General features: G+C 46.2%; 1 protein-coding gene across 1 annotated transcript; it reads left to right on the top strand.

Annotated features, from left to right (window-relative positions):
• The first annotated feature begins 64,704 nt into the window (after window positions 1-64,704).
• Window positions 64,705-103,105, top strand: LOC138481674 (SH3 domain-binding glutamic acid-rich-like protein 3). Its single transcript, XM_069613823.1, has 3 exons — window positions 64,705-64,899; window positions 65,239-65,406; window positions 102,899-103,105. Exons 1-3 carry the CDS (start codon window positions 64,837-64,839, stop codon window positions 103,019-103,021), a joined length of 354 nt encoding a protein of 117 aa, XP_069469924.1. The 5' UTR covers window positions 64,705-64,836; the 3' UTR covers window positions 103,022-103,105.
• The last annotated feature ends 41,074 nt before the right edge of the window (window positions 103,106-144,179 follow it).

Genomic DNA, 144,179 nt, shown 5'->3' with positions numbered 1-144,179 from the left:
ACCACGCCCGATCAGCAACTCACGCTTTGCGTTGTTCTGCTCCTGCATCTGGACTTCAGCCACGCCTGTCAGCATCCTGGGTCACCTGCTAAGAGGGAATTGGAGAGAAAGAAGACCTTACCTGCTAAAGCTGCATCACGGAAACTTCACACCGACGATCCTGAAAGGGAAGACATCATTTTAAAAGCATTTCGCTCCGATCGCTGCAGCGCTGCATTTCACTCACCTTTCCTGGGCACCTCCATCTTCAGCAGCGATCATCCGGATCCGCAGCCACTTCCCAGAGCCTAGAGAGAAAAAGACAAGAACACAAGGTGAGAGAAGGAAGGGAATAGGAAAAGCTCAGTTTTCTTCTAAGACTTACCTGTTGGGTCATTCCCATTTCATTTCGGGTCCTGCCGCTTCCTGGCATTCCGGACCCTGGCCCCTATGGGGGAAAAAAGACAAAGACATTGAATGAGCGAATGCAAAGACATTACCCGAACGCTCATCCAGAACTTACCTGTCATTTACTGGAACTGCACGTTTCACTTCGGGTCGGCGCCATATCTCCGGCTTTCCGAACCCCAGCCCCTAAGGAGAAAAAGAAATAAGCGTTAGCGCTTGCTGCAATAAGACAATGAACATTATTATTAAGCTTGAACTTTTGAACTTGCTACAGAACTTTTACAGCGCCTTACCAGTATAATCAAGCTTACCTGAACTCCCATCCAACCTCAATCCAGTGAAGTAACTGGGTTTCAACGCGCCCCTGAATCAGAAGCAGGATGGAGAACTCATCCTTCCAGACCCTAAGGTGAGACTTCACGGGGAATCGAGGAAGGGTATCGTGGAGGGTTGGAAGGGAGTGGGAGGCTTGAGCATTATTCCGTCAGTAGGTAATACTCCCTTTTCACGCACAGGGGAATATTCCTGCGAGCCAGTGAGTCCATCTTCAGAGTCCTGCGCTTCACCATAGAAGAAGCATCAGCACTCGAAGCCAGACCTGCGCCTCCGTGGGAATCAGGTGAGCGTGACAGTTTTACACTGTGAAAGCATCCCTCAAAGGAAAGCTCTAAGGAAACGGTCTGTTTTGCAAAATAAAATACAAACTTCTGTAAGTCAGGAAGGAACTCAAATTCCAGAATGACGACCTTGGTATATATGAAAATAGCCAGAGAGCACTTCTTACATAAGCTATTTGTGAAATGTGAGTGGACTCATCAGGACCAAACGGTCTGGTTGCAGGCAATCGCGCAACAGGTCACTGAAACAGGGTCAGATATATGCAGAGATCAGGGTCCATTACATGTGGCCCTGAGTGAATTATATATGGCTCCTAAAGCTAAAGATGAACACAATAAGATTGGCAGGATAGCGGCATATTTGTATCTATATATGGGAGCCATGCAGGACAAATGTGCTGAAGGCCAAGATCTGGCAAATAGGCAACAGATGGCGTTAGAAAAGGCCCAATCTGACCTGGTCAGAGGAGCCAGGAGTCAGAAAATGATAGTAGGCGGTATATCATTAAAATAAAAGAGGACATGGATATACTGCAACAGGAAAAGACAGACCAGGATACCAGAATTCTGGCTTTGCAGAAGGAGCACCAAGACAGTTTGGACTCCTTACTGCAGAGCCAGAAAAAGCTGGAGCAACAGATCAATTTCAACAGGGCATGCACAGAGCAGGTAGCCACCCTGCAAATCCAACTAGACAGAGAGAAAGAGGAAAGCAATACATTTTGAAAGACCTGGATACCCAGGCAGAGTTTGATGAAGAACGCCAGAAAGCTGGTGCCTTTCAAAGGCAGAGGGACGACCTGGTGTCACAAATGCAGGCTCTTGGTCAGGAAAGGGATACCTTAGGCCAGGAAGTCTGCCATTTAAAAAGAAAAATTGAAGAAAATCACTTGGCCCTCCAGGGGCTGGGTGACCTCCAAAAAGAGCATCAGGGCTTGCTAGATCACACCAGGAGGGTGGAGGAGGCTCTGGCAAGAAAGGAGCAGGTCAGTAGGGATGGGACTGAGAAGGTAACCCTCCTGCAGCAGGGACTGGCCCAGTACTCCAGGACCAATCAGGAGGCACAGAGAGAAAACAAGGCTCTCTGTCAGCACAATGATAGGCTCCAGCAACAGGTAGCCATGCAGGAGAGACTGATAGAGTCTAGTAAGGCCTTAACTGAGGAACTGAAAGCGCAGGCTCTTGCATTGCAACAGGGAGCAGGGGCTGATAGAGACGAGGTTCGCTGGGAAAGGGAAACGCCTGAGCATAACCTCAGGAGCCCTGGTACCAGAGGCCTTCATCTCTCCCAGAACCTGGACTCTGCCACCCCCATGTCCCCTCGTGCACATGAGCCCAGGGCCACGGGGATGGCAGATTACTATCCAGCTAGAAGTATGGGGCTCATAGGCCAGTACCTCCCAGGAATGGATGGGCGGGCATCCGGGTATGGGCACACAAGCACAGTACAATTTAGTGGGGAACCCCAGGAGAGTAGGCCCATTAAGGGCATCCTGAAAACCTCTGCCCAGTTAGGTCAGTGGGGGGGTACCCATCAAATCCTGGCAGCAAGGAGGGGTCTGAAGACTCCTCTGAGCATTACAGGACACAGGAGACCAGGTCCCCACATTCTGCCAGCCATTCCCAGGCTCGCAGAATCCGGGAAAACCTGGAAGATCAGATGGGCACCTCTGGGAGCAGTGCTTCTGAGTCGGAGGATGAATGGACCAGGGTTACCCGAACCAAAAAGGCCAATAAGGCAAAAAGGGCCTTGCTTAAGGACCCATTGAAACAAATAAAGGCAATAAGGAGTGTCATCACGCCTTATCATAAGAACGCCAAGTATTCTGTTTGGGAACACTTGGAGCTCTATGACTAAATGATGGAGACTTTCCATTTGAAGGACGGCCAAAACTGTATTCAATATGTAAAGTGGACCTTCTCACCAGAATACTCCAGTTTCTTTGCGGGGCTGGAGGATCAAAACCATTCAAGGTGGTCCATATACAGGACGGCCATCTTGAAACAGTTTTCTGTGCACAGAAATCCTTAAGAGGCTCGCAAGGCAGCCTACAATTTGCAATGTGGGGAGGATCAGGCCCCACAAGAGTTTGTGCAAGAATTAAAGCGTGCTTTTGCGCAGACAACCAGAAGGGTACGCACGGGTAGCAGAGAATTTATCAATACGTTTTTCCATGCCTTACCCAAATACATAATGACCCAGCTTGTGAGAGATTTTCATGAGAAAAGATCTTTAGACTGGGTCATTGAACAGGCTACCCGGATCTATGAGGTGCAGAAGCCCATCGAAAATAAAAATAATGCGCCGAAAACCCCCAAAACCAACAGCACCCCTGCTGCTGCCAAGGTGGCAGAGGTAAAGGTTGCCCCCGTTTTAGATTTGGAGATGGGGGGGGGCCTAAAAACCTGCCTGCACCAAATAATTCACAGCCCAGAAGGCCCTCGGGCCAGTCACAGACAGGGAGTCGAGGAGGTAGTCCCACAAATGGGGTCCCCCTCTCCTCTGACTATGTAAGTCCCTGCTACAAGGGAAACCGACCAATCCTGGGTTATGTGTGGACTCCTCCAGCCCAAGGGGGGGGATCCAGCCAAGCACCTAACCCAGGGAACTTCCCCCTCAACTTCCCACAGGAGGGCAGAAATTCTCCAAATCCTGGGCAGAACTTTTTCCCCAGGTATCCATCCAATTTCCAGCCCCAAAATCATCCATCCTTCTTTCCCCAATTCCCTGAGCCCAGACAACTTAACCCGGGAGAGGGGAGGCTAAGGGTGGAGGGGTACCTGAATCTTCCCAACCCAGGGTATTACCAAAGAAGGGGTAGCTACCCTTCCCGGGATCAGCCCAGGGGAGAAAATAGAGCCCCGTATCAGCCTGAGCGGGTTTCACAACTTGAGCGCCAGGTCCAAAATATGGCACGGGATCTGGGTCACATACTGAGGGCTCAACAGAACCCTCAGATTAGCATGCCACCGCAGAATGCCCCAAACTCTGGACCTGGTGCTCCAGAACAATGATGGGGGCAGCACCCCGATAACCCACCGGTTCCCAGGGAGGAGGCACAAGGGGAAGGGGCGTGTAAAGCCTTGGAGGAAGTTTCCTTCCCAACTTGTAAACAGCCCCTGGAAAACCAATAACCGGAAACAAAATCTCCTGCCCCTGAAAGTCTGCCACCGATGGAGCAGAGGGGGGGTAGGAGGAGCAAAGGACCCAAACAGACCCACTTTGTGGAGGAGGTACAGGTCTTCCAATTTGAGGGAGAGGGATCCCAAGAGGATCCTGGGGAAAGGATCTTCTCCTTCAGAGATGGGGGAACTCCTCCCAAGGAAAAATGGGTCCCAAGGGATGCCAATTCAGACTGGGGAGATGTGGAGACTGAGCTACCGCCGCCCATCATCTCATCCCAGAACCGACAATACCAAAATCCCATGGGTCAAACCCATCCTGATGACTGCCTCCAAAAAGGGGGGGGCGGCCCAGAACCCGAAACCATTTCCAGTTGCCAACTTTTTCTTTCAGATTCCCCAGGCTCTCCACAGAATTCTGCCCAAATCTCTTGGCTAGCAATGTCCAAAACCAGAAAGTTAGCCCACCAGTTGTCCGAAAATGTGCATTATCTGTGCCCCCTTGAGGAGAAGGAGGGAAGACACTATGCCCCGGTACAAGTACAGGGGCAGGGTACAATTTTGGCACTGGTGGACACTGGATCCCAAGCTACCCTTCTGTCCAAAAGGGCCTTTGATGAACTAAATGCAGGAAGGGGGGATAATTACCGTATTCCTCTCACCTCTCTTCCTGGACAACTGCAGAACTTTGACGGGAAGGAAATTCCTGTCGAGGGGACTGCAGATTTGGACATCAAAATTGGGCGACACAAGGTGAAACACCCGGTCATAGTAGTGACTCCAGAGGGCACCCCTTGTTTACTAGGGAATGACCTCCTGAGAAGGTTGTCACCCCTAATAGATTGCGTAAACAAGGTCCTCTGGACCCAGACTAGCCGACCAATAAAATTAAAACAGAGTGTCAACCATGTTAGTTTAAACGGCACCTGCCACATGGTTGAACAAAAATCTGACGAAGTAGAATTTCACTTCCAGAACAACCAAATTCCACACTGGAAGGAAACACTCTGAAATTCTTTACCAATCCACAATCAGACATTCCCACTCCGATAGTCCAGAAAGATGTGAAATCGGCTCAGAGCCTGGCTGATATTCAGCCAATTGGAGAGCAGTTGTTCATCCCTGTTCAGTTAAATGATGGGAAGGACTCTGTTCTCGCTCGAGTGTGTGTGAACAACGGTAAGAGCTTCATCAATGAAGCCATGTTCCGCCAACTCCCAAAAGATCCAGCCATTCCCACATTCAAACTGATAGACAAATGGGAAATGGACCTGGAAGCACCCAATTCCAAACATCTCCTGCCATGCAGGTGTATGCTCAAAATCTCCATTGGCAACAAGAGCATAGTCCATAATTGTTGGGTCGTGCGAGACGTCACTGCCGCCTTTTACTTACGCAGTGACATTCTCAATCACTTTGCCATTAGTTTGGACCTAATAAACTTCAAAGCTTGGTCCCGATTAGCGGATAATCCCATGGGCTTTGATGATTCAGAAAAAGCATTTAGGTCAGCTCAATTGCTACCTTATGCAGTTGAAATTCAGATTAAAGAGGAAGTCACCATCCCAGAAAGGACCCGACAATTCTCCCTGGAAGTGAAAGTTAAAAGAGGACAAAAATTGAAAAAACCCTGATGCTTATATTCATCTAAATGCTTCCCTCCAACAGCAAGGGTTGGGGGTAAACCCAACTCCATTAGTCAACATAGAACATGACACCATTCCAATAGAGGTGGATAACAGCGACTTAAAGAGTATTACTCTAGCCGCAGGCACCATTATTGGAATGGCGGTTGATAACCGACATTTTTCCATTGATTTAGGAAATGAACTGTTAGGACCAATCCCCAAGGACTGTTTTGACAGTGACAGTGAGGACAATACAACACCAGACAGGATTTTCACCCGGCAGGGGGGGAACTTCCTGGTGTACACTTCTTGCCCTTATGGTAAGGAAGATGTGACTTGTGACTTCAGGAGGGATGAGGTGATTTTCCAGGTCCATGAGGGCTGCCTTTCCCACCTGAAGCCTCCAGTCCAAATCAGCACTCTGACCAGGGACTTCTCCACCCAGATGGAGGAGGCCGCTGAGATAGCCAAACCAGAAGTCTTTCCAAGCTGAAGGCAGATGGTGGAAGAGAGAGTCAACCTAGCTGATGCATGTGTGACTCTGGAACAAAAGCAAAAGTTTTCTTGGATTTCCAAGATCTCTTTGCGGTAGACTCATATGACCTTGGTCGCACCGACATCCACACAACAACAATTCCCACGGACACTGGCATGACTCCAGTGTTTGTGAAACAATATCGCTTGCCTCTCGCATCCATGGAGTCCCTTACTGAAATAATTAAGAACCTTGAGTCCCGGGGAATAAGCCGTCCAGTACACAGCACCTTCAATAATCCGGTGCTGGGAATATTGAAGCCAAACGGCCAGTGGAGACTCTGCGCCGACCTTAGGAAGCTCAACAAATGGGTCCATACTTCCCGATGGCCTCTTCCCTACATTGACCAAGGGCTGGCCCAGATCCAGGGGTCACAAGTATTCACTGCAATAGACCTGACCAATGGGTACTGGACCGTGCCTGTCAGTAGGGAGGACCAATACAAACTGGCTTTTACCTTTGGGGGCCAGCAGCACACATGGACCCGGACTCCCTTCGGATACCTCAACTCCGGCAATGAATTCAACATTTTCATACATAAGGCCATGCCCGACCTGGGTGCGAGGTGTAACCTGGCTTATGTAGATGATGTCCTCATCAAAAGTTCATCTGTGGAAGAACACATAGCGGAGTTCCGTTATGTTCTGATGCAGTTGAGGGCCGCCGGAGCAAAACTTTCCTTCCAGAAAGCACAGTGGTGTAGAACCCGTGTTAATTTCTTGGGGCGTGAGATTACTTCTCAGGGTCTCTGTCCCCAGGAAAAGAAAGTGGAAACTCTTCAGAAACTGAAAGACCCCACAACTCTGCGGGAACTAAGGAGCCTCCTTGGACTGACTAATTACAGCAGAAAGTTCATTGAAGGCTACGCAGAGATCACTAGACCCCTGATTCAACTCTTGAAGGGAGGGTCAAGTGGGAATGGGGTCCAGAACAATCCAAGGCAGTGAGACAACTCAAGAGAAGCCTCTCACAAGCACCTTGCCTAGCTTACCCTGTCAGAAACAAGGAGTTCTTCCTGGAGACAGGGTTCTCTACTATGTGCTTGACGGCAGTATTATACCAAAAGCATGACAAGGTCAATAAAGTAATCTCCTATGCGAGCAAAACTTTATCTTCTGTGGAGGAAAAATTCAACGATTGTGAGAAGGCACTCCTAGCAACGGTGTGGGCATTGAAGAATTACCGCCCGTTTATCCAGGGGGAACACATCATAGTGGAGACTCCACACCAGCCTCTGCAATATCTCCGAAGTGACAGAATCCGGGCCGGAAATGTGAGTAATTCCCGAATTACTTCCTGGATTCTGTCAATGCAAGGCTTTCCTGTAGAGGTCAGATATGGCCAAAACAAGAAGAGTCCCCTCGCGCAAGGTCTGGCTGACTTGCATGATTGTGCCAGAGAAAACTGTCTTGAGGACGAAAGTCTAAAAATCAAGGACAACATGGAGGCATACCTCAATTCCCCACACAAAGTCTTTGAAGAAGACAAGTGTGAGGGAATGCCCACTGTCTATGTGGATGGATGCTCTTGCCATGTTGACAACAACGGGGAGAAAGAACTGGTGGCCGGCGTAGGGAATGCATGGGTGAAGGAGTTCCCAGAACCCTCCGCTGGATACAAAATTGGTCCCCGAAGTAGTCAGGTGGCAGAATTGATGGCTGTGCATCAGGCCATCCTCACTGCTGTCCAACATCAACTCCATGAACTGGTCATAATCACAGATTCTGATTATGTACGGAACGGGTTCGTGGAGCACCTGGTTAATTGGAAAACCAGAGGCATGTTATGTGCTAATAACAAACCCCTGAAACATGGGAAGTTAATCCAAAATATTGATGATCTGGTCACATCGAATGGGATGACCATCTACTGGAAATAGATCAAGGGTCATTCCAAAGTAGAGGGACCAGTCAAAACTGGAAATGACTTAGTTGATCAGCTGGCCAAAACCGGGGCCATCCAAGGGGATCTAATCGAAATAGAGTCCCTGTTGGGGGAAATCCAGGTCACTGCTATCACTAGGTCCCAGACGAATGCTCACAATGATCTTTCAACTGCACAATGGAGTAAGGAGACCCCTGATGCTGATTTAATTACAGCTCAGAAGGGGGATCCAATTATTGGTAAGTTTTACCAACACCTTGAGGGCCCCGAGAACTTTCCCCTGACGGATACCGATTACATTGGGAAAGAGGACCTAAGAGTGTTGATGAAATGTCCAAAAATGATCCGAATCCAAGACGGTTTGCTGGTAAGGAAATCCAAAGCTGGCCACGATCAGTGGGTGGTTCCTACCTCATTCCGAAGCCTGATGTTAAGTCACGCCCAGGATGCGGCCACCGCCGGTCATAGGGGGTTTCACACAACACTGGAAATCTTAAGAGAGGTTGCATACTGGCCACACATGGGGCAGGACCTCGACCAATACTTGAAGGGGTGTCTTGTGTGTGCACAATTTCAGCCATCATCCCTCACACACCGTGCGCCTCTTCAAAATAGGGGGATGACACTACCATGGTCAGATTTGCAAATCGACTTTGTAGGCCCTGTAATTCGCTCGTCTAGAGGAAACAAGTACATGTTGACCGTTACATGCTTGTTTACCAAGTGGGTGGAAAGTCTCCCGGCCCCAAACTGCAAGGCAGAAACAGCAGCTGCCCTGATGATTAACCACATCTTTTCCCGTTTTGGTCTACCTCAAAGGATTGAGTCAGACAGAGGTAGCCACTTCACCAGTGAAGTAATGACAAAGATGTGGGAGATACTGGGGGTTAAAAGGAAGCTACACATTGCTTACAGGCCATCTTCTTGTGGAGCAGTGGAACGCTACAACCGGACAATTGTGAGCATATTAAAAAAGTTTGTGGCAGATTCTGGGCCAAGTTGGGATATCCGACTACCTCTGGTCCTAATGCCCATCAGATCTACCCCTTCATCTGCAACCATAATGTCACCATTTGAGTTGATGACGGGGCGCAAGATGGTGCTTCCCCAGCATTTGCTCTACAGGACCCAAGAGCAGACACTGATAAATGCCTCCACAACTCATGAGTATGTGGAGAATTTAAGGAAACACCTTCAACATGCTTTTGCCTATGCTCAGCGGAATCTAGAAAGGTCAGCCGAGAGCATGAAGACCCACTATGATTTGAAAACTGCCCGAAAGGAATATAAGGTGGGTGATCGGGTCTATCTATACAATTTCCAAAGGAACCAGGCCAAACAGCGAAAATTCTTGCCTACATGGAAGGGACCGTTTGAAATTATAGACAAGATCTCCCCTGTTGCCTATAAGATCTGCATCCCCAAAGGCAGTTTGGCAGAGGGGGAAGATAAGTGGGTCCATATAAATCAGCTAAAGTGTTGCCATCCCAGGCACACTCTGCAACAACTGGAGGAGTCCTCTGCAATACCAGAGGGGACTGCTCCAGAGTAATTCAATTCCAACCCTAAAATATCCCACATATAGTCTCTAAAATATTATGATTTGGGAAAAAAACAAATATCTTATAATTGTATCTTGTTTTTGTTAAAATAAGAACGCCAATGTTTTGACTATAAAATGTATATGCCACCCCACTATATCAATGGTTGGGAAGAAATGTCTACGAATAGGTATTGCCGCTTTCCTTTGTCGTCCTAGGAGAAAGAAAACCTGGAGACTGGCCAAGGAGGACGATCCAGAGACCGGGAGCAGAGACCCAAGGGGCCCGGGGTACCGCCCAATATTCCCATCAGGACCGGCGAGGAGAACCGATCGATCCAACTGGCTGGAGGAAAAGATGCTGAACTGTGCCACCTACAGAATTGGAAGAAGATAATGGGGACATACCAGCGCAAGGGCTCAAAACCTCCTTTGCACCCGACTTCCCCTCGACTTGAATCAAAGCGCAGTCGGGCGGGGGGATTTGTCATGGGTTTTGACCCATGTTGAATCAATAGACTGGGTAGATGTGGGGATGAGCTATCGCCGCCCATTATCCTATCCCAGAACAAACTAAATCAATAGACTGGGTGGATGTGGGGATGAGCTATCGCCGCCCACATTCACGCCAGAATAGGAGAACTGCGAAGTTGGCACAAGACCACTCCAAAGATACAACCTTCTTGTGGGGGGTTCCACATCACCACTCTACTGTAAGGATGCCATCAAAACAATGTTAAGCAAGGGTCCTATACTATCAAGCAAAAGACCCCTCTATTGAAATGCAGTAATTCAAGACAACTCAAAAATGGATGCAGTACCAACAAATTCCCCAACGTGGCGCTAGCGGTCTAAACTCTGACAGGGAAACTGTATTTAGGAGTTGCAAGAGGGGCAGGGACTTCAAAGCTTGTTAGTTAATTGGAAATCTTAGCCACCTGCTGTTCCCAGAGCCCAAGAGGCTGGGAAACCTTAACACCTCAGAGATTTCACACCAGGAGGCAGGATATCACATGACCCTGTTGATTGATTGAGGAGAGACTTCCAGGCAGCCTGCTGGAGCCCACACAAAAGGCTCTTTCTGTTGAATGGGGTATGTTAATTTTGAGAGTTTCCTGTCAACAGCCCTCTGCCAGCAAGGAGAGACATGTGATCACTGACCCACCCAGACTCCTGGATGCGGACCCAAACACTTTGGGGGAGTTGAATTGCAACAAATATATATTTTATAGAAACAGTGATAATTTATTGTAACCAAATGACAGGAATGTACAACTTTGAGAGTCTTAGTTTGAAAAATGCCCTCACGATTTGAGTCCAAACTCCAATTTGTACCATGTTCTGGGGCAAAACCCCGCTAATTATGATTATTGTAGACAATGTGTTTAAGCTAGAGACATGGAAAGTTACTGGGATATATGTGGAAGGGAAATGTACCTTTGTATAATTTTTGATGAAAAACCAATATTGCAAAACCCACTAAAATCGAAAATAAGTTGCCATTTTGAATGCAAGCTCCTAGAAACGCCAGAGTCGGGACAGGGGCTATCTTTAGTAATATATGATGTGTGTATGTGATGTCAAATAACTGTGTACCTGGGAAATATGTATTTGGATCAGCAATAGGTTTGTGTGCACATTGACCAGGGGAGTGTCATTTCTGCAGGTCATAAAAATGACATCACTCTGACACACTATCCCTTCCCAAATCAGGGACCAAAGAATCTATTGATCTATCAAATCAAGAGAGGGGCAGGCTTAGGGATGCTAGCCTCTCCACCCACTTTTTAAAACACATAAAAAGAGACTGCTGGGACAGGTAGAGACATTCAATTCCATTTGCTGCGGAGCATGCTGACCGACGACTTCACATCCAGAGATCCAGACTTCAAATCCATCAATCTCCAGAACCTGTAGCAGAAATTAACTCCAGAATTTGTAGCAGAGAGGCCTGAATCCACCAGCTGAATCCTCTTCAGCAGGCCTCAAAACCAACCAAACTATTCAACAGCAGGGCGAGCTGTTTGAATTTTGCCAAGAATTTTTGCAAGAACCTGTAGCAGTATCCAGAAAGCAGTGCTGTATCCGGATCCCGAGAGAACCACAAACCAGACCACTGTGAGCAGAACCAGAGACCCAGATCGCTGTGAAGTGCCGACACCAGAACCGGAGTCCAGTCCAAAACCTGACCAGATCTGTGGTGAGGCCCATTCCTGCCCAAAATATATTGTGAGTACCGCCAGAACTGTGCAGAACCCAATCTCTTAGTTAAAATAATCTAATCCAAACTATTTTAACCTAAGTAGAACAGCCTCCTAGAAATCGTGTCATCTGTCATTTTTAAAGCTGCACAACTGTCACCTGTCAATTCTGCAGCTGCAAGCTGTCACCTATCATTTTGAGTTTTACTTTAAATCCGAAAATCTACCTTTATTAAATCGTCCGTATCTCTTGAACCGTTTTGGCTAGCAACTTCCTACTCCTTATACTTTTGCCGCAATCACGATTCACGCACTCGCGAATTTACCGAAATTTGCGATTTGGCTCAATTTCTCCACTTGTCAAAATAGCAGCTCCATTCTTTCTTTTGTTAAAATCCGTTCGCAACTTGGTAATAACTCATAGAGCATTGCTAAAGTGAGCCTGAACTAATACCAACACGCATCTCCCACTCACCCTGAATCTCTAGAGGGAATTAAAATCAGTTGGCACATTTTCCCATCCATTGCCATCACATTTAAAAAGCATTTTGGGCCTGTGTTTCAAACTCCTACCTGTTTCCTCTAAGCTTGCTGGGGGGGAACTGAATTTCATATTGTATTTGATTGCATTCCTGAGAACTGTGTGCTCCTCTTTCCATCTCCTTCCATTTCTTACATTGCATAGGGGAGGGGGGTGAATTGCCAGAGAAAAAGTGATTATCTTATCTTTTGCTAAAATCATATCAAGTATTTCTGTACTGCGTTTTATTCCTCATTGCTTTTCCCTTGAAACCATAAAAGTATTTTTGCCACTTTATCCATCCTATACTAACTCCTCATTGATTGTAAAGAAGTGTGCTAGTGCCAGATTACCCATTGTTGATCAACATCATATCCACAAGTGTAATATCCATTATCAATGTATTTATAGAAGTGTGATATATATATATATATTGATAAAATTTTCAAATAAACCTTTTAATTTGCAAAACAAACCTACTTCTTTGCTCAGTGGGGTCAGGGGGATTCTAAGAGGGGGGTGTTATACAAGGGTTGTCATGCAGAGTACTGAACTGGACATAAAAATACATCAATAAGGGTTTTCCTCAGCATCCCAGACTAGGCATTGACTTAGCTGTAGTGTTGATTGAATATCGCTTACAGAAGTGGGGGCTCGGAGCCGGGATATTCTGGGTTAGATTTACCACTTGTGCAGATTAATACAGTGTGCCAACTGACCAGATACACATATCCGGTTAGATCACCACGCTGTTTTTGTCATGATGCCTACCTCCAAGGAGCCAGGTCCGACCCAGCAACCCCAGAGGCAGGCATCATTTCCCCCAGGGAAGTGCCAGCGGGCCCAAGCTGGGGCCCTTTGGACACAGTCCTGGCGCCTTAGGCGCCAGGCTCATGTTGGACCCCTGTCCTGGCGCCTTAGGCACCAGGCTCATAAAGCTAGACATGTGTTCAAGTGTTTTAAGGTGCACTTACCTGATGCAGACCATGCTGCTACATCCAGGCCCTCTTGAGGCCTGAATGGAACTACTTTACCTGTGGACCTACTTTCCCCTGGGTGAGGTCGGGGAAGGATACATACCTGATCGGTGGAAGGATACATACCTGGAACTTCTTCCAAAGCTATTTAAACCACGCCCGATCAGCAACTCACGCTTCACGTTGTTCTGCTCCTCGCAGCTGGACGCTCACCGTGTCAGCTCCTGCATCTGGACTTCAGCCACGCCTGTCAGCATCCTGGGTCACCTGCTAAGAGGGAATTGGAGAGAAAGAAGACCTTACCTGCTAAAGCTGCATCACGGAGACTTCACACCGACGATCCTGAAAGGGAAGACATCATTTTAAAAGCATTTCGCTCCGATCGCTGCAGCGCTGCATTTCACTCACCTTTCCTGGGCACCTCCATCTTCAGCAGCGATCATCCGGATCCGCAGCCACTTCCCAGAGCCTAGAGAGAAAAAGACAAGAACACAAGGTGAGAGAAGGAAGGGAATAGGAAAAGCTCAGTTTCCTTCTAAGACTTACCTGTTGGGTCATTCCCATTTCATTTCGGGTCCTGCCGCTTCCTGGCATTCCGGACCCTGGCCCCTATGGGGGAAAAAAGACAAAGACATTGAATGAGCGAATGCAAAGACATTACCCGAACGCTCATCCAGAACTTACCTGTCATTTACTGGAACTGCACGTTTCACTTCGGGTCGGCGCCATATCTCCGGCTTTCCGAACCCCAGCCCCTAAGGGGAAAAAGACATAAGCATTAGCGCTTGCTGCAATAAGACAATGAACATTATTATTAAGCTTGAACTTTTGAACTTGCTACAGAACTCTTACAGCGCCTTACCTGAATAGTCAAGCTTATTTGAACTCCCATCAAACCTCAATCCAGTGAAGTAACTTTGTTTCAACGCGCCCCTGCATCAGAAGCAGGATGGAGAACTCATCCTTCCAGACCCTAAGGTGAGACTTCACGGGGAATCGAGGAAGGGTATCATGGAGGGTTGGAAGGGAGTGGGAGGCTTGAGCATTATTCCGTCAGTAGGTAATACTCCCTTTTCACGCACAGGGGAATATTCCTGCAAGCCAGTGAGTCCATCTTCAGAGTCCTGCGCTTCACCATAGAAGAAGCATCAGCACTCGAAGCCAGACCTGCGCCTCCGTGGGAATCAGGTGAGCGTGACAGTTTTACACTGTGAAAGCATCCCTCAAAGGAACGCTCTAAGGAAACGGTCTGTTTTGCAAAATAAAATACAAACTTCTGTAAGTCAGGAAGGAACTCAAATTCCAGAATGACGACCTTGGTAGATATGAAAATAGCCAGAGAGCACTTCTTACATAAGCTATTTGTGAAATGTGAGTGGACTTATCAGGACCAAACGATCTGGTTGCAGGCAATCGCGCAACAGGTCACTGAAACAGGGTCAGATAGATGGAGAGATTAGGGTCCATTACATGTGGCCCTGAGTGAATTATATATGGCTCCTAAAGCTAAAGATGAACACAATAAGATTGCCAGGATAGCGGCATATTTGTATCTATATATGGGAGCCATGCAGGACAAATGTGCTGAAGGCCAAGTTCTGGCAAATAGGCAACAGATGGCATTAGAAAAGGCCCAATCTGACCTGGTCAGAGGAGCCAGGAGTCAGAAAATGATAGTAGGCGGTATATCATTAAAATAAAAGAGGACATGGATATACTGCAACAGGAAAAGACAGACCAGGATACCAGAATTCTGGCTTTGCAGAAGGAGCACCAAGACAGTTTGGACTCCTTACTGCAGAGCCAGAAAAAGATGGAGCAACAGATCAATTTCAACAGGGCATGCACAGAGCAGGTAGCCACCCTGCAAATCCAACTAGACAGAGAGAAAGAGGAAAGCAATACATTTTGAAAGACCTGGATACCCAGGCAGAGTTTGATGAAGAACGCCAGAAAGCTGGTGCCTTTCAAAGGCAGAGGGACGACCTGGTGTCACAAATGCAGGCTCTTGGTCAGGAAAGGGATACCTTAGGCCAGGAAGTCTGCCATTTAAAAAGAAAAATTGAAGAAAATCACTTGGCCTCCAGGGGCTGGGTGACCTCCAAAAAGAGCATCAGGGCTTGCTAGATCACACCTGGAGGGTGGAGGAGGCTCTGGCAAGAAAGGAGCAGGTCAGTAGGGATGGGACTGAGGAGGTAACCCTCCTGCAGCAGAGACTGGCCCAGTACTCCAGGACCAATCAGGAGGCACAGAGAGAAAGCAGGGCTCTCTGTCAGCACAATGATAGGCTCCAGCAACAGGTAGCCATGCAGGAGAGACTGATAGAGTCTAGTAAGGCCTTAACTGAGGAACTGAAAGCGCAGGCTCTTGCATTGCAACAGGGAGCAGGGGCTGATAGAGACGAGGTTTGCTGGGAAAGGGAAACGCCTGAGCATAACCTCAGGAGCCCTGGTACCAGAGGCCTTCATCTCTCCCAGAACCTGGACTCTGCCACCCCCATGTCCCCTCGTGCACATGAGCCCAGGGCCACGGGGATGGCAGATTACTATCCAGCTAGAAGTATGGGGCTCATAGGCCAGTACCTCCCAGGAATGGATGGGCGGGCATCCGGGTATGGGCACACAAGCACAGTACAATTTAGTGGGGAACCCCAGGAGAGTAGGCCCATTAAGGGCATCCTGAAAACCTCTGCCCAGTTAGGTCAGTGGGGGGGTACCCATCAAATCCTGGCAGCAAGGAGGGGTCTGAAGACTCCTCTGAGCATTACAGGACACAGGAGACCAGGTCCCCACATTCTGCCAGCCATTCCCAGGCTCGCAGAATCCGGGAAAACCTGGAAGATCAGATGGGCACCTCTGGGAGCAGTGCTTCTGAGTCGGAGGATGAATGGACCAGGGTTACCCGAACCAAAAAGGCCAATAAGGCAAAAAGGGCCTTGCTTAAGGACCCATTGAAACAAATAAAGGCAATAAGGAGTGTCATCACGCCTTATCATAAGAACGCCAAGTATTCTGTTTGGGAACACTTGGAGCTCTATGAGCAAATGATGGAGACTTTCCATTTGAAGGACGGCCAAAACTGTATTCAATATGTAAAGTGGACCTTCTCACCAGAATACTCCAGTTTCTTTGCGGGGCTGGAGGATCAAAACCATTCAAGGTGGTCCATATACAGGACGGCCATCTTGAAACAGTTTTCTGTGCACAGAAATCCTTAAGAGGCTCGCAAGGCAGCCTACAATTTGCAATGTGGGGAGGATCAGGCCCCACAAGAGTTTGTGCAAGAATTAAAGCGTGCTTTTGCGCAGACAACCACAAGGGTACGCACGGGTAGCAGAGAATTTATCAATACGTTTTTCCATGCCTTACCCAAATACATAATGACCCAGCTTGTGAGAGATTTTCATGAGAAAAGATCTTTAGACTGGGTCATTGAACAGGCTACCCGGATCTATGAGGTGCAGAAGCCCATCGAAAATAAAAATAATGCGCCGAAAACCCCCAAAACCAACAGCACCCCTGCTGCTGCCAAGGTGGCAGAGGTAAAGGTTGCCCCCGTTTTAGATTTGGAGATGGGGGGGGGCCTAAAAACCTGCCTGCACCAAATAATTCACAGCCCAGAAGGCCCTCGGGCCAGTCACAGACAGGGAGTCGAGGAGGTAGTCCCACAAATGGGGTCCCCCTCTCCTCTGACTATGTAAGTCCCTGCTACAAGGGAAACCGACCAATCCTGGGTTATGTGTGGACTCCTCCAGCCCAAGGGGGGGGATCCAGCCAAGCACCTAACCCAGGGAACTTCCCTCCCAACTTCCCACAGGAGGGCAGAAATTCTCCAAATCCTGGGCAGAACTTTTTCCCCAGGTATCCATCCAATTTCCAGCCCCAAAATCATCCATCCTTCTTTCCCCAATTCCCTGAGCCCAGACAACTTAATCCGGGAGAGGGGAGGCCAAGGGTGGAGGGGTACCCGAATCTTCCCAACCCAGGGTATTACCAAAGAAGGGGTAGCTACCCTTCCCGGGATCAGCCCAGGGGAGAAAATAGAGCCCCGTATCAGCCTGAGCGGGTTTCACAACTTGAGCGCCAGGTCCAAAATATGGCACGGGATCTGGGTCACATACTGAGGGCTCAACAGAACCCTCAGATGAGCATGCCACCGCAGAATGCCCCAAACTCTGGACCTGGTGCTCCAGAACAATGACGGGGGCAGCACCCCGATAACCCACCGGTTCCCAGGGAGGAGGCACAAGGGGAAGGGGGGTGATAAGCCTTGGAGGAAGTTTCCTTCCCAACTTGTAAACAGCCCCTGGAAAACCAATAACCGGAAACAAAATCTCCTGCCCCTGAAAGTCTGCCACCGAAGGAGCAGAGGGGGGGTAGGAGGAACAAAGGACCCAAAGAGACCCACTTTGTGGAGGAGGTACAGGTCTTCCAATTTGAGGGAGAGGGATCCCAAGAGGATCCTGGGGAAAGGATCTTCTCCTTCAGAGATGGGGGAACTCCTCCCAAGGAAAAATGGGTCCCAAGGGATGCCAATTCAGACTGGGGAGATGTGGAGACTGAGCTACCGCCGCCCATCATCTCATCCCAGAACCGACAATACCAAAATCCCATGGGTCAAACCCATCCTGATGACTGCCTCCAAAAAGGGGGGGGGTGGCCCAGAACCCGAAACCATTTCCAGTTGCCAACTTTTTCTTTCAGATTCCCCAGGCTCTCCACAGAATTCTGCCCAAATCTCTTCGCTAGCAATGTCCAAAACCAGAAAGTTAGCCCACCAGTTGTCCGAAAATGTGCATTATCTGTGCCCCCTTGAGGAGAAGGAGGGAAGACACTATGCCCCGGTACAAGTACAGGGGCAGGGTACAATTTTGGCACTGGTGGACACTGGATCCCAAGCTACCCTTCTGTCCAAAAGGGCCTTTGATGAACTAAATGCAGGAAGGGGGGATAATTACCGTATTCCTCTCACCTCTCTTCCTGGACAACTGCAGAACTTTGACGGGAAGGAAATTCCTGTCGAGGGGACTGCAGATTTGGACATCAAAATTGGGCGACACAAGGTGAAACACCCGGTCATAGTAGTGACTCCAGAGGGCACCCCTTGTTTACTAGGGAATGACCTCCTGAGAAGGTTGTCACCCCTAATAGATTGCGTAAAAAAGGTCCTCTGGACCCAGACTAGCCGACCAATAAAATTAAAACAGAGTGTCAACCATGTTAGTTTAAACGGCACCTGCCACATGGTTGAACAAAAATCTGACGAAGTAGAATTTCACTTCCAGAACAACCAAATTCCGGACGTGACAGTAATAGCAGTAGGACAACAGACTGGTGATGGGGGTCCTCTTTATTTCTGAAAATCAACCTTCCTTCCAGTTTAAGGTTGTATTCCACACTGGAAGGAAACACTCTGAAATTCTTTACCAATCCACAATCAGACATTCCCACTCCGATAGTCCAGAAAGATGTTAAATCGGCTCAGAGCCTGGCTGATATTCAGCAAATTGGAGAGCAGTTGTTCATCCCTGTTCAGTTAAATGATGGGAAGGACTCTGTTCTCGCTCGAGTGTGTGTGAACAACGGTAAGAGCTTCATCAATGAAGCCATGTTCCGCCAACTCCCAAAAGATCCAGCCATTCCCACATTCAAACTGATAGACAAATGGGAAATGGATCTGGAAGCACCCAATTCCAAACATCTCCTGCCAAGCAGGTGTATGCTCAAAATCTCCATTGGCAACAAGAGCATAGTCCATAATTGTTGGGTCGTGCGAGACGTCACTGCCGCCTTTTACTTACGCAGTGACATTCTCAATCGCTTTGCCATTAGTTTGGACCTAATAAACTTCAAAGCTTGGTCCCGATTAGCGGATAATCCCATGGGCTTTGATGATTCAGAAAAAGCATTTAGGTCAGCTCAATTGCTACCTTATGCAGTTGAAATTCAGATTAAAGAGGAAGTCACCATCCCAGAAAGGACCCGACAATTCTCCCTGGAAGTGAAAGTTAAAAGAGGACAAAAATTGAAAAAACCCTGATGCTTATATTCATCTAAATGCTTCCCTCCAACAGCAAGGGTTGGGGGTAAACCCAACTCCATTAGTCAACATAGAACATGACACCATTCCAATAGAGGTGGATAACAGCGACTTAAAGAGTATTACTCTAGCCGCAGGCACCATTATTGGAATGGCAGTTGATAACCGACATTTTTCCATTGATTTAGGAAATGAACTGTTAGGACCAATCCCCAAGGACTGTTTTGACAGTGACAGTGAGGACAATACAACACCAGACAGGATTTTTACCCGGCAGGGGGGGAACTTCCTGGTGTACACTTCTTGCCCTTATGGTAAGGAAGATGTGACTTGTGACTTCAGGAGGGATGAGGTGATTTTCCAGGTCCATGAGGGCTGCCTTTCCCACCTGAAGCCTCCAGTCCAAATCAGCACTCTCACCAGGGACTTCTCCACCCAGATGGAGGAGGCCGCTGAGATAGCCAAACCAGAAGTCTTTCCAAGCTAAAGGCTGATGGTGGAAGAGAGAGTCAACCTAGCTGATGCATGTGTGACTCTGGAACAAAAGCAAAAGTTTTCTTGGATTTCCAAGATCTCTTTGCGGTAGACTCATATGACTGTGGTCGCACCGACATCCACACGACAACAATTCCCACGGACACTGGCATGACTCCAGTGTTTGTGAAACAATATCGCTTGCCTCTCGCATCCATGGAGTCCCTTACTGAAATAATTAAGAACCTTGAGTCCCGGGGAATAACCCGTCCAGTACACAGCACCTTCAATAATCCGGTGCTGGGAATATTGAAGCCAAACGGCCAGTGGAGACTCTGCGCCGACCTTAGGAAGCTCAACAAATGGGTCCATACTTCCCGATGGCCTCTTCCCTACATTGACCAAGGGCTGGCCCAGATCCAGGGGTCACAAGTATTCACTGCAATAGACCTGACCAATGGGTACTGGACCGTGCCTGTCAGTAGGGAGGACCAATACAAACTGGCTTTTACCTTTGGGGGCCAGCAGCACACATGGACCCGGACTCCCTTCGGATACCTCAACTCCGGCAATGAATTCAACATTTTCATACATAAGGCCATGCCCGACCTGGGTGCGAGGGGTAACCTGGCTTATGTAGATGATGTCCTCATCAAAAGTTCATCTGTGGAAGAACACATAGCGGAGTTCCGTTATGTTCTGATGCAGTTGAGGGCCGCCGGAGCAAAACTTTCCTTCCAGAAAGCACAGTGGTGTAGAACCCGTGTTAATTTCTTGGGGCGTGAGATTACTCCTCAGGGTCTCTGTCCCCAGGAAAAGAAAGTGGAAGCACTTCAGAAACTGAAAGACCCCACAACTCTGCGGGAACTAAGGAGCCTCCTTGGACTGACTAATTACAGCAGAAAGTTCATTGAAGGCTACGCAGAGATCACTAGACCCCTGATTCATCTCTTGAAGGGAGGGTCAAGTGGGAATGGGGTCCAGAACAATCCAAGGCAGTAAGACAACTCAAGAGAAGCCTCTCACAAGCACCTTGCCTAGCTTACCCTGTCAGAAACAAGGACTTCTTCCTGGAGACAGGGTTCTCTACTATGTGCTTGACGGCAGTATTATACCAAAAGCATGACAAGGTCAATAAAGTAATCTCCTATGCGAGCAAAACTTTATCCTCTGTGGAGGAAAAATTCAACGATTGTGAGAAGGCACTCCTAGCAACGGTGTGGGCATTGCAGAATTACCGCCCGTTTATCCAGGGGGAACACATCATAGTGGAGACTCCACACCAGCCTCTGCAATATCTCCGAAGTGACAGAATCTGGGCCGGAAATGTGAGTAATTCCCGAATTACTTCCTGGATTCTGTCAATGCAAGGCTTTCCTGTAGAGGTCAGATATGGCCAAAACAAGAGGAGTCCCCTCGCGCAAGGTCTGGCTGACTTGCATGATTGTGCCAGAGAAAACTGTCTCGAGGACGAAAGTCTAAAAATCAAGGACAACATGGAGGCATACCTCAATTCCCCACACAAAGCCTTTGAAGAAGACAAGTGTGAGGGAATGCCCACTGTCTATGTGTATGGATGCTCTTGCCATGTTGATAACAACGGGGAGAAAGAACTGGTGGCCGGCGTAGGGAATGCATGGGTGAAGGAGTTTCCAGATCCCTCCGCTGGATACAAAATTGGTCCCCGAAGTAGTCAGGTGGCAGAATTGATGGCTGTGCATCAGGCCATCCTCACTGCTGTCCAACATCAACTCCATGAACTGGTCATAATCACAGATTCTGATTATGTATGGAACGGGTTCGTGGAGCACCTGGTTAATTGGAAAACCAGAGGCATGTTATGTGCTAATAACAAACCCCTGAAACATGGGAAGTTAATCCAAAATATTGATGATCTGGTCACATCGAATGGGATGACCATCTACTGGAAAAAGATCAAGGGTCATTCCAAAGTAGAGGGACCAGACAAAACTGGAAATTACTTAGTTGATCAGCTGGCCAAAACCGGGGCCATCCAAGGGGAACTAATCGAAATAGAGTCCCTGTTGGGGGTAATCCAGGTCACTGCTATCACTAGGTCCCAGACGAATGCTCACAATGATCTTTCAACTGCACAATGGAGTAAGGAGACCCCCGATGCTGATTTAATTGCAGCTCAGAAGGGGGATCCAATTATTGGTAAGTTTTACCAACACCTTGAGGACACCGAGAACTTTCCCCTGACGGATACCGATTACATTGGGAAAGAGGACCTAAGAGTGTTGATGAAATGTCCAAAAATGTTCCGAATCCAAGACGGTTTGCTGGTAAGGAAATCCAAAGCTGGCCACGATCAGTGGGTGGTTCCTACCTCATTCCAAAGCCTGATGTTAAGTCACGCCCATGATGCGGCCACCGCCGGTCATAGGGGGTTTCACACAACACTGGAAATCTTAAGAGAGGTTGCATACTGGCCACACCTGGGGCAGGAGCTCGACCAATACTTGAAGGGGTGTCTTGTGTGTGCACAATTTCAGCCATCATCCCTCACACACCGTGCGCCTCTCCAAAATAGGGGGATGACACTACCATGGTCAGATTTGCAAATCGACTTTGTAGGCCCTGTAATTCGCTCGTCTAGAGGAAACAAGTACATGTTGACCGTTACATGCTTGTTTACCAAGTGGGTGGAATGTCTCCCGGCCCCAAACTGCAAGGCAGAAACAGCAGCTGCCCTGATGATTAACCACATCTTTTCCCGTTTTGGTCTACCTCAAAGGATTGAGTCAGACAGAGGTAGCCACTTCACCAGTGAAGTAATGACAAAGATGTGGGAGATACTGGGGGTTAAAAGGAAGCTACACATTGCTTACAGGCCAGCTTCTTGTGGAGCAGTGGAACGCTACAACCGGACAATTGTGAGCATATTAAAAAAGTTTGTGGCAGATTCTGGGCCAAGTTGGGATATCCGACTACCTCTGGTCCTAATGCCCATCAGATCTACCCCTTCATCTGCAACCAAAATGTCACCATTTGAGTTGATGACGGGGCGCAAGATGGTGCTTCCCCAGCATTTGCTCTACAGGACCCAAGAGCAGACACTGATAAATGCCTCCACAACTCATGAGTATGTGGAGAATTTAAGGAAACACCTTCAACATGCTTTTGCCTATGCTCAGCGGAATCTAGAAAGGTCAGCCGAGAGCATGAAGACCCACTATGATTTGAAAACTGCCCGAAAGGAATATAAGGTGGGTGATCGGGTCTATCTATACAATTTCCAAAGGAACCAGGCCAAACAGCGAAAATTCTTGCCTACATGGAAGGGACCGTTTGAAATTATAGACAAGATCTCCCCTGTTGCCTATAAGATCTGCATCCCCAAAGGCAGTTTGGCAGAGGGGGAAGATAAGTGGGTCCATATAAATCAGCTAAAGTGTTGCCATCCCAGGCACACTCTGCAACAACTGGAGGAGTCCTCTGCAATACCAGAGGGGACTGCTCCAGAGTAATTCAATTCCAACCCTAAAATATCCCACATATAGTCTCTAAAATATTATGATTTGGGAAAAAAACAAATGTCTTATAATTGTATCTTGTTTTTGTTAAAATAAGAACGCCAATGTTTTGACTATAAAATGTATATGCCACCCCACTATATCAATGGTGGGGAAGAAATGTCTACGAATAGGTATTGCCGCTTTCCTTTGTCGTCCTAGGAGAAAGAAAACCTGGAGACTGGCCAAGGAGGACGATCCGGAGACCGGGAGCAGAGACCCAAGGGGCCCTGGGTACCGCCCAATATTCCCATCAGGACCGGCGAGGAGAACCGATCGATCCAACTGGCTGGAGGAAAAGATACTGAACTGTGCCACCTACAGAATTGGAAGAAGATAATGGGGACATACCAGCGCAAGGGCTAAAAACCTCCTTTGCACCCGACTTCCCCTCGACTTGAATCAAAGCGCAGTCGGGCGGGGGGATTTGTCATGGGTTTTGACCCATGTTGAATCAATAGACTGGGTAGATGTGGGGATGAACTATCGCCGCCCATTATTCTATCCCAGAACAAACTAAATCAATAGACTGGGTGGATGTGGGGATGAGCCATCGCCGCCCACATTCACGCCAGAATAGGAGCACTGCGCAGTTGGCACAAGACCACTCCAAAGATACAACCTTCTTGTGGGGGGTTCCACATCACCACTCTACTATAAGGATGCCATCAAAACAATGTTAAGCAAGGGTCCTATACTATCAAGCAAAAGACCCCTCTTTTGAAATGCAGTAATTCAAGACAACTCAAAAATGGATGCAGTACCAACAAATTCCCCAAGGTGGCGCTAGCGGTCTAAACTCTGACAGGGAAACTGTATTTAGGAGTTGCAAGAGGGGCAGGGACTTCAAAGCTTGTTAGTTAATTGGAAATCTTAGCCACCTGCTGTTCCCGGAGCCCAAGAGGCTGGGAAACCTTAACACCTCAGAGATTTCACACCAGGAGGCAGGATATCACATTACCCTGTTGATTGATTGAGGAGAGACTTCCAGGCAGCCTGCTAGAGCCCACACAAAAGGCTCTTTCTGTTGAATGGGGTATGTTAATTTTGAGTGTTTCCTGTCAACAGCCCTCTGCCAGCAAGGAGAGACATGTGATCACTGACCCACCCAGACTCCTGGATGCGGACCCAAACACTTTGGGGGAGTTGAATTGCAACAAATATATATTTTATAGAAACAGTGATAATTTATTGTAACCAAATGACAGGAATGTACAACTTTGAGAGTCTTAGTTTGAAAAATGCCCTCACGATTTGAGTCCAAACTCCAATTTGTACCATGTTCTGGGGCAAAACCCCGCTAATTATGATTATTGTAGACAATGTGTTTAAGCTAGAGACATGGAAAGTTACTGGGATATATGTGGAAGGGAAATGTACCTTTGTATAATTTTTGATAAAAAACCAATGTTGCAAAACCCACTAAAATCGCAAATAAGTTGCCATTTTTGAATGCAAGCTCCTAGAAACGCCAGAGTCGGGACAGGGGCTATCTTTAGTAATATATGATGTGTGTATGTGATGTCAAATAACCGTGTACCTGGGAAATATGTATTTGGATCAGGAATAGGTTTGTGTGCACATTGACCAGGGGAGTGTCATTTCTGCAGGTCATAAAAATGACATCACTCTGACACACTTTCCCTTCCCAAATCAGGGACCAAAGAATCTATTGACCTATCAAATCAAGAGAGGGGCAGGCTTAGGGATGCTAGCCTCTCCACCCACTTTTTAAAACACATAAAAAGAGACTGCTGAGTAGAGACATTCAATTCCATTTGCTGCGGAGCATGCTGACCGACGACTTCCGACGACTTCAGATCCAGAGATCCAGACTTCAAATCCATCAATCTCCAGAACCTGTAGCAGAAATTAACTCCAGAATTTGTAGCAGAGAGGCCTGAATCCACCAGCTGAATCCTCTTCAGCAGGCCTCAAAACCAACCAAACTATTCAACAGCCGGGCGAGCTGTTTGAATTTTGCCAAGAATTTTTGCAAGAACCTGTAGCAGTATCCAGAAAGCAGTGCTGTATCCGGAACCCGAGAGAACCACAAACCAGACCGCTGTGAGCAGAACCAGAGACCCAGATCGCTGTGAAGTGCCGAGACCAGAACCGGAGTCCAGTCCAAAACCTGACCAGATCCGTGGTGAGGCCCATTCCTGCCCAAAATATATTGTGAGTACCGCCAGAACTGTGCAGAACCCAATCTCTTAGTTAAAATAATCTAATCCAAACTATTTTAACCTAAGTAGAACAGCCTCCTAGAAATCGTGTCATCTGTCATTTTTAAAGCTGCACAACTGTCACCTGTCAATTCTGCAGCTGCAAGCTGTCACCTGTCATTTTGAGTTTTACTTTAAATCCGAAAATCTACCTTTATTAAATCGTCCGTATCTCTTGAACCGTTTAGGCTAGAAACGAAAGGCTTTCCAACAAACCTAGAACCGACTTCCTACTCCTTATACTTTTGCCGCAATCATGATTCACGCACTCGCGAATTTACCACAATTTGTGATTTGGCTCAATTTCTCCACTTTAATTAAAAATTAAAATCAGTTGGCACATTTTCCCATCCATTGCCATCACTTTTAAAAAGCATTTTGGGCCTGTGTTTCAAACTCCTACCTGTTTCCTCTAAGCTTGCTGGGGGGAACTGAATTTCGTATTGTATTTGATTGCATTCCTGAGAACTGTGTGCTCCTCTTTCCATCTCCTTCCATTTCTTACATTGCATAGGGGAGGGGGGTGAATTACCAGAGAAAAAGTGATTATCTTATCTTTTGCTAAAATCATATCAAGTATTTTTGTACTGTATTTTATTCCTCATTGCTTTTCCCTTGAAACCATAAAAGTATTTTGCTACTTTATCCATCCTATACTAACTCCTCATTGATTGTAAAGAAGTGTGCTAGTGCCAGATTACACATTGTTGATCAACATCATATCCACAAGTGTAATATCCATTATCAATTTATTTATAGAAGTGTGATATATATATATATATATATATATATATATATATTGTTTACATTTTCAAATAAACCTTTTAATTTGCAAAACAAACCTACTTCTTGGCTCAGTGGGGTCAAGGGGATTCTAAGAGGGGGGTGTTATACAAGGGTTGTCATCCAGAGTACTGAACTGGACATAAAAATACATCAATAAGGGTGTTCCTCAGCATCCCAGACTAAGCACTGACTTAGCTGTAGTGTTGATTGAATATCGCTTACAAGGCGCCGTCTCCCCCGGGGCTGGCTTGCAAGCCAGCTTTGTAATCACACTGCAGGCTGACCTCACAGAAATGGATCAGCTCCCAGAAACCTATCTCCTCCTGCTATTGGCTGCTGAGTAATAGGTTACCTATGTAGCCCTTATAGAGAACCTGATAATTGGACATTAGAGTTTTGCGTCAGTGGGTTGGTTTAGCTGTGCCAGCCCACCATTACCTAATTCTAGCTTGTTGCATTATGAATTTGTTCCCATAGCCTTTTAGCTGAAGCAAGCATTTTGCACCTGAGCTCTGAGCGCTCATTGGCTAGGGCTGAGCCATTCTTGTTACAATTATGTTTCAAATGTTGTGCAAGTCTTTGCGAAAATGTCTTTCTTTCCCAGAAAGAAAAGAAAAAAACACACTGGGTTGCCGTGGCTTACTCGCATTAGTGGAGAATTAAAAAATGTTTGTCTGCAGAAAGCAATGTTATCTGACTGCGCGACCTTGGCTGCTCGTGGGTTTTGCGAGGAGCATTGCTGAAGGCTTCTGCAGCCAGTGTTCAGTTAGAGAAATGAACTTGGCTGTAATTTTCCTGAAACATGGCTTTACACTGTGCAATTAGACCATGTTAATTCATATAGGCATTTGCAAGCCTTTAAACAGGGATTTTTGTGTTTGTAGATTGTGATATTGCTGCATTGATTGTAATGTAGCATGGAAGTTGAACTGTTGGTGAAGTGGCTGTCTTTCAGCATATTTGTCACCCATGGGTGCGCTGGGGCCTGGTTCAAATGATAAGTGCGCTCCTTGTTCTTCCTGCTGTTCTTCTGTATATGCGGCTGGGGTGAAAGGGCATGGGTTTGATCTCAATTTTCCCTCTTCAAATATGTCAATTCACTAGTTTCTAGCGCCTCTTTTATCTCTCAATAGATTCGACAGGCACAGGGGAGGTAGGAGAATGACAGCCAAGAAACAGACAACACCCAAGAGCCCACAACAGATCTGCCTATTAAAAAGGGAGACAGGGTCCTTGTTAAAAATTATTTGAGGAAGTGGAACTCACCCAGATTCACTGGTCCACATACAAAAGAGGCGGTTGCGGATAGGGCAGTAAAACTTGAAAATAAAACTGTTTGGTATCACCTCCACAATGTCAAGCCCTACAAAGCATTGGCCTCGCCCCAACACGTCATCCTCAGAGCCAACACTACAGCAACGGCAGACAACAAGACAGCAGTAGTATTCCATTAGCAATAACTTCAACTGTAGATACTTCCCTGAACACAAGTGAGCGAGAGTGTATCAATCACCCTATGGTCAGACGCTCACAAGCACTTGATGTACCCACGGCTTCACTGAAACAACTGAATTAACAAACTGAAAATTGCTGTTAAAAGATACAGAGTTCTACAGGAGATACACATGGAAAAAGATGAAGAATGTCCTGATGTAGATATTACCATTCAGCACGCACAATCTCATTAGGAATACACTGGGCCTGATCACGACTTTGGCGGTAATGCCGGTGGTATTATCGCTGGTGGTATTAGCCCTACCGCCGAACTCTCCGGCGCTAGGTGCGCCGGATCACGAGTTTGGCGGTAATGTAATTCCCCATTGAGCCCATTCGGGAATGCCCCATTCCCCATTGGGCTCAATGGGGAAAATGTGCGCTCTTACTGCTGGCGGATTTCCCGCCGGCGGGAATAGCGCAAATCTTCGGCGGATTTCCCCCCAGCTCAGAACTGGGGCGAAATCCGGCAAAGTCCTGATTTGGCAGACCCTTTAATCCGGCAGTAATAGCGCTACCGCCAGATTTAAGGGTTACCGCCAAAGTCATGATGAGGCCCACTGTGTTAACACTGTCCCGGCATGTTCTCTTTTTAATCCGCACATGCAGGGTTCTGCGTTTAATAAATGTATATAAAGGAATGTTAGAGGTAGGTTGAAAATTTGATTTAGATGTTACCCCCCATTGAACACACTGAAGCACTGTCTCAACAATATATACATGCTCTACAGAGGCCCACGACCAAGGCCACCACGTGTATATTACAACTCATTTATAAAACACATAGCCAAAACATACCGACAACTCCAGCATGCCCTACCAATACTTAGAAACAGATCCATACGAAAAATCTGGGAAGAACTATTTGCATGGGCATTGAATGATTATTTAATGCACCGGTCTTGAAGTACTTATAAATACTAACATAATAACGCTTTTTATAGTGATTTTCAGGCAGGCGACTTTATTATCTCACCAACGGCTGGACAGGGTGGTAAGCAGTATATATATATATACTCATGGCTGTGATATTAAAATTTGTTCTGACAACCGTATGGCTAATGCTGTCGACTGGGTTGCTAGCCGCTGTCATTTGGCAATTTTACACTGCTCTGCTTGTCTCTGCAACCCCTGATACTAACACTTCCCCTACCCAAGCTGCAAGGAGCACTGTGTTGGGTGGTACGACTAGCACGGCTGAAAAGGTACAGAGAGGTAAGCATAGCAGTGGTACTGATGTTAATGGGGTTGACACATATCTCACTGGTACGGTACACATAACAAACAACATGTGCTATAAACACATGTCGGAAATTGGTAAGGACACCACACAGGATAGCTGATATGTCTGCTCATTGATCCCATATGCCATGAGCGCCTCCTGGACCTTCGTAGCTGCAGAAGTACCAGCGACGATGGCACAGTGTCTCCTATATCTCGCACTGTTCCAGGCACAAGGGAGATTCCAAGGGAAAACAGCAACAATCAGATGGATATCAAAGGCAACATACCCGTACGAGGATAGTTTTATAAAAACACTGCCTATTTTCGATAGTTATTGGCAACACACTCAAGCATTATGGTACATAACTGACAGACCAGAAAAGGGAAAAAAAAGGATGTAACATTAGACTACCTTCCATGCAAAAGGAACGTTAGGGAGACAGGCGGAGAACCCAGCTATTGGGAACGGCCTCAGGTGTTGGTATTCGGAAAAGTATACACCAAAGAAGGATGGGTAGATGGAGTGGTGGTAAGCAAAACTCTAATGTTGACAAAAGTTGCAGTAAACAAGGTTCAGGAAGAAAATGGCAAGTGTCTTAAGGAATGGGCCAGGAGTGCAAGCTTGCTGACATGGTTGGATAAGGAAGATGGACCACTAACAGTTATTTCTTTAACAACACCAACATTGTGCTACCAACACGACGTGGATATTGAGGTAGGAACAAACGAGGGATGCAGGTGGATAGAGAAGATAGTGGAGATGGGATCAAGCACGGCAGTGCTCATGGATCATTATTGGGCCTGTGGATAAAAAGCATACGACAAACTACCACTGTACTGGGGAGGTATCTGTTCACTGGCACATGTCAACGTACCCTCACTGGTAGTGCCTAAGAAACATGTCAAAATAGATGACTTCCCGAACATGGATGAAGGCAACAGAAGAAGGAAGAGGACATTATCCCCAGTCGAAATACCACCAGGTAACATCACCACCAAAAATGGGAAATTATGGAGAGTAAAACGACAAGGGAACTACTTCTGGGGCAAATTGGAAACTGCTCTCAAGGAAGTACCACCATCACATCAGTTGTTCAGCAGGACTGCCATGTTCTTGTCTGCAATAACACATCCCGGGTTCCAAGCGTACGCAAATGCAAAATGGCTCCAGATCACAAGATGGGAGCTAATGATGACAATAAACTCAACGGTGAACGGATTCAAGGCGAAAAAAGAAGAGCTTTGAGTCATACGATTGGTGGCCTTACAAAACCGTTATGTCTTGGACCTCCTCACAGCAATAGAGGGAGGAGTTTGCACAAAGATTGGAAGTTCCTGTTGTATGTTCAAACCAGCAAACAATGAAGACAACAGGACATTATCAGATGCACTATCACAATTAGTGAAAATGCACACTAAAATGGAAGAAGAATACAAAGGCACAAAGGAGGATGGAAGCTTGTTTTCATACCTTTGGTCCTGGATGATGTCCTGGCTATCGGATGGTCTAAAAATACTGGCAGGAGGCCTGATCCTGGGGATGGCCTCACTACTTGGGGTAAAAGCATGCATGGCAAAATCTAAGACAACCGCAGAAAAATTATTGGAATGAAGCTACTCCTGCCTGCAGAGGATAACCAACAGACAGATATCATAAGTATGGAACGAGAGAGACTATGGCAACAGCTAATCGAATCAGACATGTATCCAACATCAATGAAACTAGAGAATCCAAGGAATCCAAAGATTTATGTTGGAAAATGGGTTTACTGCAAGCCTGGAGGAGGGTGCGTATATATGCATTGTCATTTGAAGATCATGTAAATCACTACGGACATCTGGCTGGAATCACAAAGGTGTGGTGCCTGAGAGATGACAAACAGAGCAATAATTGTGTGGGTCAAAGTCGACCAGAGGGGGGACTGAAGAGGGAAAATCTGAATGTCCCTTCCCTTTCGACAGGGCCCCCAACCGGAAGATGCACCCCCGACAGAATAACCATAGACCATATGAAGTTGCACCAATTCCCACCTCTCCCAGCATGAGCACGCACCGCAAACGGTACCAGATAGATGGCTGGAGAAATGCATCATGCAGCATGGAGAGACAGGCATGGTCAAACAGAGATAGTGGCACACTGATACACTGGAACTGATACATGTACACTGATATTGGGCAGACACTGAGAAATTAGCATGGATGTCTTTTGAAAGACATTGGAAGTTTAGAACTAGCTTTGTGCACTGAAGCACAATGAGAAATGCTGTTTTGTTTTTGGCGTGAATACACCTGAATCTGAGAGAACTAATACTTGCACTTTTGTTTTCCTTGCATGACACTTGGAGAGACACCTTGACCAGACCGAGACTTGCAGACCGTGAGACCTTAATTGACCAGATCACATTTGATGAATTGACCAGACCAGATTGACCAGACCTTGATGACCGTCTGTTCGAGATCCGTGATGGCTGACACCTTTTGACATTTGCATTCTGGCTGTTTTGAAGCCGCACTGAAAGACATTGGATTTTGTCACCTTGTGATATGACACTTTTTGACACCTACGATTTGCAGCAGCACTTCCGGGGAATGCCGACCAACTGGTTTGAGGCCTTGAGGTATGGCTTTGTCAATGGCTGTCCTCTGAGAAGGTACTCAGAAGACCTATTTACTGACTGATTTCCTGGCTGACAACTGAAGTGCCATGGAAAGTGAAGATCCTGACTGTTGTGAAAATTGACACTTTACAGCATGCTGTGCAAAAGATGAAAGATGTTCAGCATTTGCAGCATTTTCATTTGTGGGCTGTTTTGTAATCTGCAGCGAGATGAGAGAATCCATCTGAATGTCTTACCTTGTGAACCAGAAGAAGTCACAAGCTTGGGGTTAAGGAAAAGGAGAGACATGCAAATGAGCAGGAAGACACACTCTAGTGCATTTGATTTCCCGGTGCTAAACTACGTTTGAAGAGTAGTGAAGTTCTTTGTCTCTTGTGGGAGTGAGCGAGAGGTCATTGATCTGACACCATAGTGCTTTGAAATCTGCACTTGCATCCAACATTGGCTGGTCCCTCATGCGAAGAGCAGGGACTGGCATGGCATGAACTGGCATGGCATGGAAGGAGTGAGCCTGAAAGTGCTCTGAATCTGAATCTGAATTTTGGCCATTGCAATGCCATTGCATTGCCACTGGAGAGTTGCCATCTGCATTGTTTTGCTTCAAAACTATGAATGAGTGTAACTATGAATCATAAATCAGTATCAAGAGGATAGATAGAGAGAGATTTGGAGATAGGGACAGTTGAGGAAAGTGCCTGAGGCGCCACCGGATGTTTGCAGCAGTGAGCATGATTTGCTCTGAAGAACGATCTGTCACCTGTTGTGATAGAGCTTACAGCAGTGAGGCTCTGGGGTACCGTTTGCAGCTGGAACACCACTTCTGCTCTGGGCTATGCTTTGATGCCCACATGTTTGCTGAACACACTCTTTGTTGACATTTGTGAACACATTTGTTGATGTTGCTTTGTTGACATTCCTTTGCTACACCTTTGCATTAGCATTGAGCCATACTGACTTTGAAATTTTGCGCAGATGTGAGGACACACATACTGTTCTGTTTGGCTGCAACCTGAATTGACCTGGATGATCTGATCACAGACTGACATGCAATGAACTGGAATGAACTGGAAATGTATACACTGAATGTATGCATTGATCTGTAATGTAATGACTTGGCATGTTTGGCTACTGACATGTTTGAGTCTTTGACACCTTGATACCGCTGAAAGTGAAATATTGTCATTTTGTGCTTGACACACTGAAATTGAATCCATCTTGATGTCCACAGTACACATGCATTGATTCTATGCTTCATTTTCATTTTGAATACATTCTGCCTGTAGAGCCCTAGTTGGCTTCACACACTTTTAGCTTGACAATTTTGTTTAGAGATTTGAATATGCCATTTTGAATTCGGACAAGCTTGGAGCTATGCATTTGAGATTTGAGTTTTGAGATTGACACTGATAGAGTGCAATTTTTGCATTTTGTTTTTTTGCATTATTGAGAAATGTCCATGATAGAATGCTTTTTCAGAAATTTGCAATTTTGCTTGTTTTAGCATGCCACATTGACTATCTGTCTAGACATTTGTATCTAGTAATGTATTATCTAAGGATAAGAGGAGAGATTTGTAAAACCAGATATTATGAAGAGACCTGGTATGTTATCATTAGAAATTCATTACTCATGTAGGGATTCATTTATCCATCATTTCATTCTGATTAGTTATTCATTAGTTATCCATATACTATTCAGCCATTTGGTTTGCTAGAGAATGAGGCCCTGTTATATGAAGTGCCTTGTAGAGACATTTTTAGACATATGCTATTATGTATTATGTATCCAATTAGAGACACGCATTAGTGTGCAATTAGTATGCATTGAGCCATGGTATAGCGCTTGGTTTGAGTGAATGCGTTAGGCACTATAGAGCATGTAGCTGGCTCTTAAGCCATTCTGAAGAGTCACACAGAGCAGCTCCACTTGGTTCTGCAGAAGAATTGTTATGGTACACTGTGAATCGAGGAATGTGTAAACAAAGGCTGGAAGACAGAGATAAGATGTGACTCTTGCTCAAGAAGAAGGAGAAGGGAAGCTTACCAGCAGGCTCTGGGATGCTGGCAGACAGACAGGAAGGTGGGGGCATTCGAAGGGAGTGAGGAGCTTTGCACAGAGACATGCACGGAGAGAAAAGGGGATTTTAGCTTGCTAAGAGCTGACAGTGAATGAGAGAAATCGGAGGATGGTTTCGTAATACAGTAACACAGACAGAAGAAGGCCATAGAATGCAGACAAGATATGAAGTACAATGTCATGCTGACTAAGAACACACTGGACATAGAGATAGAACAAGACATGCGTACACAGACCTCCAGGTGCTGTCCGGATTTAGAAATGCTGATTTGACAGAAAAGAGTTTTGAGGGTTCCATGTGTTAATTCTGCCACGAGAATATTGTGATGCAAAAATATGGCCATATTTTTGCAGCAAAATTCACAGATGGATCCTGCGGGGGACACCCCCGCAGCCCCCACCTCATTTTTTAATGTGCGGGGGACACCCCTGCAAACCCCGCTCCCACATAATATCCCCAACAAAAATATCGCCTATGGCGAATCAAACGCCCATATCTACGGGGATATTTTTGTTGGGGATATTATGTAGTGATACCGTTTTGACATGTAACCATGGAGAAAGAGTGACGTGAATTGACACTATAACTGGGAGCCTGAAATTAGCAGTAGTTGTATGAGAAAGAGAGGCGTTTGGGTAGCTTTTTGGATGCAGCTTGGAGGCGGTTTGGCAGAGAGGCTTTTGGTGAATCGGATGGCTTTGGCTGGCATGCAGCTTGGGGAAGCATTCTGGGAGAGCTGATGAGAGCAGATGAGATCGATCTGGCAGAGCTTTGGCAGGATACCAGACCACTGAGGGGCCAAGGAGAGATAAGAGATAGCGAGGACATGACAGAGGCTTGAGGCAGTTCAAGTGAGAAGATCTGGCAGAGGGAGCTGGAAAGAAGAAAGGGGCCCAGTGCGAGGCTTGAGATCAGCCCGATGCAGATCGATGGGGGCTGCCTGCAGTTCAAGCAGAAAAGGGGAGTAAAGGCCTGTTGAGTGGGAAGCTGTGTTGTGGGGAGATTTGCACACACTAGAGATGGGTTGTTGACATACTGGCAGAAGGGGAGATAGGCACACACATACAGAGTGTGTGGTGTGGATTGGAGAGGAATGCTGAATGCTGACACTTGTCATATGTATTTTGCTATTAGCATTATAGATCCAGCAGGACTGGATAATTGATATTTGATTGCTTGTATAGAAGCCAGTATGCTTTGCTAGTACGGTTTATCATGTCTTGCTGTGCATGAATAAAAGTATTTTTATTGTTGAATTGATTCATGTGTTTTCTTTGTGCCTTATTTTTGTGTGTCCATAGCATAGCAATTTGGCAGTTACACAGTGCACAATCGCCTGAGATATATTTGCAGGGGGTGCCAGAGTGGTCCACCCCCCTGAGGTAGAGTTGCAGTTTGACAAATTGGTCACCCGTTTAGGGCTAGGCCAAAGGTAGATTTTTTGGAAACTAACAATGCAAGCAGAATAGCCCTGGTAGGCACCACAGCCGCCAAGGACATGATGTTGCAAGTGACATGCCTCACCCACCAAGCGACAGTGGAACCGGCTACAGGAGAGAATATTGCAAGCCAAAATACAAATTAAATCAAAGTAATTTGGCCTCACCGACGGTCTCCTCACACGTGACTTGGCCGTACTGACACGATGCCAAGGCCTGGAAGCTGGGAAGGCGCCTATGTCTCACCACAGAGACTGAGCTTGCAACCAACTGCAACAATCCACCGACAGCATGTGATGGGAATGGACCGCTCTCATGGCATAAGCAGAAGCACCCCATTGTTACACACTGTCGCATAGTCACACCTTATCAATACACACTGTACCTAAGTAGGTATCTTGTGGGCTGGGGAACAACGGTAGTCCCAGGCTTGGGGGCCCGCAGCCTGATCAATAAGGACACTGGGGGTTAGGGGCTGGCAGCAGGAATCCCCAGCCAATCATCAGGCTCTCTAATGTAACAATTTCCAGGTAACAATTTTTAGAGATGATCCAAGTATACCACCTGTCCACCAGTAACAACGTGCACTATATGTTCCTATACTGGGCCTACTGGACCTACCACTCAGGGAGCCAACCCAGACTGGCATTAGGTTTGGGGAAGGATTTTGGTATTGTTGAATTGATTCATGTGTTTTCTTTGTGTCTTATTTTTGTGTGTCCATAGCATAGCAATTTGGCAGTAACACAGTGCACAATCGCCTGAGATATATTTGCAGGGGGTGCCAGAGTGGTCCACCCCCCTGAGGTAGAGTTGCAGTTTGACAAATTGGTCACCCGTTTAGGGCTAGGCCAAAGGTAAATTTTTTGGAAACTAACAATGCAAGCAGAATAGCCCTGGTAGGCACCACAGCCGCCAAGGACATGATGTTGCAAGTGACATGCCTCACCCACCAAGCGACAGTGGAACCGGCTACAGGAGAGAATATTGCAAGCCAAAATACAAATTAAATCAAAGTAATTTGGCCTCACCGACGGTCTCCTCACACGTGACTTGGCCGTACTGACACGATGCCAAGGCCTGGAAGCTGGGAAGGCGCCTATGTCTCACCACAGAGACTGAGCTTGCAACCAACTGCAACAATCCACCGACAGCATGTGATGGGAATGGACCGCTCTCATGGCATAAGCAGAAGCACCCCATTGTTACACACTGTCGCATAGTCACACCTTATCAATACACACTGTACGTAAGTAGGTATCTTGTGGGCTGGGGAACAACGGTAGTCCCAGGCTTGGGGGCCCGCAGCCTGATCAATAAGGACACTGGGGGTTAGGGGCTGGCAGCAGGAATCCCCAGCCAATCATCAGGCTCTCTAATGTAACAATTTCCAGGTAACAATTTTTAGAGATGATCCAAGTATACCACCTGTCCACCAGTAACAACGTGCACTATATGTTCCTATACTGGGCCTACTGGACCTACCACTCAGGGAGCCAACCCAGACTGGCATTAGGTTTGGGGAAGGATTTTGGTATTGTTGAATTGATTCATGTGTTTTCTTTGTGTCTTATTTTTGTGTGTCCATAGCATAGCAATTTGGCAGTAACACAGTGCACAATCGCCTGAGATATATTTGCAGGGGGTGCCAGAGTGGTCCACCCCCCTGAGGTAGAGTTGCAGTTTGACAAATTGGTCACCCGTTTAGGGCTAGGCCAAAGGTAGATTTTTTGGAAACTAACAATGCAAGCAGAATAGCCCTGGTAGGCACCACAGCCGCCAAGGACATGATGTTGCAAGTGACATGCCTCACCCACCAAGCGACAGTGGAACCGGCTACAGGAGAGAATATTGCAAGCCAAAATACAAATTAAATCAAAGTAATTTGGCCTCACCGATGGTCTCCTCACACGTGACTTGGCCGTACTGACACGATGCCAAGGCCTGGAAGCTGGGAAGGCGCCTATGTCTCACCACAGAGACTGAGCTTGCAACCAACTGCAACAATCCACCGACAGCATGTGATGGGAATGGACCGCTCTCATGGCATAAGCAGAAGCACCCCATTGTTACACACTGTCGCATAGTCACACCTTATCAATACACACTGTACGTAAGTAGGTATCTTGTGGGCTGGGGAACAACGGTAGTCCCAGGCTTGGGGGCCCGCAGCCTGATCAATAAGGACACTGGGGGTTAGGGGCTGGCAGCAGGAATCCCCAGCCAATCATCAGGCTCTCTAATGTAACAATTTCCAGGTAACAATTTTTAGAGATGATCCAAGTATACCACCTGTCCACCAGTAACAACGTGCACTATATGTTCCTATACTGGGCCTACTGGACCTACCACTCAGGGAGCCAACCCAGACTGGCATTAGGTTTGGGGAAGGATTTTGGTAAGTGACGCTGATTGTGATGTCACAAGTGTACAAAAGTGGCCTGCGAGCCTAAAATCGATGAGATGTGCTTGGACTGGATTTTGCTCCATGCGTGTGATCCCTGCTTGTTTGCTATAATAAAACAGCAGTAACCCTTTGCTCTATGTGTGGACTTCAACTTCTTTGGGATATCGGAAGGAGTTAGGGCCTTCCAAGACCTGGGGGTCCATGGACCCTAGGTACGGCTCTGCCGAACCCATAATTTACCTTAACACCCTCTGCAAAACAAGGGGTCTTTTCCAAGAAGGAATCAGTGCGTCTGTTCAGTGGTTGGATGAAGGGCAGGAAGTTTATACAGATAACTATGTGCAACTTGGTCCAAAACAATGAAACCAAGAAGCTGATAATAGAATATATAACTGAAGGTTCTAAAAGGGGGGAACAAATAGTTAATGAGCACAAATGACTGCAGTGTATAGATAAAGAAGGACATAGCATTCCCTGGTGTCACACAAGACCATTAATGAGAATGAAGGGAGCAGTGTGGTAAGATGGCCAATGGGAGGGGGGAATAATGCAATGTTGTGCTGAAGGTTTGGTGGGGTTCGAACAAAATGTGGTTTCTAAGGTGAATGACAGCTGCACGTCAGTTTTGGGGAAAATATGTACATGCATTGATTTAGCTAAGTTAAACTCATCAACCAATTTATATAAATAGCGTTACACAATTCCCTTTCTGTTTCAGGTCCAGTGGGTCCATTTATTTGGCTACCAACAACGGCTGTGTGAAGGTAATGAGGAGTGCGGCACTGGCGCAGGGGACGTCTGGTAGGCCTGTGGATCAAAGGGCTGATTGGGGCAGTCTTTGTGCGCTTGTCACATTGCACAGCCCTGCCCTGGTGGGTCCCGAGGCAGCATCAACAATATGGGGCTTTCTTTGAAAAAACAAAATCAATTTAGTTGAAGGAAAAAGTGTTACAGCAAGATAAGGAACAATCAATGCAAGGGGTGCATAGTAGGAGGAAACGTAGCAACAATTTTTGGTCGGAAAAAAGTGCAGAAAGCCTTGCAGCGATTCCAGCGAAGCATCAGCTATTTTCAAAAGTGACCACTTTCTTTGTCTCCTTATTGCTACCAGGTGTGCAGGCTGCAGCCAATGCAAAATAGTTGCAGTTAAAGCAGTACGAGTTACTTCAATTGGCAAACTCAGCAGCAAATGGCCTGAATGGAGTAAAGGAAGAACTAAGGACACTGCATCTACTGGCACTTCAAAATCGCTATGTTTTGGAGTTACTTACTGCCATGGAGGCTGGGGTAGGTTCAAAGATTGGCAGCACTTGCTGCACAGTAGTGCCTGATGGCGATGCACTAAATGGAACTTTTCACGCAGTGTAGAGGTGGAGCCAAGTATCCCCATTCAAAGCTCCGCCCCCATGATGCCTATGTGTTGGGAGCCAGAGTGTGAGACACATGCAGTGCCAGTGAAAATACCTATACCAAAAAGAATCCTGGAAGTGAGGAAGCCATATATGCACTCATGACAATATGATCATCATTTGAATGAAATCCCGGAGGAAGTGTGAAAAGAAAGAAGACTGATGATGTCATGCGAAGTAGAGCTGACCCATTCAGAAAAGAGGCTGAAGACCATAAACATTCTATTAAATTGAAGGAGAAGGTGTTAAATATGAGCAACATTTCGGGCTCGAGTTGAAGATGTTCCTGCTACAGAAACAAAGAAGAAAATGCTAAATCATTTTACAATTGTACAGGCGCAGTAACGCAAGTAGACAAAGTATTCTTAAGGACTTGCTACATAATGAATAGATAGCAGCGATGCGCCAACGTATATGCATAGGAATGTATAGACTATAGATGTTCTACAACGCACTTTAGCAGAGTCTGGACCCATCAATAGAAAGGCTTTTTCAGTGTGGCGCAGTTGGAAAACAACTTAATGACGGAGGTGAATTCTAGAAAGGCTTGGCTGGCCCAGCACCAGGAAGTCAAGGCCACAGTGAGCTTGGATGTTCATGCAGTAGCTACAAAACGTGATGTGTGAAAAGAACAAACTCCTCTCTGAGGTGAGGAGCAAGAACATTGAAGACATCAGAGGTTCATCATTTAATAGTATTTCAAATACAGAAAAACTCTGAAACATGGTCTCCAGTCACATGGTCGGATGAAAATAGATACTGAGTTATGCTGTATCGAAACCAAGAGACAAAGTATGCCAATACTCCCTTTTATTCTCAGGCACAGAGAGCATTTCCAAGGACAATGCTCAAAGGCTAATTGACTGGTAGACGGCAAGAGTGATGACAGATGGCAGGCTAATTAGGTGGAAAGCTATGGTCATGACCAGACCACCAGCACCTGGCTGCCTGCATGCATGCTGCTAGCGTGTGTGGAATATTACAGAGGGGTACAAGGGTGCCAAACAATTGTAGAGGTCCACGTAATAGAGAGCCCTATAGTTTATGTAGCCAATAGGACGTTGTGTATTTGATGACGTACATAGTGACTTGCACTAGAGGAGAGCTTAGTTGCCCCACCTGATGTTAGAGACCCAATCACTTTCCCGAACAAGTATGGAACATATACCTAGATGTTCCCTTTAAGCCTGTCACTTTCCCAAGCAGGTTTTTGTAATTTGCCACGTAGATCAACGTCAATGATGACAAGGTTTTGCTATATAACCTGCATTTTTAATGAAACTCGCTGAGTGAGAAGATCGAGCGGATGTTCGTTGATGTTTGTTGTACTCCCTGTTTTAAACAATTGATATTAAAACAGACATACTTTGCCAACTTCCTGAGTCAGTCAGTCTATTTATGTTTGAGTATATTCTGCATCCCCATCCATCTCAAAGTTTTGCTGCCTCCTCTTAAAGGGCCGTGTGTTGGGTATACAGGTTCACTTGGTAGCAGAGAATGGTTAAAGACCCATCGACCAAGTAGGTTTTTGAAGACAGGTGGGACAGGTCCCTTGTTTCACGGAATCACCTCCCGATTTCTACAGGCAGCTAAGCGGACCGAAGGCTAAAGCGGCTGGTTGAGGAGGAGGCGATCTCAAAGGTCAGAAGCTGAAAACGCGAATGGTGAGTAGACTGAGAGAGAGGGCAAACGATGAATGGGCATTGAGTGGGGAAAGTGATAAAGGGATAACGGGGAAAGAGTAACAGAGGATTGGTTGGGGTATTTTGGTTCAAGGACGAAGAGCATCATAGTTTAAGGTATATGGACGAGGAGCGAGCCATATAATAAGCCCAGACTCCTTCTTCAAGGGACGTTTTAAGAAGAAGTTGTTATAAAGTCCAAGTGGGCATACCTAGGCTACGAATGATCAAGGATCGTTAAAGAGAACAACATACACTTCGATCTGAGTCATTATTAGGGGCAAGAGAAGTCACGATGAGCATTGACATAGATTTATGTGGGCCGGCCAGTCTGTCAGTTTGTCTGTCTGTCTGTATGTTGTACATGGTAAAGAAATGATGAGATATTGAAGAAACGAAAAGTAATAGATTGTGGTGAAAGGCTGAAATTTGATTATTTATTTATTTAGTTGACTACTGATGTTCATTAAATAGGTAGATCGAAATAAAGTAAGACATAGAGGTTTGGAGCTGTGACAATTGGTGCACGCTCATATTGTATTAATTTTCTGAAAAGTATTTATAAGTGTAAAATAATGGTAAGTATTGACAGTCGATTGTGACTAGCCATGATGGAGGATGTTACAAAACACGTACCCAAGCTTAAGCAGTACAGTGCAGAATGGGTTAAGGGCACAGCAGATAACATTTTCATACCATGGCCATAAGGGAAACACTCTCCAAAGCAGTTTTTCAACATATGACGGCATATTTTCACACAGCGTACACAGGAAAAAAAACTAGAAAAGAGGTTAGCTAGCTTAGAGTTTTGGAAGATGCACCAGCAGGAAAGGGAAGACCCACCTCCTGATGGTTAACCAGTGTAAAGAGGGGGTGAAGAGCCTTCTGCTCTCCCTACCGCGCCTGAAGTAAATGACGACAGTATGAAAGATGACAGATTACATCCTTTAAGAGAGCTTAAGGTAGCAACAGGGTATAGCAACCCGACACATAAGTCGCCTGCATGTGGCAGCCACAAGAGTCCAGAAAAGACTGCAGAAAGAGATGTGATCACTAAAGTCCCACAGGACAAGGAGAGAAGTGAACAACCAGGTATGTCTCTAGATATAGAGAGAAATAAAAAGATGGAAAGGAGAGAAAGACAAAGCTGATGAGGTAGCGCTCATACAGAACAAATGGATGGGAGGTGAGATATTGCTCAAACTTGATGGGAAAATCATTGAGGAAGTAAAGCAAAAGGACGAACAAGCTGAAAAAGACCAAGAAAGAGAGAAACGATTGAAAGATAGCAAGGCTAAAAGAAAGAGTAGACAAAGACAGGAACAACTGTATCAAGATGAACAGTTGAGAAAGCAGGAGAGAGCAGACTAGTAAAGGAAGTATGACAACAGGCAAAAGGCAATCGAAGAACAAGATAGGTTAGAAAAGAGAAGAGAAAAGGAAGAACAGAAATTAAGAGATGGAAGAATTCAAAGACGCAGAGATGAAGAAGTGCATAGAGCAAATGGGAGAAGAGAGGTGAAAAGACAGGAAGAGCAAAGGGTTAGGGAGGAAGCAAAGAAACAAATAGAGTTTAACGAGGAAATAGAACACAAGAGAAGGCAAAGAGCACGCAACATTGATTGCATCAAGAAAGAGTTAATGGAACCTAATACAGTAGTGGCATGGGAGGACATAGAGTAGTTCTTCCCAATACAAGAACCAATTCCAGGACCCTCTAGAGTAGAATTAGAAGAACATTTTGATATGGGAGCTGTTGGTGACAGAATCGAGAAAGCTTATCAGGAGATGAGGACAAAAAGTGAACCGAGAAATAAAAGGAAAGACGATCGACTTGAGGGAGCTCATTCAAGAGGCAAAGAAGGGGGTCTGTTTAGCCTCGAGCATAGAGCTTTGTCTTTGGACAAACTAACGTTAAACAGAGACGAGAAAGAGGGAAGTCATACTAGTTGTGGACAAGATGTGTCAGACGAAGAAAGAGAGGGGTGTTCTCCGACAGATAGGGAAGTAATATGGTTGGATATGGACCTACTTACGTCAAGGACGCCAAAGCCTCTGGCGTGGCCAGCTCAACCTAAAAAGTGACCTCTTAGTGAGAGGAGGGACTCGCCACCTTATGTTAAGTAGGCTAAGATCATTACCAGGAAGAAGACGGTGCAGGACCATTGTCCCTGCTATGGACAGGCAGACAATGGGAGACGAGTGTGATTTTGGGATTTCACAGTTACCTTTGTTGGAAAAAGGAGGGGCCAGACCACAGTATGCACCGTGGTCCCAGATGGATAAGGATAATTTAAGGTGTAAACTCCTGAGTTTAACTTCGGGTGCCAGAAAATGAATCTATGAATTAGAAAAAATGACAGGAGGAAATACGCTCGCCATAGGGGACATTAAGGGTTTTCTAGCAGCTATCCCTGGGGAGAGAGCTGATGACATTTGGTCAAGAGCAGGATATGCGAGTGTCACCGCACAGAACACAGTGCACAATGGAGTGCCGTTTAATAATTGTAGAGCGGCAGTCTGGAATACCCTGATACGTCAGATGTGGGAGCTATAATGGCACGAAAGATGCAGGAAGGAGAGGATGCACTTGTTTACATTCAGAATTTTTAAGAACAGTGGTCTTTGGAAATGCGGGAACCATGGAGAAAATCTATACCTGTATTTTATCATATATTACGTCAGGGACTACCAGATAAGGTACAGAGACAGCTTAAGAAGCTGGTGGGTATATAGGCGAAACCCTGGCCAGAAATACAGCTGACCATTGCGCATCATTGCCAACTGTTGCAGGAGAAAAATCAAATGAGAGATGATGTTAGGAAGCTCGAGGAGACTAAGTTAATACAGAAGAAGCTATTGAAGTATGTTATAGAAGGGGCGATGTTAACTACTAGAGAAGGTCCAGGAACACAACAAGCAACAGGCATGCTGAAAGTGAATAACCAATGGCAGTTCGATCAAGGAGGGAACGGATTCATACCCAGAGGTAGGGGAAGTTTCCATGGAAGAGGAGGCTTTCAGAATAATCAAGGAAATTAGCAGAGTAACCAAGGTAGGTTTCAGACTATGCAGAATGATAAACAAGGCAAGCAGGGAGGGCAAATCAGAAGACTCCCTTTCTGTAAATTGGACATGTGGAATGATAGAGCACATAGCGCAAACATGTGGGAGCCTAGGATATGTACAGAATGGGCTGTTCTCAAGAGGGTGAACCGCTTATCCTCCTTCATATAGCTCACAAAGTAGGGGCGGTTTGCCCAAGGTCAGACAGTGTATCAAGCACAAGCGCAGAGAATACAACAGGCTTTGCAACCACAGCAAATACTATTGAATCCACCACAAGGGCTGTCACAGCAAGCACCTATGCAGATACAGCAGAGCACAAACACAGGACAGCTATTGACTCCTAGGATGGGGGTGTCACTGTCGAGGGTGGGAATCCTTTCATGGGCACACAAATAAGTATTTACCCACAATAGGACAGCTCACTGGGTGTCTCGATGCTTTCAGTACTATCTGTGTCTCCCAATCCTCAAGAGGAACCGAAGGTTGACGTCAATATAGGAGGCAAATCCTTTTCTTTTTTAATAGATACAGGTGCAACTCGCTCATGAATATGAGAGGGACATTTTTCATTATCGGTTAATGCCATGAATGCTCAAGGATTCTCAGAGCTACAAGTAGGGTTCCTTTTACTGAAAAATTGCCAGTCCCTATACGAGAATTTGATATGTCTGTTCCATTGTTGTATTCACGGCAGACACCAGTTAACATATTGGGCTGAGATTTAATGACGAAACTAAACATGACAATTTTGTTCACTGATGAAGGAATAGTGTGTTCAACGCCAGGAATACATTATTTAAACGTGGGTGAACTTATTATGGCATTTACAGGGCAAATAGCCATACAAGGAGGAGCATTAGAACCAGAAGTATTTTACTATGGGGTGCGCATTTTGTTAACATGGCTACCTGGTATCGTGGGTAAAACTATAAGATTACCTGATGAATTTTTCTTTAGGCCAGAGATTCCCATGGACGAAGAGGGAGATGGGTTTTTCCTTTAGAGCTGCAAGCAGCTGTAGTGCGGGGAGAATTGGCTATGCTCATAGGATTTGATGATGACGGCAGATCATGGAGCACAGTGATTACTATTGGAGAGGGTTACAGACTGACTGACATCACTGATGAGGACATATTTAGAGATGATCCATCAGACGATAAGGTAGTATTTAAGATGAGGATTACATATTGGGTTAGGGCAGAAAGACGCAAGGTTCCGCAGAAAATTATGGTAGTACAAAAGGGTCCTGCATTTTTTGATGAAGATATGGCGAAAGTGCCCATTTTTTCATGGACTACGGGCCCTATGATGTTGGCGTGTTAAAGGGGGTTGTAGAAGTTAAGATTAAATTAAAGTCAGGAGCAATTTTACCTCGATCAAGGCAGTATCCCATGTCTCGTGAGACAGATGAAGGTATTTTCAAGACAATTTCTGCCATGATGGATAAGGGAATTTTAGTGATGTCAGAGTCACCATGTAATACCGCTGTATACCCTATCAAAAAATCTAAGGGGGTTGTGGTGTTTAATTCAAGATATGGGGCCGATTAATCAGATTGTAGAGGCCAAGTTCCCTCTAGTTGCCAACCCGGCAACAACCCTATGTAGTATCCCTGTTGAGGTGTGATGTTTCACTGTGCTTGACTTGAAAAATGTGTTTTTCTCAATCCCGTTGCATAAGGATTCTCAGGATCTTACGTCATTTACGTTTTCATCAGACTAAGCTGAAAAGCATGAGGTTGCTCCAAAGGTATTGTGAATCTCCATCAATTTTTAATAGAGTCCTGCAGATGGACCTAAGCAATGTAGATTTGCCAAGTGTTGTGTTGCAATACGTAGATGATATTCTAGTCTGCAGCACATCAGAAGAAGAGTTCAGCTAATGATTATACTAGCAGAGAAGGGATATAAAGTGGACAAAGAGAAATTGCAGTATTGCCAAGAAGAGGTGGTATACATAGGATAGTTAATCTCACATGAAGGAAAGAAAGTTGCACCTGAACGGGCTGAGGCAATTTTTAAAACAGCAAACCTGCACACGATAAAGCAAATGCAACAGTTTTTAGGACTGTGCAATTATGTCAGAGCATGGGTATTTGATTATAGTTCTTACACAAGACCATTGTTGCAAGCCCTGAAAAAGGCACAGCAGAATCAGGAAAAGATTGTATGGACTGAGGAAATGGAGGAAGGGTTTGATGAGTTAAAAAAAGGCAATTTGCACAACTCCAGTTTTAGGGATTCCCAATTATTCTGAGGAATTCTTTTTATTTTCGCACACAAATGGAACAGTCATGACAGCAATGCTCACAAAGACAACTACATTGGGGTACAAGCCTCTAGCATATTACAGTGGGATTTTGGATCCAGTAATGAGGGGTCACTTCCCTTGCGAACAATGGTTGGCAGCCGCCGCATTTGCTATTGAGAAATCTACCAGCATAATAATGGGGTGTTCCATGAAGTTATTTGTTGAACATGCTTTGTTTGCTATTTTGGAGAAACCTAAAGGTACACTGACATCTCAAAGAGCTTCTGCTTATGAGGTGGTTATATCGAATCCAGCGATTAAAATAGTCAGATGTAAAACAGTGAACCCTGCCACGTTTGTAGCTGAACCACTAGCAGAGGATGAGCAGGTGCATGACTGCTCAAATTATGAGGAAATTTATGATGAGATCCCAAGGGTGATGGAAAATGCTCTAGCAGCGGGGGAAATTCTCTTTATTTATGGTTCCTCGAAGATCGATCAAACTAATGGATAAAGATATTCAGGTGCTGCTGTGGTAAAACACAGGGCTAACAGGGAATTTGAAGTAATGACAAGTGTACGACTACCGTCTCACTTATCAGCACAGGCTGATTGTCGCGCTCTAGAAACACACAGACCAGGAAGTAACGGTGTACAGTGACTCAGCCTACGTGATGTCAACCATGCATGCAGGGATAGCACGTTGGAAAAGAAGGGGCTGCCTCAGAGTGAGCAGCACTCCAGTGCAGCATGCTGTCTTCTTGGACAGATGTATTAAAGCACTACAACTCTCAGTAACCATTGCAGTAGTTAAGTGTGCAGTGCACACTTAGAGAGCAGATTTAATTTCACACAGAAACCAAGCCGCAGACGAAGAAGCAAAAAGAGTTGCTTATTCACCTGATATAATGAGCTTTGATACACCTGATGTGAAAGAAAGAATGGTGGTGATGATGATTGTGAATGAAAGCTTTAACCATTTGTTGAAAACACAATTTATGGAAGTCCAAAGTGGAGCCCCACAGGATGAGAAAGATCTGTGGATACAGAGGGGGTGTTCTTTATCCCCTTCCGAGGCACTGTGGTAAAAGGAAAGCACTGGTAAACCGGTGATTCCTGTAGCCTTATTAAGGGTGCTGTTGGAACAGCTACACTACCCTGCGCATGTCACTAGAGAAAGCCTTGCAGCAATCATTGCAGAGGACTGGTTTGTACTGAACCTGTTAGAACACATTGCTTTTTATGTAGTAACTTGCATCGTACGTCAAATGTTTACTGCTGGGCACAAGCTGCGAACAATCAGAGGAGTTATTCCTCAACCAAATGGTCCTTTTCAGCATTTACATATCAACTATGTTGATATGCTCGAGGTCTAGATATATGTTTATGAAAGTGGTGGTGTGCCCCTTCTCTAAGTGGATTTAGGCCGGTACATGCACACACCCTGATGCCACTTGCGCTTAACGTTTTTAGTCCAAGAAGTATTTCCTATATGGGGAATATGTGAGGTGTTGAGATCAGATAATATACCACATTTTGAGAATTAGGTTTTTGGGCAAATTAGTTTATTATTGAGCATTAAGCATATGTTTTCTTCTGCTTATCACGTGCAAGTGAACGGACTTTGTGAGAGACTCAATGGTCTGCTCAAACTGAGAACAGCCAAAATAAAGTTAACATTGAAAAAGGGATGGCTTCATTTCCTGCCCCTTGCATTATATGCGTTGAGGAACCAACCAGGCTCTGACAATCACCTCACAACCCATTAACTAGTTATAGGGAAGCGAATGACAACACCTTTCACTCTTCCATCTAGGACCAAAAGTGATGCCCAGACAACAGCAGAATTGTTAGGAAATTAGCTATGTGCTTATTTAACATGTATGACCACAAGTATCTCTGTCATCTCAGGACAAGTCAAACGGACAGGGTGCGTGTCTCAGAACACAGATGAAGACCATACAGCAACCAGACCTGAGGAATTACAGATCCCAAGACTATTTCCAGGTGATAAAATTCTGATTAGGAATTTTACGCAAAAGTCGCACAAGCCCAGATTTAACGGCCCTTTCATAGTGAAGGTACTAGGGAGACGTGCATGGATGCACCTGGGGGACGTAAAAGTCAATGCTGGAGAGACTACTAAACCCCCACCCCATTCGGAAGCAAGCCACGGAGAAGAAGTTCAGCATGTGCAGACTAGATCAAGGACAAGGAAGAAGGACGCAGAGACTGTCAAGTAGATTGATAAAGAGTACATTGGACTGTGGTTCTTCTGAGACACTCTTTGTAGATGCTAAACAAGGAGTGAAACAGCTATTATTCTTGAGCCACAGGAGTTTGCTAACCTTGGACTGTGGGGCATTGAGATCCTGAAAAAGAAAAATGCCAAATGTCAAATTCCTTTTCAACGACTGGAAGAGGGAGCAGTTTCCCGACTCCTTTCTTACCGAACTTCTCTTTGGAGGCACCCATAGTGGTGTATAATGGCAACACTCATCGGATCATTGTTGCTGTTTTACTCTTCATTCTTCGTGCATATCCTGCGCTGGTTGGGAGAACTTGTGGCATTCACCTGTTTCTGCAAGATCCTAAAAATGCTTCTATTGTGAGAAGACTGCTCGCAGCCATTATTGAGCAGATCCTCCAGCTACCTGAGTTTTGTACGGCAGGTACAGATGGTTCTATCTGATGAAGATGCCCACTAACTGCTTGCATGATCTTTTATGTTCTGCTCCGAAAACATCCTTATCTTGTTGGACGACATACTAACACTGTATTTCTGAAGGATCCCAGGAATCGACCTGCAATAATTTGGCTGATACATAAGATCATCAAACAAATTTGTCTGACTAAAGTAATTTTTTCCTTCCTTAAAAGTAATCACAGGCAAGATGGGAAATATTGATAGCAATAATAATAATGTGGCTGACAATGAAAGATCACAGCAATGTGCAAGAAGCCACTGTTGCTGGAGTTGGATGTATTGGTATGTAATATACACATGTTTCATATTCATCATTCTTCTTCTGTTTCTCATGATACATACTGTTTATTATGTTGGTCCAAAGAGAGCAGTAATTCCCATATATCTTTGCATGCAGAAAGAAGGTACAGACATAGCAAGTATATGACAGCCAAGGCCCTATGTGATTGTTCCTACACCAGTAGCTCATGAAAAGACATGGATTCCACTGACAAATGTCCCTATAATTCCTCCAGTAAGAAGAAACTATGCTGATATACTTCATGAGATGATCATAATAGTTCACAAGGCAAGAAAGAGTCCTAAGAGAAGTGCAAGGGAGGATGATCATGAATTGAATGACTACCTAGATGTAACGCTCACCTGAATCCCTCGGAGGCGCGGGTCTGGTCTGGGCGTTCTCCGAACCTTCCAAAGTCACTCGCAGGTCTTTGGCACCACCCTGGAAGGGCCCCCTCCTTACTGTGATCTTAATCTGGAGAGTGAGATGTCTGTGGGCAGAGAAGAAACAGGGGTTAAAGTCTGCCTGACGGGGTTTCGGCCCTTTCCCCTTCCTGACACTCCTACAACTCTCCTAGGCCGCACGTGCTCACCTTAGGTAGATAAAAGCGGCGCTCTCCATCCTGCGTCTGTGCAGGGGCGCTGTAGCCAGTTACTTCACTGGACGATAGTTCAGCCTTTTATTGCGGAGGTAGAATCCAGAAGGCAAGACCGTCGTTAGCTGCACGAACGGTGAGTGCCTTATATGAGTCTTTTTATTGTCCTTTCAGAGCCTTGCCTCTTTGCAGGTCCGGTATGCTGATCCGGTAAGTGGAGAAGTCCGGAGTTTTTGCAGGCAAGCAAAAGGTTCATCTGAAGTTAAGTGCCCTTTTAAAAGTCTTTTTCCTTTCCTTTCAGGTCGCGGTGCAATCGGCGATGAAGACTGATACCGAAGGATCGTGCCGGAGGATGGACAGGTATCACCACTTAAGGTACGTGAGTAGAAATGGAGTCCTGAGCTCTAATAATGTCCTTCTTGTATTTTTACAGGTGCGGACAAATGGCGCTGAACGGAGCTCGCGGAGACCGTGGCACAGGTAAGCAGATATCACAGAGTTATCGCTAACCTGTATTCTTTGTAGTTGCAGATGGCTGGAGAACGAAGAATCGCGGCACGAGGCCTTGGAAAGTGCCGGAAGGTGGTAAGAGCGGCTCTGGTACTTTCTCGTGCTACTCTAATGTTCTCGTTTTCCTTTTCAGATGTCGCAGAAGGCTGGAGCTGGATTCAGGAAGGTAAGTTGAAGATTTTCCTATTTTCAGGTGCAGAAGAAGAAGATCAGCTGGAGCCGACACGGTGAGCGTCCTGCTGCTATTGCAGAATAACGCGAAGCACGTGAAACCAATCGGGTGTGGTTTAAATAGCCTTCAGTAGTGCTTAGGCGTCTTCTTCCACAGCTTTCAGAGATAAGAAAAGAGTTCCAGTATGTAATTCTTGGGAGTGGTGCTGGCCCCACCCAGCAGTTAAAGTAGTCCCTGCAGGATTGGATGAAGAGTTCATCCTGCAGGTAGGAAAGCAGCATGGCCTGCAGGAGGTAAGTCCACCCAAGCACCAATCCTTTTTATATGAGCCCGGCGCTTCCAGTGCCGGGACTGGGTCCCTTTATGAGCATGAGCCTGGCGCCGCTGGCGCCAGGACAAGGTCCAAAAGGCCCCTACGGGGGCCGGCTTGTGCCTGGAATAAGGGTCGTGACCCTGCTTCCAAGGATGTTGGGCTAGGTCTGACACCTTGGAGGCAGTGGTCATGACAGCACCCCCCCTCAAGGCCCCTCCCAAATTGGTCTTCCTCGGAGGCTTTGGTTTGTTGGGGCAGGTCCGATGAAATTTTCTGATTAGACGAGAAGCATGGACATTTTCTGAAGGTTCCCAAGATCTCAACTGGGGACCATACCCTTTCCAATCAATCAGGTAATACAGTTTTGACTTGAAAAACTTAGAATCCAAGATGTTACGAACCTCGTATTCGTTTTCTCCGTCTACTTGGATTGGCTCTGGAGGTTTAGTCAGACGGGTTCCGGGTTGCATAGGTTTCAGGAGTGAAACATGGAAGACAGGATGTATTTTCATTCGAGTGGGCAATTCTAATTTAACCGCCACAGGATTTATCACAGCCGTGATCGTGTAGGGTCCTAAGTACTTTGGATTGAAGGTGCGTGGTCCTTTTAGAGACAGATGTTTAGTAGATAGCCAGACTTGGTCTCCTACTTGGTACTGAGGGGCCTCTTTCCGATGTTGATCAGCACCTTTCTTATAAGATTCTTTGGCTCGTTGAAGGTGTGCGACGGCTTCCTTAAATGTTTGAGTTATGGTCGCATGAAGATGGTCCACAGCGGGTGTTCCGAGATCTTGAGGCGGATCTAAATTAGAGGTCCGAGGGTGAACCCCATACAACAGGAAGAAAGGGGTTTTACCTGTTCCGGTATGTATTGAGTTGTTGTACGCATATTCAGCAATCCAAAGAATGTCCCTCCAAGTACCCTCTGATTGTTGTAACATGCAACGAAGATACTGTTCCAGAGTTTGGTTAGTCCTCTCAGTCTGCCCGTCAGTTTGAGGGTGGTGGCTGGTAGAGAGTCGCACGTCAATTTGTGCAAGACGACAACAACTTCTCCAGAAATGGGAAATGAATTGGCTCCCTCGATCAGAGATTAGGACTGAAGGGAACCCGTGCAAGCGAACAATGTTTTCAAGGAATTCTCGGGCTAGAATGGCAGCTGTGGGTAATCCTTTCAGTGGAACAAAATGAGCCATCTTTGAAAAAAGATCAACAATTACTAGAATTGTATTATATCCGGAACAAGGGGGTAAATCCGTGATAAAATCCATTGAGAGGGTGTGCCAAGGGCACGGTGGAATGTCTATCGGATGCAGTAGCCCGGCTGGTTTTTCTCTCTGGCTCTTGTTTTGTGCACAGATGCCACATGAGGCCACAAAGTCTTTGATATCCTTTCTCCAGGACGGCCACCAGAAATGTCTTTTAATTTTTTTCAGAGGTTTTGGCTACACCCGGATGTCCCTCTATTAAGGAATCATGATAGCAGGGGATGACCTGTTTCTGTAAGTCATCACACGGTAAATAAAGTCTGCCTTGGAAGTATAATAGATCTTGATCTATCGTAAAATCCTTTCCTTTTTGCAGCCAAGTCAAGGAATCTTCGGGAGTTATTATTTGCTTGATTTTCCTTTTTATGTCGTCAAGAGACATTGGGCCTCATTAGGACCCTGGCGGAGAGGGTTTTACGCCAGCGTAGTGCATGGCGTACCTCTCCGCCATACTACGAGTTCCCGTAGCGCCATGGCGGCCTTTTCCGCCTGGTTTTACCAGGCGGAGAAAACCATGGCGCTACGGGACCTCGTTGTTAATTACGCCACCGTATTTTACGGTGGCGTAATTAACTCCTTCCCCACTCCCATTATACCCTATGGGGCAAAAATGGGAATGGGGAAGGGCAGAATGGGGATTGGGGATTTACCGCCCCGCCAAGGTCGGAATGGGGCGGTAAATCCGCCAACCCCCATGGCGCTATCGGCGGCTTTCCGCCATGCTTCGCGGTGCATTTAGCACCGCGAAATCCGCCTGGGTCGTAATGAGGCCCATTGTGTTGATGACTCCCAAAATCTTTTGTTCGGGGATTATGGGTACTGGTTCTGGATTAGCTGCGAGTTCGTTAACGCCTATTCGTGAAAGGGAATCAGCTTTTCCGTTTTTTACGCCCGGCCGGAACGTAATCACAAAATCAAATTCCGCAAAAAATAAAGCCCAACGGAGTTGTCTTGAAGATTGGGCCTTGGCTGACTTCAAATATTGGAGGTTACGATGATCAGTAATTACAGTGACAGTGTGCCGGGCTCCTAGGAGATAATGCCGCCAGGCCTTAAATGCGGACTTGATTGCCAGAAGTTCCTTGTCCGTGATTGTGTAGTTGATTTCCGGGGCCGAAAATTTGCGGGACCAAAACGCCACAGGGTGTAATTGGTGTGTTTCAGGATCTCTTTGTGACAATACTGCCCCCATTGCCAGACTAGATGCGTCGGTCTCGACGATATAAGGAAGTTCTGGACGAGGATGTTTCAGGACTGGAGCAGAAATAAATTTGGCTTTCAAATCTTGGAAGGCTTGTTCGGCCTCTGGAGTCCACTCGAATTTTTGTTCTTTTTTAGGAGAGCCGTGATAGGTTGGACTATTCGAGAGAATTCGGGGATAAACCTTCGATAAAAATTAGCGAAGCCCAACATGCTCTGTACTCCTTTTACCGAAGTCGGAGACGGCCATTTGGTGATTGTATCCACTTTCTTGTGTCCATGTGAACACCGTTGGGTGACAAAATGAACCCCAAAAATTCGACTTCCTTTACATGAAAGGTACACTTTTCCAACTTAGCAAATAAACGATGGTGGCGAAGCCTCTGCAAAACTGCGGTGACATGACGTCGGTGTTCAGCTTCTGAGGAGGAGTATACCAGGATGTCATCAATGTAGACGACTACACAAACATCAATAAGCTCTCGGAGAACGTCATTCATAAAGAACTGGAAGGCGGCCGGTGCATTACATAATCCAAAAGGCATTACTTGATACTCGAATAATCCGTATTTTGTGCGAAAGGCCGTCTTCCATTCGTCACCCTCCCTGATTCGTACCAAGTGGTAAGCTCCTCTGTGATCTAGTTTTGTGTAAATGCAGGCGCCTTTTACTTGGTCCAATAGTTCTGGAATCAGAGGCAGCGGGTACCTGTTTTTGACTGTAATCTGGTTCAGGGCACGGTAATCTATACACGTTCTCAGGTCACCTTCCTTTTTCGGGACGAAGAACAAAGCTGAAGAAGCTGGAGATTTTGAGGGACGAATAAATCCGTTAGCCAGGTACTGGTCTAAGTATTGTCTGAGGTGAAGATTTTCTGGCTCAGTAAGAGCATATATTCTACTGCACGGTGGAGTGGATCCGGGTATCAGGTCTATCTGGCAATCGTATGATCTGTGCGGGGGCAAGGTGTTGGCTTGATCTTTCTGGAAGACAGCACTAAACTCTTGCTATTCAGGAGGCAATTGGAGGTTCTCGGAAGCGATGGCTGCCAGCCTGATGTCGGGCCGAGAATAACAAGTTTGGGCGCACTCTGGAAACCGGATCACCTTGGCTCGCCAGTCGATCTGAGGATTGTGTTTTTCCAACCAAGGAACTCCTAGAATTACTTGAAACTGCGGGGCCTTGATTACATCAAACACGATTCCTTCCCGATGTCCGTCCTGGCAGAGCAGCGTCACTTCCACGGTGGTGTGAGAGACTGGTCCGGAAACTATTTCTGTACCATCCACTGTAGTGATTACATCTTTTACCAATTTAGGACATAAAGGAAGATTCATCCTAGTTGCCATATCTTGGTCCACGTAGTTACCGATTGATCCGCTATCAATGAATGCCTTAATAGCATGCATACGATTTGGTTGGTCGGGGCTTATGAGGACCATGGGCAGTACGAAATGCGAGGTCAAGGAACTGGTTTTTACGCTCGGCAAGCGGACCTCTACGCTTGCCGGGCGAGGTCGTTTCCCGATTCTTGTTGTTTTGCATCCTTATCGGAAGCTCCCAAGGCTTTCTTGACCGGTTTTACTGAACAATCTCAAAGGAAGTGTCCAGACTTCCCACAGTAGAGGCACAGCTGTAACTGTCTTCGCCTTTCTCGTTCATTTTGAGTTAAAGGTCCTTTCACGATGCCCATCTGCATGGGTTCCACGGAATCATTTCCTTTAGCAGGGTTTTGAGTCTTTGAGAACGTCCGGGTTTCAAATCTGGAGCGATCGGCCTTTCTGTTCTGTAGTTGATGATCTAATTGAACTACTAGGTCGATATAATCGGAGCACTCTTGCGGAGGATTTACCACCTGTGCTAAGACATCTTTAAGTTCTCCACGAAGCCCCCTGTGGAAAAGCGTGATCCTCTTGTCTTCTGGCCACCTGGTTTCAACCACCAGTCTGTTGAAAGATGCTATGTACGCCAGGAGATCTTGGTTACCTTGTCTTAGCGATAGGAGTTCATTGTCCAAGGCCTGCCCTTGTGAGTGTCGTGCGAACAACTTTTCCATACTGGCCTGAAAGTCTTGGAAGTTTTGGAGGACCGGATCATCCTGTGTCACTAAAGGAATGGACCAATCAGCCGCATTGCCACTAAGATAGGAAAGTACAAACGCTACTTTAGCTTGGTCAGTTGGGAATGCAGCGGGTCTACACAAAATGTGCAAGCGGCATTGGTTGATGAATACTGCGTAGCGTTTAGGATCACCTGAGAAACGTTCTGGTGGAGCCACATTAATCTGCACTGGATTGCTTGAGGTTGTAAGTGGATAATTCCCTCCCGAGGTAGGCAAAGGTGCTTGCCCAGCTTGAATTTGTAGCAATTGCCTGGCCAGGTCGTCCGCTCTTTCTTTGGAAACGATCAATTCCCTTCGTAAGGCATTTGTTTCTTGACGAGATGCATGCACCTCGGCTCTCAGCTCCCCAAGCAATTGGGCCAATTGGTCTGTATCCGAGGTTTCCATTGCGCCTGGGTGGGATATTTGTGGTCGGCTTTGCGTTCTGTAACGCTCACCTGAATCCCTCGGAGGCGCGGGTCTGGTCTGGGCGTTCTCCGAACCTTCCAAAGTCACTCGCAGGTCTTTGGCACCACCCTGGAAGGGCCCCCTCCTTACTGTGATCTTAATCTGGAGAGTGAGATGTCTGTGGGCAGAGAAGAAACAGGGGTTAAAGTCTGCCTGACGGGGTTTCGGCCCTTTCCCCTTCCTGACACTCCTACAACTCTCCTAGGCCGCACGTGCTCACCTTAGGTAGATAAAAGCGGCGCTCTCCATCCTGCGTCTGTGCAGGGGCGCTGTAGCCAGTTACTTCACTGGACGATAGTTCAGCCTTTTATTGCGGAGGTAGAATCCAGAAGGCAAGACCGTCGTTAGCTGCACGAACGGTGAGTGCCTTATATGAGTCTTTTTATTGTCCTTTCAGAGCCTTGCCTCTTTGCAGGTCCGGTATGCTGATCCGGTAAGTGGAGAAGTCCGGAGTTTTTGCAGGCAAGCAAAAGGTTCATCTGAAGTTAAATGCCCTTTTAAAAGTCTTTTTCCTTTTCTTTCAGGTCGCGGTGCAATCGGCGATGAAGACTGATACCGAAGGATCGTGCCGGAGGATGGACAGGTATCACCACTTAAGGTACGTGAGTAGAAATGGAGTCCTGAGCTCTAATAATGTCCTTCTTGTATTTTTACAGGTGCGGACAAATGGCGCTGAACGGAGCTCGCGGAGACCGTGGCACAGGTAAGCAGATATCACAGAGTTATTGCTAACCTGTATTCTTTGTAGTTGCAGATGGCTGGAGAACGAAGAATCGCGGCACGAGGCCTAGGAAGGCGCCGGAAGGTGGTAAGAGCGGCTCTGGTACTTTCTCGTGCTACTCTAATGTTCTCGTTTTCCTTTTCAGATGTCGCGGAAGGCTGGAGCTGGATTCAGGAAGGTAAGTTGAAGATTTTCCTATTTTCAGGTGCAGAAGAAGAAGATCAGCTGGAGCCGACACGGTGAGCGTCCTGCTGCTATTGCAGAATAACGCGAAGCACGTGAAACCAATCGGGTGTGGTTTAAATAGCCTTCAGTAGTGCTTAGGCGTCTTCTTCCACAGCTTTCAGAGATAAGAAAAGAGTTCCAGTATGTAATTCTTGGGAGTGGTGCTGGCCCCACCCAGCAGTTAAAGTAGTCCCTGCAGGATTGGATGAAGAGTTCATCCTGCAGGTAGGAAAGCAGCATGGTCTGCAGGAGGTAAGTCCACCCAAGCACCAATCCTTTTTATATGAGCCCGGCGCTTCCAGTGCCGGGACTGGGTCCCTTTATGAGCATGAGCATGGCGCCGCTGGCGCCAGGACAAGGTCCAAAAGGCCCCTACGGGGGCCGGCTTGTGCCTGGAATAAGGGTCGTGACCCTGCTTCCAAGGATGTTGGGCTAGGTCTGAAACCTTGGAGGCAGTGGTCATGACACTAGATAGCACAGCACATTTGGGGAATAACATGTGCTATCAGCACGCACATGAAAGAGGTAGGAAAAAGAACCTCTGAGGAGGAATGCTATGTGTTTGCACTCCTGCCTTAGAGTATGGGGAAGTCTAAGATATTGATAGCTGTTGAAATAGATGTTCAGAAAGCACATTGCCTATGTCACATAGCACTCTGCCAGGCAAGAGTGCAGTTCATGGACCGAACAGCATCTTTGGTATGGGCAACAGAATGGACAGCTCCAGACGAAGATGATTGTGTCCAACACACAAAGGCAAGAGCACACATCAGAAATTTTGTGATGGGATATGAACAACCTGGAGTGAAAGGAGCTGAAATCAGATGGAAAGTAAACAGAAGACTTGAAAGCCCATGAAAAACTGCAGAAGAAGTTTGAAGCTGTAAGGAAAAAGGCCAGATGCAGATCTCGTGATCAGTACTTTCTCCAGACGGCTGGGAGGAAGGTGTGGTTATCTGCAGAGCCTGGGTGGTAATTGGTTGCCGCAAGTCAACCATTGACATTGTGGAAAATGGATGCAAACCTTTATGGCCAAGACCTGCTAAACTACTGACATGGGTCGACGACAAAAGAGGCCCTTTATAGATAGTGCCTCTGGACAGTGCAAAATTGTGTTTCAGAAACAATGGCATAAGAAAAGTTGGAGAGAATCAAAATTGTGATTGAATCTTTGATGTACCAGGGATGAGCATTGGAACAGCAGTGATAATGGATCACTACTAGGCCTGTGAATCCAGATCTTATATGAAGCTGCCCAGAGATTGAGGAGGACGGTGTTCTATAGTGATCGTCCATGTTCCAGCGTTGGTGATTCCTAAAAGTGACTTGAACATTGGTGAATTTCCAAAAGCAGATGTTCATCTAAGGAAGAAGAGATCTGCTGAGCTGATAAATCGAATGAAGAGCGAGAACTATTTTTCAAGCCAATAGACGCTTTTGATTCCATTCCATATGAAAACAGATTATTCAGTCAGACCTCATCGATATTCACAATAATCCTCATGCCCAGGATCCAGACAGCAGCAAATACCAAGTGGTTACAGATAAGCAGGTGGCAATTGTTACAGATGATTAACACTACCATAAAGGGATTCAATGCTATCAAGGAAGTGCTGAGAGCCATACGACTAATGACTCTTCAGAACTGATATGTCCTGGACATGATTACGACTACGGATGGAGGTGTTTGTGCCAAAACCGGAGAATCATGTTGCACTTTCATACCTTCCCATGGTGACGAGAATGGCACCTTGACAGAGGCCATAACGCAGCTGACGAAATTGCATGTACAGATGATAGATGAAATGGAAGACATTGCTGATGACAGTTGGTTTGGATCAATCTTCTCATGGGTTCCACAATAGATGGCGTACATCTTCAAGTTCCTTGGAGCCCTGATGGTGATGGTTTTGCTTGGATTTTGTGTGATCAGGACAATAATCTCACAATGTAAGAAGGATGCAAAGAAAGCTGTAGGAATGAAGATCATTAGTGATGTCGAATCAGGATGGAAAACTAAGGAACTGACAGATGAAGAGATTAGAGACTACGTGAAGGTCAGCATCTATGCACCTGAGGGAATGAAGTTCCTGTACCCGAAGAACCACAAGAAGTATGTGAGGAAATGAATCTACTGCAGTCCAAATAAACAATGCATGCTTATGTCCTGGAATAAAGATGAGCATGGGAAATTAGCAGGATGCCTGCAGGAGTCATGAAATATGGATCCCGAAAAAAGCAGTTCTTCAGACCAAGATATCTAGATGTGAAGGATGATGGGAGAGTGGTTGATAAATCGCCCAGAGGGGGGAGTGTAGAGGTGGAGCCAAGTACCCGCATTCAAAGCTGCGCCCCCATGATGCCTATATGTTGGGAGCCAGAGTGTGAGAAACGTGCAGTGCCAGTGAAAATACCTATACCAAACAGATTCCTGGAAGTGAGGCACCCATTGAGGAAGCCATATATGCACTCATGACAACATGATGGTCATTTGAATAAAATCCTGGAGGAAGTGTGAAAATAAACAAGAAAGAAGACTGATGACATCATGCAAAGTAGAGCTGACGAATCCAGAAAAGAGGCTGAAGACCATAGACATTCTATTAAATCGAAGGAGAAGGTGTTAAAGATCAGCAACCTTTCGGGCTCGAGATGAAGATGCTCATGCTACAGAAACGATGAAGAAAATGCAAAATCATTTTACAGTTGTACAGACGCAGTAACACAAGTAGACAAAGTATTCTTAAAGGCTGGCTACATAATGAATAGATTGCAGCGATGCGGCAACGCATATACATTGGAATGTATAGACTATTGGTGCCTCATTACTAGAATGGAGGTAGCCATGGAGCTGTTAGCTCCATGGCTGCCTCCGTTCCGGGCTCCATTACCGGGTTCCTGCAATGGGGACTTACCGGGTTACTCTGACATAGGAGGACCCGGTAATTCCTCCCTGTAGGAACCCATCCCAATTCCCATTTGAGCCCCCATAGGGCTCAATGGGAATGGGGAGGGAGGTAATAACAGGCAGATTACATCTGGTCCGTTATTGCCTCCCTCTTCCCCTCCCTGGACTGGAAAGCACGCCTGGTTTTACCAGGCGTGTGATCCGGGTCCCACGATGGGAAGCTTGTAATCGGCACTCATGGAATGAAGGGGGCCGGTCCCATACCGGCCCCCTTCATTACGGGAGTGCTAGCCTTATAATGAGGCCTTTGATGTACCACAACGCACTTTAGCAGAGTCTGGACCCTTGAATAGAAAAGCTTTTTAAGTGTGGTGCAGTTGGAAAATGACTTAATAATAGAGGTGCATTCAAGAAAGGCTTGGCTGGCCCAGCACCAGGAAGTCAAGGCCACTGTGAGCTTGGATGTTCATGCAGTAGCTACAAAACGTGATGTGTGAAAAGAACAAACTCCTCTCTGAGGTGAGGAGCAAGAACATTGAAGACATCAGAGGTTCATCATTTAATAGTATTTCAAATACAGAAAAACTCTGAAACATGGTCTCCAGTCACATGGTCGGATGAAAATAAATACTGAGTTGAGCTGTATTGAAACTTAGAGACAAAGTATGCCTGTACTCTGTTTTATTCTCAGGCACAGAGAACATTTCCAAGGCCAATGTTCAAAGGCTAATTGACTGGCAGACGGCAAGAGCGATGATAGATGGCAGGCTAATTAGGTGGGAAGCTATGGTCATGACCAGCCCACCAGCACCTGGGTGCAAGCCTGCGTACGGATAGCATGTGTATAATATAACAGAGGGGTACAAGGGTGCCAACCAAGTGTAGAGGGCCACGTAACAGAGAGCTCCATAGTTTATGTAGCCAATAGGATGTTGTGTATTTGATGACGTTCTTAGTGACTTGCAGTGGTGGAGGGTTTAGTGGCCTCACTTGGATGTTCCCTTTAAGCATATCACTTTCCCAAGTAGGTTTTTGTAGTTTGCCATGTAGATTGATGTTAATGATGATGAGGTTTTGCTACATAACCTGCATTTTTTATTAAACTCACTAAGAGAGAAGATCGAGTGGATGTTCGTTGATGTTCGTTATACTCCCTGTTTTAGACAATTGATGTTAAATTAAACGTACTTTGCCAACTTACTGAGTCAGTCTGATTATTGATGTTTGAGTATATTCTGCATCCCTAGCCATCTCAAAGTATTGCTACCTTTTCTTAAAGGGCCTATTGTTGGGTACATGGGTTCAGAAGCTATTAATGAACTACAGACACACCATGAGAAGATGTCAAATGAAGCAAATGGAGTGCACTCAACCACTTGGCTGGACACCCTTTTTGCCTGGGTGCCTGGTTGGCTCTCAGGTGTATTCAAAGTGACTGTCCCCACATTGGACCTCATGCTCGTCACCTTCTGCCTTGGCAAAATATTTTGAGACTCTATGCTAACAAACAGAGAGGAAAATGTATGCTGCCCCTGAATGTTGATAGGGTTAACAAAAAAGAGAAGGGTACTAATGAAATAATCGATGAAAATGCAGGTGATGATATTTATGGTTGGGTTACAACACAGTCTGGGGATTTAGGAAACTATGAGGAATATTGGATCTCATGTCTTTAGGATGGGCAAGGTTGTATATGGGTAGGGAACTCATTGGAGGGTTGGGAAGAAGCTGGGGATGATATGACTAGATTCGAAAATATATGGATCCATAAAAAGAGGGTAGCAGAAGAGGGACTGCAGAAGGAAAAAGAGTTAGTAACTAATAAATCAATAAAAGGGGGGAATATGTGGTGGGAATGCAAAATCAGCGTGAAAAAGAGGCACACACATATCAGCTGCGGGAATAGCACACTAAAAGGTGAGGGGACTCGCTGATGATTAAATAATTTTAGGTGTTAAACTTGAGAATGCCTTAAACAATTGAATTTTAAGTAGGTAGCATATAAACAATAAAGATAGGTTACATGTAACTATGCAGGGTTTAACATTAGATCGAGATGCTGTTAACAGGACTCAAAGCATGCCGCCTTAGTAGAAATGAACTCACACATTTTAATTTGCTTAGCAGCCGCAGGGGCTGAAAGCACATTGTAAAAGTACACGTTCCCAGGATCGTACGAGAGGGAATTAATGAACAACTTCTGATACTTTTAGGGTTAGCGAGCCAAGCTCAAGGGTGCAGGGCAAAGGCAGCGAACATAATATCATTTAATAATTCAGCATTTTAGTTATAAAACTGGTCTGCTGGCAGTTTCAGAGTGTCCCATGGCGGTTTCAAACTGCGCCTTAGCACAACTCAGCCTCGGAAGCAGTTTGAAGTGTTCTTAAGATGCAACATAAAAATGATAACTTATCTTTAGTTCAAGGCTGTCAGTTTCATGATCGGTAGTGTTCTCATGGGAACGTCAATAGGGATGATCAGCGGCAGATGAATAAAGGTCCGCTGGTCATCCCAAATGTTTCAATACCTTGGCTTCATGATGTGGGAATTGTGGGTTGCACTGTGACGTCACGGTCGGGGTCTAGGGTGGTGTGGTAAGATTTTCAGGATCCAATAATTGCAGGCTAATGTATGTCCTGATATAGATTAATGATATGTTTGCACCAATGATCTTCGTTCAAAGGATGGAGCAAAAGTGTTAATGTGTTTTGATGTTAATTAGTTTAGATGATTATAAAACCTTTGACTTAGAGATGTTTCTTTGATGGTGCTTTTCATTCAGTTCTGCTCAGCGTTCTGTGTGAATTTTGCTTTCTCAGCTGTGCCTGAGCCCTGATTGAATTGTGTTACTTCTTGTCCGGTGTACAATCTATTACTTTTGTAATTTTATTGGTGAGTTTTTAAGGCAACCCGTTGTACAAAGTGATCATATTTCTGGAGAAGGATTTCTACGAGAGAGGGTTATCCACTGGAAGTGGTGAGTGACAATGGCATGCGGGTCAGGAGTGTGGAAATGGAGAACTATGCAGACAATAAAGGAAAAAGGAATTAAGTGAAAATTCACATCATTGTACAGACCGCAGTCGAATGGTATAGTTGAACGTTTTAATAGGGCGTTGGCAAGCGTGATTGAACAAGCAGTAAGAAATAGTATAGAGGTCAAGGATGCTGTCTGGAAAATGCTGTGGAATGTCAGAGTGTCCCCTAATGGATTCGCAGGTGTGTCACCTTTCAAAAGTATGGGGGAAGGGAGTCCAACACTGGTCTTAATCCCATATGGATCAGCAGAATGGTTAAGGGTTGTGGTGACAAAGGAGATGTGGATGAGTGTGTGAGAAGGAAAATGAAGGAGACGCATTGGAAAAACAAAGTGGATTATGATGCCAGACTAGGAAAAAGGACAAAGCCATCATAAAGGTGGGAAAAGGTTTGTGGGTGAGGATCAGGAAGAGCATGCATGTGGCCAAAGACAGATCGATATTTTCAGAACCCAAGAAGTTCCTTGAATTGCTTGCTAATGCAGAGTGTAAGATGGGTCCATTTGGAACTTGGATAGGGTGGTTGCAGTATAAGGTGTAAGGAATGCTGGGTCAGTAATGGACTGTTCTAGACTGTTGGATGTTTTAGTGATGACAGTGGAATGGGGTGGCAGGGTAGCAGCCCCATACGAGAAGTCAGTGGTGTGAGTTCTACAGGTATGAATGAGAGTGGCTCGACAAGTATGGGTGGTAAGGGGAGGAGGAGGAAGGAGCAGGTGTGGGTCAAGGATTATGTCAGTTAATACTTTGGTTCAGTACCTTTGTTTTATTCAGTTTATAAATTGGTTTAGTACCTTGTTACCTTTGTTTTTTATATGCACTGTTACTTTTCGTGTTTTCAGAATATTTCCTATATACTTACATTGTACGCTGCTCAATTATTGTTTGGTTTTATTCACTGTTTTGTTCTCTGCCTGTTTTTTTAAATTTGTTTTCTTTTGGTTTGGAGGGAAGGTGTGTGGTGGCTGGCTCGGGCTCAGGCCAGTGACCATTCTAGAATAGAATGGGGTAACCTGGCATGTAGGAGAGACGGTTGGAAAGTGGTGGGAGGGACACTGTGGGTGTGCTCTGCTGCTGCTATAGCGTTTTAATACAATAAAACTATTACATCGGTTTGTGCCTGCGTCCCAAATGCTTCAAAATGTATTTGCATTAACATTTCTCAATGTAAAATTTTCCATTTAAAGGAAGAGATGATACAATGACATTTCTCTTGTTCAAATGAAAAATTGACTTTACATTTGGGGTCCAAAAAGGTGAAAATTCACATAAATAGTTATACAATGGAGGGACAGTTACAAAGTAACACACATTTCTGCATCCCAAATAGGCAACAGCTTAAAGGGATTTTGACCTGGTTGTATTCATATGCCTTTTTCAAGACCTAAAAAAGGAACATAATCAGTGATCAAAATGAGCAGAACGGGTCGGGCGCGGTGTTCCACTAGTTTTATTTTTTTACTGTTTGCCATTCCTCTACTGCTTACAACCATATTCACCCGGATTTGTCCATTTATGTCCCTGTGCAAGTGTACAGTTGTAATAGGAGCCTTAGTTACTAGTCACTTGGACTATTCCCCGGCCGCAGCGCTTGTTACATGTTGCACTATGCTTCCGCCTACCCTCTCCTCTGCCTAGACCACAGCTCCACTACTTTTTTCGGTACACTTCTACCACTGAACATAATCAGCTTGCCCAATACCCTTTTTTTACAAGTATTGAAGAAAACGAATCTGCTACACTTATTTAGCAATAAGTATAATTTGCGTACAATGTACCCCTTTAGAAATGGTAAACATGTATACTAAACCTCCTCACAATTGAATTACACGCACAAAAACTGTATTGTTCGAGTAGGCAAATTTATTTTAAAAAAAAAATAAAGCATGTCCTGAGTAAACTCAGCATCGGATACCTCATTTCCCGAGTCAACACACTCACAGTTCCACCCAGAGAATGTACTATTATGACACTGTACATGAACCGAACAATGTCGCACAATGAGAATGCGACACATTGCCTAGCAACCCACGCACGTTCGAACATAAAGCATTAGCAAAAGGGACTCGACATTACTCTCCCACTTCCGGGTTCATATTTGAGTGGCTTTGTTGTTTTTCCTGAGCCTGCTAAAGTGCGTTCCCTCCTTGCTCTAGAATACAGCGCCCATATCCAGGGCACCATCTGTCATGTCACCGAACAATGCTGCGGACATTAAGGTTTATTATACCAGCGTCTCTGGATCCCGGGAGGTGGGCAATTAGACCCTTACTTTCATCTATGAAATATGCAGTCTATCATGTATTGATACAAGCAGCTATCAGTACGGTGTTTGATCATTTTAAGCCATGGAAACTAAAATGTATTCGTAATGATGTTCACTTGGGATACTATCGAGAAAGATGTACACGTTTTCGCCATAGGTGGGGGTATTGTTTTGCTTACAATTGTACAGCACGAACTTTTTGATAGTTTTAAAATCTGCAATTCTCTCCACGAGACATACCTTTTAAGAAAGTCGTATAAATGTGACCATGGCACATCTCTCTAATTTGATGACTAATATCTGCGATTTTCTTTTATTTGCCAAGGTGAAGAAGAGTCAATCAGAGGTCACCCGAATTCTGGATGCTAACCAAATTAAGTACGAGCTGATCGATATATCAGTCAATGAAGAGCTACTTGAAGAAATGAGGCAGAAGGCTGGCAACCCATGTGCGGTGCCACCTCAGATATTCAATGGCGACGACTACTGCGGAGTAAGAAAAACTGTCTTGTGTGATACAATGTATGTATTGTCGAAGTGAAATGGACTACAGTAGGACTGTGGTGACATGTCAACTGTGTGAGTGATCTCACAGTGCAATGCAGGCAACCAGCAGCCAAGATATATTTCAATGTAGAAGCTACTGTTGAATGAGGCCAGAAGCAGGAAAACAATAATATTGTCTTGAAGGGTCTCGCACAAAAAGTAGCTTCTGCAACATGGTGTCGCTTGTGTTGCTATGTGAAAAGCGAGGAATTCAGGACTTTCTTGAATGGCATGAACATTGTGATTGTTGTAATAACGTTGCACCTTATGGTGGTAACATGGTGGCTTGCCCCCAAGTGAAGAAAACAGAAAGGCACGTCAGGGCCAGGGTGAGTATGAAGAGACTGACAGCGCAGCGGTAATAGGCTCCATGGTACTCTTACGGCTGGCCTGCACTCCACATAGCGCTGCACACAGCAACAGTCATTGAGCTTGGATATAGCACCATTCTTTTGCTTATTCCGACACAATAACAATTTTATAATGAAAGTCAAAACAAAGAACTTGAAACCACAAACCATGACACCTGTGTCTAAAGAGAACATGACAAAAAATTAAGAGCGTAACACGCGTCAGTTTGCAGGTACCGTGGCGGAATTACTGGTGAGATACTGGCAAACTCGTAATGACCACCATTGACTGGGCTGAGCGCGACCCTGTTCTCTCTGGGATTCTCAGAAGTGGTAACTTGCGAAATGTCTTAAGATACTGGTGCTCTTTCAAGTTCTGGACACTCCAGATGGTCATCAGACATTTTAAAGGATCGCTGGTACACTCCGGTGACAGCCATCAGGCATCTGAATCTGGACACCCCTTTTGTACATGTCCCAGTAACCAGACTATGATGGAACCTTCATGTCTCATCATGAACTGCCTTCAGATGCTCCTGGTTGCCCTTTCCCACACCCCTAAAGGAGTCAACATATTCCATTTAGAGTGGGTCATCAACCACCAGGGCATGCATGCCCGGGAGGATTCTCCCTCTTATCACTCCAAGGTTTAAGTAACTGTGGTAGAGAGCGGTGTGGTTCTGTACATAAAAAGCATACATTCTACTAAGGCCTGGACTTCCTCACTATTCTGGAGTGCTGTCTGTGTGGAGTCCCTAGGAACTCTATTAAGTCTCTCTGCCATACTGTTCCCTTTAGGCTTGTACAGAGCGGTGGTTTGATGATGGGTGTCTTGTTATAACGAAGCCCAGAGGCAGCTGAGATGCAGAGGCAGCTTGTACGGGTATGTAGCTTTATTCCAGGCTAGGATAACAGGTTCCGGATTGGTTTGGGGGCAGAGAGGCAGATAATTGACCCAGAAGAAAAATTATTTCTGGGTTAAACATGGTGATATGCATGTTGTTCCGGTAACATCTTCCTCAGGTGAGGGGTATAGGGCCTCCACCGCCATTATTGGCAAAGAGTCTTTTGTTTGGTCTGGACCAGTGCCATCCATCGGCACAGAACCTGTGGCCTTGCCCCAATCGCCTGAGGCAGGCCAAACGGTTAGTGTCAGCGGTTTGAGCGCACATGCGCAATCTAGGGTGAAGCAACCAGAAATAACTAGTGACTATAGTTATAGGGGACGTTGTTTCAAATGTCCACTGAGATTTCAGGAAAAATAACAAACACTTGGTGATATCCTGATGAGGCAGATATTGTTTTTCTCTTATGTCATAGGGATCGTTCCCAAACCCTCATTTCATGATCTTCCCCGACCCGCCTGATCAGCATATTATGTCTTCATTATTATTTTATTATTATTTTCCAACTTACTCGTGAATTGCGTTTGTCAACAGCACTGGGACAGAACACTAGCATGAACACTCCACAGCATCAATCTCTCTTTCACACACCCAACATTCTACCCAGAGCAAGACGGGCAGGATATAAAAATGCCCCTCATGCTGAAGAAGTTTGTCATTTCCTCAGAGGTGAACTGCACAAATGACAGTCTCTGGGCAAGCCGCTCACCAAACGAAACCAGTGGGAAACGTCATGACTTTTGTGGCATTAATGGAACTGACACATTTTATTTCTGGCTACTTGAAAGTGATCTACAAATGTCATTGTTTAACGCTCCTTTGGGACCGCCTGTGCTACAGTCATGTCGATGGCCAGTACATGCCTTAGAACATTCAGAACACTCACAGGGATGAGAGGGTCTGCCTGGTACTGAACACTCACAGGGATGAGCGGGTCTGCCTGGTACTTAGGTCCTTGTCAGTGTTTATGCAGACGGTATTCGGAGTCTATGGCTAGCCACCAAATGTACTCCCTGCCTGTTGTACCCACCTAGCAGAGGCACCACCTGATCTACCCCACTCAGAACACCATTATACCACTGAAAGTTCCCATGCCACCCTGATAAAGGCAGGGAACCTTATTCCAAATTCCTAGATAAGACCCAGCCAGCCTGTGCAAAATGAATGATCCCTTTTAGGACACCATCCTTCTAATCTGCTCCCAACTATTCTTCTGTTGTGATGCATTTTAATGAGATCTTAGGAATGTTATCAATCACTTGTTCAATGCTATTGCAAAGAAGTATATTGGGCAGCCAGTCAACTGTGCACCACCCTAGTTTAAATTCCATTTTGAAATTGAAATCGTGGGGTCTCACTAAGAACTTGGCCAACCTATATAAGGGCTGCTCAAACATACTGTTGTCAGAACATGCATAAGGGGCCTGTGATTGGCCCACAGCATAAAGAGTGCTCCACACATGTATCGACTAAAGTAGTGCCCTGTTGGGAAAAAAAACACAAAGGCCCCCTTTTGATGAGGTAGTCATTAATTTCAGATGGTTGTAAGGCTCAAGAAGAAAAATGACAAGCTGGCTTCTCTTCTACCATGTATTAGTGAGGCCAAAGCCTGAGGCCCCTGCTGCTGGCCTCTACAGTGAGGGTTGTCTGGTTGTCTCTCTGAAAATGACGTAGAACAGTTGTTAGGCTGCTTAAAAGGATTGTCAATGTTCCTCTCTCCAGCTGTAGTGATTCCCTTTTTGCTTAATCTACAGTGTGGTTCCATTACTTTTGCAAAGTTCCTGGTACAGTTTGTGTAAGTCCCAAAAAGGACTAGGCAGGAGAGAAGCCCTTCCTTGGTAGATGCAGAAAAGAGCACCTTTGATGGAGAGCACCAAATCGATTTTGGGGTTGACACCTTGGAAAGAAAGGGTGTGTACCTACTAATCCGCTTTCCTGACAAATATGTTGTATTTGTTTACCTTCATTGTTACACTCTTGACACAAATGATTTCCAACACATTATTGTGAACCTCCTTATGCCTGGCTATGGATTATGTGAAAATTAGAACATCAACAAGCAGTATTTGTCCATCATATTCTGAAAGAAAGGGGCAGCTGAAGCCAGTCCAAAATGCATAGGGCAGAACTGCTAGGTGCTGAATGGTGTGATGAAGGATGCAAGTGCTTTCAAGATGTCAGTAAGGCATATCTAGTGGTACAAAGATCTCAGGTCAAGTGTGGAGGAGACCATGGCAGCTCTGATGTGGCTCACCATCTCTCCAATGGTGGGCAAGCGGTTGGTGCCGATTTTGTTATTGCGATTGAGGTTCTGCAGGTCGATGCATATTCCTGTGTTCCCTTGGTCCCATTTGTATACAAAGACCCTCATTATGAGTTTGCCGGTACCCCACCGGTAATTCCGGTAGGGGACCGGCAAACTGGCCCTACTGTCTCCACCGCCTGATATCCTGGTATTACTGGGATGTTATGGGGAGGGGAGACGACAGTACATTCCCATTCCATGGATTCGCTTAGGACTTCATGGGATGGGATTGCCTGTATCACTGGCACGGGGGCCAATGGTGATATAGTCATTTCTTTTCCGGTAAGTGCCTGATCTACCAGCATGTCAGGCCTGCCAGGAGATCCGTGGCTCCGATCGGCAAACTTGTGTTAAACCGGTACGGAAAAAATGCTGGTGCGGAATAACTGTCATTTGTTCAGAACCGGCAAAGTCATAATAAGGGCCATGGGTGCTAGCTAGTTTCTGGCTTCAGCTTTCCTCATGATACCATTCCTGAACATTTAATTTAGGGTGGATTCTAGGTTGTCTTTTAGACAGAATAGCAGCTTACTCATTTGATGTTTCGTTTGTTGGCTTTTTCCGTGAGGATGATACAGTGCTTGAACCACTTTGATTTTCCAATTGTGACAGTGAAAACCCCTGTCAAACACTTGACAGGAGTCTGCAACTTGTTCTGCTGGGTAAATGAACATTACAGCACTGGAAAAATGTCCTGTTCGTCCACCCGAGTAAGTGTGTAATTACATTCTCGAATTAGTACTTGTTGAGTCGATCTGAGATGCAGGGTAATATGAAAGGGAGCTTGGTACTTCCGACTGAGGAGTTGGGGTCCCTTGGCAGCAACAGTGTTCCTGAGCATGCTGCATCTTTGTACTCCATCACCACCACCTGGAAACTGCCAATTATTTCAGGGGAGTGGGGACATTTTCACAGTAACACTGTGAACTGGACCAAACCCCTCAGGTCGATGAAGGGTGTTTTCTCTTGGCCTTCTGGGGCCAGCATGATTTGCCAGTAACCCCTTGTGAGATTGAGTGTAGAGATGTAATTCACTGGCCTTATTCCTATGACCATCTTGTCTCCCCTGGAATGGGGTAGGCATTGTATTTCGATATCTATTGATTCTGAAAATGTTGATGTAGAAACACCAGCTTCCATTGGGTTATGGTAACAAGAAAAGTAGTGATGCCTGTCAAGTTACTCTACACAGCATTTGAACAGCTACATTGTCCATCTCATAGTTCTAAGCAACACATTGCTGCAAACCTTCAGGAAGATTGGTTCATTCCAAATTTACAGGAACACCTATCACAGATGGTGGTCCAATGTACAACGTGTCAAGTTTTCAGTACAGGAATGACGCTGAGGACTCTAAGAGGAACATTACCCCGCCCTGTGGGCCCCTTCCAGGAGCTGCACATTGACTATGCAGACATGGGAGAAAGGTGCAATGGGACACGATATCTAATTTTGGTGATGTGTCCATTTTCATAGAGGGTCAAAGCGGGCCCCTGCGCCCACCCTGATGCCAAGTGTGCTGCAAAATCTCTTGTCAGAGAGGTTTTCCCCCGATGGGGAGTGTGTGATGTCTTAGAATCAGACAATGGGACTCATTTGTTCAATGAGTTATTCAAGGAAGTAACTACTCTATTGGGGATCAAACACAAACTTTGCTCCTTTTACTACCCACAAACAAATGGGGTGGTGGAGAAAATGTACTGCCTGCTTAAAAGTAGACTTTCAAAACTATGCAACACCCTAAAGAAGAATTGGGTGTACGGCCTACCCCTGGCACTGTTCCAGTTACGCACACAGCCCAGTAAGGACTACCACCTGTCCCCCCCATGAGATAGTGACTGGCCGATGCATGCGAACACCGCTGTGACCAGTGAGAAGAGCTTCAGATGCTATTAGTGCCACCACAATCCTGTATGAAGGGTTCAAACAGTACCTAACACAACCTACATGTGCGATTAAATGCATTTCAAAACAAATTGCACCACCCTACACGAACCACGGAAAGCATCTCACGCATCGACAGATTGGCTAATAAGCCCACCGCCCAGGAGGAACTGTGATCTACACACAAGGTGCAACCACTCCTAAAGAGGACGATCAACCAATGCACATGCCTTGACAAGAACTACGGTCAGAACACGTGTTGGCTCCCCTCTCACATGCAGCTAGCATCTTCTGCTAGGCCCTCTGGTTTATTTGTGTAACAACATTAAAACCTTCACTGATGACAACAAGTCAGGAGTTGCTCCATTATTTCAATAACCAAGAATCAAGTAATCCATGGCTACAACCATTGGTTAAAACCATCCACCAGCGCCTCTACTCAACAAGGTTTGCCAAACAAACCGTCTCTAGGGGCATAACTAGTTGACCATAAAAAAAATGAAGTAGACCACAGGAAACGGTAGGAACGCCATTGCAAAACATCCTACAGTTGGTGTTCACTCACTCAGTGTGTGTGATGTATGTGAGAAGGACAAAATAACAGCAGGCTCAGGGAGAATGAGCACACCTGCAGGAGGTAAAACATGTAGTTCTCTGCTCATATAGGATCAACTCAGAATTAGTGATTGTGATGGCAATTATTTAATCCCTATCCACCAACTTGGTCGATATCTCCACACTTCAACCAATGTTCAGGTGTTCAAGTGCTCCCGTAGTATATGCTCCTCATTCTGCTTATTTTGCACCTGTGGCTCCTTTGGGGTCCCATTACCCACTATATCACTTATTTCGCTAAGGTTCCTGTGACCCCTCTCTGCTTCTGGTGCTCTTAGTTTTCTTGGGTCCCTGTGAACTTTCTGGAGGTTTATGGTGCTCAGGTTTATCGTGCTCTCATAACCCTTTTCCATGTCTCATTCTCTCTCTTCTCTCGGGTCCTTGTGCTCCATTGATGGAGCTAGGGTAGTCCTTCCCTCTTCCCCCCCTCTGACCTGGGTAACCCGTGTACTTGCTGTGTTGCAGTGCTTGCACCAGTGAGGGTCCATCTTGTAAGCGACAGAAGTGGTCTCCATGTATTACTGCTCTTCGCTTCTGGATGCTAGCGGTCTTTGCGTTCTGATCATCTCGGCTCTCTCTCTCCCTTCCACTAGCTCTTGGTTTGAGAGCAGATGACCCAGTCCTCCCTTCTTCCCTGGACTCAGCATCTTCAAATATTTTTTGAAGTGTATTCAGTCAACTATTCCATCCACATACAAAGGGTCCACGACACACTTGGTATCTCGGAACGTGCACTGGAATGGCAGATCTCTTTCATAACGGACTGCTCTTCCCATGTCATCCTGGGCACCTTCTCCTCTCCTATTTCCTTCTCCACCTGTGGTGTCCCCCAGGGATCTATCCTCTCACGCTGGCTCTTTAACATCTACCTTGCTCAGCTGGCATGCCTCATCTCCCCCTTCTCCACCAACTTCCAGTGTTATGCAGACGACACAACTCTTTTTCAGACTTCCTGCTGACTCACTCACACATTCCAACATCCCTGACTGCCTATCTGCCATCCAGGTTTGGTGCTCTTCCAATGATCACTGTTCCAATGCCAGCAAAACTGAGATCCTTCCGATTGGGACCCCTGCTCCCTCCTTCTTCCATTCTCTCTCGCTTCCCACCTTGGGCTCTCCCCCTGCTCCTTCTTCTGAAGCCAGAAACCTTGGAGTCATCTTTGACTCCTCTTTATCCTTCCTCCCTCACATGCAGGACATTGCAAAGAAGTCCTACTTCCAACTATTCCTTCTCAAAGGAATTCTCCCATTTCTCACTTTCCACCAGAAGCTCAATGCTTCCTGGGCCCCAGTTGTCTCTAGGCTTCACTATTACAACAGCCTCCTCCTCAATCTACCTTCTTCCACTCTGTGACCCCTTCAGCTAATCAAGAATAGAGCAGCAGGGGGCGTGGCCAACTGCGCAATGCAGTAGACGTGTGCCTCTGGAGCTCCCGCTGCCGCGGCTTAACATCCTGTTATAAATGACTACTTAAGGATATCTGGTGACCCCCAAAATGCGCTCTCTGGTGCGAGATATCCCAGGGCACATCTGGGGTGAATTCCAGCCTGAAACACGCCGGGGCTGCAGAGGTGGGAGCGGGGGAAGGAGACGCCGGTGCGGCCCGACGACGAACCAAGATGGCCGCCTGAGCGCTGGGCACGCTTTGAGTGGGGACCGGACCATCCACACACCCTGCAGTGGTTGCCAACTTGCATCAGGGATGGAGCTCCGGAGAACTGGTGGGGGCCGGGAGCAGAGGCGAGGCCCCGTGGGACCCCGACTGGAGGAATCGGTGTGCCGGGCTCCAAGCCGCCCCGTCCGGACGAGGAGAGACGGGAGCGGCCAGTTGGTCGCCGCAGCGGAGACCCGTCCACAGCGGAGGCAGCCCCGCCGGTGAGTGCCTGCAGCGGGGCCCCACCGTCATCTGGAACCATCTGAAGGGGGAGTGGTCTCCCATTTCTTCTCTGTCCTCAGTGGTATGGACACTGGGCTGCCTAAAAGGGGACGTGGTGGCACACCAACGCACTAAAGCTGACTGAACCTGATACACCCCCAGGGCAAAACAGCAAAATCTCCAGCACCCTGTGGCCAGTCCAACACAGCCGCTAACACAAGCTCACCACCAGGCTCCACCACCGCCTAACGGTCTGTGACAGGGAATTGCCGTTCGTGCCCTCCCTCCCCCCACCTGCCTCGGTCGAGGGGGGCAATCTATACCCAGACAAGGTGCGGGCTGTGTTTATCGACCTGTGAAGTACCCTTGTGGGGCTGGGCCAAAGTGTGGCGGGACCATAATCTGGACACAGGAAGAAGCCCAAGGGGCCCGGCAACGGACATGGGGAAAGACAAAACTAGACGGCCCACCATGCAAAACAGAATCGACCAGTACACGATTCCTCCATCGCAACCCCCTGATTCTCAACCGTTGCCGTCGGTAGATGAGGACTATGCATCCGGACTCTCCTTGAGAGACGTCATGGCAGCTGTAGCAGACTCCCGCACATCAATGGAGCAGAAGATGGACGGAATCAGCCTGGATGTGTCCCTCCTCCGACACGACTTGCAGAAATTGTCAGCACGAACGGGTGAGGCGGAACAGCGTATTTCCAACACAGAGGACGGGTTGCACGCGGTGCAACAACAGCTTCAAGGAGTCTCCGCCAAACTCAAAACTCTGGAAGCCAGAGTCGAAGAAGGGGAGGGCAGGTCCATGCGCAACAACATTCGAATTCTAGGTATATCCCAAGAAGGCTGAAGGCCCCTGTATGGAGCTTTTCTTGGAGCAGTGGCTGATGGACCTGTTCGACCAGCAATCCTTTTCCAAATTCTTTTCTATAGAGAGGGCACACCGAATGCCCACTGGTAGACCAGTGCCTGGTGGTCCTCTGCGAACGGTGATAGCAAGACTATTGAACTATCGGGATCGAGACGCGCTGCTGCACCTTGCACGAACCAAAGGCACGATCACCTTTAACGGCTCCAAGATAGCTTTCTTCCCAGACTACACGCGGGAGGTCCAGAAGACAAGGCAATCCTTTGAAAAACTTAAAAGACAGTTGCAAGCGATGGGAGTCAAATACGGCCTGCTCTTCCCGGCTCAGCTGAAAATCTATCATAAGGGCACAACGGTCCACTTCAACGACCCAAAGGAGGCCTGGCGATGGGCAGAGCAGCATATCGAAGGAGACTGGTCGGCACCTCGAACCAACAGGGACAGAAATCCCAGACCACCAGCAGGCCACCCTCCGGAGCTGGACCAGCCACCCTCACCGAACCAACCGGCGGAAGCTGGGGACTGACTCTGGCTGGCTCCCCGCGGGGGGGCTGTCTGATCCCACAAGCGGGTGTAGGACCGTGTCGGGGTGATTGCCCCGGGGTCGGCTGGGCCGTCCGCGGACCTCCGGGCTGGGAGGCCCCAACTCCTCCCGTGTTCCCCAAAATTGAGTATAAGACACACGCAAGAAGCAAGGTGGTTCTGCTGTTTATTAAACAACGGCAGGGATGGGTCTAGGATCGTACGCGTCCGTCCAGACTCTCAAGGTTCGTGGGGCTCGCAGGCCCTTTTTGCCTCAGTATGACGCGCTACTTTGCGTCACCTGGGAAAGTTAGCGAAAAACCTATCGCCACTCTGGATTGGTTCCTCGAGTGGTAGGGTTAGTATAGCATACATATAGAGAACAGTATTAGTGGTTGAGGATGAGTCAGGTGGTATACTTGGGCTGTCCCTTCTATTAGATACTTGAAAATTGTTACACGAAGACCCCTAATGATTGGCTAATGTTAGTGGCGTCAGTGATGAGTGCCCCCATGTTCTGATTGGTCCACCCGCGAGCCCCCCAGCCTGGGACCATCGTTGTTCCCAGCTTGCGGTGTACCTGTCACTAGCAACAATATGTAACTATGTGTTCATGCAGACAATGCGCGGATTTGCTCATAGGCCTGAGAGCAGGCCATTCCCATCGCTGTAGGTGTCCGTTGGGTCATTTCATTGTTGCAGCCTGTGTCCCAGACGTGGGACCCAGGCGACTTCTCCCTCGTTGGTCTGGCACCTTGTCAGGTTGGCTTGGTCACGTGAGGGGAGACCGTGGCTGGGGCAGAATCCTGCACATTTAAAGTTGTATTTTGCTTCTGCGTGCTTGGCTTTGCTTACAGGTGTGACCTTGGCGTCGGCTGGTAGCATACGAGTTGCAACATCGCTCCCTTGGCTGTGAGCTCTCACTGGGCTCATTCTGCGCGATCAGCACTTGTACTCTTCCTCATTCAGTGTTCATGGCGGCTCTTGCTTGCGGCCTACTTGGGCCTGGTTCATAGGTGGGGAGGTGTAACACACGGCACCTGTGTTGTGGTGCGACATGGCTTCATAGGCAGTATTATGTTTTCGTTATATTCTCATCACGATGCAAGGGGTGGGAGAAGCGTCAGCAAGCGTATACGCGAGTGCTTTATGCGTCTTGCGATTCTGCATTACGGAAAACCTATGTGAAAAATAATAAAGATGCGCGTCAGTGGGTGTATCCGTCACCTACGTCATAGCACTGAATATATTCTTTGTGTAGGTTGGTGTGTGAGTGTCCAGTGTGCATGGTGGCACGTGTGTTCTTGGCAGTTGGCTAGGTCGTCATGGCATCTCTAACGATGTGGGTGCTTGTTGTCGAGGTCTTAGTCGAGTTCATCCATGCCGCAGGTGTCGGCTCGAGTAGGGCAGGCTGGTGGGCATATCCGTATGTTCTTGAACCAGGGTATTTGGTCATCTGGTAGATAGACGAATTCATCTCGTGGTGGGTGTCTAGGCCGCGATCCTCTGGGCCATGGTCGCGAGGAGATTGGGGGGAGCTTTTTCTCCCATTCTCCCACTTCAGTCCCCCCTCTGGTCGACTTGTCGACCACAAACATATCTTTTTCTTTATCTCCTCTTACTCTCCATATTTTGGTCACTCCTCCCAGGTGCCCATAGTGGTTGACATGATCTTCAAATGACCAATACATGTATACACAGCTCCCTCCCGGTTTGCATTATACCCATCTTCCGGTAAATCTCCTCGGGTTTCTTGGGTTCTCAAGCTTTACGGATGGTGGGTCTAAGTGATTGGCGATGATCTGTTTGCGCAGTTTCTCTCTTTCCTTTATTATCACGTCTGTGTGCTGGTCATCGTCAGTTGGCATCAAGGGGTGCATGCCGACCATTTCGATCATTTCGTCTGTAGTGCGTGCCTTCCTGGCCTTCCAAAACCTTATTACAATCAATACAGCTGCAGCCAGTATTATGCATCCAACTATTATCTTCAGCCCGTCCGACAGCCATGATGGCGTCCATGACCATAACAATGAAAACCAGCAATCATCCTTCTTTACTCCTTTGCTTTTTTCCATCATCTTGGAGTGCATCTGGGCCAGTTGTGATACTGCTTCGGTGAGCGTACCATTATCTGCATCGTTAGCAGGAACGAATGTGCAGCATGATTGTCCTATTTTTGCACAAACTCCTCCTTCCATCGCTGTGAGGAGATCCAGTACATATCTGTTCTGTAGTGCTACCATTCTTACCGCTCGCAGTTCCTCTTTTATTGCATTGAATCCATTTACTGTTGAATTGATCGTCATCATTAGTTCCCATCGGGTTATCTGGAGCCATTTAGCGTTCGCATAAGCTTGTAGTCCAGGGTGTATTATGGACGAGAAGAACATAGCAGCCCTGCTAAATAACCTATGTTCTGGTGGGATAGAAGTGAGTGCTGTTTCTGACCTTCCCCACAGGTAGTTTCCTGTCAGGGGTTCTCCTTGTCTCTTTATCCTGTTTAGGACATTGTTGTTGTTGTTGTCTCCTTCCTGTGATTGTACAGATCTCTTCTTCCTCTTGTTCCCTTCATCCATTTTGGGGAACTTGGTCATGTTCACATGTTTTTGGGGCACCACTAGCGATGGTACATTGATGTGTACCATTGTGCATATACCATTCCACAACGGGGGCAGGGTGTGATATGCCTTATTTCCGCAGGCCCAATAGTGATCCATTATCACTGCCGTTCCAGCACCCCCCCTCTGGTAATTCTAACACGCTTCCACAGTTGGTATTGTATCCCACCTCCACATCTCCTCTGTGTTGGTAGCATAACTTGGGCGCGGTCAGCGCTAGTATGCTTATTGGGTCTTCATCCTTCTCCATCCATGTCAGCATGGGTACGTATTTGCCCCATGTCGTCCAACATCTGTCGTTGTGTTCCTGTATGGTGGTAATATTCTCTCTTGTTATCTTGTTGCTACCGACCACTCCTATTTCCCATTCATTGTTCATGTATACCTTCCCTGTTATTGTTATCAGTGGCCTTTCCCAACAGCCTTGTATACCAGGAACTTCAGTGGCGTACCAATCACATGGTAGGTATTGTAGGGTTACTTTCTTCGTTTCTCCCTTTTCAGGGCCACTTGTCATGTATCTGAACACTTCAGCGTGTAAACTGCTCTTATGGTAACTCAAATATGACTTGAGGAAATTGTTTTCGTATGGGTATGTGTCCCTTGTTTTCCACTGCATTCTCACCACTGTTCCTTGAAATCGTCCTCTCGTTTTGAATAGTGCCAGATATACTATACATTGCGCCGTCTTTTCTTGTATTTCTGTGGCGACGAATGTTCGAGAAGCGCTCATGGCGTATGGGATCAATGAGCAAACATAACAGCTATCTTCTGTTGTCTGCTTACCAATTTGGGTCATGTGCTGGTACCACATGTTGTTTGAGACATGTGCTGAATCTGTTATGTAATTATCAATACCCTTGTTATCTGTATATGTGCTGCGTTTAACTCTACTTCCCTTATGCGGAGGGTTGCTAGTACCACCTGACGTCATACCTGTTGCAGCCGTGGGAGGGGGTATGTTAGGTTTGGGTGCAGCCATAATATTGATAGCATAACTTTTCTGCCATACAGAGGCAGCCAATAGACCAGTGATGACCAATACTCCTATCATTTTTATTACAAAAGCTAGTCTCACCGGCATTTGCTCTTACCTTGCTGCAGTCCGGCAGCATATTCTTGCGACGTTAAAGGTGCCCGCCTGAAAATCCTCAAAACACTTATTATTGTTAGTGGTTGTTATTAAGCTCTCCCTACCAAGTGATCGTTCAGTGCCCAGGCGAAGAGCTGTTCCCACGCTAATCTTAGTGATCTATCTCTTAGCGCAGGTAAGTGCTGGTGAAGATGGGGAAATGATTGTTCTATGGCCAAAATAAATGTGGTGTAATATACGCGTACCCTCCTTCTCTTCAGGTACTTTGGCCTTCTTATGTGATATACAAATTGGTGCGATAGGGCTTCAGGGGTGTTATCATCCGTGGGCAGCATCTACTCCTGGGCACAGTACACTGTTAGTTACTTATTTTCTGAACAATACAATTATACACGGTACCTGCATGTGCAAGAGAAGAAAAGAGAAAACGTAGAAGTGTTTTACATTTGTGTGTGTGTGCAATACAATGTCCTTCAATCGGGGTGAGCTTAGAGGGGAGGGGGTAGGGGCTCAATTGTCGGAAGTTTGTTTACTTTGCGATCTCGTGACCATGGGATGGGCTGTGTGCAAGCGTCCAGTGTCTATTTCAGTAGTTGCCTCTGGGGAATCTGGGGGGTGATCAGGTGTGGTGACACTACTGTCCTCAGCTGTGGCCGATGTTTACTTCTCTGTGGCCGATTCTGTTGCTGTCGTTGCTCTTCCAATGGCCCTGTCGTTAACGCTAGGGCGGGTCTGGAGTTTGTAGATCTTCACGTCGTGTAGGTGATTCCAGGCACGCTTATCCTGCAATTTCACAGCTCTGGTAGCTACCTCCTCTACCAAATGAGGACCAGTAAAGCATGGGCCGTTCCACTTTCTATTGAAGTTGCGGAGTAGCACATGGTCACCTTTAGCAATTTTGCTTAGTCCTTCCTTTTCCAGTTCCTTGTCGGCGTCTTCTTGTTGAGAACTCTTCGACCCGCCCCGCGTGCGCTCGAGCTTTTGAGACACAAACGCTACACTAGTAATCAAGGAAGACACATATTGATACATTTCGTCACCAAGAACCGTTGCAGTGTTTTCATGGTCTGTGAATGCTCTTGATGTAGGCGTTAGAGGAAGGCGCATTTGACGTCCTGTCACCACCTCATGAGGAGTGAGGTGGTGATCAGACCCTGGCCTATTCCTTAGCTCAAACAGAGCTAGCGGGAGACAGTACAACCAGCTCTTCTTGGTTGTTTGTTGTATCTTTGCTATTTCTTCTTTCAATAGGCCATTCAGGCGTTCACATATACCGTTGGCCTGCGGGTGATATGCACATGCAAATTTATGCTTAATACCCAGCAAGGACGTGATGTGCTGAAACATTTCATTAGCAAAGTTTAGGCCGTTATCTGACCATAACACTTCGCACACACCCCACCTGGGGAAAACCTCTCTCACTAGAAATTTAGCTGCTCTGAACGCATCTGCGTGTGAGCAGGGTCCAGCCTCGATCCACCTGGAGAATGGGCATACCACTACAATCATATACCTATTTCCTTGACATACATTGATCATGTCAACGTAGTCAATATGAATGTGCAGGAAGGGTCCCTCTGGCCGGGGTATAGTACCTTTTATCACTTGCCGCGTGTGACCGGACGTAAACTGTTGGCATGTGAGTCAATTGCTGATAAAATTTGTTACATGAGAATTTAACTCGGGGCAGAACCAGTCTTCCCTGATTCATGCTGCAATTACTTCCTTTCCTGTGTGAGCTGGGTGATGGAGCTGGGCCAGGGCGGTGTTCAGCAGTGCCAACGGCATGACTACCTTTCCAGTGTTATTTTGACGCCAGAGTGTGTCAGTTGGGGACATCGTACATCCTCTTTTTACCCATAGTTCCTTTTCTGCCATTGGTGCGGCTGCCTGTAATTCCATTATCTGTGTGGCGGGGAGATGGGTGTACCCTTCTTTCATCAACATCTGTTTGGCCATCCCCCTCCCTCTCCCTCTCTCTGACTCTGGGGGGTTCCATATTTCACCAAAGTATGCCGCATGTTTGGCATGTGCGTCTGCTGTTTCATTCCCTTTCGAGATATGGTCGTCTCCATTAGTGTGTGCCGGGCATTTAACCAAAGCTATCTCTTGGGGATCATTAATTACTTCAATTAATTCTGCTAACAAGAGAGCATGTTGCACTGGGGTGCTGTCAGCTCTCCTAAACCCCCTTCTCTGCCCCGAGTGGACAGTTGACGTGACATATGCGCTATCAGAATATATTGTAACCCTTTTGTCAACGCTTTCCTTCAACGCCAAGATCAGTGCAACCAATTCTGCTGCTCGGGCCGAATAATGCTGTGGTAGCTGCACACATTTCACCGGGACATACATCAAATCTTCTGTCATTTTTACAACTGCTGCCCCTATTCTCCTTATCCCATCACTTTGGTCTATTGTTGATGACCCATCAATGCACAAAATCTCTCCACCGTTAAGTGCATCCTCTTCAACTTTTCTAGTGCATGAGTACGTTTCGATAGTCTGCGTACAGTCGTGAGCATAATCACCTTCCTCAATAATTTCCGCTATAAATCTGGCTGGGTTAACTGTACTGCACCTGACAATTGACAGTTCGGGTCTAGACAAGATGATCTCATAACCTGACGCCCTCTGTGTGGTCAGTGTGGATTTAGGCTTATTCAATATTGCAAACAGCGCATGCTCCACAAATAGAGTGGTTGGACACCCCATAGTAATCGATGATGATTTCTCTACCACAAATGCAGCCGCGGCGAGACTCTGTTCACAAGGGAAATGTGCTAACATAACAGGGTCCAAGTGACAGCTGTAGAACGCTATTGGCTTGTGTCCCATGCTGGTTTTCTGAGTCAATACTGCTTTCATTACTGCTGAGTCGCAATGTGAAAAGATAAAGAACTGCCGTTCATAATCTGGGGTGGCTAGTACCGGAGCAGTGGATATGGCGTGCTTCAACTCATCAAATGCCTCCTTCATTTCCCTTGTCCACCCCAAAGTTTTGTCCCCTTTATGTGCTTCTCTCAATGCTTCAAGTAGGGGTCCTATGTGTGAGCTATAGTCAAAAACCCATGCTCTACAGTAGTTGCAAAATCCCAGGAACTGCTGCAGCTCCCTCACCATTTGTGGTAGAGGCGTGTTTGATATAGCTTGTGCTCTTTGTGGTGCAATCTTTCTTCCGTGTTGGGATATTAGTTGACCAATGCATAGTACCTGTTCCTGACAGTACTGTAACTTTTCTCTGTCTACCTTGTAACCCTTTTCAGCCAACACTGTCAGCATTTTCAATGAGTCCTCCCTGCACCTTTTCTCGCTTGTGCTGCAAATTATTATATTGTCAACATATTGCAGTACCATACTTTCCAATTCAATGTTTCCCAAGTCCATCTGTCAGGCCTGAATAAATACGCTGCTGGCCTTCTCCAGATCTTTCCTTCTATTCCTGGCATCCAGGCGAATGCCATGTCCGTTCCGTACTGGAACAGTTCGCCGTCCACTGGCTCAGCCCGAGCTACTGTCTGTCCACAGTACGCTTGCAGTATTTGTCGTGCAGTAAGCATGTTTATTCCTGGAGTGGAACAAATTATGCCATCCTCCGTGAAGGAGATTGTCATATTTAACCTGCTCATTATGTCCCTCCCAAGTATGTTCACTGGTGACTCCCTTGAATACAGGAGCGGGACAGACATGTCATAATCTTCTATAGATAAAGAGATGTTATCAGTAAAGGGAACCAGCCCCCTAGCCCCAGAGAATCCTTGGGTGTTCATGGCCTCCACTGACATCTTAAATCTACCCTCCCTTACGCAAGACCGGGTTGCCCCAGTGTCAACAAGGAATGATAATTTTTTGTCACCTATCGTTACCTCAATGCGTGGTTCCTCCGCACTATTAGGTGTTATCGACAGGATGGGACACACCAAGGACGTCTGTGGGCTGTCCTATTGTGGGTATAATGACTGACCACTTCCTATGTAAGGGTTGTGTCCCAGGACAGTCACCCTTCCCAATTGTGTTTGTTGTAGCTGTGTATCGGTGGAGGTTACCTTATGGTCCTGTATTTGAGTGGGCTGCTGCACCGGCTGCACTTGGTGTTGTTGTGTTATTGCTACCTGTTGTTGCGGTAGTGAATATGTCTGTGGCTGTTGCTGTGTGCTGATCTGTTGCAGCCCCTGCGATTGTTGGTAACCCTGCTGCTCCCTCATAGACCCTTGTCCTTGTTCCCCCCATGCTGATGTGGAGGGTCTCATTCTACACGTACGTGACATGTGTCCTAACATCCCGCAAATCCAACATACAGGTGGTTCCCTGGTCTGCCATGGGAAGATTCCTGCGTTATCCTGGTACACTGGTTGCCCAGTGGGGTAGAAGCTTCGAAATCCTCCCCCTTGCTGTTGTGCAGGTTGGCCATATCCCCTCCCCCTCATCATTCCTCCCCTTCCCCTGATGTTATTATAATATCCAGTTCCTGATGCCATGTACCCTCCTCCCATGTTAGCCGTGTATGGTGGAGGTGGTGGAAGCTGTTGTGTTATAAGTCGTGGTGATTGTGGCAGTGGTGGTGTTTGTAGTTGTGAGGGATCCTGTGCGGCCACTACTTGCGTGGGGTTTGGTGTCATTGTTGTTGGTGTAGCTATTAGCGCACCTTCCATGGTGTACTTAGTCAGTTTTTTCTGCACTAATTTAGCCTCTTCCGCTTTTCTATCTTCTTCCTTTTGTTTCATCTTTTCTTGCCACGTCCTACAATGGTGTACTATTGTCAATTGTATTTCCGGCCAGGCCTTTGCTTTTCTATCTTCTTCCTTTTGTTTAATCTTTTCTTGCCACGTCCTACAATGGTGTACTATTGTCAATTGTATTTCCGGCCAGGCCTTTGCTTCGATCCCCACTACTTTCTTCAATTGTTTTTGTACTGCCTCCTAGAGCCCTTGTATTAGTATGAGGTAAAATATTGCCGGTGTCTTATCCCATTGCTCTCTAGTTTCCATGCGCCACTTCTCCTGAACCTCTTGGATATAATCAACAGGATCTTCGTTCTCACGCATCTTGTGTGACGTAATTGCTCCTATGTCTGAGGTGTCGGGGTTTATACCCTCAGCGCTTGCCATAATGCATGCCTGCAATTCGCAAATGGCGCCCCGTCATGTGATGTGTTTGTATTGTGACCCCGGGGAAACCCGCTCTCTTCCAGATGTCATCTGCCGCATCCCCTAATATTGATATTAGTAGGCCCTTCACGTCTCCTACTGCTAGTTTCTGTCCTGCATTGTGTTTTTCCATCTCGTATATCCATTTTCCCGCTCCTCCACTTAGTGAAGGGAGCCTACACTTTATATTTTCCTTATCGGCATGCTTCCAAGGGACGTATTGTGGTCTAACCCCCCTCTCTCCAATAGCGGCATCAAATTGTGTCCCATCTGTCCCCCCAGTTGTCGCGGTGTAGAGTCCGCATACCCCTCCTCTTCTTCTGTGTCGTCTAGATCATCTGTCATGTCTATATTACCGCCGCTCGTTGCAGCTTCCCCTTCATCTCTTCCCCTTCTCTTGTTATTTTCTTTATTTGATGTGGGTGTGTGTGTCCGTTCTTCCTGCCTACGTCCGGGGAGATCTCTCAGCCTTCCGGCGTAGGGGGTGTGTTCAGGAGCGGAGGTGGGCGGACATGTTGGACGGGATGATGATGTGGGTGTAGCTGCACGTGTTTGCCTTCCCACCATTCCTTGGTCTTTCTCTTCACTTCCCCCCAGCTCTTCTTTCCTTCTGCACGCCCATGGTGATTCCCTGTTGGTGCAGGTGATGTACAATTTGTCTAAGCTTTCCCTATCGCCACTTCTTCCTTCTCCCGCCATTCCTTCTTCTTCCTCGCTGCAAAAATCATCCAGGAGCGACAACCCCCAATCTGTCTTTTTCCCCCTAATCGTCACTGTTTTTAAGTCTACTAAATCCGCTCCTTCACTTCTTTTCCACCAATTGCTCCCCTTTGTGCTGATGTTGTTGCTACTTCTGCATCCCTGCGTACATATTTCCTTACCCCACTCTCCCCTTTCCTATCTCTTCTTTCCCCTTCCCTCTTCTCTACTATTTCACCACCTATTTCCTCTCTTTTTCTTTTTTAATTCCTCCATCACCTCACTACTCACCTTCTCTAATATCCTTTCTTCCTCTCTCCTCCTATCCCATCTCTCTCTCTCCCTTTCTAATATGCTTTCTATTATTTTGCCTTCCTCGTATTTCTTGGTGGTTTCTGATAGTATCTTCCTCTTCCATACTTCCATTTCCTTTTCTTTCTCTTCTTCCTCTCTTTTCCTGTCACGCTGTGCTGCTCGAGATATCCTTTCTGCTATCGCCTTCATCCTTTCAGCTTCCCGCTTCCATTCTTCAGTTCGTTCCCTCATTTTTTCTAACTCATCCTTCCTTTCCTTCCTTTCCCTCCTTCTCTCTCGTTCCTCCCTCTCAAGCTGTTTGATCAGGGCATTTTGCTCATTCCTTAATTCCGCCAATCGTTCCTCCAACATCTCTTCCTCTGCTCGTAACAGCTCCCCTCCTTTCCTTTTACCTTCCTCCCCTTTTATTTCACTGCTACCCTCATCCTCCTCGTTCATTTTCCATACTACCTCCTTTTCTTCTCCCGTTAGTGTCCCTCGCAATTTTAGCAGCACCTACGCGGCTACCCACTCGTCGTGTCCTATGGTTGGGATTGGCTCTTCACTAGTCTTCCCTTCCCTTGCGTGCGTCTTCGTATAAGTTGGGCCTACCGTACTTGTCACCTCCCCCCCTGTGTAGCCACCTGTAGCTGCATATGGTGGTGGGCTGTATGCTGGGTTCGAATACCCTTCAGCCGCCGTTAGTTGTTGCCTTACCGCTTCCCGTAGTTCCGTTACAGGATATAGCCCCCCTTCCTCCTTTTTCACTACTTTCGCTAAAGGCATGTCGTCGGTCTTTTCCTTTTTTATTTCTATTTCATTTGCGATGCTGAGCTTTCCCCCCCCCCTTCTCGGCCCTTTGCCGCGCACTGTGCGCTGTCAGCCTCCTTTTACCCATTTCCCTCTTCCTCCTTAATCTTCTTCCCGTCCTTCGTTTATTCCACAGTGAACATTCCGTTTGGTCTTGGTCGGGACCCCTGGAACATCGTCCATAAGTTAAACACCTCCACGTGGTGCATCAACTTCTGCCCCCTGTATGTGTTATGTATATGTATCAGTAGCGAGTGTTGGACGTATGGGTCGAAACTGCCGTTAGGCGGCCAGGGTGTCGTCATTTTGTTGTCCGTCCTTTGTGTCCACTCTATGCTGTATTTGATCAGTTTTTCCCTATGGGGTGATAGTGTTTTACATATATGCTGTAGTGGGGTAGTGAGGGTATTCCCCCACCCACCCGATCCTAACCGGTATGACATGGTTACACTGTGTTGTTAGCTCCCTTCAGTATAGTTGTCGTTACCTGGCCCCGTAGTTTGGAGACTTGCGACCGTCCGCTAAAAGGAAAATAGTCAAATATAACACTTGCAAATATGCTGTCTTTTTCCTGTATTTGTTTTATTTTATTTTTTTCTTAATACCGTTACGGCCCCCTGCGGCCACGGTGCACGGAGCCCCTTGCGGCTGCGTGCCCTGTGTGACGTGCTTATACAGCCGTCCCACTTTTCTCCTCCCCTCCTCCTCCTACCTCACTCTGCGTGGCCGGCGTTCTCCGTGCACGGTCACTTCCCCCTCTCCACCTGTCCCGTATTCAAGGTGGCCGACAACCTCCGTGCGCACCCCCTGTCCACTATTCACTTCCCCACCACCCTTCAACAATGCTGTATAGTCGAGGTATCCTATGAAAGCCTTACGGGTGACGTCACCGACCTCTTCCAAAACTACCGGTAAGATCTTTTACACTTTAGAAAGCTCAAAATAATTTTTGCTGTTTGTCCCCGTTAACCCCACAGCTGTCCTCTTGTTACGCCTGGAACAAGGTAACCAACAACATAATCGGACTTCGCACGCTGCGTCGCCTCGCGTGTGATACGCCCCTCAACAGGAGGGCTTAACCAGCCAATTATCTTCCGTACTAGGCAACCAGTTAGCTACCGCCTACAGGAAAACGTCATCTATCTATCGAGTTTCACTGCTAGATCAATAGGGATCCTCATCTACTCATTGATCAATAACCGCCAATTCGTAGGAAACCCCACACACTCCCTTACAGGTGATCACGACCTAGGCCAATCAGTGTCTACGAGCAACCGCACGTGATGTTTTCTTGCTCCCACCCTTCTCCGTGACGTGGCAGCGGACGGCTACCGTGCCTTTCCTGCTACCATTCACTTCACCGTCAACACTAATTGATCAAATCTTCGCCGCGCACCTTAGTAACACCTCCCACCGCCCTTATTGCACCCCTCCCCCCTCCCTCACAATCTCACATTGCTTGTTGGGTGTGACATACTCACCAAGTTCTCTTGATGCGGGGCAGCTCGACTGCGTGCACCCCTCCAAGCGGCTCGCCACCTCCCCTCGTCTGGACCACGTCTGGACACTCGCCAACCGCGGGCGGGATACTTCTCAACCGGCTCCCGAGGGCCAATATCCGGATTGCGCTGTCCAGTCTTCTCGCAGTTCCGCGATGGTCCTGTAGTCCTCAAAAAGGGGGCAGCGGCAGAGGGGGCCGCGCCGCCGGGCCTCCTCGCAATGAGAGGCCTCGGAGAAATAAAAAGGTAGATCGTAAATTGATACTACAGACTATGCTGGGTGGTGCCACGAAACTGTTGTAAGTTGTTTACGTCATTAATACTGTGGCTAGCGGTGGCGTACCTCCATTGCACCTGGGAAAAGGCTACGGGCCCCCCCCTAACTTCTTTAGTTTTAACTTGAACAAGGGTTCGCAAGGTTGACACCCTACTTTTTTTGAATGTCAGCGATGTTGGGGCTACAGGTACTTGGTGTTGGGATGGAGCATGGGGAGGGGGAGCAACGTGCCATTGCAAGCTCCAAGGTCTGTAGAGCTTCATGGTAAGACGAGGCTACAGATGGTCCAGACAATATAATATTCATTACTCCAGGCACGCACCACAATACATCACCATTAACGGGGATACCCACTTCGTGAAACACCCGCCCAACCCTTTATCCCGATTTTTGGATGGCATCCATACAACCCCAGTCGATCCCGACTGAACGCCCCAAGTCTTTCAAGGTGCTCACCTGGAATGTAAATGGGATGGGCTCCACAATTAAAAGGTGCTTGATTAAGCAAATACTCAGTAGACACTCCCCCGACGTGCTATCCGAAACACACCTAGCGGGATCAAACTGTGCTCATTTCCAATTCACAAACTACAGGGCTGCCTTCCATGCGGGATACACAATGGGATCCAGGGGTATTCTCATTCTTATACACAAATGCATCCCTTTTGCCATTCAAAGCCTGGAACAAGACCCTAGGGGCCACTATGTGCTGATCCTGGGAACGCTTTGGAATGAGAGGGTCGCTTTTGCTTCAGTGTACTCCCCACCCGGACTGGGGCAGGAGCTACTGGAGGAATTGACTACCCTCATAGGTAAACACCAACCTGATAGGTTGTTTCTGGGGGGAGACTTTAATGATGTCATGTGCAATACCACTGACCGTACACATCTCAGACAACGCAACCCGGACACCGCTACAAAGCTGTTTAACTTTGCGTCCGCCTTGGGTTTGGGTGATGTATGGCGAGAGTTGCACCCGGACACCAAGGGGTACTCCTTCCACTCTGGAGCCCACGGCTCCCTCTCCAGGATTGACTATCTCTTTGTCCCACACACAGATCTCTACAAAGCACGGGCGGCCGATTTCCTTCCCCGGGGCATCTCAGACCACTCACCCCTACTTGTGGAGATTCGCGGCGCCGACCCTTAACGCCTGATTACAAGGTCCCTTAGCGCCATGGTGATATTAACGCCTGCTTTTTGCAGGCGTTAAAATCCATGGTGCTAAGGGACCATGGTGCTAATTACGCCACCGTAATTTACGGTGGCGTAATTAGCGCCTTCCCCACTCCCATTATGCCCTATGGGGCAAAAATGGGAATGGGGAAGGGTAAAATGGGAAATGGGGATTTACCGCCCCACTCACCTTGGAATGGGGCGGTAAATCCGCCATCCACCATGGTGTAAACATAGTTTACACCATGGTGGTAAGGGTACGACCCAGGCGGTAACTTACCGCCTTGGTCGTAATGAGGCCCAGGGTCCTTCCTCCCCTAGAACATGGAGACTAAACTATTTCTATCTGGGTTTCTCCGAGCTAGTTGACCACCTTATGGAAGTCTCCACTGAGTACTTCGAAATTAATGATAACGGAGAACAGGACCCAGTGGTGGTCTGGGAGGCCTATAAAACAGTCTTGCAAGTGCTTTAATCTCCTGGGTGCTGAACAGGAGGCGAGAGAGACTCCAAGACATAGCAAAAGCGGAGGGCGAACTGACCCAACGCGAGAACTAACACATCCTTGACCCATCCCCAGAGACCCAGCTCTCCGATAAACGAGCCACTAAGCGGCTCCGAAACCTCTTATTGGACAATGCTAAACAAGCCCATTGGGACTCTCGAGCCAGAATCTATGAACATGGGGACAAAGCCGGCAGAATGCTAGCTTGGCTGGAGAAAAGGGATGAGGGACAACGCTGCGTTCGCGAGATTGTCACCTCACGGGGTGAAAGGTGCACATCGGATGCAGAGATAGCCGAGGCCTTTGCCCAATTCTATGAAACACTTTATCGGGCCCGACCTCACGGTTGGACCCAACCCTCCTTAATGACATACTATTCCCAACTCTCTCAGTACAGCAAAGGGCGAGTCTGGACTCTGCCCTCTCGGAGACCGAGGTGGCCGAAGCACTAGCCCAACTGCAGACTGGGAAAACACCGGGCCCGAATGGGTTCCCAGTTGAAACCTGGCAGAAGCTGGGGGGGGCCAACATTGCATCTTCCCTCCATAAAATGTTCTTGACTGCCCGGGAACAGGGCACCCTCCAGCAGGACCTCTGTAAGGCCACCATCGTGGTCATCCCTAAATCTGATAAGCCCCAGGAGCAGTGTGCCCCCTATAGGCCAATCTCGCTAATCAATGGCGAGGCTAAGGTCCTCGCCAAACTCCTAGCCAACAGGTTACAACCGGTAGCTGATGCCCTAATACACCCGAATCAATGTGGCTTTATGCCACACAAATCGACCGAATGAATCTGCGTCGACTTCACTTGGCGCTAGAGAGGGCTCCCACCATTAACAACCCGCTTGATCTTCTAGCAATCGACTTTGAGAAGGTTTTCGATTTGGTCCGATGAGATGGCCTCTGGGAGATCATGGAACGCATGGGCTTCGGGGAGGGGTTCCTGGGATGGGTGAAGCTGCTGTACACAAATATCCGGGCGGAGGTCAAGGTGAATGGGTGGACCTCTCGCTCTTTCCGAATGGGCAGGGGTACACGGCAGGGGTGGCCCCTCCCCCCCCTTCTCTTCACTCTCGCGATAGAGCCATTGGCCATATGGCTTCACCAGGACACATCGTGGATTGGATTCATGTGGCCAGAGGGACACGAAGATCGGATATCCCTATACGCGGACAACCTCCTGATATACCTGGGAGAGCCTGTCCGAACCTGCCCCATAGTGACCCAGATGCTTGTCCAATATGGGGAATTTAGCGGTCTAAAGATCAATTGGAAGAAATCCGTTTTCTTCCCGGTGAAAGGAGGGGGTCAGCCCGACCCATCTGACTGCCCATACCACATAGAACAGTTTGGCTTCCGATACCTTGGGATCTGGATAACAACAGATCTTACCAGTTATAGCATGCACAATCTTAAACCGATCATGGACCGATTCTCTAATGATGTACAACATTGGAAGCTTCTCCCCCTGACCCTCATGGGTAGAGCCGCCCTTTTTAAAATGTTAGCTCTCCCGCGATTCCTTTATGTCCTTCAAAATGCTCCGTTGCAGATCCTGGGGGCTGAATTTGGCCAGGTGGAAACCCTCCTTAGGGAGCTCCTATGGGGTGGAGGACAAGCACGTATAGCCCTGGCCACACTTCAGAGGTCAGTCTGGGAGGGTGGGATCGGAGTGCCCCGCCTTCAGACCTACTATTGGGCCTCCCAACTGGTGGTGGTCAATGACCTTCTACACAGAGACCGGGAACTACCCCATATCAAAGCCGATGTGGGAGCTATACACGACACCAATCCATTTCAGCTATTGTACCAACCCCCCCCCTAGAGCCTCCCCACTAACAATGAAGGCACAGATTATTACCACTTGGAGGAACGTACACAAGTTTGTGGGGTGGAGGAACAAAATATCAGCGGCGCAACTCCTATGGCGAAACGCCAATCTGAGGGAAATTGCGAAACTCAAGCCTTGGCCGTGCTGGGTGAGGGCTGGGATTCAGAAAGTGGGGGATGTCTTGAAAGATGGGAATCGTGCCCCATTTGTGGTGGGTGGACCGCTGGCTGAAACATTGACCAAACGTGCTGCATTAAGCTAGGCCCTGGAAACCATTTTGTGAAACCAGAATGTGCCGCAGCATGGCCCCCACCCTTGGAGAGTTCTCACTTGTCCTTGCGGCCGCAGCTCCCTGGCAGATCTGCTGAGAGCCCGTTCCCACGAACAGACGGACATGAGCTAGTGATAGAAACAAACACTGTAACATTCACCTTCCGCAGTGTATCACTGTCCACTGTATGACCCCGGCCAGCAGGGCCGGGGTGGAAAAGAACTGTAAAATGGTCCCCCGACAAAAGTACAGACCCTAAATACCAATATGCAAACTGCCTGTGATAAAACCCTTTTCTCCACGACCTTTTGATAAAATATGTAAACTCCATGAAGATGGCAGAATGTGTGTTCATGTGGCATTCTGGTTGAAATACCCATATCCCCGTAGCTATGCGCAAATGGTAGAACTGTCCCGGGTTTTATGTTATATGTTTCTCCGAGAAGAATGTACTCCAAGGCCCTATGCCATAACTGAACTAATGCTGCTAGAGTGTAACGGAAAACAAGTGCAACCGCATTGGGAGCTCATGTAAATTGTGTAAGAAAACGCATAGAATGTATTTGAATGTTCAAGCTCACCATGTGTCACTGCCATCAGTCTCATTGGCCAGTTGTTCCTGCGTGCTCCACCAACCTTAATACTACCTCGCTTATCGTGCATGCATAGAGTGTAACAAAATGTCGTGGTTGTTAAATACTTAACATATAGTTAACAATAGCAACATTGGTATAGGTAACACATTTGAAATGGCCATGTAAAGGCACTAACAATGTAGACATGTAAGCTTTGAAGAAAAAGCTCAATGGGTATTGTACAGTATATTAATTATTATGTCTTTTTGTATAACCTGCAAACACACGAGGAAAATACCCTTGTGGGCATATCCAAGGCCACTTCCCCTCCCTCCCCAGTGAAGCCTCGGCTGGAGCCTCTTCAAGCATTCACGTTCCCCCGCAGCTCCCATGGCCACGACCAGCCACCTGAATTATTTAAAAGCCAGCAGTAAACCCCAGCCATAAACGCAGGCCAAAAGGTGCCCTTTCTTAGGCTCCACGACGCACCAGCTCACCCTAGGTTAATGGCCCCTGTAAAATTAGGACACCCAATATTATAGCAACACTGTAGGAACCCATTCATAATGACTTCTAACGAGACACGAAAACTTGGACAGCTCACCCCTTGCCCTGAGACCCAACCTCCTGACCTAACATACCCGGCCAACAGGATAATGGTAACCATGTATTGATGTATCACCAAAGGACCCCACTCTAGATGCATTCCTCCTGTGTCGCATTAACCTGTAGAATAACCTATTGTAAGATTTACAGGGAAAGATAATATTGCAGTATCGAATGAATGGGGTGTGCGTGGCCCTTAGGGCAGCAAGCCAAGGAAGACGTTCATCAATGACAGTGGCCACGCCTGGCACAACAGCACCGCCCTGATGAGCCCAGCTGACCTGCCCGGCCCACGTTGGCAACCAGTGACATCCACCAACCACGGCGCACGACATCACAGCTGCACCTATAGTTAGTCGTCGCCACCCAATCCCCACGAACATGTGCCCCCTATAGTGTGTAGGTTCTTATGACGCATTTTGTAAATATATACGCCTGTCTTTGCTAGTGTCAGACAGAGCGCTCTCGGAGTTTGCAGAGTCCTTTGCATGCCCTATTTTTGACTTATATAAACTCCCATTAAGCTCACCCGCACTTTGTCTTAGCCTTATTCCCATCTTGGGAGAGTCCAATATTGTCTCTCATTGTGGGGAGGATCGTGCTATCCGGGGACGCTCGCCTTCACGGGCAAACGCAGAAACAAAGAGGAAGGTCTTGAGGTGCTTCTAGAACCGGAGATGGTTCTCCTCAAGTTTCAAGGTGGCTGGGAGGCTGTTCCAAAAAGAGGCCCCAGCCAAAGACAGAGATCTGCCCCAACGTGTTTCTTTGAGAAATGACTGACCCTGAGGAAGTTAGAAGTAGAGGAGTGAAGGGCTCGAGAGAGGAACTTTTTACAGAGGGATAGTTAAAGGTATTTTGGACACAGGCACCAGAAAGCATTGGGGACAATGCAGAGGGTTTTATATGTAATCCTTGCATCCACTCGGAGCCAATGAAGGGATTTCAGAGCTGGAGAGATACGATACCAGGGCTTGAGGCCAAGGACAAATCTTGCAGTCCTTTTCTGAATTAGTTGTAAAGGGCGGAGAGTGGAGGCAGGTAAATTAAGAAAGAGGCTGTTACAGTAGTCCAACCTAGAGAGAACCAGAGCTTGGGAGATAGTGAGCTTCTGAGGGAAGGAGAGGAAAGGCAGAGTACCTCTAAGGAGGTGCAGTAAGAAGTTTGACTTTTTAGAGACGTCAGAGATGTATTCAGAGAAGGAAAGTGTGGAGTCAAATATGACCCTGAAATTCTTAGCCTCGTAGGTAGGGGTGGGGGGAGGGCCAAGGGAGACCGGCCAGAGAGTGAGGGGAAAGGATGGTGAAGGTGTTCAGCTGTCCCCTCCCCCCACTGTATTTTTTATTTATTTAATTTTACTGCTATCCCATATTCCCTCTGTGCTGCCCTGTGGGTGCTTAGAAACTGAATTTATTTCCTGTATAAGTGCCTAACAAGAAAAGAATAAAATAAAAAAAATCTATATATATATATTGTATGTAAATACATCTAGCCGTGTAGAGCATATAGTGGTGTTCCGCGTGTGGAGAATGTGTGCCATTTTGAATTTCATAATCTATATGGTCAATGATGTCATCATGCGTAACATGTGATGTGAATAGTAACGTCACGGCAATGCGTGTGGACAGCATATATAGTTGATCGATGGCTGTGTCCAAAAATACCAAAATGCGGTTATCAATCATGTGTTGACAATTGGTCTGAAGACTAATTATTCTGTTAGTTTACAGAAAATATTCAAAGTAAGTTACAGTGCTTCATAAGGATCGAGAACAACATCACGTATAATTTGTGTTGTACACTGCAATATATACACAGATGTAAAAAGGTCTTGCTTTCTGCACTATTCATATATTCTTCTGCTATGAGGAAAGTTCTTCGATATAAAGAACACTACCATCCAGATAGAAAATATGCATCACAAACTCAGTTAATAATCCCATAGGGAGATCATATTGTTTATCGAGGATGCACAAGAGTCTTGTATCACTTCCCTCAGTTCATTGTTATCCTCAATTATGCATAGGATTAATGCAAAAGATATTGACTACGTTGTAAGTACATTGTAACCATGCATCGGGATTCAATGTATCCTTAGTAAGGATCTCTTACCTTTTAGTTTTATTAGTATAGCCAATAGTAGCATTTCTCTCTTCTATGCTCAAAACATCTAATCTTATGCGAATGAATCTAGAACACCCGCATAAGACATGATTCGCCATTTGTTGAGGCTAAAGTATCAATCCGACAGTAGAGGATCAACAATATTATAACTCCTCATTTTTTTTTAAATTACATGGATATACAACCCACTATCCTTTACTATACCAGCAATTAATTTTCTTTTTGTTTTTTGTTACCATTTAAACAGGTAACAATGGAAACTTCAATTTAAATCTTGCAAGGATATATATAGCCAAGACAGCTGATAATACCAGTAACTCAATATTTGATACAACTTTAAGTAGGATGCACATTTATGGTGAACATAATTTCTCATTTGATTGACTAATCAACCAGGTACGACCGGTTATTCTATTCAATTTCTTGCGTGTTTTCCCCTTTATTCCTTTTCCTACTTTTCCATGGTAATTCAAATTTCTAATCACTATTGTGGCATTATACATATTTTTGATGTTATTAAGATATACATGATTTCAACTGACTGGTGATTTTGCTTTATTTATATAATTTAGTTTTGTTCTTTTTCATTTTTACTGTTGTCCTTCATATGTGATGTGGTTTTTAAATTGACCATCAAGGTTATATTCACTTTGGGTAAAATTATAGACATAATATATTATTGAAGTTATCTATGAGCAAGCATTGAAAAAACCTTTTGCCGAAACACATGGCCATGGTGTCGGCAAAGATGTGTGCTTAATAATTGTTCAGAATTATTTCACATTTCATTTATTTTGTGCTAATAAATGTACGTAAATACGTATGACAGCAACTCTTAAATGATCAAAAGTGTACCGAGGCGCCATCTTAGGGAACTACTCTTTTGCGTTTCATGTACAAATGTTGGCGGTCGTATTTGATGCACAGTTCTCCCATTGCACTTGCTTGCCCAGGTAGGCTATGATAATAGAGATCATTAAAACCTTAATAAGGTCAAATATTTGTTAAGATCAGTAGCATAGTTATTGAGACTGATAATAGTTTGCTTTTGGTATAACTCCAAGACTATTTGCGATGACTTTGGAGAATTACTATCAGAGTTCTGGGGCGGCCATCTCTTTCAGTATCTCCTGATAGAACAAGCTCTTTTTAATGAAAAAAATGTCCAGCCTGACTTCGACCCTGCTCCTCTGAGATGACTTGCCCAAAGGCTTCAGTGAGAACAGGGACATTTCTTTGAGCAAAGGCCAGGTCAGGTAAGGGTGGAGGATCATCAGACTCTATTTTGGAGGGAGCTAAATTGAAGTGTTGGCATCCTAAAACCATTGGGAAGCTCTCAAGATATCAGATAGCTCCTCAACTTCTTCAGGAACATTATTTATGGCCTGTTTCAATATCCCTTGTGCCACTGCATCTCCTCTTAACTGCACAGGGGTCGGATCCATGTTTTTGTAAAAAAAAATCTGCATCTCCCCTTTATAGTAAGGACCACCACCCCATGGCAACATCTAAGGAGTGTACCATGCTAGCCCAGATTTCGCTGTCTAATGTAAGTCCTCAGGGAGTGAAAATGCCAATCCCGTGGGTATCAAGCATCTTTCTCTACAGTGTATATGGATTTTTATCTGTACTGAATAGGTCAAACTCTATTGACTGTTGGGTGACCTGACTAGGAACTTTGGCATAGGCATCAAACTAGCATGCCCCCCACCCTTGTATCTGGTGGTACTGATCCCACTCTGACACCATATATGGCAAGCCAGAAGAAGAACCTGAGGACATGTTTTACTGTAGATTTTATTTAAATTAAAAGAAAATGCCTCTCTGTCCATATTACTAAAAGGGAGTTAACTTCCTAATCAAACTAAACTAAGGTGATCTTTTAACAAATGTAATTCTGGAGATCAAGTTGGTTGCGCCAATTATATATTTATTTAAATGATAGCATTGATAGTCTATATTGATTACTGGTTGAAAATAGGTTTGTTAGAGACTGGTGATTGGCTAGCAGATAATGGGCCTGATTACGACCCGGGCGGTAAGGGATCACCGGTACCGGTAAGGGCACCGGTACCGGTAATCCCTTACCGCCCTATTACGAGTTCCTTTTGCGGGTCCTCCCTTAACGGCTGGATAAACCAGCCGTTAAGGACGGGACCCGAAACAGGACTTTAGAGGTAATAACGGTACCGCAATTTGCGGTACCGTTATTACCGCCTTCCCCATTCCCATTGAGCCCTATGGGGGCTAAAATGGGAATGGGGAAGGGCCATGGTGAATGGGGAATTACCACCCCCGCCAACCTTGGAATGGGGCGGTAATTGCTCCATTCACCATGGCGGAATCAGTAAGGTTTTGGAGGCAACCATGGCGCTAATAGCGCCATGGTTACCTCCAGGGTCGTAATGAGGCCCAATGTCCTGAGATCTTTGCCCTAAGGTGATCTTTTAAAGTGCAAAGTCAAAATAGTCCTTAGCCCAAAGCCATCTACTAAACTGGCCCTAATACTTAGCAAAAATGTTAAATAAATAGGTTGAGTGCCATGCACTCTTGGTTCCTCACAAAGGTATCTCTGTCTGGTGCAGTAATCTCTCCTGGGTCCTGATCCAATGGTTAGAAGTGAACAAAAGTTTCACTCAAAGAAAACTGTTCTTGTCAGTCTCTCAAAAGTTCTTCAAAATTTACCCAAAGTTCGAAACAGTCTCAAGCTCCTAAAAAGACAAAATGCCAAACTGTTCAGTTGAGGGATATTTAATCACTGTCCACCAACTTGGTCTACCTCTCCACACTTCGACCATCTTTCAGGTGCTCTTGTGCTCTCGTGCTATATGCTCCTTGTTCTGCTTATTTTGCCCCTGTGACCCAATAAATCACTTATCTCGCTGTGACCCACTCTCTGCTTCTGCTTCTCTTAGTTTTCTTGGGTCCCTGTGACCCTTCTGGAAGATTATGCTGCTCAGGTTTATCAGGCTCAAGTAACCCTTTTCCTTGTCTCGTTCTCGCTCTTCTCTCAGGTCCCTGTGACCCTTGGATGGAGCAAGCGTAGTCCTTCCCCTTTTGCTGCTCGTTCTTTCTTCGCTTAGCCTCCCCAGATCTGGTCAACCCACGTACCTGACGTTTTATGGTGCATAATCCAGGAAGGATCTGCTTGCAACCCACGGTAGCATTCTCCATGGCTTGCCACTCTTCGCTTCTGGATGCTAGCCCTCTTTGCGCTCCTCTTGGCTCTCTCTTTCTACCTCTTCTGCTGGTTCTTAGTCTGAGAGCGGAGGACCCAGTCCTCCCTTCACCCCTGACTCTGCGTCTGTTTGCAGGCTCCAGGCCCAACACGTCCTGCAACGTGGTCGCGCCTTCAGGTCCAGTTCGCTCTGTGCGACCTTTGCCTTTTTGGCCTTGTGCACTTCCATGTACATCATCTCCCTCTGGTGTCCGCCTCCTTCCATGCTGCAGCAGGCTCTGCTGGTCTGCGCAGCTCCTCCCCTTGCTGATGTTCTCACATCTGCAACTTACTTCTGCATTGGGTTCTCCTCCTCGATTTAAGGGCTGTTGTCCCTTTATTCTTGCTCCATTACTCAGAAGAGGACTATTGTTCACCGCAAGTTGTCAAGCATGTGGAAAGCTCAGCATTACCTTGAGCCAAACACATAGATGTATTGTCAGTATTATCGTGCGCCAGACACACAGATGTATTGACAGCATTACCGTGAGCCAAACGGATAGATGTATTTTCAGCATGTCTTACTCCCATGTAGGCAGATGATACCTTGTGAATAGAGAATTCCCCATTGAAATGGTAGTCCTTTTACTTTAAAGGGAGTCACTCCCGGTGACGTCCCGCTTTCCCAAACCCCTAGGGTGGGTTTTGCTGAGTGGGCTCACCTCCCTAGCCTCAAAGGAGGTGGCTCCCCTTAGGGAAAAAGGAACAAAGTCTCCAGATTCATCACAGTGGTTGTGAAACGATTGTGTGAGTGAAAGGTGATGTGTGTGTGAGTGAAAGTGGAGTGGAAGTGTGCAGGAAGGAAAAAAAACATCAAAGGTTGGGGTGAGGACTAGAAAAGAGTGAAAATTAGAGGGACAGAGAAGGAATATGCAGGGATTAGTAGGAATAAAGTAGGGTGGAGTTGGAGGGAACAGAGTAGCGAAAGAAGAACATCAGGGAAGGAAAGGAGTACCTGGGCACAAAAGAAAAGCAACTGAATTGAGCAGAGACCCTGGACGGCACATCCCCATAACCCCTTTAGAACATTAACCACTGGATAGTGTAGGGAAAGTTAGGAAGTGCCTGAGGGAAGTAAGCTAGAGGAGCCGAATTTCCTTCAGGTCTTCACATGCAGAAAAAGTCAACCCTTATTTATTTATTTATTACATTTGTTATCACGCCTGAGGTATCATCATGGCAGAAGCAGATACAGTCTTGGTGATTAAATAACATTAGAGTAATCAAAACATGTTACAATTTACAGTACTTCATATCTACAAGATATGTACAAGATATGTACATATATATATACAGTAACGGTATAGGATTTGTATGGGATGCAGGGTGTTTTGGGCTCAGCTTCAGCTTAAAACTGGTTGAATAACCATGTTTTAAGTAGTTTTTTAAATAGTGAGAAGGATTGTTCACTCTTGATGTTGATAGGTAGAGCATTTTAGTGCCTAGGAGAGAGAACTTTGAAACTGCTGCCTCCTGCTTTTTCTCTTTTGTATCGTGGGATTTCTAGGTTTTTGCTGTTATTAGATCTGAGAAGTCTGGTGAGAGGTTTCTTAGCGACTGTGTTGAGAAGGTATTTGGGAGCTTTGTTGGTGATGCATTTATGAGAGATGCTGAGGGCTTTGAAGAGTATTCTTGCTTTGATGGGAAGCCAGTGGTTTTGTCTCCTGATGTTGGATATATGATCAGATTGTTTTATGCCTAATGCAGCACAGAGTGCTTTGTTCTGCATAATTTGGAGATTGGAGGGGTTGGTGTTGGACGTACCTAGGAAGAGGATGTTACAATAGTCAAGCTTTGATAGTATGAGCGCTCTTGCAAGTGTAATGCAGTTTTCTGGTGTCAGGAATTTGCGACTAAGAGAGATGAGTTTGGCTGTGTAAGAGGTGGCGGAGGCAAGGGTATTTACTTGCTTAGTCATAGTGAGTGTCGGATCAAGGTAAACCCCTAGGGTCTTTACTTGTTTAAGAACTGGGATTGTGGTGCCATCAATGGTGAATGAAGAGTAAATAGGCTGAAGGGAGGCGTGTTTGGAGGATGATCCTAATATGAGCAGCTCTGTTTTGTCATCATTGAGACACAAGCTAATAGCCATCCAGTTTTGTATTAGTGAGTATATTTCATTAATGAGCAGGAAGTCTTGCTCATGGATGCCTGTTAGTGGGATAAGGATCTGGGTGTCATCTGCAAAATTGGTATAGATGACACCCATAGCGTCCAGTGCTGCGAAGAGCAACTTGGTGTAGGTGTTGTATAAGGTCGGGGAGAGGCAGGATCCTTGAGGAATGCCTAGTGGGACTGGTATGAGATCTGCTGATTCTTTTCCAATGGCAACTCTTGAGGTCCTCTCTGCGAGGAAGGATTTAATCCACTCTGTGGCATTGTTGGATACGTTGAAATTATTGTTTAGGGAGGCACAGAGTTTGTCATGGTCGACCAGATCAAATGCTGCGGAGAGGTCAAGGAGCATTAGCAGGCAGGGTTTGCCTGAGTCTCTCGCGGCATCCATTTGGATATTTAAGTCAAGTAGGGCTGTTTCTGTGTTATGGTTAGGGCGGAACCCTGACTGTCGGTCGCCTAGTAGTTGGTGGTGTTCTAAATGGTTTTGAATTTGGGAATAGGCTATTTTATCGATGATTTTCAGTAGGAATGGGACAGTGGTTATAGGTCTGTAGTTGGTGGGGATTGAGGGGTCCAGGGTCGGTTTTTTGAGGAGGGGAGTAACCCAGGCTTTTTTAATGCTGACAGGTACTGTGTTAGAGTTGAAGGAAGCGTTAACAAATTCCGTGATGACTGGTGGTAGGGTGTGGGCGCAAAATTTGACTAGATGTGATGGGAATTGGTCTTCTTTGCAATTGGAAGCTTTGAGTTTCATGATGGTATTGAGTACTTCTTTGTTGGTGACAGGGGTGAATTGAAATGGGGAGCAAGTGGTCAGGGTGGGAGGGTTGGAGGTTATATTGGGCAGTATTTTTCCTGTGAGGAGGGTTTTTTTGCTGTCAATTTCTTTCTGTAGTAGAGTAATTTTAGAGGCTAGTGCATCTTATATTGTGGTGCACCAGGATTTGCTGGAGTTATAGGGTGCTGTCACTTGGCATGGGTTCTCAAGCTCTCTGAGAATGGAGAAAAGTTCTTTACTGTCCGAGTTGGCATCAGTTATGCGTGTGTTAAGTGCATTAGCTTTGTGCGAGATTATGGCTGATTTGTATTTTTTATTGGCTATTTGGAAGTCCTGTGCTGATTCATTGGTGTTAGATTTCCTATGTAGGTGCTCGAGAAATCTTTTGGTACATCTGAGGGAGACTAGTTCTTCGTCAAGCCAGAAACAGGAATGTTTGTCAGGTTTCCGAGTTTTAGTAATGACGGGGGAAAGTGAGTCAATGGTGCAGGTGAGGCTTTGTTGATAGCAGTCTGCTAAGTAGTCAGGGTTGTTAGTGTTCGGGGTGATATTGGCTAGGGCAAATTGTAAGGTGGGTGAGAGGTTGTCTGCTGTTTTTTAATATTTCTAGATTCAAAAGTATCAGGTGCCTTGGGGCTGGCGTAGTCAGTATTTTTATGTTCCAGGGTGAAGGTGATGATTGAGTGGCCTGACCATTCTACGGGGAGGAGGGACTCTATGGTAACTTGACAGTTGAGGGATAGGATCCAGTCCAATGTTCTGCCTTTGGAGTGAGTGGGTTTGTTAATCAGCTGGGTAAAGTTCATGTCTGACATAGCTGTGTGAAAGGCAGTAGCATTTGTGTCAAGGGGGTCGTTATAACCTAGGTTGATGTCCCCTAGGACGATGAATTTGGTCTTGGGCTTAATAAGGGGCGTGAGTAGTAGGGGGATGTCTAAACTAGGCTGGCTGTCCTTATTGGGTGATCTGTGAATTACTAGGAAGTTGGCAGTGGTTTTGGGCTTAGGGGAGAATTTGACTAGTAGGAGTTCATAGCCCTGTATCTGTTCCAGTGGACAGGCTCTGAATTGCAAGGTAGATCTGGCTATTAGGGCAACTATGCCTCCTTGGAGGTTGTTCCTGTCTGTTCTGAGGATACTGTACCTTGGGGGGATGGAAATAGCTAGTAGGGGGCCTGCTGCTGGATGTAGCCAAGTTTCGGTGACTACTAGTAAATCAAGTTGGTGGTTTGTGATGAGGTTATGGGTTTCTATGGTGTTTGCACAGAGAGAGCGAGCATTGATGAGTGCGCCTCTGATCAAAGGGGTGGGCTGGAGGTGAGGGGTGGTCCATAGGTTGGGAAGCTGAGTAGTATTTTTAGATACTGCCGGTGGTTTGTTTTATGGTGGAGGTTTTGGGTGGTCTATTGATAGGAACTGTTGCTGTTTTGGTGCCTATGTCTTTGGTTGCGGTGGGTCTGGGCGTATGATAGTTGAAGTAGGTTCTGGATCCAAGTCTGTTTAATCTATTTAGTCCCAAAGAGGGTATAGTTGTATGGTAGTCGGTGTTAGCGTGTGCACTTGTGAGGGGAAAGGGGGGAAGGGGGGAAGGGATGGGAGGAAAGGTGTGGGTCAGGGAATAGGGTGGTGGCATTGGCAACCTAGTCTAGCGAGGCCATCATTGAACAGGGTGAAGGGACCTCCTGTACAAGGCATGGAGTTTGGTATTATACAGAATGGGAACATTATGAAGGTTAGGAAAGTAAGCATAATTGGATGTGGAAGTTTTGAGCAGAATTGGTGCTTGGCGGTGTGTGGGCGCTTTAATGCAGTTTTCTTCACTATGCTAGTATGACTCATAGGTGTTCGTTGTCACAGTTGACCTAATTTAGGGTGTGGGTGGCAACACGTGTCAGGTGGGGAAAATGAGTATTCAGGTTGTAGATGGCTAATATACTAGTCACTAACGAGAATGGGCACAAGTCGGGCTGGGTGGTACTGTTTCTCTGGTCAGTAAGAGTATGTGGTGGGACTCTAATTAAGGAAACATTATTTGGGAGAATCTTTGGCATTACATGGTGTAACACATTATTCAACTCTGTGGGCGTCGCAATAGGGGACTGGGCTGGTGGTGATGGGGTGGTGGAGATTATCATGGGCAATAAGCCCTTAGATACTGAGGTGAAATGTGCTGTGGGTAGATACTAGTTTGGTAGTTAGGGATGCCTGCGCTAGGAAGGACAGTGCTTTATAGACAAGAGAGGGATGGCCATAGGTCCATTCAAAACCTTAATAAAACCCTGTGAACCGTCTCAGAGCCAATTTTGACAGAAACGACTTAGTGTAAATCAAAAGGACATTTAAGAAAAAAGCTCATGTACTGTAGAGAGGCTGTTTGGGATAATCACATACATTTTAGATGCTTCTTATATGTTAAGTGTACCTAAACGAAATTACTAAGTTAATGTACAGTGTTTTCTTCCTTTAGGACTATCAGATGATGTATGAAGCAACTGAGAATCTTGAGTTTCGGAAGTTCTTGAAGCTGCCAGTGGTAGATCAGCATAAGAAAAATAACTTACTACAAATCAATTTTACATTTGGCAAATAAATATAAAACAGATTGATTAAAAATATTTTAAATACATGTATTTGATTTCCAAAAAAATATATGAACTGCATTTGTAGTTAAATACATTGTTTGAGTTGTTGTTTTAATTTATTGGGAATACTGCTTGTTGTAGGCTTCGTTTAATGGATGCAAATAAAACTTAAAATTAGCAGCTAAATAAAGCAGTATCCATTGGCAAAGGCTCTCAAATTGGATAATCAATTTGGAAACGATTATATAAATAGTAATAATATCATCAACATTTGTAATATCATCCAACATGCTATGTACTATTTTGGCACAATGTATCCCATGTCTCTGCAAGCCACCCTTGTGCCTTTATTTCTCACACCCACACCTAAAAGCAAACTAAATGTACCCGATATGAAACATTATCTACAGTACTGCAGAGTACAGTACATACTCAATGCCATCCTCAAGTTGTCGGCAAGTAAATAGTGGCATACTGTGCTGTGCTTAAACTTGTATATTTTTGTATGCACTCTATGACTACATCATTGGCAGTGTAGAGGGATGAACAGTAGACATGAAAAAAGAAGCAGGTACTGCAGCTACAGACAACGCTGTCTGGCACTGGTTTATTTGTATCTGTACTGTTATGGCCTTACATTTAAACCCACTGACTGACTTGTGTGCTATTGCCTGTAGACCAATTAGCAGAGTACAGTGTATAACACACGCTAAAGGACTCACAGGCAGGCACTTAGAGGAAAGAGCAAAGTGACTACCTGCCAAATGGCTGTGATTATGTTATGTGACATTATGAAAGATGCATAAAGCACAAGGACTACACCTGAAGTTTCCAGGGCTCTATTAAAGAGGGTACAATGCAACCTGAAATTAAGAGAGACCAGCAAGCTAGAGCGTCATTTGAGGATGTTTGAACAAGAGAGTTCTGCGGGTTCATCTGAAGCATAAATTATTGCTATTCTTCCTTAAAGTTTCTGGTAGCTGATTCCAAATATTTTTGCCAGTACTGAGAAGAATTTTCTAGGTGTATTCAGGGATTGGCATGGTGCAAAAATACACTTTGCACAGTTGCATGAATCAGAGTTTGTGTTGGCAGTGCAAAGTCACTTTGAACCGTGCAATAAATTCCATGAATAGGCCCAAAGGCTTTAACCACTATGTCCTTATGCAGAAATTGAGCAGTGACAAAATAAATCATGAGTCCTTTAGCTGTGATGCTGTAAGGCCATTGCTGAAGACTTATGGCACAACTTCCTTGCTGTGGCAATGGCCCTTCCTGCTGCTTTGGTTAGCCCAATCATTTAATAAAAAGCCTTTCATAAAAGGAATGAGGGAAATGACGACAGGCACTCAGTGTATGTTTACCTAAATTGGCCTACCAATGGCATTCAATGAAAATAAAATCACAATAATGCTAACAGCTCTACAAATGATACATTCACTTCATTTTAAATCTTAATCAAGATGGCTACTGCGGGGGCGGTCTTAAGAGAGCAGGTGGAGGGGAAAGACAGAATCAAAGGGAGACATGTCCTGGGCATTGACATCTGGTAGGGGGGACTGTATCATAGAATCCGCCTTAAACCCAATCTCCTGTATTCAATAAGGGGTTGCACTTATATATGCCTGTACTGGCTTCATAGCAACACTATTGATGGTGCATAGGATAGAACATTTAACTTTCAACAAATGAGCAGCCCTCTGAGATGGTTTAGAACCACACCATCAGTGCAATTGTATTATATTTCTTTGTTTTTTTTTCAAAATTGTATTTAACATCTGTTGTAATATGTCAGTACATACATAGATTACGGAGGTTCAAGACATTGGGCTTCATTACACGGTAGGCGGTAAGGGATTACCGGCACCGGTAAGGGCACCGGTGCCGGTAATCCCTTACCACCCTACTACAAGGTCCCTTAGCGGGTCCCTTCCCTAATGCCTGGTTTTATCAGGTGTTAAGGAAGGGACCCGTTAAGGGACTTCAGCGCTAATAACGGGCCCATTAGCTCCATCCCCATTCCCATTGAGCCCTATAGGGGCTCAATGGGAATGGGGAATGGTTCCCAGAATGGGGATTTACCGGGTCCTCCAAGGTCGGAATGACCCGGTAAGTCCCTATTCCGGGAACACAGACCTGGAATGCGGTAAGGGGGTAGCCATGGCGCTATTAGCGCCCATGGCTATCACCTACCGTGTAATGAGGCCCATTGCCTCACAACTGGAGGGCTCTGTAGGAGGATGTTACCTACCCTCACAAGGATATCAAAGAAGAGGCATGCCATTCCAGTTCCTGTCCTATCATTTGGTAATATCAGCCTGTCTGGCCAGAATACACATCACCTTCCACAGCTGAGCTCGAGCATAGGAGCCAACATATGTGTGATATCAAATTGGATATGGCTGCAAAGATCATGAGTAGTGCCATGAACAATGCCTTAACCCAGGCATAGCTTATTTTTAGAGTTTACCCTGCCACCAGCATGGGCTGCTTATGGTCATCATTGCTTTGGTACACGACCCACACGGGGTACATAACTTAAATGCAGCCCCTGTGCTGCAGAGACGTACGCCCACATTGTGAGTTTGCCAGAATCGTGGTGGTACCACCAGGTTCCTGGAAAACGGTAATACCGGTACCGGCACTCCGTCTGTTAGAATGTCCACCATGTTCTGAGTGCCAATAACAGTAATAAATCCCCATTCCATGGAGTCCAAAAAGACTCCATGAGGGGATTGCCAGTATTAAAGGCACAGGTGCTGGTAAAACTGACTATTTTTTGCCAGTAAGGTGGCAGAATGACCTCCAGCTTCCAGCTGGAGGTCATTCTGGCACCTCACAGGCTAACTTGTAGATGGAAACTGTAGGAAGCGGCCAGCCATTCAATCATTCAGTTAGCGGTGACCGAGAGAGTGTTTCCGGAGAGAGGCGAATCCTCTTGCTGGTGCGGCTTGACGGTTCATAGGGTCCTCTTCTCTAAGCTTCCCCTTCCAGCCTTCCCTAGCTTGGTCTGTTGTACGGTGAAGGCATTGAAAGGCGAACAGCTGAACGGTGAGCAGGTAGCTGTGGGAGCCGCGGGAGCTGTGAACTAGGGCCGGTAGAGAGCAGCAGTCTGGAAAAAGCCACGAGGAGCAGATCGCAGCTCTAGCGAGCGTTTTCCACGATTCTCACGATGCCCTTGTCACTACAGGGGACCATCTACTGGCGATGCCTCTGCTGAAAGCCTCTGAAACTCATGGTGGTGAGAGTAACTTGTGGCGATCAAGTATTGAATTAATCTGGTGGGCATCCCAAGGGGCCGCATATCGTATTTGCATGCTGTTCTATTGCTCACAATTGTGACATTGTGATATTATATATAAGTGTGACTAAACTTACGGCTTGAGTTGGTCCTTTTGGGCGGCTTACCAGAAAAATTATACTTAGCTCCTACTGGCATAAATAGCTGCTGTAACACAGAGATGTAACATATTTACAGCCTCTAGGTACTTTTTGTTCACTCTTGGGCTTTCGGAAGCGGCCTGAACCCCCTAGGCTTAGTGGAGATTCTGGTGTGGCTTGAAGCCCAAAGTGGTTGATACATTTCAACTCTAGAGAGTATTTGGAACACAGTTTATTTTAAAACTAGCGAGGCATTTTAATCTTGCTGCAGCTATCTGGTTTTTCAACAATATTGGGGATTATCTGGTCTGCCTGTTCTCTATAATCTAGTAATAGGTGCATCTTCTCAAACATAGTTTAAGGGAGACTGTGGGCAGAGTGCCTTTGATCCCTATATCACCAAAGAGAGACAAAGAAAATGAGCAAATCCCCTGAGTTTCTGCTTTTACAGCTGTGATTATAGACTAAATTAAAAAAAAAAGGTCTTTGACTAGAATTAAGAATGCCAGCCAATAAGAAGACCTCCAAATATAACCTACATAACCCAAAGAATAAAACTCAGATTCAAGAGAAGTGGGACACTATCAATGTAGACCTTATCAGGAAATCAAAAAAGCCCATCCCAACAAAATCGGGGGCGATAACAGACTTTTTCCCTGTGAACAAATCACCTGAAGTTAACTCAACGGTGTTAGATGAAGGGGAACCTATAGTTCAACACTGCAGTAATTCCCTAGACATTACTAATAGATAATAATTCTCTGCTTGAACTTTGTCTCAGCATGCAGAGACAGATGACCCCGGCTCCGGATAAACAGATGGGCATCAACTTAGGGAACTAGCAAATAAATCCTGAACTTGAAGTACCTAATCCGGAGGTCACTGCAACTCGATTATCTGCCTCGCCTAATTTGATGATCCACATACCATCTTCAATAACTGGTATGGAAATGGAAGCATCATCTGAAACTTACCAAGTCCCATCTGAATTAGCTGAATTGCAATATTCAATGGCTTCACTCCAGTTTGCCCTAAAAATCTTATTGAAAATGTGTGGCCGTATTTTGGAAAATGCCAACAATTTGGCCACTATGAATAACACTGCACCCAAAGACAATGAGGAAGTTGAACATAATCTGTCTGAAGCAGCAAGAATTATTGAGGCTCCTGAGACGATTTTAGTTCCTGTGACAATACGAACAGAAGCTGATGAATCTGTTATATTCTTTTCACGGAAACAACGTAGACTCGCAAAAAGGTCAAGAAACAACAAAAAATCATTGGAGATTCCTTCATTATTGTCAGAAACAGGATTGCCTGATAAAAGAACAAAAAAAAACAAAGAAAAGGGTGGTAAGAGCTACAAAACGTAGGGCAAACGCAGGGGGAAGCCTTACTAGTTGGCTACTCAATAATAAAGCAAACGATCCTCAAGAGGTGGAAAACCATGAATTGGAAGTAATGCAATCTCAGGGTGATGAGCTTAGTAACTGTTCAACTCCAATTGAGAAACACATGCTGATAGTGGTACCTATAGTTTATAGGTCACCAACTAGCCCAAAACAGTTGAACACTTCTAACACATCTAATAACCGTATTTGTCTTATTAAGAACATCTATCAAGAAAGTAAAACCAAATGGCTTACGAGATCTGAATTCTTGACTAGGCTGCATGCGGTCCCACAACTGAGAGTATTGAACACAGATGACTTTGAGTTTGTGGAACCATTAAAATGAAAAAATCCGGATGTGTCCGCAATCCATTGCAAATATTTGGCGTCTGCGCAACTAATGCGTAATTTTAAGGAAAACTTATTGGCTGTGGACATAGATCTGGATGTAGACTTGGATCAAGAGGATCCTAACTGGCCCATAAATGATAAACCAGAGACAAAAATGTCTTGCAGCATATTGAATTTTCCAACGGGAAAAGAGATTCTGATTTCTGAAATGTAGAATGTTTTAAATGGTTGTCGGGATCCTTACCTGAACTTCTACTAAAACAATGAGAATTGTTCATTGTTTCTTGGAATTGTAGGGGTTTTTCTCATTTGCTCTCCCCTGCAGGTTCATTGCTGCATATCACCAGCCATACATGCATCTGCCTACAAGAAACGTGGTTAATGTTTCCTATTTCTTTGGATGGGTACTTTATGCACCAATCACTGGCCAAAAAGCGAGCTCGGGGTAGACCATATGGAGGACTCCTTATTGGGGTAGCACATACCTTTAAATCTACACGCCTTAATACAGAATTGGATGAGTATAAACTAGCGGTGGAGCTTGAAAACCTCTATAGTGATGACACAGACAAAAGCCTATTAATCAACATATATAATCCTCCCGGGGCTAACCTCCGAGAACACCTACAGGAGGCTCTACATGATATATTCGCACAGTGGTCTGCTAGAATGGCTAACAATGATGTGATGGTTATGGGAGACTTTAACTGCCGCATGATTGGGAGGGAGGGGCCCTCGACTAACCCTCACCTGAAGTCCAAATGTACTATGATCCAGGATGAAAATGATCTAGAGGGCCAATCCTGGTTAGCATTTTTTGAAAACTGGGAATTGGAAATGGTCAATGGGAGAACGAAAAATTACTATCCTGGGCATTATACCTGGAAAGGTGGTAAATCACATAGCACTTTAGACTATGCATTTGTCAGTCCAATGTTAGCATCTCAAGTCAAAGATCTAAAGGGCAACAAGAATGACTGGAGTGACCACGACTCACTCACACTAACATTACAAACTGAGAAATGCTTGGCCCATATTAAATCCTTGGGAAATATATATACCAATCATACAGGGACATGTATCAGCTGGTCAAAGACTAACATCGAAAAAGCAGCTGACGCACTGTATGGAGAATGCAAATTAGACAACTTTCAATTTAAAGATATGTCACCAGACGCAATAGAAAGTTTGATTAGTGCATTCTTCATTACCCATGCAACTATTCCAACAGGAACTTTAGAATAAGAGTCAAATAAGAACTATCGATATGACAGATGTATAAGAGACATCAAAAGAAAAGAGCCGATATTCATAGGGCAAAGAAAACAAGCACTACCTATGAGACTTTCCATGAAATATCTAGAGCCTTGAAAAACAAATACAGAGCTAAGCTTAAAGCCAAGAGGAAAGAAGATACTATTTCCTATTGGCAGAAAGCAATACAAGCAATTTGCTGAAAAAAACACCAGAAGCATCTGGGAATTTCTCAGCGAAGCAAGAGGAGGGGGAAAAAACCCAGATGATTAATCCGATTGGTGAACCACAATGGATCGATTTCATACATTGCCTTTCACAATGGGCGTACCTGCGTGCCTGCGTGACTACAAAGACTCGATTCCCCGGTGGAGCGGGCTCGGAGTCGGTGAAGAGTCGAAGGAGCGGCTGGTGCTGAGAGCTGTTCCCTTAGCAGTCTGTTTACACTGCCTTTCACAATTGTGGGCGTGCCTGTGTGACTACAAAGACTTGATTCCCCCGTGGAGCGGGCGCGGAGTCGGTGAAGAGTCAAAGGAGTCCAAGGAAGTTCAAGGGAGGTTGAGGGGGCGGTACGGTCCTGTGCGGCAATGAAAGACGTTTATCCCACCAAAAAAAGCGCACAGCGGAGATTGGAAGTGGCGCTGTTAGACATACCAGCAATTCAAGCAACCGCAATCCTTGTTAACTGCTATGACCTTGCCCGCACGGACTCTGCCACCAGCAACAAGCCGGTCCCTCCATCAGCCATTACTGCACTCCAGGACAATCCCCAAGTAAGTGACTGTATGGTGAGAGTTGCTGGGGGCTGTATGAACGTTTGTACAGTGGTTAACAGCGACGAAAATGACACTATCAAGCACACTGCACTGGCACACTTCCATGAGCACTTTCCGGCGGCAATCAATGATGTGACCACAGGCTGTGTACCGGCTAGGGTGGACCTTATAGGGGGGAGTAGGAGTAATGTGGGTGCCGTTGTGGCAATGGTCGACCTTAGCATCAGTAATGCTACAACAACGTTGGATACTTGTCAGGTGTCAACGGAGAGCAACACATCTGATGCACACAACTTTCCTGCGACAGTGAGTGACACGATCCAAACGATCAGGGCATCTGTAAATCTGGGCCGGTCCCAAAGTGTGGCGAGCTGTCACAGCAATAATTGTTCTTCTCAAAGTCCAAAACCAACATTCACGTCCAGTGGAGAGCTACCTCACGGCCGCTTTTTCAGTGCGGTGTCCTCAATAGGCTCTGTAGGCTAATCCACACTTACAGAGTTTCATTGTGCTTCCAATTGTGGCTCGGATTGTGAAGACGAAGATGTGGTCTTTAAACGCCCAGACGACGATGTGGTAAAACAGCGGGGAAATCCAGCAGATTACCTCGGGACCCCAATGACAAGGGAGCACGAATCTGCTTCAGCCAATGCCATTGTATTTGGCATGGACCGTAGAAATTCACTCGAGGTTGTGAACAAACTGCTGGCCGATCTAACACGCATCAATAAACAAAGAACGCTGAAAGGCGACACAGGAACAAAGATGGACGGCCAGCTGATCACAGATCGGCTTACAAGGTTGCCCTACGAAGAAAGGGCGTCCTCGCCAAACTCTGTGCAGCAGAAAATTCATCGAGTCCGCTGCCTCGTTAAACGCAGAAGAATGGATGAAAGTATTTCACCCAGCCTCAGATTCACACAAAATAAAAAGGTGAAAAGTTCTAACCAAACTCATTATTGAATGCAACCTACCCAACGGAAGCTCTGCAAATAGAACAAAGTGGGAGCGCAATACTTTTGACAGTAAGCGAGGACGATTTAGAGCAAGTGTCCTCCGATTCCTCTCTTATGGAGCGACCATTTCCGAAGATTAGACGCCGTGTCATTCGCAAAAAAGGAAGTGCGCGCCATGGAGAGCCTGAGCAGGTGGCACTAGGAAATGCACAAAACTCACAAGACCTACAGGCCTTGATAATGTCATCAATGTGTATGTCCATTGCCCCATTTCTCAAAATGTACGAGCAACATGAAAGATCTGGCTTCGGTAGTACATACGTTGACAAACAATGTGTGTAAGATTGAACAAGAGTCCACCGACCGCAAGGCGGCTTTGCAAGAGATGAACAAGAAGATGGATGCAACATTTGCAGCCTTGTTAGACAATGTAAGAAATGCCAACATTGACAAAAAACTGTTGGCGGAGGTCGCAAAAGAAGTCTTGAACATCTTTGAAAAAGATACAACTTCGAACGGACCGTCAACTGTTGCTAAGTGTCAGAGGCGCAATCCTGCAACAGTATTAGACACTTGTGTTTCTTGTTCCAGACTAGAAAATAGCAATCTATCTAACAACCCGGCATGCGTAGCAGCATTGCCTGAGAAAAATTTGGAACCTATGAAAAGTACACTTGGCGTACAGGTCTCAGCAGTAGTTCCTCCGGAAGGTCTGTTGACTTATCTGGTATTGTTGAGCATAGTTTGCCCGTCACTATCCCACCTAGGGATCCTTGTTCCGCCATAGTAAACGGGTTTGAGAAAGTTGTAAAAGAGGCCCAAGACGTTGCCAATTTAGCCTTACAAAACCTTCAAATGCCTTCGACATCTGCAAGCTGCTTACACCAGGAGACGGTGCCTGAGGAACCACCCAAAGCGATGGCGGATGCAGCCGAGAAGTCGGCTGTCATATACAACATCTTCAAGATCCCAACTGACACACATAAAACAAACAAAAGTGACAAACATGTATTAAGTGGCCCCGGTAAGAAAACTAAAAATTTACCAGCAGCAAGAAAAGCGAAGAGAGGAGCCAACAATTCACGAAAATGTCTATGTAACATTAAAACCGTGAATGTTACGGTTAATGGACTGCTATCAAAAAGTAAACCCTTGGAAAGAAAGCAGACGGTGAAAGCTTCCAAGGAGACGGAAACAGATTTGGAAGCCTCGTACATGTGCATTAGTGACGTCTCTGACGCGCTGATGAATGTATCGATAAACGAGGATGAAGACCTGCATAGCAATGCCATAAATCCACCAACCTCTCAAGTGCCTTGTCTGCCGGCACCTGGTATATCGGCTCATGAGGTACCATCAGGGAACTCATTGGAGCATGGTATAACTAAGAAGGTAGCCACTGGCCAGACGCACATACCTAAAGTGGTGTCAGTAGCAGAGACTGTCCTAGACACAGAGGCAAGGCTGATACAAGACTTCCTACCGCCCATGCCAAGGCGAGACCAACAATTGGCAAATACCTTGGTTCCAGACAATGCCATAAAGCCACTCTCTCCTGCAGCGTGCCCAATAAATGAAGGGCTAAAGGAAGTAGACGACAAAAGAAAAATGACGAGATTATGCCAATTGATTCAACCTTTGCGTCCTCTTTCCCACTGAAAAGCGGACCAGATCTTACATTTTCTAACCTTGGCTGATAAACGCAAACTGGTGGAAGCAAGGTCTAATATTCGATGTATAGCGCAAGGATCCGTTCCTGCCAAATTCAAACCGGACGGCAAAGATTTGCTGTCCGGGAACGATGAGCCAGTGTTGCCCTGTTTGACGGGACCATTATGGGCCGACAAATTGGACAGCAAACCGTCTGACTCTACATTGCAGCCTAAAGATCATCATAATAGACACAAATCAGCTAAAAGAAGCAACTGCATGGGTGAGAAGAAGGAGGAAACCTTACGGAGCAAATGCCAGCAAGGTCTACACCGCCTTTTACTTGAGCGTATCGTAACCTCGGATGACTTAATTCTAAACCGCCACAACGTAATTTGGCTGTGCCACTTGATTCCAAGCTTAAGATCGATTGCTTCCGAGGATCTCATGATTGTAGAATTCTTTAATGAAAAGAAAAACGATGCTGTAATTCTACATCTCCAGTCGAAACTGATAGCTGACGCCCTACTTGATGCTGGTCCTGTGCTGATGTCATTAGGGTTTGACATAACTAGAGTGGACCAAAGTCCGCGGCTGCCATCAATAAAAAGAGATAACAGCACTATAACAGAGTCTGAGAGTAATGGAGGTCGATCTCAAGAGCAGAAATCAAGAACAACTGACACAATGATAAAGGCTCCAATAATGGCTTTACCTTTGTCTGTGGACTGTGCGGCGTTGCCACACAAGGATGAACTGATAAGGATTACAATCAACGGAGCCCAGAGTCCAGCAATGCCAATGGCCAACGGCTCGACAGCATCTAACTCTCCCCATAGCGTGACCGATTGGTCTTGGCTTGCGGCCACCCTAAATAAGGTGTCAAACACCTAATGCCAGGAAGTGGAGCCCAGAAGTATCTGCACAGTGGCCTCGTGGAATACTAGAGGCTTCAGCCACTTGTTTAAAACCTCATGGGCAAAGAATTTGGATCTTATTTGCCTACAAGAAACATGGCTAAGTGAAGGTCCGCTACTTGAAGGATTTGAAATTGCATTTAACCCAGCAATATGTCAGTCAAAGGGAAGACGGATGGCTGGCCTATTGACGTCAGTTAGAAAGGCCTCAGGGTTTAGGATAATTGAATCATATAACGTGTCACCATACATCCAGATAACTACAATAAGTGTCACACAGTCTGTGAATCTCAAGAGTGACCACTTATACATCATTAATGTCTATTGGAATCACCAGGCAAAGCATGCAAAGGCGTTTGCAGATACAGTGACAACAGTGATTGATGAGCTACTTGAAAAGACACAGCCGCTGGACCTGATTCTATATGGGGACTTAAACATTATATGTCTAAATGAGAAAAATCACCTGGTGCCAAAAGCGACCCAATGGTGCACAGAAATGGAGTCACGTGGAATGTATATGCTGAATAGTAACACAGTGGGCGACATGCCAGCTCAGCCCACATGGAGAAGGCTGAAGCAAACCTCAGTACTTGACTATATATTTGTCAGCGAAAACATCCACAAGAGAGTGCTGCACCTAGACGTTCTTAAAATGACTCATAGTGACAACGAAATGGTGCAACTGACCCTTGAAAAACAGAATAAACACGTTAGTTCGTACTGGCCTCACTCTGTAAGTCCTGGGTCTAGCAGGATCCGTTTAAACCTTCTCATTACCGAAGTAGAGGAGATAACAAGTAACTTTATGGGAAATGCAGAGGGCCTCGAATATCAACACCTGTTGTCTAATTTTGAAGAACGTAAACACAACCTAAATCAAGTCGAATTACGACCAAAACATAAATTCGACTTGACCGTTCTGCAACGAAAACGACTGATGAGACAAGAAATAAGGAAGATTAAGGGGCCTGTGAACGAAAATACAAATCCATGATAAGGATACTTAAACAAAATTACAAGAACTGGCTCAAGTCCCATGTGGCAATCATGTTGCAAAATGACGCTGAGAACATGCTATCTAAAATGGAGGGGAAAAAATCAGCAGACTTCTGGAAACTGATAAACAGCAACTTAGCGCCTCAACGTGCTCTTCAGGCCATTGCAGTGACCGGAAAAGTATGGGTAGAGTATTTCTCAGCCCTATTTAGCAAAGGAGTACCATAGACAGCTTGCGATCCACCGACTGCAACTGAATCGGAACTGGAATTTGAGAGAACAGACATCCTACTCGCAATTAAAAGTGTGCGAGAATCTAGAGCCCCAGGTCCGGATGGCCTAACAAACCACACGATTAAGCGTAATCCGGGTTTATGGGCAGATTTTTGTGTTACCTTATTCAATCGGATTGTTTTGAGTCGCGCAACCCCTAGTTCTTGGAAAAGTGCCGTTGTGGTGCCAATATTCAAGAAGGGGGATCGCTCGAACCCTGAAAAATTACAGACCCATAGCACTTCTTCATGTCTTGGGGAAGATATATGCAACACTGCTCCAACGGAAACTTTTGAAGTGGGCTAAAGACTTCAACCATATTGACCCTAGACAAGCTGGGTTTGTAAGGGGGGTTGGCTGTGGCCTAAATCTACTTATACTGAACATCCTAAAGATGGAAACAATCAGACTAAACACCAAGCTGCACCTGGCAATGATAGACCTTTTGCAGGCATTTGACAGTATAAAAAGAGAGTTGTTGTGGAAAATACTAGCCAAGTGGGATTGCCCCACGAGCTTAGTGAGTGCAATTCATGAATTGCACACGGAAACCTCCAATAAGATACGTCTAGATATGACAGGCACACTGTCTGCTAAAATAAACACACACAAAGGCGTAAAACAGGGGTGCCCTGTGGGAGCAACAATATTTAACCTGTTTATATCAGATATACAAGAAGTTTTTCTGGTGCAAACATGTTTCCTCCAAAAATACATGGCACGCCTATTGACTACCTGGTATATGCCGATGGCCTTGTGCTGGTAGATCAGACCCCAATAGGGCTTCAACGCAAAATGACTCTTATAGACTCATATATAACGTTGAATGGATTGTCTATCAATAACCAAAAATGTGAAATTCTGATCTTAGAAAAGCTACAAGGCGCTGGTGGAAGGGGCAAGAAATTATCCTGGCACATTGCCAAGGACAAAATTCAGCTTGTAAAACACTCGACATTTCTGGGCATGACAATTAGTGCAAGCCGAAACGACGGACCTTGGGTAGAAGCAGTCAAAAATAAGTGTCATCAGCTAGCATCCCAAGCCTCATCGATCAATAACAGATATGGGAAATTTTCATTAAAACCAATCATTATGTTTTATCAACAGAAAGTGGTACCTATTCTAATCTATGGAGGGGAAAATGCATTTGGTTCCTCGTACGAGCTTTGGAACACACTAGAAAACATCTTTTGGTCTTGAGTGCTGAAACTACCAAAGGGTACATCAACTGTTTGCATACGGTATGAATTAGGGCTGATTTTGATGCACGCTAGAGTTGCATGGAATCTACTAAGTTTATACCGCAAAACAATGTTGAAGGACCCGGTACCCCAATTTGGTATTTTACACAGGCCTGACTTGGAAAACGCGAATACTATTTTAGCGAAATGGAACCGCCTGTCTCAAGACCTACTGGAAGAATATGATATCACTCTTACTCTGTTATTGGAAAATCCGGAGGCGGCAAAGAAGAAGCTCTGGAGACTGGACTGTATTAAAACCTGCAATCAAAGAGCAAGCTCAGTACCGGGCAAGGCGAAAGCATACGAACAACGCTCTAATTATCTAATGCGCCTTCCAAATCAGCACACAAGGGCATTATATATGCGATTCAGACTAAATGCCTTTCCGACAAAAGACTGTATAGTAACATGGTCCAAACAAATTAATTTCAACTTTAACTGCCGATTTTGTAACGAGGCCAAAGAAACTTTGAAACATCTGATTATGTCCTGTCCGACTCTGGAGCAACAAAGGGGCCTTAGCTTTGACCCTGTGATTAATACACACCGTACAAAGAGCACTGAAGAGTGGTGGAAAGTTCTCTTTGAAGGACTTATTAGAGCAGCATTGTTTGCTAATAAACTTTTTAAAAGTCCTAAAAACTCGGCTGGAAGAACAAGAAAAAACTTAAAAGGGACATAGTCAAGTACTGTATGAGATGAAAGGAAGGCTGATTTTCTCTTGTTTTAAAGATGTTAAGTCACAAGGAGGGCGGGAGGGAGGAAAGGGATAATCGTAATGGAGTGATCTGTGTGCAGTTATGTCTCTTCTTTTTTTAAAGGTTGAATAAACCAATTAAAAAAATAAATAGCCAGACACCTCTTGAAAATACTGACCTAAAAATCTAGGCTCCCTTAAATCCACCAATCAAAATTACGTAAATCAAATTTTGATTAAGATCAAGAGTCTAAAAACATCTAGAGCCCCGGGACCCAATGGTTTAGCCAATGTGGTGATTAAAGGTAGACTGGAATTTTGAGCACGATCTAGAGATCTTGTTCAAAAAAATTTTAGCTGAAAGAAGAATACCTGTTTCCTGGCAGAAAGCAATATTAATTTCGATCTACGAAGAAGGTAATAAATTGGACCCGGGGAACTATAGGGTCTATCCATGCTTGATTGTATGGGCAAAATATTTGCGTCCTTCTTGCTAAAAGAGCTACATGCATGGATAAAGGAGACTGGAATACTGAGTCATTTCCAATCAGGATTCAGACAAGGCTACTCGACTACTCATAATTTGATAATTATTGATACCTTACGAACTAGAGCAAGAGTGAAGGGCAATCCCACGCAATATGCTCTGTATGTTGATTTTAGAGCAGCATTTGATCTGATCCCGAGGAAAAAAATGTGGCTAAAGTTAAAAGCTATGGGCTGCCCTCTGGGACTCTTGTATTACTTACGGCTATTACACCAAGACAATTATGTCTCCCTCAGATTGAATCAACAAGGAAATCAGACTGGCCTTGTAATACAAAATAGAGGGGTAAAGCAGGGATGTGTCACTGCGCCAACTCTATATAATTTGTTTGTGTACGTTCTGCCAGTGGCAATATCTGCTGCACATAATGGCCTACCTAGAATTGGAGTGACCTGTGTCCAGTATTAGCCTACGCTGATGATCTTGTGGTCAAGGACCACACGTTCTGTGGCCTACGTAGATCAGCAGATGCCCTCTGGGCTTATGCAGATGAAAATGGGCTAATAATCAATAATGAAAAAATGCAGCCAATGATGTTTTCTAATTAAAAATGCGATGCTTAAAATTGAAGATGATGGATGCGGAGATACTGAATACATCACAATATAAGTATCTGGGGGTTGAAATAGATATAAAAGGAGACTTATCTGTAAAAACGTACATAAAATCAGAGCGGCCCAGGTGACTGCATTGAATAAGCTGTTTTCAATTAAAGATGGTGGCTTTACTCTCTGGGGGCACGCCAATTATACATACAGGTATTTGCATCCATGATTACATACAGACTTGAATCCCTTCTCACAATCAATTTACATTGGCTTGAAGTCATAGAAGGCAAATTTTGGTGGATAATTTTGGGCCTCCCCGTATGCATTCCAATGGCAACAATCCAGTTGGAATTAGGATTAATATCTCTGAAGGCCATCATTTTAAAGAAAAGGGCTGAACTCTGTCTAAAAATGCGGAACAACACCAAATATGGTCTATTGACCACCATGTTACAGGAGAAACAGAAAGTGCATCTTGTCGTATGAAGGAGTTCATCGAAAAGTTCTATAAAGAAATGTGTTGGACCCCGAGATGGGGCAACGTAACAGCAGAAATGCAACGCTCGCTGATAAAAAAATATCGAACTTTGGGATTGGCTCGAAAACTACGATCACCTCAGTAGTCTGAAAACATCAGTTTGTGACGCATATCTTGTGCACTTTCAAAAGTCCCCAACTATGTTTGAATCAGTGCCCATCCGTGAGACTCCACCCATTTTATTCTATTATTGAGAATGGCTCATCTTCCTGTTCTTACAGTGACGGTTATAATTGATAAAATATCTGTACAAGACCGTCACTGCAGAATATGTTAAAAAAAAAAAAGGATGAATTAGAAACAGCTGAGCACCTTTTAACTAGATGTTCTGCTATGCAAAGTGCATATCAATTACATCTTGGAAGATATGTACATAATCTGGAAAGTATTGGGGAGATGCTATTTTGGTGTAACAGCATCAACACCACTAATATCAAGGTGTAACTCTCCTTATACAAAGTCTGGATGAAGATTGAAAGTCTGCTGGGCATTAAGATATAAACTTTTGAATGTGTATAAGACCTAGAATAATCTTAAGAGACAACTTGTGTGATGAAGTGACTGTGGATGGAAGGCCATTAAGAACTCAATGAGAAGTAAGAAATGGGAAATGTATAGCCGCTAGGTCAATTAATAGCGCTTAACTACGTAATACTCTCCAATAGTTGGACGTTATTGATTCTTAGTATGCTGAGAATCACCACCTATTTTCAGGCTGGCTTAGACTGAATAGGATATGGGCCTTGACACCTACATCCTATTCTATTTTATTTTAATTTAATTTCATTATATTGAGATTCTTCTTTCAATATGAACTTAGAAGTTTATACCGATTATGGTTATGGTAAGATATTTTAAAATATATCTAGGCTTACTTCAATTTATTTATTTTATTTATCTTATTGTTAAACAATATATTTTACTTATTACATTTGTATGTTTGTAACTTTAAAAGTGTTTATTTCTATGCTGTTTTATGTTTACTATTTATTTTATGTGTAAAGTTTAAATTTAAACTATATCACATTAATAAATAAATAAATAGAGTAGTTGCCTGGTGTGGCAACATGCAGGTACATAGTAATACCGACAAATTAATTGTGCCCCGGCCAACTTGTAATGAGGCCCTTGCACTTAGCACTGCAGCTGTCAAATGGGCACCTCTAACCTCTGTGCAGTGTGAAAATCCTAAGGGCTTTGCCCTACCTACTCCCTGGGCATCCTCTTCTCAGGTGTCCAGGGGACGGCCATCACTTTTGGATCCAAACCCTCGGGGTAGACAAGCGAGGGAGGATCACCTGGGTACAGAGTCTTCAGGGATTGGAAAGGAAGAGCTTGAAGGCGAGACAAGATATCCCAACTTTTCCAACACCCCCCTGCCCGACATTTCCTCCACCTTCATGGACTGTTGTGAATCCTGTCCTGTTACCCCCCTCCCCAATTTCAACAGGTATCAAGATAAAAGGGAGGCATAGTAGAACCAGGAAAGGGGAATTAAACATGTTACCCTGTGTTTCACAGCAAAACAGGTATTCCCCTTTTCTTGGCATTGTTTTACCTAATTTACCCACAATCACTAGGGAACACTACAAATCCCATAATTCCATTTACCCACTTTGCTGCAAAAGGACTGAGACAAAGAAGAGGCAAGTTGGAGCTATGAAGATTACCCATAGGAATCAATAGTCAATAGATTCCTATGGGCATTCTCCATTGTGTCCCTTTAATAAGGTCAGGCGTAGTCAGGCAGGGATGGGTAACTACTCACACCTGACTGCACTTAACTATAACTCCTAGCAAGTATAAAAGGTGGAGCACACAGGCACACTCCAGGAGAAGAAGGCAGCAGCTGGGAGAACCCTGGAAAGCTTGGAGGAGCATGGACTGCCAAGACACTGGGCCTGTGAGTACAGGAGAGGCTGCAGTGTGGCAAAGGAGCTGTTACAATCTTAATTATGCCCCGGTACCATTCCGTAGTGCGACCCAGCCCCCATACCTGAAAGAATACAAGGACACACGTCTGCATTCTACGGAGTTCCGGCGGCAACTGCCGAGCACGGACTCACTTTGGGCTCACTTTATTGGAATGCTTATGCGCGGCCTCGTTCAGGCCCGCGCATGCGCACGTCAGTCTGTAACATCCCTCCTTTTTCATCACATAACTAAACAGAGAAATGTCAATGTGACACACAATCAGACAATTGGAGGAGGCCCACCGTTACTGACCCCTCTGGCCCTTAGGAACTTGGGTCCAGAACATAGTCCTACAAGCGGGTCAGGTATCGTCGACCCTCCCGGCGGGGATAACGTCCCTCCTCTCTGCTCCCACCATGGGGAAGCTCCACCAGCACTGGATCCCCACGATCTTCTTCCAGCCCAGGTGCGGCATTGGAGGCATGGGTTTCCCTCTCAAGGTTCGTCATGGTTATCCCGGATGTCAACCGTCTTGAAAAAAACAAGAGTTTCTCGTGATCGTTCCTCTCCTATCCGACGCCATCACCATTGAGCCATTGACATGAATCACATCCATGGGGGTGGGCTCGTAGTTGAGGGACAACTTCCCTTCCGGATGCTGGTTGTGTACAAGGACGGTGTCCCCTACTTCATGTTTGCTGGCTTGAGAGGTCTCTGGACATTTTTGTGCTCATTGCGCACTCGCCGGCTTCCAGGGTCCTTTGGTCTTCAATGACCCAGGGGCCTGACCACCCTCTTCAGGTATGAGGCCACAGGGGCACCGGTTGAACAGAGCTTCCGCTGGGGCTGCCCCTGTGGACTGGTGGGGTTTGGATCGATATTCATGGAGGAATTGGTACAGATTTCTACTCAATTCCCCCGCTTGCCCTGAGTGATTCCGAACACCTTGTTGAGGGTCTGCTTAAATCATTCCACCTCGCCGTTGGCATGTGGCCACCCTGGGGTAACCTTCTTGTGCGACACGCCACACTCGTCCATGAAAGCGGCAAATTGCCGGCCCTGGAACGGGGGACCATTGTCTGAGCACAGCTCCTGCAGAAAACCGGGGGTGGCGAAAATCTTTTCCAGCGCCTGGATGGTGTAATCACTGGACGTGGACTCAACCAGCTCTGCCTCTGGGTAGCGGGACCACTGGTCCATGAGGACTAGGAAATACATGCCCCTCCCAGTGGATCCAAAGCCTGCATGCACAGTACCCCACGGCTTGTCACTTCTCTCCATGGACTTGATACAGGGTTCTTTGGCCACTGGAGTGGCCGCTTGACACCAAACTCACCATTGTACATGCTTGTCGACCCTCCTTTCCAGATCGGGGAGCCAGACATTGGCTCTCAGTTGTGCTTTTGTCTTGGCCGTGCCTTGGTGGCCGCTATGAGCTAGTTCCAATACCCAGTCCACCAGCGCCCTCGGGATCACAATCTGCCTTCCCCTCAATAGCAGTCCTTCATTAGATACAGACAGTTCATGAGGTGCTCGCCATAGCGCCTGAAGGTCATGCTGCGCAGCAATTCCTTTCCGGGACAGGTCCACAAGGACCAATTTCCAGTCCCCATTGCCCATGGAGGTTTGTATCAGCTGGAAACACTTATCGGCCCCTGAGGCTTCAGCCAACTCCTCCAGCGTCAAGGCAATCAGCATGGCTGCATCCACCACAAATGTCAAATGACCCCAGCACAGTCCCCTCCTGGCTGTTCAGTCTGTGTGCCACTGCCCCTTGGATGGCGGGACAGGTAATCCGCCGGGTTATTCGTGCCTGGCATGTACTGCAGCTTCACCCCCATACTCCATTAGAGTAAGCATCCGCCTTTCAAACCTCAGGGGCAGTTTGGAGGATGCCCCCGTCATGATGGGAATTAGGGGCTTGTGGTCTGTGATGACCGAGACCGGTTTGCCCAGGATGTATATCCGCAAATGTTTGCAGCTCCACAAAATGACCAGTGCTTATCTCTCAATCTGAGTATACTGTTGTTCGGTGTCTGTTAGAGCTTTTCTGGCATATGGGCCGCATCTGCCCTTGAGGGTCTGGTTGGAGCAGCACCGCCCCGAGACCCACCGGGCTGGCATCAACGACCAGCTCCGATTCCTTCTCTGGGTCAAAAACACCATTGTTTCCTCACCAGTAAGCACAGCCTTGATGGTGTCAAAAGCCTTCTGCTCCTCCACTGACCAAGTCCAGGTGGCGTACTTCTTTGTGAGGGCCCTGAGCGGTTCTGAGAGGGAGGCAAGGTTCTTGATAAACCTCCTGCAGTAGTTCACCATCGCCAGGAAGCTGCGTACCTCAGAGGGAGAGTCTGGAGCCCTGGCCTCTCGAATGTCTTTGACTTTCAGTGGGTCTGGAGATATCCCACCTGCTTGAAAAATGAACCCGAAGAACTCAATGCTCTCCTTCAAGAACTCGCATTTCTCACGATGCAGGGTTAGCCTCAGGTACCGAATCCTCTCCACCACCTTCTCTAGCCTGACCAGGTGTTCCGTCTCTGAGGGGGCGTATACTAGGATGTCATCGCTCAGATTGATCACACCTTTCAGTCCGGCAAGGGCACCCCTGATCACATTCTGAAACACCTCTGTGGCAGAGGATATCCCAAAGCTCAGCATCTTGTATTGGTACAGGCCATTGTGGGTGGAGAAAGTGGTTACATACCGGAAGTCCGGATGCAGCTCGGGCTGGTGGTAACCTGAGCGTAGGTCTAGCTTTGAGAATACCATGCCACCCTGCAACTCCCCCACCACATCATCCAGCATTGGCGTCAGGTGGCGTTCCCTCTTGATGGCTAGGTTGGGCAGCCTCATGTCCACGCAGATGCGTACCGCCCCAGGCTGTTTGGGTTTTGTTGCCACCACTATGGGAGACACCCACAGAGTCGGGTCTTCCACCTTCTCAATGATGTCCAGGTCTATGAGATTTTGAAGTTCCTGCTCCACCAGCACTCTTAGATGAATAGGAATGCGTCAGTGTTTCAGCGCCGTTGGTCTCACTGATTCCGCAATGTGTAGGTGTATTGGTTCCCATTTTAGCTTGCCTACCCCTTCGACCAGTCCTGCAAACCGTTCAGTGATGCTCGTGATGTCCCATTCGTACACCGACAGCGCAAAGTGCACTATCTCCAGGGCCTCCGATGCTGTGGAGCTCAGCAGAGAGTGTGGGCTCACATTGGTCACAAAGAACTTGACCTTCATGGAGCGGTTGGCGTGCATGATGGATGTTGTAAATACCCCTTGGAGGGGAAGCAGATGATCACCCCCAAATGAGTATATTTTAGCTTTGGTCTCGGTCAACGCTGGTGGTCCAGGCAGTGCCTCGTAGTGTTGCGTGGCCATCACACACACTGATGCACCCGTATCTATTAGGACCGGGGTGGGAGTCTCACAGATGCGGACCAATCACGTGGGCTGTCTACGCTTCTTCAAGGCCGAATCAATGTTTGAGATAAAGAATACTTCTTCTTCTTCCCCCTCCTCCTCAGTGACGTCTTGTTCTTTGAGATCCTGTTCCATTGCAGCCACGCTTTTTTGTTTGCGCGGGCCACTAAAATTGGATCTGCTTGGGCCTCTCGAGACGGTCACTGGGTTTGCCGCCTGGCACATTCCAGCAAAATGCCCTCGCCCAAAACCCCCTCTGGCAAACCCATTGGCCAGATGGAGTCAGGACTCGGGCCTCTAGAGCCTGGCATCCTCTTCAAAAGCCCTCATGGGGCCAGTCCTGGTGCCTATGGCGCCAGGCTCATACACCATTAAAAACAATGTGCTTGGGAACTACTTTATTATATCGTCAGCCAACATGGAGGCATCCAGATAGCTTGGTTCCTAAGAACCAAGCTATGCGGTCTAGTGTTTTGGGTGTGGTAGCTATGGACTACTTTACCTGGACTATTTTGTTGGGGCTATTTAAACCACACCCGAGCAAGACAGCACGCTTTGCGTTACTTTGCAGCTTGCAACGTGACGCTCACCGTGTCCAGCTATTCCCTTGAACCTCGGAGAAGCAGAACATGCAAGGAGACAAAAGGAACATCATTAGCAGCAGCATCTTACCTGCAGTCTTCATGTTTAAACACTTGCAGCTACTGAGAACAGCTTCCTCGAATCTGCACGCCTCCCGGACAGAGCGACCTGAAAGAGGAAGATAGAGGCAACATTAAAGAAAGCAGTAGAGACATTTACAAATTACGAACTGCTCAAAAGGCTTACCTGGCTGGTCGCCTCTCGGCTGGCACCACTCTGGACATTCCACTCGTGCTGAAGAACACTGCGACCTACAAGGAAGGAAAACACAGGTTAGCAAAAGCAACGACTTTGCAGTGCTGCGCATAGCGCTTAATCACCGCATCATAGCGCTCTTAATGCGCCATCATTTACCATCGGCGCTCAACCAAGCCAGTTCGCCGCGCTAAAGCTCTGCATACCTAAGGGAGAAAAAAGAGACATTTTAAACAAATAAAGGCATGCAGGACAGCAACAAAACTAAAGAACAGCAATAAGACCTACCTGAACAATATCAAACGGGCCGGCATCAGTGAAATAACTGGGCCACTCTCGCCCATGAAAGACAATGCGTCCCTGCAAAGAAGGCAGGACGGAGAGCCCGCCTAATCCTACCACGAGGTGAGGAGAGGGCGCCAGAAGGACTCAAATCATACGAGGGTGGAGGGAGGATACTTACCCCAGTCGGTCAGTCTTGAACACAGTCCTCCTGTAATTTTAGGCAGAACCTTCCCCGGCAGACTACATCAGGGCAAAGCTGAGAAGCATACCAGCGAGTAACCTGGCTGGGTGGCGTCCCTGTGGATACCAGGTGAGCGTAACACCAGAATGCAGGAGATCGTACCTGCACTTCTGACACTGTTGTGGTGAGTCGACTTTCTGCTGTTCCTCGGTTCTCCTTTGTGTCCATCTTGGGTGCTGGGGCCCATAGTTCGCTGTACGACCGACGGTGTAGGCCTCTTCACCCTTCCCAGACTTAACCACTGTATCCATTCTAGAGGCACGACTGTCAGCCAGCTCATAAACCCTGCCCATATCCAGGATCTGCGTCAGAGTAATCCCCAGTTCACGGAGCACCTGGCGCCGGAGTTTACCGGAACTACAGCCTTGAATGAGCTAATTTCTGACCATCCCGTCTTCATTCTCCCATTGACACATGCTGGCCAGTTGCTGCAGTCTCCCGCAGAAATTGCCAACAGACTCGTCCTCATGCTGCCTCTCACCACACAACATGAATCTGTAAAAGTCTTGGTTGGCCAGGGGCATGAAATGTTCTTTGAGAGCATCTTTAACAGCCTGGTAGGTGACAGCAGGAGCGTTCAGTGATTCAAAAATCTGATGGACCTCAGAGCCAGCGGCATAGAGCAGCGTCCCAACCTTCGCATCATCATCAGTCCCCCCCGTGGCCCTGGAGTACATTTCAAGTTTTTTGATCCACAAGAGCCACTTCAGGCCTAACTTAGACGGGGCCCCCGACATGTCAAATGTTGGCATGGGAGCCAGTGTGCCCCGTTGACGTGCACCCATCCTGATGGGAGGCTGCGCAGGAGGCTGCACAACAGCTTGAGCGCCATCACCGGGGGTGCTCATGGTTACAGACCGCACATGCACCTCACTGTCCTTGGAGGCCGCACGTCCGGACGAGTGAACCCCTGCAATACAGCAGGACTTGCAGGCACAGCAGGGAGGTAAATAATGAAAAATGTCCCTATACCAGGCAGTGTCCAACTACTGGAGCTGAAGGAAGTAGAAGAGAGGTCTCACCAGCTACCAGAAAGCAGGAGACTTTCACCTGAAGTCACACACAGTCAATTTTCTTTTTCTCTTTTTCCAAGAAATATCCTGTAAAGGCTCCAAAAATTCTCCAAATGGCGCACGAGCAACCCGTGAGGGGCCGCAACCATTGGAATATGTAGATTGCAGTCATACGCACACCGCGCGGGTGACACGTCCAGTGGGCGCTGAGAAAACGCTCCCTAATCCACATGTGGATACAGAGCAGATCTCCCCCCACTCGGTGGCATCCTCGTCGCCAATTTTACAATCTTAATTATGCCCCAGTACCGTTCCATAGTGCGACCCAGCCCCCATACCTGAAAGAATACAAGGACGCACGTCTGCATTCTACGGAGTCCCGGCGTCAACTGCCGAGCAAAGGCTCAATTTATTGGAACACGCGGCCTCGTTCAGGCAAGCGCACATCACTCCGTAACAGGAGCCGTGCCTCCAGGGAACTAAAACACCAGCTGCATTCTACTGGGAGTGTTTGAGCCAGTGCTCCCTGGGTATGCTGCAAGAACCCAGGTAGCTGAGGGGCAGGTGGGTAGACCCTGACCTCAAAATGATCCCCTCCATAAGAACCGGTTGGTTTGGACAGATACATTGTGGACTTTGAGACAATCCCAAAGACGCCAAAAGGCTGCCAGGTGGAGCTGGCGAAGTGGGAGCAAAAATCGAAAAAGTGCATTATGGGACTTGCAGGGCGAGAAACTGCGAGATAGCAGCTTTAGTTAAGACAAGCCCGAAGAGCGAGACTGGGGCCTGAGAGAAGCAACTCCAATAAAGTCAAAGGAGCAAGGTACTGTCAAGAGTGAAGGCAAGCGGACTGCACGAGCAAAACTGCGAGCAGCAGAAACCCTTTGAACGACTCAAATGGAATGGCGTGTGCACCTGAGAAGCACACCTTGCAGGTGCTCCAGGACAGCCGGCTCCCCTACCGAGCACAAAGCAAGGTCGGGGAGGAAACACAAGACTGCAGGCGACAGTCTTGGAAGCAAGCAGGAAGGCGTCACTGAAGAAAGACCCCAAGTACACAACCGAAGAGTGATCTCAAGGCTGGCTCATGTTAGAGGTAAGTGGGGGAGCAGCGTTAACAAAAGGGTGCGATAGAACTGCAGATTGCTTAATGAAAAAGAACTATTATGGTGAGATGAGAAAGGATACAGATTAACAGAGGGGTTTGCGAGGAATCATCGGCCCTTTCAAAGACTGTAATTCTGCATAAAAGTAACATTCCGTGCAAAAGGGAATGCAAAATATGGTAAGCAATTAAGAACCACCACTAAGCAAAGCAAATACAGGAAAACTGTGCGCAACCTAGGAAGCTGAGGTTTTGTGGAAGATTGAAAGTAAACAGATTTTGAACAAGATTGTGAAAGGGCCAAGCAGCCAAAGAAAGCCTAATGATTGCATTACAAACCTTTTGAAATTGTTAGAACTGTTCTAATGGTATGTCAGAGTGGTCATGTAAAGGTCTGAGTCAAATCCTTGCAGTTTCTAAAGTCTTTGATAGTAATAGCCAAAGGAACAGGAAGTTGAAACAAAAGAATTAAGACTTGGGGAAGGAAACCCCAAGGTGAAAGAAAAGGGCAGTCTTGAGCCTGGAGAGGAAGCCTGTAATGAACCTTTGGTGAACATAAGGTGCATATTGAAATATTGTGAAATGAAGGTGAACATTGTGCTGTGGTGAAAGAAAAGAGAACATTGAAACAGGTTTGAATTCAGCAGAGGAAAATCTGTGTAGGACGGTGGCCCTATGGTTGTTTCAGAACTGAACTGTACATGGAAAACAAGACCAAGAAAGCTCAAAGGAGCTGTTGAACTGTGCAGGTGTGTCAGTAAGTGTCACAATCCATGCCCCTGACCCCCTCAGGTATAACAGCCGCCTGGCAGCAGTGGGGCTAAAGCCCTTCACACTGGCCCCAAGGGCCTTAAAACTCCATCAGAAAAATACATGGAGTCAGTGGTGCCAGGCTCATCATCAGGAATAAAGCAATACCAGTTTTGGACCTTAATCCAACATGGAGGCCTATTACACAGCTCAGTTCTTTAGAACAAAGCCATGCTGTCTAGTGTTTTGGGTGTGGCTGGGCCTGGAACTACTTGGCCTGGAACTACTTTACCTGGGCTATTTAAACCACACCCAAACAGCAGAACACGCTTCAAATTATTCTGCACTCCTCCAGCATAGCGCTCACCATGTCCAGCTCCTGCTCATCTGCTTCCCCGGTGGCCCGATCCTGAAGCCCTAGATCCGGATTCCATTAATAACCTGGAAGAACAAGAACAGCATTAGCAAGCAAGAACACTTACCTGTGAAGTAACAAGCCTTGAATCCATCCTGCGCTTTGCTTACCTCGCCCATCTCTGGAGTTTGCTGCAACCTGCAAAGGTAAAGAAACAAGGACAGCATTAATAACAATTCTTACCTCGGCAAGCAGCGAGTCCTGGCAGCACCCTGCGCTTCTCTTACCTCGCCCATCTCCAGGTTTCACCGCAACCTGCAAGGGAGAAGGAACAAGGTTAGCATTAACAAAGCACTTACCTGGGCAAGCAGCGCTTCGATCGCTCATCACTCCGGAACATCAGCGCAACCTGTACAAAGAAGAGAACACAGGTTAGCAACTAACATCAATAAACAGCAAAGCGCTCTGCGCATCAATAACTTACTGTGGTATTCGTCATCGGCACGGCATCTCCAAGATCACAACCATCCCTGTGAAAACAAAAAGAGACATTGTTAGGGAACAGCGTAGTGGAGCAAGACGCTGAGAAGACAGAGAAAACAGAGGGAAAGAAAGAGACAGAATAAAGACCGAAATGACATTATAACTCACCTGGAAGACAGCAAGCAGAGTCTGAGTCATAGCCAGTCTGGACCCCACATAAGGGCACACGGACCAGTGAAGTAACTAGGTCCACAGAACGCCCGCACCAACCACGCACCCCTGCACAGAGATGCAGGACAGAGAGTTCAACGTGCAAAAACCTAAGGTGAGCAATAATCCCAAGGGAGGGTTTTGAACCAGAGGGAGGTGGGAGTCCACCCATCACAGAACCAATATCTCAACCCTCCATCCTCCTGTTATAGGCGCTACCCAATGTCTGGCACATAACCAAGCAGAGAGGGGTCCAGGATATCGCTCAGACCTCCATTCAGTAACGTGTGGCACCCCCGTGGATACCAGGTGAGTGTAACAGTAAGCCAGAGTGTGTTGAACTTGAGAAAACTTTGACTGTCACCTATCCATCTGAACTCTCTAAAGCCATTGTGCTAGTAAACGTGGGGAAGGGAACTGCTATACAAGCCATTTGACACTTCTTTTAATAACACTCTTTATTTTTTTATTTCCCCTGTACATATTTGTTGTAAGAGAAAGAGGGCTAGGTTACGTTTCATAGGCCTTTATAAATTGACTTATTTTGACAAGGACTGTTTTTCTTTTGCTTCATTGTCGAGGCTTCTCCCATGTTCGAGTTAGGATTAGCTAGGAATTACTCCAACCCTACTGACTTTGCAAATAAAGGTTTTTGAAACTTGCATCTGTTGTGTATATCTGCTGTTGATACCATGCCCTCTTTACAGCAGGCACTGCAGATCAGGATAATGATGCAGCAATGCCCAAATATACACTATGCCTTTGGCATGGAGCTTATGAAAGGGGAATCTGATCAGCAGATTAACCTTTCAGAGAGGAAATTACCTGCATCATTTCATTAATTAATAAAAAGTCAAAACTACCAGGGCTTTCACACCCTTGCCAGATGGCAATCCATCACAGCAACTGCTTTTGTTTTGTAATACAAATGTATTTCTTTACCCTGAGAAATTTGCCATATTATGTTGTGTGGTGCAGCTCAATGGAGGTGCTAGACTATTGTCACATGCTAGCGGAGTGGTGCCAGGATGTATGGGTGATGTAGGGCCCAATTTACAAGATCTACCGAGCAGTAGTAATGGGATGAACTGGTCTCTTTTATAGCTCTTAAAGGCTGAAATGTTTTATTTGTGAGGTACGTTAAATTACATTTCCCATTCTGCACAATATCAGCGAACTGAAATACTTACCTTGGTGGTAAAGTGCAGTGTGCAGTCAAAAAATAAATGATACAAAGATTCAAATAATCTGAATGTGCAGAACATAGTTTTTCTAAAAAAGATGTTTTGAATTCTGAAAATAGTCTTACTGATGGAAGACATACACATGACATAAAGTAGTTGGTCTTTTGTTGTGATGTGATATCTGTAGTTAGTTTAGTTTCCATCGATGAAAGATCAATTTCCTAAAAATAAATGCGCTATATGTGGCTATCATTTTTGAGGAAGGAATTGTTAACTCACACATGGGTTGAATGTTTGTTGTGCTCTGTCTCGTCTCTATGGTGCAGAGTTCTGCAAAGGATTCAACCAGCGCTAGTGGGTGATGATGCTGTTCTCTATATCATTGCTATCTAAGTCAGCAGCAGCTGCTGCATAAGCATATTCAAAGTCGCCCAGATGTGCTTGCTCCTAATCCTCATCATAGGGAATGGTATACGTGGTTCCTCTTCTGTATCATTAGGATTCCTACATTTTTGTCTAACAGGCTTGTCCTTCTGTCTCCGAAGATCACCGCTGCTCCACTAAAACACGTTCAGAGTTGACACTGGCACCATGTATTTAATTTCCAGCCCGATTAGTGTTGACCACTATTACATTTTGATGTACCAGTCAAGCAGAGAATTGTATTGTCACCAGCTCCTTATTTCTGAGTTACTGCTCAAACAGCTCCATTATTTCCTCTGGCTGTGTCTTGAGTTTAGATTTGGTTAAGCCTTTCCAAATAGGGTTATGTGCTTTTGACTGAACTGGGAGTTTCCGGTAGAAGAAGGCAGACCTGAGCTGTGCTACTGTGCTCACTGGTAACAGATGAATACTTTGGAGAGACTGATGATTTCCACGGTCATAGGAGTGTGATGGGACTTGTGGCAGTGGTGGCAGGGGCGTAGGAGACCCATAAAACCTGGGGGGGACAGGGAACACCCTGGGGACTTTGCTTTATTTATTTATTTATTTATTTATTGTGTTTTAGTCAAAGAGGCAGGAATAGCCTGCTCGCAGATACTCCTTTACATCTTTCCCCCGTCACTGACATATGCAGTAGATGGTGCAGGAGCATACCCAAATGTATGGAAATACTTTGGTCTAAATAATATTCCCCCCATAGGCCTTGCTTTTCTCTTCCATCTCAGTTGGTCTGATGATTCGCTTCACTTCTTGTGTTTCTCCAGCGATGGACCTTTAGAGAGATCCTTTATAATACTCTCATCTGCGCTTTAAGTGGAGATGCTTTATGGAGTTTCACCAGCCCATCCTATCCTAGTCCACATGAACCCTCAATGATGGAACATGAGTGTGCCCCTTTACAGCAGTGTATTAGCTGCAATCATACCTCCTAACCAGGGTATTCACTGGATTTACATGGATAGCGGAACAAGTGCTGTTGTGAATCTCGAGCCTCTGCTTTAATTTTTTCTCGGCCACCAAGATGGCTTATTGTGGCCTCTATTAAAACGTGTCTACAACTCATTATTCAGCTGGTGGTGGGTGCAGTTGCATCCCTATTCTAAAACAAGCGTTGGCAATGCCAACAGTTTGGGCTTTAATGTAGGGATGGAAAAGGCAATTGCCAGGCACTGCCATAGTGGTATTAGGTACCCACTGATGGTAGCAGCTGCAAATGGTGCAAGTACCTGGACATATAATAGCAGTGCCTGGCAAATGTCCAATACATATACACAAGAAAACACTTGCCATTGCTGGTTTTTAGCAGGACTTCAGTAAAGGAAATGCATAGTGCTAATAGAGTAGCTGAAGGCATCCCTGGATAAGACATTTGCATTAGACCAGTAGTATGTTCCCAGCGCCAATTAAGTTATTAATTACACATGGCTTTGTAGTAAACATGCCTAAGTCAATGGCTTTATCTAAACCAGAACTGCCACTTTACGTGCCCTTTATAGATGATTCTAGTGTTGTTTAAAGGAATTGGTTATGGTGTAAAATGAGTCCGCTGCCCGCGTGGCATCCACCAAAAACCCATGAAAGTTGCTAAGATAGCCCAAATAACATGATGCTGTGTCGCAAGGCAAGATGCCAAGCACCCTGGCACCAGCTACCACTACAGGACAGGTCAGGTGAATATATCCCTCATATAAGGTTAGTCCTGACTTTATCGTAGCTCAGGTAAAACTCAGACAAACTGCGTGCGGACCCCCGTAAACCTTACCTGCACCCAGCTACAGTGCGTATGCGAACCCCTAAGTCAGATCGGAACCCGGGCTGCGTGCACGCACCACTAAATCTGACACCCGATCTTACCTCTGTGTGGTAAATCCTATGTGCAAGTGTCTGTATGCCTGCCTTCGGGTGGCAGATAGCATGAGGACTTTGCATTGCCATTTCCCCGCTGAGAGGTTGTGCACTCGGATCCATGAATACGTATCATTCCAAGCAATAGTCCTGCGGGCCATCCCTCGTAACGCCCACATATTCCTCTTTTCCCGAGTTCCACCCCCTACCCAGCGCTCCGCGCAAGCCACGCCACGCCAACGCTCTGCGTGGCATCTTGCACAAGGCTCTCTGCCTCTCCCAATGAAAAAGTACAGCTCAGTCGATTCCATGAATCGACAAACAGGATTTGTGGTGTGGTTATATGCGCAAAGTCTCTATTTTCTGTGCAGATATTTCCATGAATCGGGTCCTAAATACGCAACTTTTAAACCTCTAGCAAAACCCTTCACAATCGTACACACAACCCCACTCCACCCTCTTCCAGGGTCTTGGTTTTTAGTCTACTTCATGCCCCGCACCTTAATTTTAATAGTGAGTTTCGCAAACACCCGTCTGGGTGCATTGTGGAAAATACATGCACATCTCCACAAACAGGCACCAAGTATTAGAACGCCCAGCTTCTAAAGGTGCCCTCTAAAAGATATTTGATATGCTGGAATATAACAAGATTTGCTCAGGATCACACAATTGGTCGTGTGGGAGACCAAAGATGAGAAACAACATTTTCTGGTTACATGATCGTAAAAAAGCATTTACATAAAAAATATATATATAAAGGAAATAAATGGATGGGCAATGGACAAAATGAGTCGAAAACACATCACCTCAACTACACTGGCCCCAAAATGCATAGAGATTGCTTTGCGAACACAATTTAATAAACACACAAGCGAAAAGGTTGCATATAACACCAGCCGAACCAAGAAAGAACAGCCGTGGATATTCCTGTGGGTGAACAGTCACTTTACAGTTTAGTTTTGGTCAGTCACTCACAGTCACACATGCACATACACTGGTAGACACACAACGTCTCAAATACTTTGAAACAGAGCAGCAGTCTTGCTCAGGCTACTAGGCAATGTTTCCTTAATACCAGGCACATAACCAGCCCCTGGCCTTTCAGGGCTCCATCAATTATCAGTAAAGTACACCGTGAAGCCCTTCTCCCCAATATGGGTAGCCCTGCCCTCATCCTCTTAAGGAAATACTCGAGACTGCCAAAACGCATTGGGAGGTTTGATTAATGCTTCTAATGCTGCTTCCAAGTCCAACCTGCTGCTTTTGTGTCTCTCTCTAGTCTAATGGCACAGACGGGCACAGACACGATGGAACAGAAACAACCGTGCGGAACTGCCGCTGGCTGTGGCCAATACAAACACCTTTCCCCGTCTGTCGAGTTGTGTTCATGTGTGTAAGAATTCCACAAAAGAAGAGTGCCTCAGGTCCACCACCGCCAAGGACGGGGCGCCTAGGCGGTTTCAGGGTCATTAACAACTAATGTCACAGAAGTGCACCTCCACAGCCGCCATTAGCCAACTCAAGAGTGTACTCATGTGCAAACGGCAAGCCCACCGCGGTATGAAAAGTCGAGGGCCCCAGTCCTGGGCAATGACAAGATCTCTGCTGCAAGTGCATTAACCCAATGAGCTCCCACAAGGCCTACATTCCTAGAAACACAAAGGGAAACAGATCAGGTGCAGGCCCAGAAACGTGAAGGATGCCAGCAGGCCAGACAAAGCCTTTCATTGGCCAAAGGTGAATACATTGGCCATTGGATTCAGGGTCATTTAAAAAAAACAATACTCCATTCTGAAAACGAGTTGTGCATGGCAAGCGCTCGGGACTGGTGTTTACACACACCAATGTGAATGGGCTCCTGAGAGCCACAGACACAACTGGAGCACTGTTGTGTGTTGAAGCGGTGGTCAAGTGGAATAAGGGAGCGCACACTCTTGTAATTCGTCCCTCTTTTACTTGGTAGGTTTGTTCAGATGCCTCTATTTACAGACCTGCGTCCCTGCAGTACAAGAAGCAGGTTTAATCACAGTGAAACTCTAAAACCAGTTTTCCTTCCTTTCCATGTCTATAATCACTTCTGCCCAATGTCAGTTTTATTTTCTTTGCTCAGTGGCTGATTACGTAGTACAGCACACTGCTAACCGCTTCAAATATTTAATCGAACTTCTCATTTTTGTGTCATACTTATGCAGTTTGCACAGTCTCATGGTACGTTGGGTCCTGCAAGAAATAAGGGTCCGTTAGTGGGAGAAGAGCAATGTTTCGCATTGTAATCCCAGAGACAGTACATTTATGCACAAACACAAAATCTACGGAAAATATTTTCAAAATCCGTCTATGGTTGGAACGACGAGGGGTGGGAGGACTGGGGCTGTTTCATGTCCAGTCGAGTGACTGTTGCATGGCACCCCTGTGAGGGGCCATGGTACATTCCATGGAGTTGTGTGGTCACATGGGTAACCATGTGACCAACCTAATAAAAGGTCCGAGCCGCTTCCGGCTCGGCAGTCACGAGTGAACCTGACTCCGCGTGTGTGTGTTGTGTTGGTGCCTGGGGGGTGCCTCGCCACGTGTGCTGGGCCCAAGGTCGGGGCCCAGCTGGAGGACGGTGCCCCTGCCGGGCAACGCCGTCCGGACGGTGCCCCTGCCGGGCAACGCCGTCCCTGTGGGTCCCCCAACCATGTGAAGCGGGTTGGGGATGTGACCCCGGCCTGGGTGCCCCCAGAGCCGGGGCCGCGGTGGCCAGGTGGACCTGGCCACGTGTGTGGAGCTCCGGTGTCCCGGAGCGGGTGGGATGAGCCCCCACCCTTCGTCACGCGGCGTGATCGCCGCACTGCAGCGTGTGTCGTCGGGTGCTACCCGACCCGAGTACGGGGCTGCCCGGTGATCCGGGGACAGCCCCCAACAGTGACCAACTCAAGGACAGGGTACAGATTACAGAATTACACTTCACTTACTTTAGGTATGTAGTAGCTGAGGAGGTTGAGTCTGAGTCTCACTCTGTCTCTAGTCTCTCCCTCGATCAGCACAAGCATGCATCGCTGCCTGTCTTCTCCTTCGTTCTGGAAAAACGAAAGCTGAGGCTAAGGCTGCTTAGCAGTGCACTGCGCAGGGGCACGTGCAGTTTGTTACCTGCCCTGGGCACATTCCAAATGCGCAGGCGCAGGGCATGCATGAGCGAGCAGCAGAAGTACTTGTTATAGTATTTTTGCTGTTTTGCACACACGGTGACATGACAGCTGCAGCCCGCCAGTGCCAGATGTATTTTTACATACTGCAGAGACATAATTATGGGGGGGATAAATGAGGGAGGATAAATGCCATTATATCCCCCACTTAAAATTGTGGTGGGGATTTGTCTCCCCTATCCCCCCATGTCCTACGCCCATGAGTGCTGGTGATAGTTTGTGCCACTGGGGCTGCTCTGTGTGGTGGTGGTGTAATCAGAGGCGTTCCTAGGGGGGGCAGAGGGCCTTTTGGTTGTAGCCCTGGATAGAAGCTCAGGGACTACAACCAAAAGGCTATAGCTATCCCACCAGTCCTGACATTAGCTTAGCCCCTGATCTTTTCCAGACCTAGCAACACCCTTGGTGGTGTTCATATGCAAAAACATAAAGGGAAATACGGAGTGCAACAATACTCAAAACGTGAGGATTCCATATTATTTTAGTAATTCTGCCATTTTTTCGAGTAGGCTTCGTTTCTGCTCCATCCAAGAGAACTAGTTAAGTTTCCAAGTACGTGGCTGGATGAACTAGCATCGCAAATATTGATCATATTAGTTATTGTTTTAAAAGATGAAGATCCTGTTATTCTCTCTTATGAAGCTTTTCCCAGAGAATTCAAGCACACAGAATAATAACGATTTATGTTTTTAGCATTAGCCAAATGGAAATACAATAGTTGCAAAAAGATGTTTTCTGGTGAATTAGTCCTTGTGTCGAGGTGCTGCCAAAATACGGAATCAGGCTTTGGATCTACTGCACTCTAGCAAAGTCTAAGTACTGTTGAGTTGGTGACCAAGTGGTTTGGTAGTACACATAATACAAGGAATTACTTCTCAAAAGTGGAGTTTCTGTCATATGTTTTTCTATGAGTTCTCTCTCTCACACTTTCTCAGCAAAAAACATAAATCTTACTGGGTGACTTGTCAACATCCTCTATTTGGAGTTCTATTATGTTATGTTTTCTGCCTTTGACACGGTCAACCATGCCATCCTGCTCAACCGTCTCCATGATAACTTGGGTATCACCGGTCAGGCCCTGGCTTGGCTGACCTCCTTCCTCTTCGATCGACCCTCCCAGGTCCAACTTGGGTCCTTCCTCTCCTCTATCTCTATCTCTACTTGTGGTGTTCCCCAGGGCTCTAACCCCTCTCCCTGGCTGTTCAACCAATACCTGGCACTTCTTGCCCACTGCATTGCCGCTCTCTACCCCAGCTTTCAGTGCTATGTGGATGACACTGAAATCATTTTCAGACTCCCTTCCGCCACCTCTTTTCCTTCGCTCATCTCTGACTGTCTGTCTGCCATACATGAGTGGTGTGCGGCCAATTATCTCTGCCTTAATGCCAGTAAGACTGAGATTCTCCTCATCAGCACACCTGGTCCCTCCTTTCCTGTCACTCTCTGGCCGGCCTCCCTTGGCCCTCTTCCTGCTCCCACCTGTGAGGCTAAAAACCTCTGGGTCATCTTCGACTCCACAGTTTCCTTCTCTCCTCACATCTCCGACGCCTCAAAAAAGTCACACTACCAGCAGCACCTCCTCAGAGGTATTCTTCCTTTCCTGTCCTTCGCCCAGAAGCTCACTGTCTCCAGAGCTCTGGTTCTCTCTAGGCTGGACTACTGCGACCGCCTCTTTCTAAATCTGCCTGCCTCTACTCTCTGTCCTCTGCAACTCGTCCAAAACAGGACTGCGAGACTTGTCCTTGGCCTTAAGCCCAGGGATTGCATCCCTCCAGGCTGAAACCTCTGCACTGGCTCCCAGTGGCGGCAACAATTAAGTTCAAACCCTCTGCATTGTCCACAAGGACTTGTGGGTCATGGGACCTCAATACCTTCAACTCTCTCTTCCTAAATATCTTCCTTCTCGAGCTCTTCGCTCATCGCCTCCAACTCCCTTAGGGTCAGTCGCTTCTCCAAGCAGTGAGTTGGTGGTAGATCTCTTTCTTCTGCTGGGGTCTCCCTCTGTAACAGCCTCCCTGACTCGCTGAAACTTGAGGAGAACCATCTGCGGTTCCGGAAGCACCTCAAGACCTTCTTCTTTTCTTCTGCTTTCTCTCCTCCTGTCCTTGCTGATCTCCTGGCTGAATCTGAAACTGCACTGGTTACCTGGCTGCCCTCTGATCTCGGGCCCAGGACCCCCCACCAGTTGCACACCTGCAATGCCCCCCTGGAAACCCTTGCTCTCTGGGACTATACCTGTATCCATACAGCCACTACTAGCACTTGACCCCTGATGTCTGCACTTACCCTTGCAATTGCCACCAGCTGGCCTCACTTTTATTTATTATTGTCTTATTTCTTTTACTGTTATCCTATGTACTGCACTGCCCCCTCCCATTTCCCCCAGCACTTGCGCAATCTCAATGGGCCTCATTCCGAGGCTGGCGGTAAGGGTTAACGGTCACCGTTAATGGCAACGGTGACCGTTAACACTTACCACCATATTCCGAGTTCCCTTTTGCGGGTTGGCATTTAACGCCTGCTTTTAGCAGGCGTTAAAAATCCAACCCGCAAAGGGACCTTGGAGTAAATTACGGCACCGTAATTTACGGTGCCGTAATTTACTCCTTCCCCATTCCTATTGAGCCCTATGGGGGCAGGAATGGGGATGGGGAACCGGTATGGTGAATGGGGAATTACCGGTCCCTCCAACCTTGGAATGGACCGGTAATTACTCCATTCACCATGCCGGATTTCCATGGAGTAAATAGCTCCATGGTTGCTTACCATGGTGCTATTTACTCCATGGATAGCGCCAGCCTCGGAATGAGGCCCAATGTCACCTGGCCTAGTAGGACCGTTGTCTGTCTTCCTCTGTTTCCCCTCCCTTGCCTCATCGCGCCTTGAAACACTTGTGTATAGGCGCAATATAAATGCCATATCATATCAAGATGAACGTTCTGCAAACTAACCGTTTCTGTCCTTGAGCTAACTGAATAATGGGAACAGCAACATGTATCAATGTGTTAGTTACAAACATATGTTTCACGGTGAGGAAGCTGCAAGGACTGGGAACGGTCTACAGTGCCAAGCTGTCTGGTGTCATGGGAAAGGATGTTAGCGTATCTACTATTTGTTGCCTCAAGGTGCTGATTTCACTTTTGCTAATTGCCCTATTAGATCATCTGCAGGGGGGTGGATTTGGAACTGTCACGTGTAATGTACTAACCAGTAGAGTAACGTATGTCGATCTTTAGGTTTGTAAATGGCAAGAACTATTTGGAGATTAGGGATTTGCATTTACTTAATGTCTAGGATATATTATAATTGTGTGGTTTATGTCTATAAAAACTGTAGCCCGATGTGTGCAAGTTGAGAGTTCTCAGTCTTTTGGTCACTTGAAACTAACTGGCCTCCTGGACGATAATGTCATGCATTAAAGTGCTGTCTTTCTGCAACTTGTGCACTTCATTATTGTTTCCTGGATTTATTTGGAGTCAAACAGTGGAAAAGGAGATATTTCTCCAATGTCTTGCCTAGAATGTTCCAAGTGGATCCTTTCACTCTCCTGTGTCACAATTCTGCCTAGGAACTACACATTGTATTTTGAAACATGGCCCTCCAAAAGAGGCCCAAAAGTAGACGATTGAGCTCTGTAGTATGGGTTTAAAAGTTCCATAGATGAACACCACATAGCCAAATATTTTTGTTGATTTTTGCATTTGTTCCTAAGCAATGCTGTACACCATTGGCCAGACCCAGAGCTTCAAAATTCTCTTTTGTCCCTAATTTCCTACCGCATGGTCACAATCTGGTAGTTGAGCACATGAACTAGAGGAATGTACATATTCAAAAGTTTCTAGAAGCTAGATGAGCGATTTCACAAGACCGCATTGCCAAGGAGTCAAAGATATGGATGCCCCTACTTCAATTTTGAGTTGCAAGACATTATTGCTGGGAACAGAGGCATTGAAGTATATATTGTGTTGGACTCCATCAGGTGAAAACCTCCTGCATGACTCTGAGCTGGGGCAGGACATTCCTGGTTTGCAACCTTCTCAGTGTCTTCCGGGCTTTGACAGTTAGGCTGAAATGGTCAAACATTTGTGACATATGGCCATTCCATTAGCAACATTTGTATCTGTTTCCAGGAACTCCTGTGCCGTGAGGTTCAAGTAGTGTTCATAAGGGATCACATGGTAGTAACTGCCATCCACTATTGAACACACAATGTTATTGCCACTGGCAACAAAACTGAACACTGCACATAGGTATGCTGCTATGTGCACCATCCCAATAGTAAACTTTGAAACAATTGCTTGCTGGTGAAGGTTTTGTTGTATGGCTGTTGAGGTAGTGATGGTTGAGTGTCAGACGGGCAGTTCCTTAAAAAGTCCAATGGCCAGTAAGGCACATAAAGTTTGTTTCTGGTCCACGTGCCCATTGTTACATGAAAGGTGGGCGTGACAAACTCCATCAGGGCTTTTCAGATTGCCACTAAATATGTTTTTGAAGATCATTTTCTGTTGCAGTAAAAAAAGAAAATACATGCTGCTGGGTACCTCAAATTGCAAACAAACAGCTTCAACAAGTTCTCAAAATCCTTGGGTGGTGGCCAAAGCATATGGCAGGAATCGAAATGCCAACAAGACCAGCTTCCCATGGAAAAAACACACCAAAAGATGGTTTCTGTGGTACTTTGTAGAAATCCTTTTTGATGCTTGGGTTTCTTGCAGACTAGGCTGTGACTATGTGCTGCCTCTGCCAGCAAGGGTGCCCAGCTCACTAAGAGATGGCCCGCATCGAGCAGAAGTGACATTTGTATTCCACCTGGGGGGTGGCAGAAGGGGGTTTGATGCTCTTCTCTCATTTTGAAGATGTTTTCTGATGTCATCATCTTTTTCTTCCACAATCCAAAGCACTATTCCTTCAGAAATAATTCTCTCATGGTACTCACTCTTTCCCTTTTCCTGATGAGCAAGCAATTCCCTTTGATGATTATTTACTAGCTGACTCTGCAGTTCCCCAGTGTCATAAATGAGCCTGCTTCCAACCATGAACATGAACTTTGCAGGGTGTGCAGATTACAAATTGGTTATTTTTTTTACCGGTGATAGAACAGTCCAAGGCCTCTGATGTATTTTTTTCACACTGACAAGTAAATTGGCATATTTTGGTGGTGGTGCGGGCAGATCTGGTAATGGAAATGGAAGTACCCCAGACCTTTTGGGGTGTTAGACCACTGAATGTTGCTGCCACTGCGTCCCCAGTTATACCTGGACTACCACAATATTTTGCCTTAATTTTGTTTTTTGGGGCAACGAAATAACAGTGATATTTGCTTTGTAATGTGCTTCTGTAGCTCCTCTGTCAGTCACTCTTTCACTCACCTGTCTGAGGCTAACAGCAGCATTATCATTGTCATCACTAGAGTGCATCAGAAATTCTTACATATTCCTTTTACCATGACAAGCAGGAGTCTATACAGAGTCACTTACTAAATCATCCCCTGAAAGGGGTGATGGTGAGTAATAGCTGACTTGGTCATTGTCCTTTCACCCCACTATTCCGACCTTAATCTGAAGATGGTGCTTGGCTGCAACCAGAGTAGGACCTTCTTGCTTTTTTCTACTGCTTCCCCCTCTACCTTTGGCTGTATCTAACCAGCGAAGATTGTCACCAGCATTACAGCACCAGTTATTTCCTTTACCCTGTGAGAACGTTGTTCTCAGGAGCACTACCTTGTGCAGTACAAGTCTGCTCATAGTGGTAGCAACAGGTATACCTGACAGTGAGTCCAGCGGTAGAATGCTGCAGACGAATTGGCATGGTTTGATTCAGGATGGAGCCACACTGCACGTTTCATTGGAGCTGGGTATTTTCTTTCTTGCTCCAGCTTTCTTCTTTAGAACCATTTTGTGGTCTGGCTTCTCAGGACATGGAATATTGAGAAAAAAATATAAAAGTATGCACGCAGTTTGCATGTGCTTGCTGTAGTTGCAATTTCTTAGGAAAAAATATATATGTTCAAGAATTTCTATGGTACATTTGTTAGCAAATGTGTTACATATGCCTTTTATTATGACCGAGCTGCTCAACATGGCTGACGCAAAGGTTATGTGAAGCTGAAGTGAAAAAATTACTGATTTACTGATTGTGCCAATTTTGTGACATTTTACACTGATTTAAATTGTACAAAATACCAGTTTCAGGATTTGTTTCTTCTTTCTCACTTTTGATGTCACATTCATTGCATAACCATTTCCTCTGACATCCTCCCTTATGAATCCTTTTAGTACACCCGCTGTCGCCCAAAGATAAACCTAGGATTTTTTTTGAAAGTTAGGAATGAAAAATGGAATAGTAATATATAATACAATTGATCTGAAATTATAATCAAGATTGTTAGGAAAGATTATCTTTACTGCACCTTTCCTTCCATCTTTATGGAACCCCTAAACTTTTTGCTTTTATCTTCTCAATCTGACCTGTACTTTGTGCAGTACAGTGAAGTCTTAAGCTTCACTGTACTGGCCTTTGCTCACATGTTATGGGGAAACTGATATGTCCTTAAGGCTATCAGTACTGGGAAACAGTGTTTCCCTTAGTCTTGTGACTATGTTGCTACTTGTGGTTACTTTTGTATCACTGGTGGTAACTTTTTATCATTGCACACAGCAGCTTACATGCAGTGCAATGGGGTTCATTTTTGTTTTGCCCTAGACTAACACTCAAAGGATTTTTTGGTTATTCTGAGGTGCTTAAAAGATGGGCTGGTGGCAGCAGTGACTTTTCACCACTTTTTGAGGAATTTCATTTTAGCTTAACCGCTTTTACCGCGTTTGGCTACTTACTGTGGCTAAAGGCCAAACATGGCTGTGCCACGTGGTTTTTCGTCCATTCTTTTTGCATCTTGTTGTTTAGCCTTCTTCATGGCCTCAGCGGTCAGAAAGATCCTTATGAGGACTTCCAGTACCTGGGAAAGCAGGAGCTTTTGGCGGGCTACTGGATGGCTTTGTGTGTTTGCAGGCAGGATGTGGGCTGGGTCAGTCTGACCCCAATACACATCCTGGTTTCTGTGTGTCTGAGTGGTATGCATGAGTGTTCCAGCCAGTGGACCTGATTGGACCACTGTGGGGTGAGTGTGTGGGCTAGTTCTGCCATTGACTAGTGGGAGTTTCGACTCCTACCTGGCTTTTAGGATAAGAAGAGGGCCCCTGCATGCAATTCTGAGAGATCCTGGAAGAACCTGAAGGAGCCAATAATCCGTCCAGCTGAGAAGACCCTCAAAGAAACCTGTAACCTGTCTGAAGGAGGCCTGGCAACCAACTTCTGCTGCAGTCTTGGTGGAGCCCTGTCTGTCTCTTGATCTCCAATAGGTCTGCGAAGGAGCTACGACCCCAGGAGTGGAGGGACCATCCATTCCCGAAGCCTACTCGGTGCCCAGCACAAAAACCGCCTTCGGTAGTGCCCGGGAATCGTCCTGTGGCTGGCCAGCTTAGTTTTTGGGCTACCGGGTTATATTTGTTGCCGTTGTGAGTTTCTGCCTGAAACTTGGAACACCCTCAGCTGCCACTGGAACGACACCCTCTGCGAAATTTCGGTGTTGTAGAAATAAGGGGACCCGAGAAAGACCGGAAAGTCTGACCACGGCTACTGAGTCCTGCTGCATCACTGTGCGCGGAGTGCATGGTCCGAAACCTGCTTTTCTACCCGCCTCCAGTCCCGAGAAGGGTGCTGCATTGTTTGTTTCTGCATTTCTTCATCAAGAGTCCTTGCACCAGCAAAAGATCCTAACCGGAGAATCACTCGAACCTGCAACCCGTGACAATCGAGGACCGTGGAATTCGACGGGAAAAGCAAGCCAGGACACCCTGCCTTTGTTCTGGAAAGTCTTGGGAAGATTGCAGTGAGGGGGGTAAGTTATTGAGCTTTTAACATACCCCTACACTCCCATTGTAAGTCAATGGACTTATAATACTCTTTATCTTAAACCTATTGGCTTTGCAAATACTTGCCTTGGCAAGACTTCTAACTGTTGGGGGGAATTTTGGACACCGTCTATCTTGAACCCTGACTCTAAGAATCCATCACTGGACCCCAGAGACCCTACCTACATTTTCCCCTGCCTCCTGAGTGCTGTATCTTTGTATCCTGAACAATAGGGCATAAGGCCCCAGGCAACTTAGGGTTGGACAATATTAGTTAGGGGTACATTCTCTGTGGACCTTTTTGTGTTTAATACTCATATATTAATTCCCTTGCAGGAGTATCTTGAGTTGTATTATGCACTTGAACCTGTGACTGTATATATGTATTTTAGTTTGATGGCATTGGTTGATAAGTCTACTTGCTTGTGTTCATTTTTCTTATAGTGTATTTGGCCAT

Source organism: Ambystoma mexicanum, chromosome 5p (assembly GCF_040938575.1).
Source record: "Ambystoma mexicanum isolate Mex_15411 chromosome 5p, UKY_AmexF1_1, whole genome shotgun sequence".
NCBI classification, from domain to species: domain Eukaryota; kingdom Metazoa; phylum Chordata; class Amphibia; order Caudata; family Ambystomatidae; genus Ambystoma; species Ambystoma mexicanum.
Note: the sequence above shows the minus strand (reverse complement) of the source record. Positions and strands in the feature narration are given on the sequence as shown.

Coding starts and splice junctions, on each gene's coding strand:
- LOC138481674 (XM_069613823.1), top strand. CDS start 64,837: ATGTCACCGAACAATGCTGCGGACATTAAGGTTTATTATACCAGCGTC. Junction 64,900..65,238: donor GCGTCTCTGGATCCCGGGAG/GTGGGCAATTAG, acceptor TTATTTGCCAAG/GTGAAGAAGAGTCAATCAGA. Junction 65,407..102,898: donor ATGGCGACGACTACTGCGGA/GTAAGAAAAACT, acceptor TTCTTCCTTTAG/GACTATCAGATGATGTATGA.